Source organism: Malania oleifera, chromosome 12, assembly GCF_029873635.1.
Source record: "Malania oleifera isolate guangnan ecotype guangnan chromosome 12, ASM2987363v1, whole genome shotgun sequence".
Classification (NCBI taxonomy): domain Eukaryota; kingdom Viridiplantae; phylum Streptophyta; class Magnoliopsida; order Santalales; family Ximeniaceae; genus Malania; species Malania oleifera.
The window spans coordinates 75,149,619-75,293,797 of record NC_080428.1 but is presented as its reverse complement, the minus strand read 5'-3'; the positions used below and the strand labels follow the sequence as shown (position 1 = coordinate 75,293,797).

Genomic DNA, 144,179 nt, shown 5'->3' with positions numbered 1-144,179 from the left:
ATCATAATATTGAAATTCGTAAAATCATGAAACTAAATTCATAAACATATCCCCGTACCATATACATAATCATAAGCCACACCATACTAAAATACATAATTTTCGTAAATACATACACTGTATAATATTTGAGATTTTCTTAGCATAGCATATTTCCCTTAATTCTGAAAAGCCCCTACTGTACTTTAGCCCGATACCCGCAGGGCCTCCTATAAAATACCCTGAAACCAACATTTTCCAGAACTAAATATCAGTATTTTTCTGCCTATATCATTTCCTATAACTACCACAAGGCCAAAAGGAGACTAAAAGGTCTTACCCTGAATTTGAGATGATTTTCAACTCCGATTTCCTGACGATCCGCTCTGGTAGGTGCGTGGAGAACTCCTCCAGGAGCGTCGTGGTAGCCTCGGATCGTCAATCCGGCAACTGGTGGGGCCGAAAATGAAGAGAGAAGGGAGAGAGAGTCGTAGGAGAAAGAGAGAGCGGCGAGAGAAATGAAATTATCCTAGTTTTTCCTCCTTATATACTACCGGATTCGTCGACGAGACGCGTCACCTCGTCGACGAGTCCTTCACAAAATTCATCGACGAAGCCCTGTATTTGTCGACGAAATTCAAACCGCCCCAGACCCTCTCTCGGTATTTTCTCATCGACGAAGCCCTATGTTCGTCGACGAAATTCTGAAGACCTTCGTCGACGAAACCTTGTGTTCGTCGACGAAGTCTACGGCCTCCTTCTGTTTCTGTATCTATTTTCTCTCCCTCTTATTATTAAAAAACTATTATTCTTCGGGTCACTATAGTTACATTGAAGCAACAAAGCCTACAAAGAGGGGCAGTTGTAGACACCCTATTTTTGCCCTAGCCAAATAGAACAAAGGATCCCTCCTTATTATATTATTATTATTATTATTATTACCTTTTTTATTATTATTATTATTTTATTATCACTATTATTTTATCATTATTATTGTTACTATTATTATGACTTTTATTGTTGTTATTTACATTATTATTATTATTTATTATTTTCCTATATTGTTATTAGTAATTTATTATTATTACTATTATTTTATTTTTATTATTATTATTATTATTATTATTATTATTATTACTTTTGTTATTATTATTATTATTTTATTATTTTTTTGCTATTTTTATCAGTTTTATTATTTCTACATTATTATTAGTTTACTATTTCTAGTATTATCATCATCATCATTATTATTATTATTATTATTATTATTATTATTATTATTATTATTATTATTATTATTACTATCATTATTATTTTTACCACTATTATTTTCATCATTATTATTATTATTATTATTTATCATTTTTATCCTTATTATCCAATTACACAGAATGTGAGTTTTAATGTTTGTGTGGCCTGAGTAGATATTTACATGAAATAGAAAATATATAACTTCATCCAACATATCATGATTTACAGTATATATAGATATAGATAAATATAAACAGATATTTATCAAACAAGTATTACAGATTTTATTCAGATTAGAATGTTACAGTAATTACAGAATGTCATGTTTCCTAATACCATAAAACTCAGATTATATAGATTATACAGAAAGATATACAGTTATAACAATCAAATGCTACAATTACGTTATTCAGATATACAGTATTTCCAGTACAGAATTATAGTGTTATGATTATTTTGGAAACATGATGAAAAACAGTAAGGTAATTATACTAATATATATATAGTATCAGATCCTTGAGAAAATATTACAGACAGGTATAGTTATTAGAGCACGGTACCATTGCTATTTACAGAATAGAGTGCAGCCACATATCTTAGATAGTGTGTGGGTACTGTCAACCGTGCCCGGAGTGGATACAGCTCCCCAGTTTCTAGGTTGAGGGGGCTCGGTTTGACTAGGTAGCAGTCCAGTTCTGTGCCTAAGAGAGGATGCAGTTTGGCCAGACTGAGGAAGGGTAGAATACAATGACTTACCTGGTGGGCTAATTTGAGTTAAGTCCCGCCTACGGGCCGCCCAACCCTATCATGAGGGGTCAAATCATGACATACAAATTTTCAGGGAAAAAGCACAATTATGTATACGTATATAGTTTTACAGCATTTGATAATATAGTATGATATTAGAAGTATGAATAGTATAAAAATTCAGATGATATAGTTATATTTTTAAACTGCGACAAATGTAAGATATATTTTTTACTGATTTATGAGCTTATACAGTTTCAGATGTTATTGTAATAGTTATACAACTTGGTCACCACACACTAGTAATAGCATATTTTCACTTACTGAGCTTCGACTCATCCCATTACTTTCACATTTTTCAGGTGAACCAGCTAGGCGAGTAGAACAGACTCGCGGGTAAAGTGACCCATTGATTGATTGCCCTGTGTATAGGGTAAATGTGAGCAGAGGATTGTGTTTTTGGGATGATAATACTGTTGTGAGATGTGAAAATGTAACTGTTAACTGAGAAATACTGGATTCTGGTATTGTATGTATACATGGTTGTATGATTTTTATGTTGTCTACTGCTTAGGTGTAATGACCCAAAAAAAAATAATTATTATTATTATTATAATTATTATTAAAAAAATTAATAAAAAATTATTATTATTTTTAATTAATTAATTATTATTAAGAAAATTAATTAAATTAAGAAATTTGAGGATTTTAGATATATATATATATATATATATATATATATATATATATATATATATATATATATATATATACCACTCCTCTTCTTTCTACGATTTCGGGGCAGATTCTCACCCAATTGAAAATCTGAAAATACCACCGAACTCCATTCTCTACCACCGACATATCTACCGAAGTGGATTTGTCGTAGGAGTAGCGTGGGCATATCTCCTGGGGTAAGCCAAATTCTCATTCTTATCTCAATTTTTCCTAAATTTTAAGCCAAATGAGTGATCGGACACCACCACGAGAATCTAGGGATGATTCTCTACAAATCTAACGAAGCGAATTTCTCGTGAGGTCGTTGTGGAAATAGACGCAAAACTAGGATAAATGGGTTATTTAGAAATTAATTAGTATTTAATTATTGTAAATTAGGAAATATTAAAATAATATTTTATTGGGGTTGATATGATTGAATCAGGGTTTGGGTGAGCGCCGCGGGTATAAGTTTGGGAGCCCTGCAGGCGTGATTTAGGGAATCGGGTAAGGGGGAATAAAATTATATCAATATTTTATTAAAGTGAACTAGTTATTTACGAGCATATGAAATTTATTATTTATCTATATGATTTTCAGAATAGTCTGATTACTGGAAAAATGATGATTTTGGTTTCAGGTTATATTTGGGGATAATTGCATATGATATTAAATTCGTGTGACATGAGAGTAATTTTTCCTAATAAATTGAATATGAATTTCTATGGTATTTGGGCTTGCATGAGGGGTTGTTTAAAATGATTATGACATGATGAATGAATTTTTATGTTTGACTCCTGTGTGGGAATGTATTGATATGTTGGAAACCTGTGTAATAATGCATTGATGTGTTTGTGTGAACTAACTAGTGTGGTTATTCGTATGCATCTCAATATAACGTTGGCATGAGGAGGTTGTTATATTACCTAGATATAAATCATGATATGACGTTGGCAGGTCAAGGAGTTTGTCATATTGTCATTTATATGGGATAGGACATTGGCAAGTCGAGGAGCTTGCTTGTTCTACTGATGTATGACGGGTAGGTCATGGGGATTGGATACTGGTGAATAGTAGTGCCTGTGTGGGCCACGTTATATCCTGTGGGGATAATGACACTTATGTGGGCCATGTTATGTATCCTGTGTGGGTAGTGGTGTATGTGTGGGCCACGTTATATCCTGTGTGGATAGTGGCACCTGTGTGGGCCATGTTATGTATCCTGTGTGGGTAGTGGTGCCTGTGTGGGCCACGTGTAGATAAAAAGTGCGTAGGTGCCTGTGTGGGTCACGTACCGACATGTACGTAGTTGCTCAATGTGGGCCACGTACTAAGGACAATTGAAGACGAAGTATAAGTTGCGTGATTCTTGTGTGGATGTGCGGTGCATGTGAATTTAATTATAGCATAAAAATAATGGTATAACATATTGTGAATGCATGTGTGTGCATGCGGCGAGGTAAACATACCACCGGGAGCTTGTGGAGAAAGGCGAGTGCTCTGCTAGGTAGTTTCTTGGTATCAGTGTAAAGGGATGCTACTTGTATGGGCGGGTAGACATCCCGATCCTTGGAAACCTTCGACTTTAAAATAATAAAGATGTGTGTACTGGCGGCGAGGTAATACTTCACCTGAGGGCTTACTGAGTAAGGTGAGTGATCTGGTAGGTAGTTTTTAGTACCAGAGCAGAGGGAAGTTACTTGTATGAGCGGGTAATCTTCCCTATCCTTGGGGACTTTCGTCTGCATAAAAATTATGTACTTGTGTATATTGGATGTGTGTATGACATTAGATGTGAGGAATGTTATTAATGGTACATTTTCGCAATTGTTGTTGATGTTATATGAGAAGCAGTTTATTTTGATATGTAAATATTAAAACTCATTAGTCACACACTGTTATAATTTATTCCACCATTACTGAGAAATGTCTCACCCTAGTGGATTAACAATTTTTTAGGTTCTTCTGGAGATCGGATTTGAAGACCTAGGCTAGGACTGTTTTTGCTGGGTTTTTTTTGGGGTATTGTGAGATACTGGTATATATATATACAAATATATATATTTGTACTGGGCTATGTTTTAAATGCTAGTTGTGGATATGGGTATCTGGATGTTGCAGTGTTCGTTTTTGGGTTGTTATATAGAACTCTAGTATTTATTTGAGGTTATTTATTTATGTTCCGCTGCGAGCATATTAATTATGGTTTCAGACCCAGGTGGTTGGAACACGTGGCACCCGAGCCCCACTTGGCGGGTTTCGAGGTGTCACATTAGGTATGTCCATTACGCACAGGAATATCTCAGTGTCGTTTGAGGCCCGAGATGCTCTAGCAGGGGTATCAAGGTAAAAGAAAAATGGTATAACTTTTGGGTCATTACAACATAGTTGTTTCATATTTCAAAGTAATATTTGACATGATAATATTTTCTTGATTTCTCACATAACATGCATAATTAGGGCATCTGGCCGACTGTAAATCATGACATCTGCGCCGGCTATAAATCATGACATCTACACCGACTATATCATAACATACTGAACATGAAATTTCTGCATTGTTTAACATAATATTCTCAACCGTAGTTCCTGTACTATTATTATGATTTTTTTGAAAACTGTCGTAACATGCTTATTATGGAAAAATCATATTAATCTAATATAACATAATTTTCATGGAAATTTGTACTCACCACACAACTGTGAGTAATACTCTAAACATAAAATCTGATCTGAAATCATATTTTTTGATAAAATGTATTAAATCTATTTTTCTATTCAACTGCAGTATTCTCAAACATTACATTATAACATACGTAATTTTTGAAAATAAATGTTGTATATTAATGAATAATTTCATGAAAATGTTGACTTAATTTATCCCCTTACCTGGCTTATTGAGAAGCCCACAAATCTAACTCAACCTACTCTTGTGTATTCCCAACTCAACACCCTGAAATTTACATTTCTCCAACAAAACAACAAACACCAGTATACCTTCCAACACATTCCTCACAGTCCAGAAATACCCAATAATTTATACAATTTAAAATAACCAACTTACCTAGTTTTTGGGATGGTACCTAAATGCTCCAAATCAAAATTCTGATCCGGCAATGTTGTAAAGAATCTTCCCAAGAGTAACGTGGCAGCTTCCGATTATCAAACTAGCAAGAATCGAAGTTGTAATTGAAGAGAGAAGGTGAGAGAGATGAGTTTTAGAGAGAGAGAGAGAGGGAGGATTTGCATGTAGTTGCTTGCTGGAAATGTGATTTGAGCGTATTTATAGAGTGTTGTCCACGTGGCCTCATCAATGAGCCACGTCACCTTGTCAACGAGTCCAAGAAGGAAGTTCGTCGACAAAGGCTATGGGTTTGTCGACGAGCCCGCATGTCCTTAAACCTGCTCTCGATTTCTCTTCATTGGCGAGACACGTGTCCTTCTTGACGTTCCCAAGAAGGCCACTCATTGACTAATGTTCTGCGTTCGTCGACGAGATCATGCTGAGCCCCCTTGGAAACTCATTTTTCTCACTTTTCCTTTGTTATTTAATTGCTATAATTCTCTGGGTCTCTACACAATCCATGACCAAACCACCAATGTTCAATAGCTCCAACTACCTAGCATGAAAAAAAATCAAATGATGATCTTCATTCAGTCACATGATCTTCAAATGTGGCAGGTCGTTACAAAAGGAGACTACATCTTCAAAAATGAGGAAGGGAAACTGAAAGAAATAGAAAAATGTCTAACACTGAAATGAGGTTAGTACAACTGAATTTTAAAACCAAGAACTGTCTTTATTGTGCTTTGAGTTATGATGAATATAATTGTATTTGTGGATGTGAAACCACAAAAGAAATTTGGGATAAGCTTGAAGTCACATATGAAGGTGCATCCCAAGTTAAGAAGTCCTAAATATATATTAGTTAATGAGTATGAAATTTCAGTCACATTCATGTTCACTCAGTTCACACACATCACGAATGGTTTAAAAACACTCGGTAGAACTTATTCTATGGAGGATAATATACAAAAAGTTCTTCAATCTTTACCCAAGTCATGGCACGCTAAATCAACCATTGTTGAGGAAGAAAAGGATCTAACCCAAGACATGCTTGATGAGCTAATTGGGTCACTTATGACCTATGAAATTAAGAAAAACATGACTTGAGATCCTAAGAAGCCTAGGAAGGATAGAGGTATTGCATTAAAATCATCTAGTTCAAAATATTAAAAAAAAAAATTGTTAGAAGATGATGAGGATGGTGAGGATGCTATAGAATCACTCACAAGAAAATTTGGAAAACTCCTAGTAAAAGGACCACAGTTTAGTAAGCAAACTTGAAAAGAGGAAACAAGAAAGAATGATGGCATTACGTGCTACAATTGCGAAAAGGTTGGGCATATCATAACTAATTGTCCCTTGATAAAACACAAAGGGAAATTTCAAAAAGAAGATTATAATGTCATGAATGCTACTATTTGGGATAAAATCGATGGATTATCCACCGATGATGAAATAAAGAAAGAAGCATATTCTTGTTTCATGGCAGACGAACAAGAAGAGGAAGTAAGTTCAGATGATGATGATTATTTTCCTTCATATGATAAACTAAGAGATAATTGTAGAAAACTTTATGATGAGTTAGTATTGGTTAAAATAAAAAATAAAAATCTTATTATAAATACTCAAAAGGAGCATGAAATTTTAAAAGTAAAAATGAAAAATTTGGAAGATAAATTTTCAAAATGCAAACAAAATGAACCTTGTCCTTGTTCCATCTTGAAAGAAGAAAATAGGTCCTTGAAAAGGGAAAATGAAGAGCTTGTTGAAAATGCTCAAAAAGACCATAAAGTTTTCAAGTTGAAATAGGAAATTTGAAAAATCAAATAAAAAATATTTTAAAAGAAAATACTCTCTTGAAAAAGAAAGTTGAAGATTATGGAAAAACTTTTAACAAATTTACAAAAGGAAAAAAAAAACTCAAAGAAATTTTTGGGAGTTAAAAGAAAGAATTTTTACAAAAAGAATTTTAAATTCTCTTATAAATCACATAGTTATGCCTCATCAAGCAAAAATAGTGCAAATAAATCAAAACCCTTACACACAAACAAAATTTGTTTATATTGTGAGAGAAAGGGTCACATATGATATTCTTGCCCTTTTAGAGGTGCTAGAGGCAAAGAAAAGAACCTAGATTGGGTAGTTAAGAAAACCGACCCTTTGGGACCCGAGGAAGAATGAGTACCAAAAAGAATTACATGATTTTTTAAATATTACTTCCTTAGGACCTATAATTAGGAAATAGGATTTAAGTAGACCATACCTAGACAAAAAGAAATAAGTGTTGACTAAATGCATTTATATTGTGCTAAATTAGAGACACTTATTAAAATTTTTGTGGATAGAGCTCAAAATGTAAAAACTTAGTTTACGCATTATAACCGTTTGATTTCTTTACCGAGAACTTTAAAAGATCAAGTCAATATTGATGAGTTCAAATGTCAAAACCAATATGATCTCTTAATTGTATATCTCCTTGTTAATTGGTTAAATTTTTTATATGAAAGTATTGGCCATAGTTTATGGGATGAAATAGCATGTACACCCTCACAAGATCTTTATTCAAAGCTTGTTCTTTAGGAATAGATTTTTGGGTGAAAATAGAAACCATGTTATTCTGATATGAATAACTAATAGTGTTGAACAAAGGTTCAAAAGCATGCTATAGTAAGTAAATTCATCTCTTATGGACAAGAGATGTCTTCCTTAGTTACATAATCTATTTTTGATGATATATGCTTAAATTTGGAGACATAGTAAGAATATTTAAAACAGCGCATAACTTATCCCATACATGAAGTTGAGTTTTTGGGAGAGTATTTCATGACATCATGGTACTACATCCATCCAATCCTTAACTCACTTGAATCAAGTTAAGTATCGCTTTGAGAATCAAATATGAAAATATAATGGTTATGTCTCAAAATTGGATCAATAACTCAAAGCAATAAGGGTTCTCTAAATGAAAATTCATTCTTACCTAAGAAAACCACACTCAACCATGGGCATCAATATCTTGTGTAATGCAATTTGTTGTCAAGCATTCACCAACTTATGGTTGATTCAAAAAGAATAAATTTTTCTTCTTATACTCTCATTTATCCATTGTTGAAAATATCCTTTGTATAAGAGCATTTTTCCTTACTCCATTTAAAAGCTCTCAACGTTTGATCAATCAATTAGAGATTTATAAATTATCATTAATTTTTCGTAAATAAGGAAGCCAATCTAGGCATTTCGGATGTTTGGGTTCAACACATACTCGCCTCACCAACATGAAAACTTGCCTTAAAATGCTTTTAGGTCATTTTAAGCTAAATGAATAGTACCTCTCTTTTTTATGATGATCAAAGGAGAAGTTTTGTGGTGTTTGGTAGGGGTGAGCATAATTCGGTGAAAACCGAATTAACCTAATTAATCGGCCGAAATTGGTCGGTTCGGTTCGGGTAAAAAACTTGGTTCGGTCGGTTCGGTTGGGATTTTACAAAAGTTCAGTTAATCGGTTTCAGTTCGGTTAACAACAAAAAATAATTCGGTTAACCGATTAACCGAATTATTAATTAATTAAATTTTAAGTATAAATTATGAATATAATTGTTTTTTATTATGAACATGGATATACCTTGTGGAAATTAATGTTGTCGTCGAAGGGGATGTTGACGCCGACAATAATTTTTTTCAGCGAACTTTTTTTTATCTTTTTTATTTTCAACGTTTCAATAATAACAAAAACATCGCCTTCTTTTTTATTTCCACTTGATTTGTGAAGACCTAGAATATATAAATAAATAAAAATTATTGCACCTCAAAATAAATAAGCCTATGTGATAGAGTAAATGCATTGACACAATTATTCAAATAAATTAGTTATGAAATTTTTATTTAATGTATAATTAAATAAATTCGGTTAAAATTGGTTAACCGAATTACCCAAATTGGTAATTCGATCGGGTTCAGTTCGGTGTGATTCAGTAGTTCAGTCGTTCGGTTAACAGTATTATTTAACCAAATTTTTCGGTTAATTCGTTTAATTACCCGAATTTGGCCGAACCGACCGTTTGCTCACCCCTTGTGTTTGGTACATGGGGGAGAAGTCTATTATAGATTGGTGTATTAAGTATAAATATGATGAAAGTTCAGTTTGCTTATTGTTTTATCTTAAATGAACTTTCCATTCATGTAGTGCATGTTATAGCTCCAATGGACATGACATATCTAGTTAAATGATTTAAATTGTGCCACAAGTGCATATAGTAAGAAGGAGCAAAATTTATATCTTATTCAAATCATATGCATAAATTAAGGGGGAACTTTCAATAATATCATGTAAGAACACCAATGGTTTGCCATCATAAAAAAGGAGAAGATTGTTAGCCTTGGTGGCTACCTGATCTTAATTGTCATATTTTGATGATAACAATCCATTAGTGGTTTTAGGTAAACTAATCTTTACATATCAAACTATGATAAGTATAAACTCCAGTGCAAATATTGAGTAAAATTTTAATAGGTTAGACATCATAAAAAAGAAGTAGATTGTTAGTCTTAGTGGCTATATACTATATTTAATATGTTTTGATGATATTAACATATTTGTAATTCCAAGTGTATCATATCTTTGCAGATCATGTCAAGTACAGGTACAAGTGACAAATACATGAAGGTACTGAATCAAAGGTAAGGATTGGACCGAGTAGATGTTCGAGTAATAAAGATCAAGATGACACTCACTCGGAAGAACTCAAGCACATCCAAGGAAGCTAATGTAGAATCATACATAATGGGGAGTGTTTGAGGTAGTTAGTGTCGGCCTGACCATAAGGCCATTAAGCAGTTTGCCTAGGGGGACCCCAATTTTTTTTTTAATATTAACATTATTTATGATGTCATCTCTTCCCATACTTTGATTTTCCCACTATCTCAAAAGTTGGGGCCCCCAATTTTTTTTAATGTTAACATTGTTTATGATGTCATCTCTTCCCATACATTAACTTTTCCACTGTTTCAAAAGTAAATGAAATTGTATTTTGAAAAGTAAAGTAAATGTAATTTAATTTTTTCTTTTTCAAGTCTCAATGTAATCTTGAATATAAAACTTTAATTAGTGATTTTGCATCTCAAAAAGTTTGAAAAATTAATTTTAAATAAAAATAAAAATTAAACAAAATATTAAGGGTCCCTAATTAAATAATTCGCCTAGGACCCCATATTGTGAAGAGCCAGCCCTGGAGATAGTGTTTATTGTAACTCTTGCAGTTCTGTTTCACACATGTTTACTGAGTAAGAGTTGAGCAAATGCATGTACATATTAGTTCATAAGAGTATATAAGATATCACTTAAATGAAAAATAAGTTTTTCATTGCTTCATACTTAAGATTTTTCAAAGGCAAAATCATGACTTATTTGAAAATATCATATACTCAACTTTGATTAAAATATGACATAAGAGTATATAGGATATCACTAAATCATAATTTCAGTACTTATGAGTTTTCAAAGTAAAAACAAGAGTTTTATAAAAACATCCTTTACTCAAATATATTTTTGTATGAGACAAATTTTAAATCAAATTAGTGTTATAATCTTTTACAAACTTGATCCTAATTGGGTTTAAAACCTCAGTTATACACCTATCAAATTTCTTGAACACCTTTTGGTATTTGGGGCATAACTTTTACTAGAAATATCCAAAAGGGCAATCTTGGTACCTATGGAAAGTTAAGAAAAAATCAAACAACTTTCATGTTGATGATTTTTTTATGATTTGGGTAATTAGTCGACGATTCATTGTAATTAATCGATGATTTCAGGCAGAATGTAGCCCAGCTGAAATAATCGACTAATTGGGATAATTAGTCGACGAATTGGGTGAATTAGTTGACGAATTAGGTCAAATAGTCGACAATTTGCGTCGGGATTCAGTCCTAAATGGCTATAAACGGCTAGTTTTCAAAGAAAACAATTATTGTACATACCCAACGGCCATAAAACGGCTAATACTCTATTTTACCTATAAATACAAGCCCAAAGACTTTTTTTAAACATTGATTTTAGTCATTATACATTATCCCCAAGCACACTTCATTTTAGTTCATTATCTTTGTGCTCAACTTCTCTCTTGCTCTTTATTCTAGTTGTGAATCATTACTTGGATAGATTTGTGTGAGGTTTGATTGTATTTATTATCAGCCCATTCAAGGAGCATTATTGTTGTAAATCATTTGCATCCTCAAGTTACAAAAGGGATTGGTTCTCATGTGAAAGTTCTTGGTGAACCTTGTGACTCTTGGTGAGCGTTAAGGGATTTGTTCCCAGGTTGTAGAGGCTTCTCCGCTGGTGAAGGAGTTTATAGTAGATTGTAGAATCCTTGAGTGTGTCTTAAGGCGTGGACGTAGGCTGGGTGCCGAACTATGTTAAAACATCGGTGTTAAACTTCTTTTCCCTATACTCTTTATTTTATGTCTTGTACATGATTTATATTTTATATATTGTGATATAATTGCTTGTATTTTGCCAAAATTTATATTTTGTAGAAAAAAGTGAAAATACACGAAATAGTCCATTCACCCCCCCCCCCCCTCTAGACTCTACTCTTGGGCCAATAAATCAGTTAGTTTAATCAATGGACATTACCTCCTTTTCATTTATCCATTGATGCCTTTTCATTTTTTGGTCTTACATATGTCAATGTTGAGATTAATGTCGGGGTCTCTTTTAGGTTATATCAATTGCCCCTTAATTTTTGAGCCTTAAAGTTACCATTTTAGCTTGAGAGTATATTGCATTTAAGGATCTTTTGGAACCTTTTATGCACAAAGTGATTTTTAGAAAAAAGTATTAAATTTAATAGCTATTGAACTATAAAAGTTATAAAAGTATTGAAAGTTATTTGTGGTATTTTATTGTATTTAAAATAAGTGGTATTTGAGTACTTATTTTTATTATAGAGTACTATATAATTATTTTTAAACATATTTTAAATTATAAATATTAATATTTTAAATTAATTTTTTTATTAATTCATTATTTTGATGATTTAAAATTAAATTTTAAATATTTTTATTAAAAAATAATATAAGATTATTATTTTTAATTAATAATAGTCATATTGTTAATGTATATTTATAACATATTACTATCATACAAATTAAGATAAAAATGACATTATTAATTAAATTTAAAATTTTAATTTATTAGTTAATTTAAATTAATAAATTGTTATTGCTCAATCTAGAATTAAAATATAATAACTAATATGTATTTTTAAATAGATTATAAATAAAAATATTATTTTAGTTAATGTAAAACATTAAAATTTTAATTAGAAAATTATACATTACTGTACATTTATAACATATGATTATCACATTAATTTATGTTAAAAATAGTAATAATAACTAAATTAAAATATTTAGTTTATTTAATGAAAATTTAATTTTATAGATGGTTTCTTTTTATTCATTTAGAATTTAATTATATGTTATTAATAATTAACAGGTTATAATGCATAATAAAATAACAGATGATTAATTTTTAGTTAATAATTTACTTAATAATTATGTTAATTATTATTTTATTAATATTTAAATATTTTTTTATTAAGTAAAAATAATATAATTATTTTTTGATTAACAATAATCTTATTCTTTGTTTATATTATAATTATTTTTTGATTAACAATAATCTTATTCTTTGTTTATATTTCTAACATATGATTATCATATTTGTAGTAACTTAGGAAAAAAATAAAATAAAATAAAAATAAAAAATAATTATTCATCAATTAATAAATTAAATATTATTAAATTAAATTAATTAAATAAATGATATGATGGATATATAACTATACATATAAATATATGAATTAAGTAATGTGTGTATATAGATTTATATATATATATATATATATATATAATATTAATATAATATATATTAAAGTAAAGTAATTGAAGTTTCATAAAGAAGCTTCATGATTTCTTTTGATCCTGAGACCTTCCCCCCCTAACTCATTCTCTGTTCTCTCTCTCTCTCCTCAATTTTCTCGGTCAAAAGTACATCGATCGAAAGACAGAAAATATCCTTGGGTTTCAAATTCGACCACCAACATTTTAATCAGAGTGGATGTGTCGTAAGAGCGTCGTAGGCACCACTCTTAGGATAAGGTAAGAGAAATAAATTATGTCAGAAATTTTTATAATTTAACCGATTAAATTGTAATATGGGATTACAAGAATTATATACGCATTTTTCTGAATATTCTGGCATATGGAAATTGAATTTTTGATTATTATTTTTATTATGAGCTAATTAAATTGGCGTTTGTGAGCCTAGGAATTTTATAATAATTGTTATTTTAAAGTTTAATCGATTGATTTAAACTATTTGATTTCTAGATTATTGTAGTAAATTTTCTGAATGATTTGACTGGTTAAAATTATTGGTTTAGTTTATTATACGTATTTTGTAAAGAATTAAAGTAGGTAGGGTTGGTTATCTTCGTTTTTCCTTTAAATACATATCTTGAGTTAAATAAATGGTGGAGATAATTAAACCTGTATTTTCGATAAAATAGATATTAGGTATAAAATGCCTTGTTTTCCAATAGTTTATATAATTATAAGAAACACTCAAATCATATGGCATGAGAAAAAATTTTATTGCTTAATTAAAGTTATGAGTTTATGGTTTGATATAATGATATACTGGAAACGTGTTGATAATATATTATTTTCTAGAATGGTTGAAAAGAATGCATATATATTCAATAATTATGGTGGCATATAGACCATGAGTATTATTAAATTACAATGTATGGTTTAAGAACTTCGATGGACTATAGATCGCTCGGTACCGCAACTACAATAATGAAGAGATTAGTGCAACCACACGTCTCGTGGAGAGTATTGATATTGAATGGTCGAGTGGGCCAGTGAAATGTAGAGTTCCCACTTGAAGTCTAGACCAGTTATGGGATGACCATTCGTACTAGCAGACATAGAGTATAGTTAACTTAGCCTGGTGGCAGACCGACCAGGGCTAAGTCTAGCGTACGAGTCACACAACCCGTTATGGGGAAGCATGTCATTTATTCATTCGGGGGTGAGTTTTTATATTCATATTTGTAGATTTAACCAAAGTATAATATAGTAGGGTATATGAAAACAGAGCATATGAAAACAGAGTATTACAAAGTAAAGTATTCCAGATGTTATAGTTCACAGAGTATAGTTGCAAAGTATTTATACATAGTTTAGAGTTGCAAAAGTATTAACAGCTTATAGTTTGTCATATTTATATAGGTGTGAGTTAAAGTTTGCATATGAAAGTTATTTATAGCAAATTATTAAATGTAATTTATAATGTGGTATTGTGTGTGGTTGGGGCGAAGTAAACTCTACGCTCGAGGGCTTGCTGTGTAGAGATCTGAAGAATTATAGTAATTAAATAATAAAATAAATGATAGAAAAAGATTTTTTAGAAAGGGGTTTCAGCAAGGTCTCGTCGACGAGTGAAGAAGTGCTCATCGATGAGTAGGGCTCTTTGGCTCGTTGACAGGAACTCGTGCCTCGTCGATGATAAATTGCTGAGAGAATTTCTTTCAAAACCTGAAACTCGTCGACGAGAAGAAGGTGTTCGTCGACAAGACTCTTGCTTGGACTCGTCGACAAGGAAATTTGACTCGTCGATGAGGTCACGTGGACAACAATTCTATAAAAGGCCAAGACTTCATTTTTCCTACGAGAAATGTTAAGAAAACCCTCTCTCTCTCTCTCTCTCTCTCTCTCTCTCTCTCTCTCTCTCTCTCTCTCTCTCCTACGACTCTCTCTCTTTCTCTCTTCGATTTCGGCCCCGTCTTTCGTCTGTTCGACAAACCGAAGTCGTCACGTTACTCCTGGGAAGGTTCTCTACAAATCTACTGGAGTGATTCATTGGTTAGGCCAACTTGGGCATCATCCCAAATTTTGGGTAAGTTGATTATTTTAATATATATTAAGGTATTTGGTATTTCTGGGTTGAGGAAGGTATTAGATGAGTTTATACTGAAATTTTATTAGGAGAAATGCAATTTCAAGGTGTTGAGTTGGGGCACACATGGGTGTAATTTTGGAGTAATTTGTAGGCTTTTCCATAAGTCAAGTAAGGGGATAAATTAAGTAAGTATTTTCATGAAATTATTTATTAATATTCAGCTTTTATTTTCAAGGAAATTATGTATGTTATAGAACTGAGTTTGGAAATACTGTTGAGAACAAGAAAATGATTTTAATACCGTTCAGCAGGGAATATGATTTTGTGCAAATTTTATGAATAGAACAATATTCACTATTGTGTGGCATGAGTATGAAATTATATAATTTTATGTAATATCAGAATATTATGTTTTCAGAATCAACATGTTATTACTGTATTTAGGAAGATATTAAAAACGGTACAAGAACTATGTTTAAAGTATGGTATTGAAACAGTACAGGGATTTCAAACTAGGTACGTTAAAATATATGCCGGCATAAGGGCTGTGATTTTACATGTTATGATATGTCGGCGTAAGGGCCGTGATTTTACATGATATGCTGGTGTAAGGGCTGTGGTTTTTATATGATATGCTATGCTGGCGTAAGGGCCATGGTTTTCATATTTTACTATGCCGGCATAAGGGCCGTGATTTACAAGATACAAAATGCCGGCGTAAGGGTCGTGGTATATTATTTTGACAAATATTATTGTGAAATAGTTATGTATCATTATGTGAGATTTACTATATGTTATTAGAACCCGAATGACTTGGTTTAGGCTTTCACGAAGCACGATACCGTAGCTACATGTTCACGACTATGTTTATGTTAGTGCTACCACATGTCGTAAGGGACTGTGGGAGAACGACATTCAATGTGGTTTTATGGTAGTGCAGGCATCCCTCTGGAAGTCCGGGCTAGGAGGGGCAGAACCATCTTACTTACAGACTTATGTTGATCTAGCGTGGTCGGCCAGCCATTGTTAGGTCTCGCCTTCAGGCCACACAACCTAGTAATGTGGGGGTAAAACATAACACCAGCCAGCTATCCGTCCAGGGTGTCATTTTATTTACAGTTATATAAGATGATTTCATGTATAGAAACTCAGTATGTATACTATGTTATGAGAAATTATGTTTTATCCATATATGATACAGACAGTTTTGCTAAATATGATTTATGTATTGTTATATCTATAATATGAAAATACTCATGTTGCCACACACTGATGTTAGTTTATATCCCTTACTGAGAGGTGTCTCACCCTAGCTATATAAATATTTTAAGAACCCCAGATAGAAGAGCAGATAGAGCTCCATAGCGTTAGAGGTCATCTGTTCTACCTTGTCAAAAGGGTAAGCCGTTATGTTAGGGTCTGATGGATTTTTGGATTGTGACCCTAGGGCACTTTTGGTCTTTTTGGGATGTGTATATGTATATAACAGCTTTAGTAAAACTTTGGTATTGTGTTGGTTGGATGATTTGATATGTATATAATTTTATATTTTCCACTACTTAGGCATTAGAAGTTGTATTTTAGGTATATCCCTGGTACCCATGGGTCCAGGTTGATTATGTTGTATCACTTTAACAAATATCAGGGTTATTATATTAAATGTCATTAAATGAAAAAAAATTATGATAAAATAAGCAGGTCGTTACATGCTGAGTAAGGCGAGTGCCCTGATAGGTATCAGTTGTAGTCATACCCATACTAAATGGGCAAGGTTACATAAGGTATCAAAGCAAAGAGGAGTTATATGTATGAGCGTGTAATATCCCCAATCCTCGAGAACTCTCGCTTATAAAAGATGTTGCATGTGTGAATACAGTCTATAAGTGTCTTAATAATTGTTGTTGTTGATTAAAAAATGGTTATATTTTGTATACACTAAACTCATTGGCCACACTGATGATAATTTATTCCATCCTTACTGAGAGGTGTCTTACCCCATCATACAACTTATTTTTTAGGACCTTCTCATGATCGAGCCTAGCGAGCTCCAGAGTGGGGTGATAGTGTAACGCCCCGGACTCGTCACATGGGATCCAAAGTGTTATGCGACCAACACGCATCTCTGATACCATTCATGCAGTGGAAATAATTTAAACAACCTCAAACATAATACCAGGGTTCTATATTTACATAAGCAAACCCATAAAATTACAACCATATCCTCCATATCACATGACCAGAATAATTAAACATAAAACTATACATATCTATTCTTTTTATTTACTTACAAAACTACCCCGCCCTGGAGCTTTCTAAGCTCGATCACCTAGAAGACCTAAAAAGATTGATAAATTGATAGGGTGAGACACCTCTCAGTAAGGAAGAAATAAGTTACAACAGTGCGTGGCTGAAGTGTTTAATATATAATTAAAATAAATACATTGTACTCCACTATCCATAGCAGCCAAGTAAACCCATTAATGAACACACCATCGTCAACTTCTCTGTCACCTAATCACATATACACATACATAAGTATTTTTACTAATAATTCCTGAGAATAGGGAAGTCTACCTACTTATACAAATAGATTTCCTCTACTCTAGTGCTAACACCAGAGCACTCACCTTTCTCAGTAAGCCCTCGGTTTTTGTATTCAGGTAAAATCTTCGAGAATAGGGAAGGTCACCCGCCCATACAAGTGGCTTCCCTCTACTCTGGTATCCACAAATAATTACTAGAGTACTCGCCTTCCTCAACAAGCCCTCAACGGAGTATTCTACTTTACCATAAATACTTAAGTAATTAAAATTACACGCAACCAATGACAATCATTTCACAAAGTTCCACACATATATGCATACCACAATTAATCCACACAGGATATAAACATCATCCATTCTCACCCACACAGGGTCCATATCCACACAGAATGCAACGTCCGCACAAGACTCTAGTACACACAACATACACGTCCACACAGGACTGGTCCACACAAGACTATTATACATACAATATACATGTCCACACAGGACTATCATACATACAATATACATGTCCACACAGGACTGGTCCACACAGGAGTATCATACATACAACATATATGTCCACAGAGGATTGGTCCACATAGGACTGGTCCACACAGGACAAATCATCACACAGATTAAAGCACAAACACCCTGTTCATGGTAAATAGGTAAACAAACTCCTCATACCACTGTCAATGTTTACCCCCCCAATATAAACGCCTATATAACGACCTCCTCATACAAGTACCAATGTTATATGATGGTTATATCAAGTATGATATAACAACCTTCTTATACCACTGCCAATATATCGCAATTTACATGAACCACAACACAAATCAAAAGCAAATCCAACCACTCAAATACATCCACACAATCCAACCACAGTATACATGTAACGACCCGAAGAATAATGGTATTTAAATAATAAAAAGAAAGGGAAATGGAAATCGAAAACAGAAGGAGGCAGTCGTTCGCGTTTGTCGACGACATTGCACTTTGGAAGGAATAACCGAGGGGAATTATCAGGGCCTCATCGACGAACACAGGAGATTCATCGACGAGGGTATAAGAGGACCTCATCGACAAAGGCAAGATTCGTCGACAAGGAAATACTGAGAGAGATTTTGGGCAGTCTGAATTTTGTCGACGAAATGACATGACTCATCGATGAATCCAGTCCTATAAATATCAAAAACCTGGATTTTACTTCAAAATTAAGGAATCTCTCACCCTCTCTCTCCTTTCTTCGGCTCCCTCCCCTTCTCTCTTCGATTTCGAGCCGAATTTTCGCCGGTTCGACGATCTGAAGCCACCATGACGCTCTTAGGAAAGTTCTCTGCAAGTCTGCCGGAGCGGATCGTCAGTGGGGCTAAGTTGGAAACCATCCCAAATCCAGGGTAAGGCTTTCTACTCAGTATTTGGTTATTTGACAGTTGTAGGAAGTGTTATACGTGTAGAAATACTGAACTTTAGTTCTAAGGAATGTTGTTTCTAGGGTGTTGAGTAGGGAACCCTGCGGGCGCATGACAAATTTTCTTAGGGGCTTTTCAAAAATCAGGTAAGGGGATAAACTAAGCTAGTTCTTTTAAGAAAATGTATGTATATATAGCATTTGATTTCAGGAAAGTAAATATGTCTATATATATGATTTATATTTGAGAAAACATTGTTGAAAATGATGGTATGTTGAATATATGAAAAACCTGTTCAGTGTGGCATGAGTAAAAATTGTTATGAAATACTATTTTCTGGAAATGTGATTATGATACGGATTTTTATAATGGAAAACCGGTGTACGGGCCGAGATTTTTATATATGTTTGCCGGTGTACGGGCCGAGCTATGTGTATGATTTGCCAACGTATGGGTTGTGCCATGGATATGATTTGCCAGCGTACAGGTTGTGCTATGTGTATGATTTACCGGCGTACGGGCCAAGCTATGATAAAATGTGAAATATCGGCATACGGGCCGATGATTTTCATGATATACATATATATATGCAAAATGATATGATTGATTTGATAATTAATGATATGAAATATTCATGTATCACAGTTTCAGTATATGTTATATGATATTAGAACCTGGTTGGTTTGGTCTAGGCTAACACTTATACGGTACCGTTGCTATGTGTCCATGGTCTTCATGATCATGATATTTGTGTTAACGCCGCTGTACAGAGTGGTGTGAGATTGGATAGTCGATGTGGTTTTTAAGAAGTGTGTGAGCGCCCCTGGTGTACGGACCAAGTCTGGCAGATCCATCAGACTTATAGACTGTACTTTTTATTTGGCAGTGGTCGGTCAACCATTGTGAGGTCCCGCCTTCGGGCCACACAACCCAGTCATGTGGGGGTAATACATAACAACAGCCAGCTAACCTACTAGGAATGTTTTTTTATTATTATTATTTGAGATGAAATATGTTTATGAAAATGCAGTATGTTCTGCCATGTTGTGATGATATATATGTTTTTCCAGATTTGACAAAACAGTTACTAAATATGTTTTATATGGTATATGTATAACACGAAATACTCATGTTGTCACACACTGGTATTAGTTTATTTCCCTTGCTGAGAGGTGTCTCACCCCAAAATTTTATAAACTTTTCAGGAGCCCCTTATAGGAGAGCGAGAAAAGCCACACTGATTTAGAGATGTTTGTCTATTCTCTTTGAAGGGTAAGTTTTAGTAGGGACAGTTGGATTTTGTAAGAAGTGTCCCTAGATCTTGTTTTTGTGATGTATATACTGAAATACAGTGGATATAGTGACTCTGGTATTTATGTTAATGTGTTGGATGTTTTCATATTTATAATATTGTGATTGTATGTTTCCTGCTGTTTAGGCTTCCATTTTGTGTTCTAATGTATCCCTGATACCCACGAGTCCAGGTGGATTATGATCTGCTGAGCTGAGATTTGTGATATTGATTTTATAAAAAAGAAAAAAATATGGAAATTAAGCAGGTCGTCACAATACACAATCAAACAATATCCACAACCAACCAGTATTTCCAACCAAACAGAAATCGTAGTCCAAACAGTATTCACAATCACAATAATTCATCATCCCATAGTACTCGCAAGCATTTTATTTTCAAAACTATTTTCATGCCACACATTTTTTTCCCTATATATTATATATTCAAAAACAGTATTTTTAATACCTGTACATTCAGAAAATTATACCTAATAAATATGTAGAATTTATATCCAAAATTAGCCGGTTTAAAATTAATAAAAATGTTATTATAAAATATTTCCCCTTTCTTGTTCCTTGAGATTCCTGCCTAAAATGAACAAAACGAGACCCTATATTCCAAAAATCCCAACCTTCTCAAATCTCAGAAAAAATACTCATTTAATACTGCTTAGGCTCCAAATAACTATATTTATTAAGAAAATTCCAAAATAATTCACTTACCCTGATTTTGGGATGTTTTACAAACTTCTCAAATCGAAATTCTGCTCCGCCTATGTTGCATAGAATCTTCCCAAAAGTCTCATGGTAGCTTTCGATTGTCGAACCGGGTTAAATTCGGGTCGGATTTGAAGAGAAAAGGCAGAGAGGCCGTTTTTAGAGAGAGAAATTGAAAAAAATGAAATCCTTCGCTGAAATTCTAATTTTTGCCTATTTATAAGCAACTTGCCACGTGGCCTCATCGACGAGACATCTGGACTCGTCGACAAGCCCAAGAACAACGCTCGTGGATGAAATCGAGAGCTCGTGGACGAAATTCAGATATATGAGAACCTCTCTCGGTAAACCCTTGTCGATGAGACATGCATACTCGGCGACGAGACTCGAAAGATTGCTCATTGCCGAGAAAATCCAGTTCGTCAATGAGTGCTTGCTTGTTACCCTTTTAAAATTTATTTTACCTTTCTTCTTTTTCCCCTTTTCCTTTTATTATCTTTCTTATTATTTTAAATAGTTAAAATTTTTCGGGTTGTAACAGATAGTATAGCTTAGAGTGAGTGGTTGTAGAACTCAAATGTATTTTGTTTATTTTATTTTCTGGTTATGTAATATGGATAGAAGGATACATCTTTTTGGGTTGTATAAATTAGTACTCTGGTACTTTATTTGAGGATGTTTAATTATATTTCATTGCTTGGATGATATTTATGGTATCAGAGATAGATGAATGGAACACATAACACCCCGGACCCCACTTAGCGGGTTCAGGGCATTACAACATTAGTTTATGTTAAAATAATATTATTAATGAAATTAGTATTTAATATATTCTTCTTCTTCTTCATTCTAGGTTTGAGTTACGTTTTATTAGTAATTAATATAGTATAATACATAATAAAATAATATATGATTATCTTTTAACGTATTTTTTCAATTATAAAATAACCACTAAATTTTTTTTATATTTACAAAATTAACCCTCTCTATGAATAGTGCCACTTATAAGTGACCAAAAAGTTATCTTAGATTTCTTCTCAAAATTCACTTAAATAGTTATAAAAAAAAGTGATTCTAAAAAACTACTTTTTGCAATAAGTGTTTGTTGTAGTACAATCCAAACACCACTTTTTTTTTTTCTTTTATTAAAGTGCTTATTTTAAATGATAAGTATTATAGGTATTTTTTAAGTGTTCCCAAATAGGAGCTTACTATAAGTCTTTTTATTATCACAAGATTCTACTTAAATCATTAGATGGGTATCTTTAGGTCTCATGAGTGGTATTTATCAGATGGGTCAATACTCTACAAAGCAATGCTCGTTTCTTATTGTCTCATGAGTAGTACTTATCAAATGAGTCTGTACTTTGTTAAGCACAACCCATTTCTCTTTGTATCATGAGTGGTGCTCATTAAATGACCAATTTTTTACTAAGTAATGCTCATCTTTTATTACCTCATGACGGGTGTTCATCAGATAGGCCAATTTTTTGCCAAGCAATATTTGTTTCATGAGTGATGTTCATCAAATATGCCCAATACTTTATTGAGCAGTGCTCGTTTCTTGTTGTCTCATAAGCGATACTCATCAAATAGGTCTATACTTTGCAAGTAGTGTCTGTCTCTTATTGCCTCGTGAGTGAAGCTCATTATATAACATTTTTGGGTCTTATGAGCGGTGTTCTTTAAATGAGTCAATTTTTTGTCGAGTAGTATCCATCTCTTGTTGCCTTATGAGTAGTACTTATCAAATGGACATTTTTTAGCCTTATAAGCAGTGCTTATCAGATAAGGCTAATTTTAATAGTGTCTGTCTCTTGTTGCTTCATGAGTGATGCTTATCAGATGGACATTTTTAAGCCTTATAAGCAATGTTTAGATGGGCCAAATTTTTTTGTCGAGCAATGCCTGTTTCTTGTTGTCTCATGAGCGGTGCTCATTAGATGAACATTTTTGTATATCATGAGCAGTGCTAATCAATTGGACCAATACCCTCCCGAGCAGTGCTTGCTTGTTGTTGCCTCAAGGGTAGCGCTAATCAAATGAGTTTGTACTTTGCCAAGCAAAGCCCATTTCTTATTACCTCACAAGTAGAGCTCATCAAATGAGCCAATTTTTTTATCTAGCAATGCCCATCTTTTGTTGCCTCATAAGCAGTGCTTATTGAATGGGTATTTTTTGGCCTAATGAGTGGTGTTTATTAGACGGGTTAAGTTTTTGTCAAGAGTGCCTATCTCTTGTTGCCTCATGAACAGTGTTCATCAAATGGGCCAAAGTTTTGCTTTGCAATGCCCCCCCCCCCTTTTGAACATGATTCACATCTTAGGAAACCTCATGGTATGTGCCACATCTTTTTCTCATTTAAATAGTCCTCCTCCCCTTCTATTATTCTCCATGCTTGGAAGGGAAGTCCTTATTAGAGGTATGTTTCTTTACTTCTTCTTCGACGATTTCACCAACGTCTCTAGTATGTTTTCTCTTCAAAATTGAATTGCTTCTTTTTGTGGTGATAACCTCCTCCAAGTTGATATGTTTCTGAGCTCGTTCCATTAGCCCTCCCTTATCGGCTGAGGGTTTTTCCCTTATAGAATTGAGGAAGTCTCAAGGCGGCTATTGTTTACTTCATGCTCTAGATTTTTAATCTCTATAGTTGCATTGATAAAATGATGCATGAACTTTTTCAGGTTCTCTTCCTCTCCTTAAACAAGGCTCATTAAGTAGGCCGAAGTCTACTCTATTTTTTGACTACTAACAAAATGCCCCACAAATTGTTGCTCCATCTTAGAGAAAGACTCAATTGAATCGAGCTTCAATGTTCGGTACCCCACAAATTGTTGCTCCATCTTAGAGAAAGACTCAATTGAATCGAGCTTCAATGTTCGATACCATGCTCTAGAGGATTGCCACAAATGTTTCCCACATAAGGACATCGATGCACCTTGCAATTGCATCAACATTTTAAAGGTGTTGAGGTGGTCTAGGGGATCTAACGACCCATCTTATCCTTCCATGTTGAGCATCTTGAATTTACTGGGTAAAAGGATCTCCACTATTTCCTTGGTAAATGGGGGATTAGAAAATCTAGCTAAGGATTCACCTAGTAAGGGTTAAATGCAAACTTATTCTACCAGATTTTACAACCGATTAATATTCTTGATTTTTTCTTCAAATTACTGGGACCTTTGCTCGTTAATGCAAACACTGTTGGCTCCTTATCTTTCTTTGTCGGATCTGAAATTTTCAAGACAACTTCATCTGATACTACGCCTTACCCTTAGGTGTTGCTCCTACTTGAACAAACCTTGGGCCATGTTTTATAAGTTCTTTTCCCTATTGTAAAATCATGCTAAACATGCCTTTTTCACCTTCCTTTAGAAGACTAGAAATTGGTCCAAAGGCATAGTCTATGAAAAAGTGAGAGAAAAGTGTCCTGGAGGACTTGTGGTGTACTCTAGAGGATCACTCTAATGTCTAATTTAGGGAATTTGGAAAGATTGTGTGATCACAACAGTAGAGAAATGAGTGAGAATGAGATGAGACATCTTACCTTCATTAGGGGGTTCTTTTTATAGGCATTTGGGATACCTCTTTATTGATTTTCTTGCTAATGAACTGCAGGTATTACATTTTGGCTATGGATATGTTACTAGGAAGTAAAGACTGGTGTGCTAGTCCCTTGTTTTAATTAATGCATATTACATCCTTTTTACTGATCCCTTGATGTCTTTTTATTTTTTGGTATTACATAAGTTAATGCCAAATTTAATATTGATATCTCTTTTACGCTATATTAAATTTAAAATTCATATTTTATAATTTATGTTGCATACACATATGATAGGTTCTCTTTTGAACTTTTGAATTAATTCATCTAAAAATTTAAGGTTGTTAAGTGAGAAATCAAGAATCAGTTTAATATCCCTGTTGTAACAAAAAATCGAACTGCTTTTGTAAATTGACCTTCGACTGCGACCACCTAAAAAGAACCAAATAAGAATGACTTGTAGGACCCGAGGTGTACTACGAGGGATCACTCTGATGCCTAAGTTAGGGAATGAGAGGTTTGGATTGCAATAGTAAAAAAGCATGATATCCTTACCTCTTCCTAGGATCCCCTTTTTATAGTGGTGGAGGAAAACTCTCCTTCAACTTGACATTTATAAGTGTGTTATTAGACTTAGGATATAAGAACCCAAACCAAGAAAAGAAAAAGAAAAGATAGAGGAAAAGAAAAGAAAGGAAACAGTTTGGTACAAAGACCAAACCATCGACGGTTTGAGGAATCTTAGGAAAACCGTCGACGGTTTCAAACTACCGAGAGCCTATATGTTAGAACATGGGAAAATTTGGTTTGGTAAGTGACCAAACCGTCGATGGTTTCCTCCAGGCCAACATACCTATAAATAAGAATGAACTCATTTTTTTTAGAAAACTCTCTCTCTCTCTCTCTCTCTCTCTCTCTCTCTCTCTTCACTTTTTTTGTGTTCCTCCCTCTCTAAAGCCCTCCTGAGCTCTCCCTCGCTCTCTGATCGCTTTGCTCCTTGCTCTCGGCTTGCCGGATCCCCTCTCCTCGGCAAGTTTAAGGAAAGGTTAGGGTTCGTTCTAGGGAACATTGTAAGCGGATTTTCAGGAGCAAATAAGGGGAATTGATTATGTTAGTTAATTTGAAATATAAACCGATTAAACTGGGTTATTTGTATACATAAATGTTATATATGATTTTCTGAATGAATCAGGCATATGAAAATGAAAATTTTATCTATTATATATGTATTTGGGGAAAACTAAAGTGAGTAGGGTAATCATCTCCTTATTTCTATAAAACCTATATTACGAGTTAAATAAAATTATGGAGATTATCATACCCTTATTTTTAGCAAAATATATTTTTCCTATGCAGTTAATTATATTATGAATTATCACTCAAATCGTGTGGCATGAGAATGACTATTATTGCATAATTTAATCTGTTGGTTTTTATGGTATTATACAATGAAAGATATGATTTTATACTGATATTAGGAAATGTTGAGAATGAAGTGGATTTATGATATAACAGTTTTATACCAGGTTATGAGATGACAGTTTTATACTAAGTAATGATATGACGATTTTATACCGAAATGTGAAAATGATATCATATTATTGTTTTATTTTATAAATTGCATTTTATGGTTTAAGAACCCTGATGGACCAGATGTGTAAAGGAAGCTCAGTACCGTAGCTAGTGATATATGTCAGTGCAACCACACTACTTTGAGAGTGTTGGTGTTTGAATAGTCGATTTGGCCAGAGAAGTGTAGAGTACCCCCGTGGAGTTCGGACCAGGCTAGGAAGGCAAATTAGATTTATAGACGAGTATGTTGACTTAGCCTGGTGGTAGGCCAGTCATGGTTAAGTCCAGTCTTCGGACCACACAACCCGATCATGGGGGTTTATACATTATGTTATATGATTGTCCAGTCAGGGAGGCTCTTCCATGCATATATGTAACTTTACGAAAAAGGGGCTATGTTGAGATGAAACTATATTATGAAGGAAAATTACGTATTTTGAATGATATAGGTGTGAGTACAGTCTACAAATGCCTTTTCAATTAAAGTTAAATATATAAATATATTTTGCTACACGAAAACTCATGTTAGCCACACACTAATAATAATCTATTTCGTCTTACTGATAAGTGTCTCACCCCAATAATTTTAATATTTTAGGAAATCCAGGGAGCCGAGCTTGACGAGCTTCGAGAGAGGGGGCTTTGATACTATAGTTTATAGTAAGTACTTGTGAGACACTGATATGCATATATATATGTTTTTGTATACCTTGGGTTGTATTATTGTTTTTGGGGAGATATTTATGTAAATGAGAAGGTTTCGAACTCTAGTATAGTTTTTGAAGTTTGATGTATTTCCGTTGCATGTTTTAAGTTGAGTTATGGACAGGTGTACCCGACATCCCACTTTGGGTTCAGTTTGTTATAATGATGGTATCACAGATATATATGTATGGATAATAACACTCCGGGCCCACTGGGTTCAGGGCGCTACATAGGAGGGTTAAGGTAACTTAAGGGAGGTTATGCAAGATATCAATAGTAACTTTTGCAACCATACCATTATGCTTAGGGGGGGGTTATAGGTAACTTAAGGGCAGTTATGTGAGACATCAAGTGTTGGTCTTGTAACTGCTCGACCTTAGGAGCGCTCCTATCCATTTTGGGTGTATCCGATGCCCCCCCCCAATACTCTTGAATATTTGAAATAAATTTCTTTTATTCTACAATTGTAATTTGAACTAAACCCTGAGTGATTTAGCTCAACCGGAGCTAGCCATAGGGCTTCATAGCCGCTCAATCCGAGTGGGCAAGTATGCTCTAAAAAGCGTATTATGATCAGTTTGATCTTATCCAAGTTGCGCTCATTGGATAGGGCGTTACAAGTGAGCCGTGCTCACTCCTTTGTGCCCCATGACGTGTGTTCATCAAGTGGGCAGATCTTCATAGCCTCATGAGTTGTGTTCATCAGATGAGTCATTATTGGTGAGTCGTGCTCACTCCTTTGTTGCCTCATGAGCGATGCTCATCAAATGGCTACGTCTTCAGGGCCTTATGAGCGGTGCTCATCAGATGAGCTACTATGAGTGAGTTGTGCTGACTTTTTGTGCCTCATGAGCTGCGTTCATCAAGTGGGCAAGTCTTTAGGGCCTCATAAGCTGTGCTTATCATATGGGCCATTATAGGTGAGTTGTGCTCACTCCTTTGTGCCTCATGAGTTATGCTCATCAAATGGGCAAGTCCTTAGGGCCTTATTAGTTGTGCTCATCAAATGGACCATTACGGGTGAGTCATGCTCATTCCTTTATGCCTCATGAGCTATGCTCATCAAGTGGGCATGTCTTTAGGGTTTCATGAGCGGTGCTCATCATATGGCCATTATTGGTCTAGGCATGTTGATCCACATTGTTGGGATTCGCACCGTTGGGATTTGGTCACGCCACTAGGGTTTGCGTATCATGAGTCTTTACATTGCTTGTAGTAACCCGAAAAATAATGGAATTTAAATAAAAAGGGAGAGAAAATAGAAACCGAAACAGAAGGAGGCGGTAGACTTCGTCGATGACATTGCATTTGGGAGAGTAAAAATAATTTCAGGAAATTGCCCAGCTTTTCCAACAAACACAGGGTCTCGTCCATAAAGGTCTTTAGAATTTCGTCGATGAACACAAGGCTTCGTCGATGAGAACATACCGAGAGAGGCTTCTGGCTGCTCTAAATTTCGTCGACGAATACAGGGCTTCATTGACGAATTTTATGAAAGACTCGCCAATGAGGTGACGTGTCTCGTTGACGAATCTGGCAGTATAAAAGGAGAGAAACCGTGATATTTTGTCATTTTCACCGCGCCTCTCTCTCTCTCTACGTCTCCCTCTCCCTTCTCTCTTCGATTCCGACCCCATCAGTCGCCAGATCGACGATTCAAAGCTACCACGACACTCCTGGCGGAGTTCTCTGCACATCTGCTGGAGCGGATCATCGGGAAAACAGAGTTGGATTTCATCCCAAATTCAGGGTAAGACCTTTTAGCCCCTTTTTGGCCTTATGACAGTTATAGGAAATAATGTAGGTAGAAAAATACTGATATTATGTTCTGGCATATGTTGGTTTCAGGGTGTTTTGTAGGAGGCCCTGCGGGTGTTAGGCTTGTATTTCCTAGGGGCTTTTTAGTAGTTAGGTAAGGGAAATATGCTATGCTAGGTATTTCTTAAAATACTATACAAGTTATTTAATTACGAAAATTATGTATTTAGTATGGTGTGGCTTGTGAATATGAATATGGTACGGGGATATGTTTTACGAATTTAGTTTCATGATTTTATGAATTTCAGTATTATGTTTATGTGAATTTCAGCACCATGATTTTATGGATTTTCGTACTATGATTATACGGATCTCAGTACCATGATTACACGAATATCAGTATTATAATTATGCAGTTTCAGTATTATGATTATTCAGTTTTCAGTATTACGACATATAAATTACAGTACAATTATGCAGCATCATGGTTATTACGAATACTTCAGAATCATGGTAAATCAGATAGATATATATAGAAAAGTATTATATGATATCAGACTCTGTTGGACTTGCAGCTATAGAGCACGGTACCATTGCTACAGATACTATGTTACTTATTTAGTGCAACCACCTATTTAGATAATACGTCGTAAGGTCGACCACCTAGGCCCTTGAAGAGGTTAGGCTCCCCATCCAGATATGGGTTGAGGTGGGCAGATTGACTGACGGAGTTTAATGATTTATTCTTAGTTGGCCAGCCAGGGTAAATCCAGCCTACGGGCCGCACAACCCTATCATGAGGGGGGCAAGTCATAACACACAGATAGCCACAGGGAACAGTTTCAGTTACTATTACATACGTACAGATTTACAGTAATAGGGACTATACTTATGTACACTATAAGTATTTGAATTATAACTATAATACTGTCATGTTAAGTAATAGGGAAAAGGGGTGGTGTATTCTATTATTTGTGCTGTACTTTTGTACTCAGTTATTCATGTGTATTTGAAAACAGATTTCATGATATATAGTAGCTTATTTGCCACACACTAGTAATAGCATATTTCTCCTTACTGAGCGTTGGCTCATCCCAGTGTTGATATATTTTTCAAGTGATCCAGGTAGGTGAGCAAACCAGGCTCGCAAATAGAAGGGCTTCAGTAGTGCCCTGCCAGAGAGTGGGTATATTTTTGGGAGGATTTTTGTATTACCCTAACTAGTTGAGGGTATTTTGGGGAATTCAGATATATGTGTATATTGGGAAAACATGTAGTACTCTGGTATTGAGTGGTATTGGTTCTGTATTGTATATAATGGTTATGGTTATGTTTATATGATTCTGCTTCTCGCTGCTTAGGTTAATATTGTGGTATCAGAGTATATTAATTGTTACAGTGTTTTAAAAAAAAAAAATCAGTTAATTAAGCAGGTTGTGACATTACTTCCTTCCAAAGACGATTCATCCAGGTCCCTTAGAATTTTCCTTTTCAGATCAATTCGTCTCCTTCTTATGGTTATGGTCAAGGATAGAAAACCTTTCAAGGGTTCCCACAAACGATATCAACTGTTGTAACCAAAAATCGAACTGCTTTTGTAAATTGACCTTCGATCGTGACCACCTGAAAAAACCAAATAAGAATAATTTGGAGGACTCAGGGTGTACTCCGGGGGATCACTTTGATGCCTAAGTTAGGGAGTGAGAGGTTTAGATTGCAACAATAACATAGAATGAGATCCTTACCTCTTCCTAAGATCTCCTTTTTATAGTGGTGGAGGCAAACTCTCCTTTAACTTGACATTTATGAGCATGTCATTATGCTTAGGAGGGTTGAGGTAACTTAAGGGAGGTTATGCAAGATATCAATAGTAGCTCTTATAACCATACCATTATGCTTAGGGGGGAGGGGGGGAAGGTTATAGATAACTTAAGAGCGGTTACGTGAGACATGAAGTGTTGATATTGTAACTGTCTGACCCTATGAGCGTTCCTATCCATTTTAGGTGTATTAGTCCCTAAAATTCCTCCATCCTTAAACTTAAAAGCTCGTTGGACTTGAAGGGTGGCCCACCATACCTTGTGCTACAAGTTTAAAATTTAGAAGAATAAGGACATTAAATATAGTGGCTCCAATATCATTATTTCTACATTGATAGCCCACTCAACATGACATACATAATGAGACTCATACTTCCTTTTTACCTCTTATAAAGTTCGAATCAAAGGTTTTCAAGATGAAAAATTTAAACTCTGACAGGTAGAGTATGTTTTAAGGGATACATATACTTTAATATTTTATAAAAAAAAAAAACCACCTAATGATTTATTTGATATGTATTGAGCAAAATGGAACTAAATGGAAGGAAATGAAATGCAGTCGATCTTCATAAATTTACATATTTACCATATAATTTTTCATTTTGTTTTACTCTTATTTCATTTTATTTTAGTGAACATTATCTAATAGCATGCTTGATTTGTGAAATGTAATGAGGTAAGAAAGGAATGAAATAAAAATTTGAATGAGTATCATCATGAAATCAATTAAAAAATTCGATTCTATTCCTTGTTTTTGCTGATATAATTTGTTGAATTATTCATTTACTAGTAGAAGTAGAAGAAAGGGTATAAAACAGGGAATAAAAGTAAAAAAGACAATTTAGTTTTTGAAACAATTTTTATTTTCTATTTTCAAAATTTTAAATAATTATAAACTTGTAATGTTGTTTTTTAATTTTATAATATTTATATATAAGAAATTTGAGAAAAAAAAATAAATTTAAAAGCTTAGATAATACTGTGATAATTTTAAAATGGTTCAAAAATAGCAATTAAAAATAAAACTATTCTTTGTCCATCATGCATTTCTCCAAATTGACACTTTCCTTTAGTTTGAAGCATGGTCTTAAATTTTCACGAAATTGTCGAAATTTTTTATTTTCGTCACCTTCGAAATTGAAATGGCAGTCGATTTCTGTCTTACATAATTTCCGTTAAAATCTCAACGAATTATCCGAAATTTATCGAAATCTTGAAATTTTAGAGAAACTTGTTGAAATTTTAACTATACGGTAAAACTTTGTCAAAATTCAAAGGAGAAATTTGGGAGTGAAGTAAAATTTCCATCTTAATTTATTTTATCGAAATAAAAGATTATTACAATTATTTTTAAAATTATATTAAAAAATAAACTTATAGTAGCATCTTATTTAACTTTTTATGTCTAAATTATCATTATTTGTATCATAAATAATATTTAAAAAATTTATGAATTTCATTCGTATTAACGGGATATGTTTAATCTGTTTGATACATATTTTATTTTTCAATTTTTTCTTTTCATACAAAACATATATGTATTTAATTTTAAAATTTATATTATTATACAAACAATTCTATACTTTACTGCTCGAAATTGAAATTAAAATCAAAATTTCTGTACTTTTCGAACCTCGAAATTTGAGAGGAAGACCTTGAAGTGAATCCACGGCAGACTGGGTAGACAATATGGGAATAGAAGACAACAACAATGGGGTTTGCTTGATTCCTGAGTATATGCAGTATTGCTTCTCTTGATAGACTTGTATAAGAAGCAGTCTTCTGGTACTTGGATACAGAAGTTGATGGAGGGGGGAAGAAGGGGAGGGGAAAGGGGAGGGAAGAAGACGCAGGAAGTTAGAGCAGGAGTGGGGAAGTTCAGGAGTTGGTGTGCTCGCCGTCCCATCCGCTCAAAAGAGTTTTTCCCTTTCAAACAAATCAAGGCAGAATAAAACAATTAAATAAATTGGAACAAGTTGAAAACTTTGTGATCACGTAAAGTTAAAGTTGAAATCTTGTTGGGTATGATCAGACTCTTGTCTCAGAGAGCGCTGCCATGGATACACTCAGCAATGCTTCATCAGACCGGTGGTTGGTTTTGCTTTCAGCGATGTGGGTTCTCTGCCCAATCTGCCCAGTTGTCCCAAGAGTCCACTGGGCACGCGGTGATGCCGCCCTTAGAGTTCAGTTCGCATGCATATGCCAATATGCTGCAAGATTGTATCCTAAACGGTGATCCTTCTGCAGGGATGGGTCTTCATGGCGAGATCCTGAAGAGAGGTGGTTGTTTGGACTTATTTGCTTGGAACATACTTCTAAATATGTATGTTAAATCCGAACTATTATCGGATGCATGTAAATTGTTCGATGAAATGCTTCAGAAAAACACAATCTCATTTGTCACCTTAATTCGTGGTTATGCACAGTCGCTGCAATTCTTTGATGCTATTGAGTTAATGGCTAGACTACATAAAGAAGGCCATGAGCTTAACCCATTTGTTTTTACTACTGTTCTGAAGTTTCTAGTAAGTATGGAATGGGCAGAATTGGCTTTGACCATCCATGCATGCATTTACAAGCTCGGTCATGAATCCAACCCATTTGTCGGCACTGCTTTAATTGATGCCTATTCTGTTTGTGGGTTTGTCACTGATGCTAGAGAAGTATTTAATGGGATTTACTGTAAAGATATGGTTTCTTGGACTGGGATGGTAGCCTGCTATGCTAACAATAATAATTTTGAGGATGCAATGGAGCTGTTCTCTCAAATGAGGACAGTTGGGATGAAGCCAAACAATTTTACTTTTGCTAGTGTGATCAAGGCCTGTCTAGGCATAGATGCCATAGAGATGGGAAAGGGCATTCATGGCTGTGTTCTAAAAACACGCTATGAGCTAGATCTCTATGTAGGTGTTGCCTTGCTTGACTTGTACACCAAGTTTGGGGATATTGATGATGCTCAACAGGCTTTTAATGAGATGCCTGAAAAGGATGTGATTCATTGGAGCTTCATGATTGCTCGTTATGCCCAGAGCAACCAAAGCGAAGAGGCTGTGGAATTGTTTTGTTGCATGAGGCAAGCTTTAGTACTCCCCAACCAGTTTGCTTTTTCTAGTGTGCTGCAAGCATGTGCAACCATGGAGGGTTTAGATTTGGGCATACAAATCCATTGTCATGTACTTAAGGTTGGTCTTGACTTGGATGTCTTTGTTCAAAATGCCCTTATGGATGTCTATGCCAAGTGCAGAAGGATGGATTACTCCATGGAACTATTTGTTGAGTCACCAAACAAAAATGATGTGACTTGGAATACAATGATTGTTGGCTATGTGCAGTTAGGGGATGGTGAGAAGGCACTAAATTTGTTCTTAAATATGCTTGGATGTCAAGTACAAGCAACTGAAGTGACTTACTCTACTGTTCTTCGTGCCTGTGCTAGCTTAGCAGCTCTGGAGCCTGGAATTCAAATTCATTCTTCGACTATTAAAACCAATTTTTACGAAGATATTGTTGTCGGTAATGCTTTGATAGATATGTATGCCAAGTGTGGGAACATCAAAGATGCACGCCTAGTGTTTGATATGATGAATGATCAAGATGAAGTTTCATGGAATGCTATGATCTCAGGATATTCAATGCATGGTCTAGGCAGGGAAGCTATAAGAATTTACAAGAGCATGCAAGAAACAAAGTTCAAACCCAACAAGTTAACTTTTGTTGGTGTCCTATCAGCATGTAGCAATTCTGGACTATTGGAAGAAGGACAAGCTTATTTTAGTTCTATGGTAAGGGATCATGGCATTGAACCATGTATTGAGCACTATACCTGCATGGTATGGCTTTTAGGGCGATTAGGCCAACTTGATAAGGCTTTAAAATTGATTGAAGACATCCCATTAGAACCAAGTATTATGGTTTGGCGTGCTTTGCTTGGGGCTTGTGTTATCCATAATGATGTTGAGCTTGGAAGGATTTCTGCCCAACGCGTGCTAGAAATGGATCCCCAGGATGACGCAACACATGTGTTACTGTCTAACATGTATGCCAGTGCAAGGAGATGGACAAATGTTGCTTCAGTTAGGAAAAACATGAAAAAGAAGGGAGTGAAGAAGGAACCAGGACAAAGTTGGGTTGAGAACCAAGGCACAATTCATTATTTCACTGTAGGGGATACTTCACACCCTCATAGGAGAGTGATTAATGGGATGTTGGAGTGGTTGAAAATGAAAACAGGGAAGGCCGGATATGTTCCTGACTATAATGTTGTTTTGCTTGATGTGGAAGATGAAGAAAAGGAGCTCCTCTTGTGGGTACATAGTGAAAGATTAGCTTTGGCATTTGCACTAATTAAGACACCATCTAAAAGCCCCATTCGAATTATTAAAAATCTTCGTATATGTGTGGATTGCCATGCTGCAATCAAAATTATATCCAAGGTTGTGCATCGACATATTGTTGTTAGGGATATCAATCGGTTTCATCACTTCCAGGATGGAAATTGCTCTTGTGGTGATTACTGGTAATTCATGTCTCATAGTGGAATCAACCAGTCAAAATTATATTGAAGGTTGTGCATCAACATACTTTTTCTAGGGATATCGATCAGTTTCATCACTTTCAAGGTGGAAATTACTCTTGTGGTGATTAATGGTAATTGGCATCACCTAATGGAATCGACCAGTCTTTGCAGGCTAAAGTCTTCATCTATGCGAGGAGATTTATGATCATTGTGGGTCATCCATTGGATTTGACCATGAAAGTGATGCCTTCTAGGTAAAGCCCATATACACACAATTGTACAATCATTGCTAGTTTCGTAGCTCTTACTATTTATATGCCATTGCTTCACAATGCTTTTTTATTATAAATTTATAACACAAGGAATTTTGAGTTAGTATTGACATTCTTGTCATAAGCTTTCGCTTTTTTTTTAAAATGCAAAATGTGACATGAGTTGTATGCAAGTCAGTCATATGGGCATATTGTTTGATGAATCTAGCGTTGGTGATTTCCTGTCATAAAAGGTTGTCATATATGTTGGTGATCATTTTATCTGTGTTTGCGGATTCATGTGGTTTGGTTGTTGGCTTAATTGCTTTGCTAAGATATAGTTTCATTACAACTTTACAAAAGGCAGATAGATTGTTTGGAGAATGGACTCATCTCCTAAGTGGGATCCTTTACTGATGAACCTTGCCTTTTTCCTTCAATGATGGACCCCACTTTCTTGCATATGTATTAAATGGATTTCCTATTTTCTGTTGAGAGGACTAAGTCCTCTTTGAAGATTATATTTTCTATTGTTCAATTAACCATGTTGCTAGAACTTTACCAAGAACTTTAGTGTATGCGGTCAAAAGGATTGTAGCATGCCTATTAGCTGCTATAAGATGGAATGATGGCCTTAGTTAGGATACTAAAATTTGTAGAAGAGCAGATGATGTGCTTTGAATTCAGAAGACTATAGGACTCGACTGAGTGCTTTTTTATAGAATTGATATGAAAAGTTTATTTGCCATTTGTTGACACTGGATTATGGTCTAAGAGTGTGTCAACAGATGGGAAAATGTTCGCATCGCAATCCCCCAAACAAGATAGTTAAACCAGAGGTGGACAAGACTCGAGAAAATACTAGAGATTAAAAATGCAGAGTCACCATCCAAGAGTCCAACCAACAGGGTTGAAAAGTCTTGACATACTTGTGTTTGAAAAGGGGAGTTTGACTTCAAAATATCCTCAGTTTTGAAAACATGAGATAAAGTGGAAGAAATTGATGGAAAAAGTTTTGATTGATTGTAGATTCAAAGATGACTCTTTCCTTTGAAATTAAGGTTTGGGAAAACTCAACATGAAAATATCTAATTTCAATCATGGGCTGGATAAGGTGGATGAGGTTTTTTAATTGAATTTTGAATTGAACAAACTTGTGGTCCCAATCCCCTGGTTGAAATTGGACAATTCAATGCTAGTAAAGTTGAATGTCTCTTGAAATCAAGTCTTAATGGAGAGTTGAGACAAATCAATCATTAATGAATTTGCAAAAGTCTTCCAATGAATGGTTGAAGTCAATCATTAATGAATGGTTTGAAGATCTCTTGATTGACAACCAGGAACTTTGAAAATCTCTAATTGTAAATCAGGGTTTTAATGCTCTGTTTGAGTCAACTCTTGATTGAAGACTTTGAAAATCTTTGATTAACAATTAAAGTTTAATGCTTTGTTTGAGTCAACTCTTAATTGAAGACTTGAGAATTGAATAGTCCCTTTAAAAAAAGGAAGGTTTTTGAAAGAAGAGAATTCCAAACTTGCCCCTGCCTTCCCAGTCCTAGGTTCAAACGTCGGCTCCTATTCACCTATACGAGCTTAAGAGAGCGAGCGCTTGTCCCTTGCCTAGGGTTGAAAAGGGAGAGGATGCCATACAGTGAAAACTCCCTATCATCCCATCATTAGCTAGTGTCGATAGGCCCTGAACAAAGCTTAAAGACACGACAAAGAACACATAGGGACCAAAAGCCAAAGAGAGTATTCGACAAACACGTGATAATAATATGGCGATTTAATAACGAGCATGCCTACACAAGTAGGGACTTAATAACTAAACACCAGATAATATTAACACAAGCATGAACAACTTGAATTCATTATACCTTGTGTTTGCAATAAACCTACATGCTATCAATGAAAACAATTCCATCATGATGATAACTTTCAATAAAAAATATTGCACACATCATGGAGCTTTGAACATTCTCATGCAAGCCAACCTTATTCATCAAAAGGAAGGCTACAACTCCCTTTATTTCATGCAATCTTTACAGCTCAAAGAGGAAGCGGCAGCCAAGTTCATTTGAGCAAAAAAACATAAGGAGATTAAAAATCTATTACACCAAGGGAGAGCTTAAATGGATAAAACCAAGTTAAGAATCATCATTCATTTGAGCATTCTTTCAAATCCCAAAAGATAACTCAATTTCACTTACAACATGTGTCATAGTGCATCTAAGAGAATACAATGGGCATTATAATAATGACCAAGAAAGCATGAGTGATATGGGGGGTTAAACACAATCAAATCCAAGCAGAATGAAAAAGGAAAATAAAAACCTCAGCCTACCACATATTTCAAGTACAGCCCCACAATATTCAGCCTTATGCATGACTAGGGAACCCTAGCTGAAGCCTCAAGTGTCTCTTCTCTCAATCCATGCCCAGGGGTTGCCATTGTTGACTCTACAAGTCCAATCTTGTTTTGATAATGACAAATCACTTGATATTTGATCTGTGCATTGAGTTTGTGAACATGACTTACACTAAGCATGCACGGAAAGTTAACAAATCTTGGCAAGATCCATGGAACTCAAAGAGTACGAGAATCAAGATGCAAGCGGCAAAGTTCAAGAATATCTTGGGAAAGGATATTTAGAACTCATGTACTTACATTTTCGTATGATTTAATTTGAGGCTCATTATAACTTAGAATGGTTTTAGGATTCATGCATTTCATGCACATCATTAGGAAACTCTCATGGACCTTGAAATGTTTTCAAAATCATGAAAAATATGTTTTTTGAAAGACCCAAGAAAAGGAGCCAAGCAGATTTTTAATTAGAAATGAAAATTTGAGAAAATGGGGATTTCGGTCGCCTGAACTCAAACCTCAGTAGCCTGAAGAATTTCTTCGGTTGCCTGAAGATTAAGTTCAGTCGCCTGAAGAATTAAACGGGAAAGACAGAACCTGGTAGAGGTACCTCGGTCGCCTGACCTTGGAACCTCAGGCGCCTGAAGTGTCGAGTTCGGTTGCCTGAACTCGCGGGAAAGCTTAAAAATCAGTTCTTTATTAAAAAGACACGCGAAGTATCTTATTGATCCAACGATTGAGATTAATTCTAAGGGTAATATACTATATATTATGAATATCTAAACCCTAGAACAAAAAAGTGAGACACACAAGAAAGAGAAGAACACACCTTGTTGAAAGATCATTGAAAAGTGTTATACGATTGCCTATACATCAATCTAAAATCTTCAAGCTTGGGCAAATCAAGTCAGATTTTCAAAGGGAACTTGTTTACTCTACTGAACTTCAATCGTCCAGTGAGGTTTGATCTTTCAAGTTTTTATTTCTCAAGAACCTCTCATCACATCTTGTGTTTTCTTGAGTATCTTTAGAAAGAGTTTTAGATCTTGAGTGTGCATACACATATAAAAGTTGATTTTTGTAAAATTCATTTTGTGAGAAAGACTTGTTAGCTTGGTTCATTGATTATTGGATTCAAGAGTATATAAACATATATATATTTTCTGTTCATAGGGCCTTTTTATTGAAAAACCTAGTTTGGTGGAAAGATTGAACTTTGAAAGAAGCTTTGTGATTTTGATTGAGTTTGTATTCAAGACAAAGATTTTGTTAACTAGTTCGCTTCAAATATACTTGTGCATTTTTACGAAGTAAACTAAGAACCCTAGTTAACTCCAAGGCATTTCAAATATATTTTTACTTGGGAGTTTTGATTAAATACGAATTTGTGTGTTGACACATATCATACATCAAACGATTGTATCGTTTTTCATACATTCTTGAGCTTCAAGTTATATCATATGTTAATGTGTTAGGAAATTGAATTGTACTCACAAGCTTTTGTTAGAAGCATTGTTTTGAGTGTTATTTTCAGATTTCATTGTAAACACGGTTCGGGTTGTGAACCGGGTGTGAGGAGGAAGCTGTACCTCTTGTGAGCAGCGGATAAGGAGGGAGCTGTACCTCTTGTAAGCAGCGGTTTGTAAGGGAAGCTCCGTCCCACTTTAAGGAGCAGGGTTTTTAGTGAATCCTTGAGTGGTTGCTCAAGGCGAGGACGTAGGCCAAGTCGGCCGAACCTCGTAAAATCGCGTTTGTCTTCTCTCTTCCTTTTACTCTTTATTTTCCGCGTTATATTTAAAGTCAGTATATTGCATGCATAGATAGGATTGCCACACTCATACTTAATTGAGCAACAAGAAGTAGTTGGTAAATTGATAAGAAGTGTGTAAAAGGAAACTAAGTGGCTTAATTTTTTGTTATATCCAGTTCACCCCCCCTCTTGGGATTACACCTTAATCAACAGCCACTTTGCAACCAACCCTGCCCAGAGCTGCAAGATTTTGGAGCTGTTCCCAGCTTCTGAACAATCCTAAGTCTCGCCTTCTTATTCATGTGATGCTAGGGTTTCAACCCCAGCAGCCGCCTACACTAGCACCTCCCAGCCCTAGCTGCTGCTGTCAACAACCCTATTCTTCAGCCCCTGCCCAGCAACACACACAGCTTAACCCTGTACTATCCCCTACACAGCAGCACATACTCGATTTCCAGTCCTAACTCCCGTTCTATTCTCTACACAGCAGCACAAACTCGAGTTCTATCTCCTACACAGCAGCACAAACTTGAGTTCCAGCCTTACACAGTAACACAAACTCGAGTTCCAGCCCTACACAGTAGCACAAACTCGAGTTCCAGTCCTAACCCACGTTCTATCCTGTACACAGCAGCACATGCTGCCCTAGCCCATGCTCAAGCCTCCCTACATTCTAAGCTCAGCAATAAAACAATAAAAGCAGCAGAGAGTTAATGGAAAATACTAAATGAAAAGCTTAGGGCCTGTTTGGTATTGTTGTTGTTTTCTATTTTTCTTTCTCCACAACGAAAAAATAGATTATAAAAATGTGTTTGTTTCTGTTGTCAGTTTCTATTTTCATTATTGGTTTTCAGCTGTTTGCCAAAAAATTGAAAATCAGATTTTATGGTTTTTAGTTGTTTTGGCAACCTGTTGCCAGGAATTTTAATATCCCGAAATAGTTTATTTAGATTAAATTATTCATTTTATACACATCTAAATTAAAATCAAAATTAAATGATCATATGAACTTAAATCTAATTAAAAGAAAATATACATAAATTTCAAAAAATAACAATAATGCCAATTAGAAAATACTTATACTATTTTCAATTGTTACGTCCAATAAAATTTTTATTGTAAAGTAAAATTTTAAAGTAGAACAATTAAGCAAAATAATTATAATAATTTTTTTTTATTGTAGTAATTTTTTAATGTGTATTATTTGTAATTTTATTATTTAAGTCATATTTTTATAATATTTTAATTTAAAGATGAAAATGAGCATTTTTTTAATCAAGTTTTTAATTTGTATTGGTTTTATAAATGTTAACCAAGTAGGTTGCTGGTTTCTAGTTTTTAGTTTCTATTTTTGGTTTTTAGTTTTCATTTCTGGTTTTCATTTCTCTAATTTTTGACAATGATACCAAATGGCCCCCTTAAAAAAAAATGATTAGAATGCAAACCCTACATGTAAAAAGACCAACCTTTTATGAACCCTAACCCTTTTCTCTTTGTTCCTCCTCCCTTGAGTTGCTGAATGTGTCTTGTTGCTCCTTCTCTCTATTCTTTCCTCCTCCCTTAAGTGACCGAATGTGTCTTCTTTGCTCTCCTTATTCTTCTCTTTTCATCTCTTCTTCCTTTCTCCTCTCTTTTCTTTTTCCTTTGGCCATAGCCTCCCTTCTTTTTGGGGTTTCCCTTTTTTTTCCTCTTAAACTCTACGTAAACCTCTCCCTTTCTCTCTTCCCTCTCCCTTTCCTTTTTCCTTTCTCTCTCTCTTTTATGTAAGCTCCCCTAGCTCTTTCTCTCTTATTTTTTTCTTGGCCATAGCCACCCTTTCTCTTTCTCTCTCTCTCTAGCTCACCATCCTCGTCTCACAAGTGACCCCCCCTTTCTAGCTCTATCTCCCTCCTATTTATAGGCAAAAATGGAGAAGCTAGATTTTCTCTTAAAAATAGAAGGACAAGAGTGTCCCAGGGGGCAAGATCAATTACAACCTTGCCCCTAAGGCTTAAAGATAGTGCTATTGGGCCTTTGGGGGGCCAATTGGGCCCCCTTAACCTGCAAAGTGTCTTTTTGAAACTTTGAAAGAGGCCCAGAGAGGCCCAAAGAAGCCCAAAGAGGTCTTGTAGACCCAATAAAGATCCTTATAAAAAGCCAAGGGACCCCAGGAGGCCCCCAAAAACCTTGAGAGGTTCTTTGAGACCATCAAAACACAAATAAAACTTTAAGAGGCCTTTGAGGGACCCTGAATTGCAATTAAAGCCTCTTAGACCTCTCCTAAGCCCACTGACCAAAGTAAGAAACTCTTGGGTCAAAATGGGCATCGACAACATCTATTGGAGTGATAGTTGGCTCATGGGTGAGCCAAACTCTTGGTAAAGCTATGTTCTCAAATTTGAGGGTCAATAAACACGCAATCTAATTTGTTAGTAGATTCTTCCCCCCACCCCATCATTTTTTTTTGGTATTATTTCTTCCATGAATTGTAGTTTTTTTTTTTTTTTAATTTTTTATAATGGAGTAAATATATAATTTACATTTTTCTAAATGAAGAGGAGCGTAGAGAGGGCGTTAATGCCGAGAGTTGGTCTATAAGACTTGCTCTCAAAAAGACCTTGTCGAAGTCATCATTACACAGGAAATTTCTTGGAGGCAAAAATCCAGTGCTCTTTGGCTGAAGGAGGGGACATCTACTAGTTTCTTCCGCCGAACTGCTAACATGCACCATTGGGTCAATATGTTAACAAGAATTAAAGTGGAAGGGGTGATTCCAGTTGATGATGAGGAAATCAAAAGGGGCATTTGCAATTTCTACAAAAACCTTTATACTGAGCAGCAGTTTTGGAGACCAGCAGATGATGGCATTCTTTTAAAAAATCTAAGCTTTTCCACAACTCAGTGGGTTGAGAGGCCTTCTGAGCAAGGGGAAATTGTTCAGGCTTTCAAGAGTTGCAATGGGGACAAAGCTCACGGCTCTAATGGCTTCACTAAGGCCTTCTTTCTAAGGAACCAGGACCTTCTCAAATAGGATATTATTTGTGTTTCAAAGATCCCCATAGAACAGGCAAATTCATGTTTAGTATCAACTCAACCTTTGTTTCCTTGATCCCATAAAAACAGGGGCTTGCAGCATAAAAAATTTCCACCCTATTAGCCTAGTTGGCAGCTTGTATAAGCCCCTTTCCAAAGTCCTGTAACTTGGCTTAAATTTGCAATTTTGGAAGTTATCAGGAAACACCAACATGCCTTCATAACAAGCAGGCAGATCACGGATGCTGGCCTTATTTCTAGTGAAGTTGTGGATGCCTACATTAAGGGGAGGAGAAGAGGGGTGGTTTGCAAGCTAGACATGGAGAAGGTGTTGACCATGCGAACTGGTATTTTCTGCAATATATTCTCAGAAGAATGGGTTTTGGTGAAATTTGGTGTAATTGGATCCGCCATGTATCCGTACCTCCTCATTTTCAATGCTCATCTATGGCTGTCCTATGGATTTTTTCCGACCATCTCCTGGTTTGACACAAGTAGACCCCTCTTGTCCCTATTGTTTATCATTTTAATAGAAGTGTTGAGCCATATGATAATTGAAGACAACAAGGGATGGTCCCATCTCCTTTTGGCAGATGACAGTATCATTTTCTGTGAGGATGATCCTGAGCAAATCCTCAACGTTAGATGCATCCTCCTTGGTTTCAAAGCGGTCTCAGGCTTAAAAGTGAACTTGGACAAAAGTGAAATCATTCCAATGGGGACTTGTCATAGCAGGCTTTCACTAGCAGGTCTATTAGGTTCCAAAGTTGGATCTTTTCCTATTACCTATCTCAGTCTTTCTCTAGGATCCAAGTTTAAAGACATAGGAGTTTGGGACCCATGGCAGATGTCAAAGAAAACTTGCTGGTTGGAAAAGGAATTGCCAGTCAATAGGTGGAAGACTTGCACTCATCAAAGACACTGTTAGATTACCACTTTACCTAAAAGCTTAAGTTATTAGGTTGTGAACCAACAATGTATATCAAGCTTTAACACTCCCCGCACGTGCGGCTCGACAGCACATGGAGAGATAAACATACGATAGATAGCACCCATTATAGGATATCCAATAATTTAAATAGTAAACACCTCATGTAATAAATGCAAGCAACGAGACTAGAATCCAAGGCCTCCTGGTAATCAGCTCTGATACCAAGTTAGATTACCACTTTACCAAAAAGCTTAAGTTAATCAATTGTGGTCCAACAATGCATATGGAGCTTTAATAGGCACTTTATCTAGTCTCCAATATATTTAATGTCTCTTTTCCCTATCCTAAGTGGCATAGCCAAGAGGTCGGAAGATATTCAAAGAAGATTCCTATGGGGATCATGGACGAGGAATTTAAATATCATTTCGTTAGATGGTGGGTAGTTAAACAACCATGTAAAAGAGTGGTTTAGGCCTTAAATCTCTTTCCAGTTTCAAGAAGGCCGGGAAGTGGTTTTGGAGATTCATGAAAGAGAAGAATCATTTCTGGAGGGAAATCATTGCTGCCAAAGACGGCCTCCATTATGATTAATGACTGTTGCCTATAAAGAGTTGAATGGAGTCCATGGTACAGTTGTTTGTAGATCCATGAGGAGCGCATAGGATTAATTCTTCCCTCTCATTTATTTTCAAGTGGGGAATCCCAGGCTGTTGTAGAGACAAATAGTAAAAACTTTTCATATGTGATGACTTTTTTGTTGAGCTAAATTCTGTGATGAAGGTGGTGGTGGTGGTGGTGGTAGTAATAGTAGGACAACATGCATGAGGATCAGATAGAGACAAAAAGTAAATTTTTTTGCAGGTGATGACTTTCTTGTTGAACTAAATTCTATGATGAAGGTGGTGGTAGTAGGGGGAGGAGGTGGAGGAGGAGTAGTAGTAGTATAATAGGCATAAGTACCGGATGTAGAGACAAATGATAATCTTTCATGGGTAATGACTTTCTTGTTGAGCTAAATTCTGTGATGTAGGCAAAAGGTTACTTCTTTCTTGCGTCAAATATTTGTTCTCAATATATGATAAAATTTAAAGTATGAGAATTTTCTGACATTTGTGCTGATATTCGGATTATGTGATCTTTCTTGAACTCATGAATTTTCACCAATTTATTGAAAGTCATCTTTTGAATACACAGTCTGACGATTAGAAGGAATGGATTTCAGATTATTTTGTTAGTTAGGAAATTATATATGATTTTTTATTTTTAAAATATAGAATTTAATTTTTTAATTCTGTTGTTTATGGTGTGGCTCTTGTACTTGGGATTTATAAACAAAGGGAAGGGAAAACTGGATGCTTCTTGGTGTGGTGTAGCAGCAGGGACTTGTCAACAAGAGCCCTGTGCTCGTTGACGAGTAGATACTGAGAGCCAAAAATTCTCAGAGTTGAAGACTCGTCGATGAGAGGATAGACTAGTCGGCGAGTGTCCTTGGCTTCGCCGACGAATCTCGTGTTCTTGTCGACGAGTATTTCTGGGCTGCGAGGAGTTTTTTTGAATTTTAAATTTGAACGTTGAGGTGGTTGGGTAATTGGAGGGAAACCTCCGAGAGACTGTTATATATGTCATTCTGGGTGTGTATTGAGTGAGTGAGTGATCATTTGTGAACTGTATTGTCTACTTTGATATTTCCTTAGTGAAATTCTTGTGCCATTGCTTCTGTAGATATATGCTTTGCTGCACCACGTAAATCTTGTTGTTGTGCTTGTTAGTTCTTGTTTATTGGTTGTGATTAATTTGCTTGTTGCGTTTTTATTCCGCTGTGCGTCCTTTATTCGATCATTATTCACAACAAATTGGTATTAGAGCGATTGTTGTTATGACATTGGGATCATCTTTTGCAAGATTTGATATCGTCAAATTTGATGGAACCGGGAATTTTGGTTTATGGCAGAGGAGAGTGAAGGACATTCTTGTGCAACAAGGAATGATTAAGGCTCTACTTGATACTCAACCGGAAGGAATGGATGAGGCAACATGGGTAGATTTGAAAGCAAAGGCCGCTTCCACAATACGCTTGTGTTTGGTCGACAAAGTTCTCCATCGTGTGATGGAGGAGGATTCTCCAGCAGCTATATGACGAAAGTTAGAAAGTCGGTTCATGTCCAAATCACTCAATAATAAATTTTTTCTTAAGTAAAGTTTGTATTGGCTTAAGATGGTTGAAGGATCAAACTTAGATCAACATATTAATGCTTTCAATCAAATCATTAGTGATTTGATGAGAGTTGATGTTAAGTTTGATGAATGTTGTTAAACTCTTTGCCTTCGACTCATACCTATGAAAATCTTGTGACCACTCTTACGTGGGGAAAAGAAACTCTTGATCTTGAAGAGGTAATAAGTGCTTGCTAAATTTTCATCAAAGATTGAAAATATGTGATGAAGGAGAAAGACTTGTGGTAAAGGGTAATAATGAGCGAGGCAAAGGAAAATCCAAACATGGATCAAGTCAGAAATCCCGCAATCAATCCAAGAAGAAGAAAGAAATTTGGTGTTATAAATGCGGTAAAAAGGGGCATGTGAAACCGAAGTGTCTAGATTGGAAGAAGAGAAATTTTGAAAAACATAAGGGTACTTCAAAATTTGCGAATGTTGTTCAAGAAGGAGATTCAACGTGTAGTGATGGTGATGTTCTATCAGTTTTAGTGGGGTCAGATAATCTAACGGACTCTTGGATACTTGACTTGACATGTTCTTATCACATGACTCCGAACAAAGAGTGGTTCAATACTTACAGGTTAGTGAATTCTGGATCAGTTTTTATGGGTAATGATGCTTCTTGTAAGATCATTGGCATAGGAAATGTAAAGATAAGAATGTTTAATGGTGCTGTGAGAACGTTGTGTAATGTAAGACATATACTGGAGTTGAGGAAGAGTTTGATATCACTTGGAACTTTGGATTGTAATGGTTTCAATTACAAGTCTGAAGGTGGAGTTATGAAAGTATGGAAAGGAAATCTGACTGTAATAAAAGGGCAGAAACTGGATGGGAATATCTACACATTGTAGGGAACTACCATTGTAGGTGGAGCTGCAGCCATAGATGCTGAATCAGATGAGACCGTCTTGTGGCATATGCTCCTTGAGCATAAAATTGCAAAAACTGGATGGGAATATCTACACATTGCAGGGAACTACCATTGTAGGTGGAGTTGCAGCCATAGATGCTGAATCAGATGAGACCGTCTTGTGGCATATGCTCCTTGAGCATATGGGGGAACACGACATGAAGGAACTACACAAGAGGATACTTTTGAAGGGCTTGAAATCATGTCAATTGGAATTTTGCAGGATTTATGATTTTGGAAAACAGAACAAGGCAAAGTTCAGATTAGCTATACACAAGACAAAGGGTATTCTTGATTATGTGCATTCAAATGTTTTTGGTCTGGTTAGAGTTGCATCAAAGGGTAGACATGTGTATTATGTGAGTTTTATTGATGATTACTCACGGAAGGTCTGGGTTTACTTCATGCGTCGCAAATCAAATACATTTGCTAGGTTTAAGATTTGGAAGATTGAAGTGGAGAACCAGACGGGGAGGAGAATCAAATGCTTGAGGTCGGACAATGAGACCGAGTACGTTGATTCTCGGTTTATGAAGTTCTGTGCGGAGTAGGGCATCAAGAGACACTTTACAGTTCGCCGGACACCTCAGCAAAATGGTGTGGCAGAACAGATGAACCGGACTCTTGTTGAAAGGGCTTGGTGTCTCAGATTAAATGTAGGGTTACTGAAGAACTTCTGGGCCAAGGCAGTAAGTACAACTTGTTTTCTAATAAACCGATCACCAAGGGCATCACTAGAGCATAGAGTGGTAGAAGAGGTTTGGACGGGAAATGCAGTAGACTACTCCAGATTGAAGGTATTTGGGTGTCCAGCCTATGTTCACATATGTAGTGAGTAGAGGTCTAAGCTTGACCCGAAGTCTCGTTGTTGCATCTTTTTGGGATATTCAGAGGGTGTAAAGGGGTACAAGTTGTGGGACCCAGTGACAAACATGGTGGTGATCAGTAGGGATGTAGTCTTTGATGAGAAGACTATGGTGAATTGTACTCAAGAGTGTGATGAATAGAAACAGGAGCTAGAAAGCTGGGGTAGTGATGAACATGTTGTGCACGTGGAGTTGGAAGCTCAGGGCAACGACAATGATCATGGTCCTATGGTTGCAGGGAGCTCTAGTTTGGGAAACCAGCAAGTCGACGATATTCCTATACGGAGATCTAGACGCACTATCAGACCTCCACCAAGGTATGGATTTGAAGAGTTAGTATCTTCTGCTTTCCTTACTAGTTGCAACGATCCAACTACATTTCAAGAGGCAGTGCACGATCAGGAGAAAGATAGGTGGATGGGTGCGATGATTGAGGAGATGGAATCACTACATAAGAACCAAACTTGGGATTTGGTGGTGCTTCTAGATGGGAAGAGACTGATATGTTGCAAATGGGTATATAGGAAGAAGGAGGCAATTTCAGAAAAGGAAGGAGAGAAATTCAAGGCACGGTTGGTGGCAAAAGGATACTCACAGAAGAAGGGGATGGATTATGAAGAGATCTTTTCTCCAGTGGTTCGACATACTTCTATCAGAATTGTATTGGGGTTGGTAGCCCATTATGATTTACATTTGGAACAAATGGATGTGAAAACGGTGTTTCTTCATGATGACTTGGAGGAACAAATCTACATGGTATAGCCGGAGGGATTCATTGAACCGGGAAAAGAAAATTTAGTTTGCAGGTTGAAGAAATCTCTTTATGGGCTGAAACAGTTTTCAAGGCAATGGTATAAACGGTTTGATTCTTACATGATCAAGATTGGCTACAAAAGGTGTGAGTATGACTCCTGCGTATATGTGAATAAGCTTGAGGATGGTTCTCTTATTTTCTTGTTATTGTATGTCGATGACATGTTGATAGCTGCAAAAGATTTAACTGAGGTGAATCAGTTAAAGGACTTGTTGTATAAGGAATTTGACATGAAGGATCTTTGCTCGGCTAAGAAATTACTTGGGATAGAGATTCGCCGAGACAGAACTGTAGGGAGATAATGGCTATCTCAAGGCAGTTATGTGCATAAGGTGTTGGAGAGGTTTAGCATGACTGATGCAAAACTGGTGTGTACACCTCTAGCGAATCATTTTAAGTTGTCTACTGCAGGTTGCCCAAGTATGGATGGGGAAATCCGGGACATGTCAAAGATCCTCTATGCTAGTCCTGTGGGGAGTTTAATGTATGTCATGGTGTGTACGAGGCCAGGTAACTAAGTTTCTCTCTAATCCAAGAAGGCAGCATTGGGAAGCCGTCAAATGGATACTCAGATACTTAAGGGGTACATCGGGATATGGCATCATGTTCGGCAAGCAACAAGGTTGTCCTTCAATTATGGGCTTTGTAGATGCTGATTACGTTGGAGATATGGATGACATAAGGTCTATCACGGGATATGTATTTACCCTTGTAGGAGGACTGGTATGTTGGAGATCCATGGTACAGTATTTTGTAGCATTATCCACGACTGAGGCGGAATATATGGCCGTTGTCGAAGCTACATAGGAAGCCTTATGACTTACCGGTTTAGTCAGAGTGTTGGGGTTACAGTAAGATGGAGTGGTGTTGCATTGTGATAGTCAGAGTGCTATTTACTTGGCGAAAAATCAGATATACCATGCTAGAACCAAGCACATTGATGCGAGGTTCCACAGGGTTCGGGAATTGATTGCTTCGGGTGAGCTTGTGTTGGAGAAAGTTCACACGTCTGAAAATGCAGTGGATATTTTGACGAAATAGGTTACTTCTGAGAAGTTCAAGCATTGCTTGGACTTACTCCATGTCTCCAATTGATAGAAGGGAGACAAAACCAACCGAGCGATTCAAGTTCAAGGTGGAGCATTTGGACATGTTTTTCAGGATTCTCCTAAGGGGCGTATAATCACCAAGGTGGAGATTGTTGTTTATGGTATGACTCTTATACTTGGGATTTATAAACAAAGGGAAGGGAAAACATATGGATGCTTCTTGGTGTGGTGTAGTAGCAGGGACTCGTCGATGAGTGCCCTGTGCTCGTTGACGAGTAGATACCGAGAGCTAGAAATTCTCAGAGTTGAAGACTCGTTGACGAGAGGATAGACTAGTCAATGAGTGTCCTTCTTGGCTTTGTTGACGAATCCCCTGTTCTCGTCGATGAGTGTTTCTGGGTTGCAAGCAGTTTCTTTGAATTTTGAATTTAAACGTTGGGGTGGTTGGGTAATTGGAGGGAAACCTTCGAGAGACTATTGTATATGTCATTCTGGGCGTGTATTGAGTGAGTGAGTGATTATTTGTGAAGTGTATTGTGTACTTTGATATTTCCTTAGTGAAATTCTTGTGCTATTGCTTCCGTGGATGTAGGCTTTACCGAACCATGTAAATCTTGTTGTGGTGCTTGTTATTTCTTGTTTACTGGTTGTGATTGATTTGCTTGCTGCGTTTTTATTCCGCTATGCATCCTTTATCCAATCATTATTCACAAAAAATTCCAATGATGAAGGAAAGCATAATCCCTTATATTCTTGGGAAGTTGCTTTCTAAAGCATTTTTCTGTTATACAACTTCACCCCACATTACTGGGGACCCCTGTGGCAATATAACAGTATCTTAGATGTGTTTGTCTGAATTGGTCAACACTGCTTGCATTCTCTGAGAAGCATATAACATGTTTCTTTCGGAATGCCCCTGAAGATATGAGACCTTTTAAATCTTTATTTTTATTTTGATTTTGAAGGAACAGAAACAGTAGAATCAAGCAGTTATTATCAGAAGCCTCTGAAATCAGTCATCCCCAACTGAAGATGAACAGGTGAAGCATCAAGAAGGTTCCTTTGGATCTCCTGGGAGGCTTATCAAGTTATCATCAACCTGGGGGCATCTGTTGGAGGAATATTTGGCATAGTATTTCCAAGTTTTAGGAAGAAATCATGAAGCTATCGATATCAACACTAGTGGCAATGCCAGCAAGCAGTCAAATGACCCCTCCTTTAGTTGGAGACAAAACCCAAGATGTTAAGCGTGTAGGATATTTAGTTAGCAGTTGCGCCTTTGATGTTGGAGAAGAGCATCGGTATTTGTCTCCAGAGACTGAAAATGCAAAGCTTCCTCAGCTCACTGACACAGATGTGGCTGGAGCCTCACTACTTAAAACTGGGCTTTGGCACGTCTACACAGCAACATCAAGTTTAGATGTTGCTCATGGTTTCACTTTTGGCAGCATCAACACTTGGACATCGCTCCCTTCTCTTTTCCGAAAACACTAGAATCCTCCTCTTGCTTCACCCCTTGCCACATTGTCTCTTACAACTTTGCTGCCTCACTTAATTGCATAGCTGCCGTAGCCAAACGTGATTCAGATATATCTGCATTTTCATATTTAGGTATGAGTATTGACATAACTATATGAAGGGGAGCTTAGGAGCGTAAGGTTGTCACTGTGTGACCTGGAGGTCATGAGTTCGAGGTGTGGAAACAGCCTCTTGAAAAAATGCAAGGTAAGGCTGTGTACTATAGACCCATTGTGGTCCACCCCTTCCTCGGACCTCATATACGCGGGAGCTTTGTGTACCGGGCTGCCCTTTATTGACTTAATTATGTATTAGTGAAGTTTCTTATGTTAATGATATTATTCAAACCACAGAACAGAATTCCTTCCTGCACCACTGCTTCCTGCCACCTCACCAACTCTTGCTACGATGATTTTTCTGCTCTTTAGCAAAACTACAAACAGGTCCATAGTCAAGTTGTTAGCTTTTTGAGTCCGATCTCTGTTTTGATGCTGACAAACCACCAGTATCTTATGTGTGCATTTAGTGTGTGAACAGGTTATCATTTCAGCACGAACATAAGATACCAAAAAATGGAAGCTAGCAAGGACATAAAGCTCGCACACTCCTGGAAAAATTCATGGAAAATGATGAGTAAAAGAAGAAGACATTTTGATTTTAATTTGTATTGCATTTAATTTTTTATTTGGTTTATAATAATGCATGCATGTGCATGATTTGATTTGAATGCTCAGATGACCGTAGTTTGACCATAGGGAACCAAAGGCCATAGACAGACCTTAGAGTTGACTTCGGTCGACCGACGTTAGGTTTTTAGGCTTAATTGAAAGCCTCGGGCGACCGAACTATTTATGTGTTATAGCCCTCAGTCGACCGAACACTCTGATGGCCAAAAAGTCAACAAGTTGATTGAGGCCTGGGCAACTGAATTTAAATTGAACTAACTGCCCCCGGTCGACCGAATGCTTAAAAGCTACTTTTCCATTGTCCTCGGGCCACCGAACATTTAGTTCAAAATAGGATCGGGCGACCGAATAGTGAGGTTCGGCAAACCGAACAACTCACCGGGCGACCAAACCTCAAACATTTGGAAAATCGCCTTGGGCCCAACCACTCGGACTCACCCTTGGGCACCCGAAGTAAAAAAGTTAACTTTTCTCTGTGTGTCTGTTCGGGCGACCGGCCCTAAGGACCGGGAGACCGAAACTCTCGGGTTGCCAAAAATTAATTGTGGTAATTGGGATTAAAATTTAATTAAACTTTTTCAAAATCCCCAATATGTCCCAATGGTCATATTTTTTAGAAAAATTATAAACATCCCTTTCATTTGTTTAATTAGCAACTTTGATTAACTTAAAAATTCTCTCAAATCTTTTTTTTAATCAAAGTTCCCCCATTTCAATTCCTATTTCAAAAATCTTTTATGGGGTAAATTTTATACTCCCCCAACTCTCTTTATTATTCTTTGGAAAATCTTTTGAAAGAGAGCATATTTATTTTAGGGCATTTACTTCTTGCATTTATGCTTTCATAGAAAAATTTTATCTTACAAGAATCATTTGAAAAATCAAAATCCTAGGTTCTCCGATTATTCTTTGAAAAATATTTTTTGGGAGAATATTTTGTTAGGGTCAAAACCTTTGAGCGTTCATCATACAAATTACTTTCAAAGGTTGAAATATTAATTTGAAAAACACCCTTACTCTACTTAAGCATTAATTTCATATCATATGAGAGTGCATTAGAGTTTTTAATGTGTACATCCATGCTTGTATTTAGAAGCATTTTAATATGTACAAAAATAATTTTTATTGTACTAGTTGGGTTCAGCCTGGAATTGAATTGGGGAGTCTCAGCCCCGTAAATGAGACCGGTTCGGTTCAATTCGGAAATTGAACTGGAGAGTTTCAGCCCTGTAAGTGAGACAAGTTGGGCTCAGCCTTGTAATTGAGTTGGAGTTTTCCTCGCCCCGTAAGGAGAGGATGTAAATGGCTTCTGCTCCGCCCGTTTAAGTGAGCAGGGATAGTGTAATCCTTGAGGGGTATGTCCAAGGCGGGGACGTAAGTTGGTTTGGCCTAACCTCGATAACAAATATCGTGTGTTGCTCTCTCCTTATCTCATTTAATTTATGCACTTTAAATTCAGCATGTGTATGCTTGTTCACTTATGGTTATATCGAATTGCATGCACACATTCACTTTAAATGAGATACACGTGTATGTCTGTACATATTGCTTATTCTGTTTTACATACACAACCATAATTAAGATGAGATATGATATGTGGTGAATCGGTTTAAATGTTTAATTTAGCCAAAATGTTTTTAAAACCCAGTTCACCCCCCCTCTTGGGATCACACCAATTCCAACACGAGTTCCCTTTCTTCACAAGTAATCAGCAAAATCTAGTCATATCCACTCCAGGTAGCTCATACACTGACCTCGTAGAGATCTTCTCAATAGATTATTTTCAAGTTAGTGTTTCTGTTGTTCCGATCATATTTTAGATCATATTTCAGTAGGGTTTACATTCTTCAGAGCTTAAAGACATGGGCTTGTGTCCATTGCATGATGGATATTGTTGCTTGTCCCAGATTCAATTAAGAAAATTGATTATGTTTGAAAGAAATTAATTTTGTTTTCAGTAGTGAGTTTTCAAAGAGAGAAAACAACAAGGATACAATTACATTACAATTTCAGGGCTTTCAAGCAATTTCAGTACAGAATCAGATTTTCCTTTTCTCCATGCATATACTTCTCACATCCAAGATCACTTTATGAATGGGGGAATCTATTCTGAGATTGGATTTCTCATAAAGCAGACTGTTCCTGGCTGCCAGGTCTTGTGGATTGCAGTGTTCCAGGCTAGCTTGTAGACTTCTTCAGTTGGAAAATCTCAAGGGTGGCAATCCAATTGACAGTTTAGTCCCAATATTTGAATTGTCGTGGAATTTCAAAGGGTGTGCTTGCTCCATTGATCTGTTGTGTGACTAGACAACAAAAGAATAAATGGCTTGGGTTTTCCAATCCAGTCCCACAGAGTTTACCGTGTAGATCAGGGGTTTTTCCCCCATGCTATTAGTTTCTCAAATGTAGAAGTTTTGTCTTTAATTGGTAGTCCAGCAATAAAAGAATGTTTGGGACGTTATGCTTGCACTAAGTGTATTTTGCCCAATTGACTAAAGGGGATCTTTCTCGAATTGAATTCCAGGCTGTAGAGAAGGAGAACTTACCTGAAGGAGTGAGGTCGCTGTATATAATATCCTTTCAAGTAGCATCTAGGGCAGAGCTTAGGGTGTTTTTGATTTGCAGTACATTAGCTGTTTGCCTCCTTGACCAAGCCCAGTTATCATCATTGACCATTTCTGCTGAAAGGCCAATTCAATAGGCAAGTGGGCTCCATAGTGTTCAAGAAGGGGGCTGTGTGTGTGCCAGTTGTCAAAGAATTCTGTGTTTTATCTAAGAATATGCAATTGGTCCAGTCCTTAGGATTTTCTTCCATGTCCATGTGTTACCAGCTGTGATTTTTGTGTCTGTATGACGCATAAGAATGTTTTTGAGGTGCAGAGATGCCTAAAAGCTTGATGATGGCTGTATTCCCTCACTCTAAGATTTAATGTCTTAGCCCTCCTTCTTTGTAGGGTTTATGTACATCCTTCAATTTCACCTAACAGCCGTATGTGTTCCAATCATTCCCTTTTCCACAAGAATGATTTGAACCTCCTTTCAAGTTCATTTAAAATGGCTTGGGGAAGTAAGATTGCTGCAGACCAGTAGCTTTGGATACTCTCAAGGATTGTTTCGATCAATTTTAATCTTCCTGCAAATGATAGATACTTGTGGGTCCATGTGTAAATTCTTGCAGAAAATTTTTCAATTTGGAGGTTGCAGCCAAACCTGCTGATCTTTTTTGTAACTAAGAGAAGATCTAACTCATTTAAGGGTTTCACTGGTAATTTACCCTCTGGAATTCCCAGTGTTTGGGTGATGTTCTCTATACCAGGTTTTGAGATACTGTAGTAGCATACCTCGGATTTTGAGGTGTTGCATCTAAACCCAGTAATTCTGTAGAAAATAGTTAGGTTGTGTTTGACACATGGAGCAGAAGTTATGTTCCCATGGGCTAGGATCAGAATATCATTAGCAAAGCATATGTTACCAGTCTAAGCTCATTACATTTGGGATGATAAGCAAGGTTTCCATGAGATGTGTCATACTGTAGGAATCTAGTGAGTACCTCCATGAGCATGCCAAATGGTAAGGAGAAATGGGTCTCTTTGTCTGATTCCTTCTCATCCTTGGAAGTAACTTTCTGCTGCCCCTTTATGTTGACTGAGAAAGATGGAGCTGTGTACACTCTTTTTTCCAATTCGTGAAGTTACATTATGTGCCAATGATTCAAGTAGATATGACAAAATTTCAGTGCACAGAATCAAAAGCCTTCATCAGGTCAACTTTTAAAGCAAAACTTGGAGGCCTGGAGCTGCTGATGGGTCTGATAGTAGAAATAAATCCTACTTCAATTGTGTTTCGGTCGTGATTTCTTGCTCTGATTAGTGGCATCAATTGCTTTGTTTTGGACCGAATCATTAATGAATCAATCTGGAGACTTGGAACAATATGCGTTCCCAACTAGGAACGCTACAAACACCGGAAGAACCAAAAATAATCCCAAGGGAAACAACATTCAAGAACTTGTTGCTTAAATAATGAGATTAAAATCCCCAAATTCTCTATATATAAAGAACTAGATGAATAGAGATGGATACATAGTGCGTTTCAGTCTATGGACTATTTTTAAGGTATTTGTTGTGAAAATTGGATGCACAGCGGAAATAAATGATCATACAACGCAGCAATCAATAGTGAAATATACAGAACCACAATCACATAGAGTATAATGAAAGCAATAAAACAATGACACGAAAAATTATGTGGTTCGACAATGCCTACATCCACGGGAGCAATCGACAATGATATTTTACTATCTTGTGTCCAAAAGACACTGAGTTACATCATACAACATGTATACATAAGTTTCTCGGAGGCTTTCCCTCCAAAACCCAACTTGTCCAACGTCCCAATTCAAAATTTGAAAACAAACGCCGAGTAACCGAGCCAAACTGTCGACAGTTTGTAGACATACCGTCGACGGTTTAATACCGAGAGCAACCAGTCAAAGTAACAGACCTAGAACTGTCGATTGTTTCACTGCACTGGACCAAACTGTCAACGGTTTCCTCCTGCAAGTTAGTATTCCTGTTTTCTTCATGTTTTCTCTTTGTACATGCCTTCCACTCAATATATGAGCCGCATATTACAACAATCTCCACCTTGGCGAATATGCGCCCCTTAGAAGAAAACTGAAAACATAAACTTGCTGCTCCACCTTGGAACAATAGGTTGGGACCGTCTCTTGTCTAGCAACTAGAGACAAAAACCAAGTCCAAGCAATGCCTGAACTTGTCTGTGACAGCTTCAGCTACTGCCAAAAACCCCGATTCAGTTGTAGATAGTACAACTAGAGATGTACCCTAGATTTCTAACAAATAGACCGTCCCATAACAATAAACACATACCTTGTTGTAGACCTCCTATCATCTAGATCCCCTGCATAATCTGCATCAACATATCCTACAACTGACGGATCAATCTGTTGCTTGCCGAACATGATGCCATAGTGAGAAGTACCCCGTAAGTATCTGAAAATTCATTTAATGGCATCCTAGTGCTGTTTACTCGGATTTGAAAGAAACTTACCACGCTGACAGCTTGTGTCAAGTCCGGCCTTGTACATACCATAACATACATTAAACACCCCACTGCACTAGCATAGGGAACCTTTGATATATCCCAAACATCACCGTTCGTCATTGGGCATTGAGCGGTAGACAAATTAAATTAATTCACCAACGGTGTTTTGGCGACCGATTTAACCATGTTAAACCTCTCTAACACCTTCTCCACTAAACCACCCTGAGACAACCACAATCTCCTTGCAGTTCCGTCCACAAAGCCACCCTTTTGTAACTATACCCGTTTCAATCTAAAGTGTCCAATGAAATCACATTCTTTTGTAGATCCAGTACACGCCTTACATCACATAATGTTCTCACAATACCATCATACATTTTAATTCTAACATTTCCTATTTCAATAATTTTGCATGAAGCATCATTTCCCTTTAGAACAGAACCAGAATTTATTGAACTGTAGGTATTGAACCAATTTCTATTTGGTGTCGTGATAAGAACATCTCGAATCTAGGATCCAATAATCTGTGAGGCGTTCGGAACCCGATGAAACAAAAAGCATATCACCATCACTGCTCCCTAAGTCTCCTTCTTCCACTACATTCATAGATTTTGACAAACCCTCTTGATTTTCTGCATTCTCCTTCTTCCACTCCGGACACTCTAGTTTTATGTGCCCAATTTTCCCACACTTAAAACACCTTATGTAATGATCCCAAAGAAAAAAATAAAATAATATATATATATATATATAAGTATTACAATTATAGTTCACTATTTTAAAAAGAAGTTACAGTTTACTGCTAACAATTATAGTTTTACAAATGCAGTTTTGAAACTACAATATTATATGTTAACTGTTATAGAATTATGGTACAGTAAAGCTCATCATAGCTACACACTAATATAATCTTTCTTATTTACTGAGCGTCGTTTCACCCAATTGTTCTCCTACCTTATGAATAGCTTTGAGGAGCGTTTTTAGAATCAGGCATAGCAAGCACATGCGTGGGATTAGAGAGAGTAGTTTAGAATAAATACTAGTATAGTACCAAGTGGAAACACTTTTATGTTTTGGAATTTTTAAGAATGTTAATTTTAATGTTGGAGATACTCCTGTAATGCGGTTATTTAGCGCTTTGGTATAAAAATTATAAGGTTTTATTTATTTCAGCTGTTTCTATTTCTTACGTCACCAGTGCAATTATTATAGAAAGGCGCACCTTAGACCCTACAGGTTTGGGGCGTGACAGTTGTGGTATCAGAGCATAGGTTATAGTTCTGTAGACTTTAGTGAATAATTTTTACTAGAGTATAGGTATTGATATGCCCTAAACATATTAGTCTTAAAAGCAGTCCATCTATCATAAAGAACATTAAGGAGCAGCCACAATTAGGGCCATTATTGCTCAAGGGTAGCTGTTCTGGAGGAGTCAACCCATGCACACCCAAGCGGTCCGCGCCCGCGCCACTGACAACTATCCTCGGCTCCATAAAGGCCTGAGCAATTTGCGCCCGCGCCATAACTAGCCAATAAATGGCCATACGCCCCTGGGTCGACTTCAGCCACTATAAGAAAGGACACGGAGAAGAGGTCAAGGTAAGTCATTCAACACTCACTCTTACTGTTGCATTTAGCCTCTTTGAAGCATTCCCCTTAGGGATCAGAGTGATCCCCCAGAGTACACCCCGGGTCCTCCAAGCCTTTTTGCTTTCATCTTTTTCAGATCAATGGAGATCTGAGAGCAGTCTCGCTGGTCATCGCCGATTTTATCCCGCAACAGTTGGTGCCGTTTGTGGGAACTTGCTTCGGAAAGGCACTCATCCTACTCCTGGCACCTCCTAAAACCAATACGATATGTCTTGGCGGTGTCCAAGATGAATCGTGAGGAATCCTTATACTCTCTCACCGCAGCTTTGGTGGCCAACAGCAGCTGCAGCAGCAGGAATCTCCTCCCTTTGGATCTTCTCTATTTCTTCCCGAAGGGCCTTCTCGCGGAGCTCAGCCTTACGAAGCTCATTCTGGACAGCGACATACTTTTCTCTGGCATCTAAGGTCTACCGGTACATCTCGGTAACTTTTTCCTCCTGCGCCAAAGCCATGGTCGCCAGTTGAGAACAAATAAAAGGGAAGAATGAGTTTAAAACTTTAAAGAGAAAAGGGAGGCGGGATGGAGCACAGTTGAAACGCATGAGTTGCGTAGGTACTTGGTATGTAGTATGCCTAATCTTCATAGACAGGAGGTCTGGAAGGGAACATTGAGCTACCACAAAATCCTCCAAATGAACTGGCCTACGCAGTGCAGGAGTAGAACGGGTTGGCTCGTGGAAGATCGCCTTAGTAAAAACGGTCGGGCCAGGAACCTTCGCTGTAGCAACATTCGCCGCAGCAGGAGGCTCACTCTCGCCTACAATGACCGCTTCCCTCTGGGATGATTCCCTTCAAGCTCCCTCCTCTTCTTCTTGCTCCTGCTCGCCCTCTGCTTCTTGGCTTCGCCCATGAGAGACTCATACTTGTTGAACTCCATATCTGCAAAAGGAGAAAAGAAAATAAGTGAACAGAGAACCACAAGGGTATCCGAATATACATCAGGAGATCAAGGGTAAAGATAAGACTTGGAGAAACGGGGTTGATCTCCCACTGCACAAGGACTCGCTCCTTGAGCAGCTCCTCGTGAGGGACAATCCCCTGCCGACCAAAGGCTTGTAGGTCTTTTAGGATGGCCTGCTCGGAGGGAGACAGTGTGGGAGGTATATGATGCACCCAAGTTAAAAGAAAAAGAAGAAAGAGTAAGCAACAAGTACCTACACATAGCTCGTGCATACGTAAAAAGTAAATAAAGAGAAGAGAACATCACCATCGAGAGGGGCAGACCAAACGCGAGACCCAGAATAATTCAACTCCTCGGATGCAAAAAAGTACCGGGACTTTCAATTGTGAATGGAAGAGTTACTCGGGGTAAAGAGCTTATACCCGGACTAAGAGTTGAAGTAGTACAGTTCCTTCTCCACAGAGTGCGTCCTTATCTGGAAGTAGCTCCGAAAGAGAGGCACCGTGGGCTGATAACCTCGACGGAGGAGGAGAACAACAAAGCATACCAACGAAAGGTAGGAATTCGGAACAAGCTGTGAGGGGGCTATGCGATAAAAACGCAACACCTCAGAAATGAAGGGGAGAAAAGGTAGCCTGAGTCCTAGGTCCAAATAGTCGGTGTACAAAAAAATTTCATTGGGGCCAGGATCAAGAGCAGGCTCCAAACTGGTCGGCAACCTAACGCTAATGTTTGCAGGGATAGCAAAGAAGTAGCAGATATTTCGCATATCCGAGGAAGACAGATCATACTGAGCACTCCTCACCATGACTGGAGCCTTCGCTGGGGGCGCCGAAGACTCCATGACAAAAGCAAAGTACGAAATAAACAAGACAAACAACTTACGCAAGTACACAAATGGATCAAACAAGTAAACTTCCCGCAAAAACAAAGAAGCTACTGTACGAAAGAAGATTAAACAAGTAGACTCTGCATAAAAACACGACAGACACTCTGCAAAAAAAGATAAAAAGGCAAACTTTTTGTAAGAACAGCGAAGAACAAAACAAACATACAATGCCACACAAAAATAGAATAGAGCAATCGAGGAAAGGCAGAAGGAGAGCGTACCTAGCAGACAGAAGGGACCCTTTGGGTGAGACGAGGAGCAAATGAGGGAGCCCGCGACCTTTATATAGAAAGCCTACACGGATCCCCAAAAGAGTTAGCATCTCGAGAAGGCGGGAACCCTTCAACTCCGGTGTGCGTCTCAAGGGAAAGAAAGTAAATCCCTGCACATACATCGACGTGGCATCAATTCCCAGGAATATAAGCTCTCCCAAGTTATGACTCAGCTGACGAAATTATTAACTTTTGCAAGGCGGCGAACGTCATGAAAGGACTTCCACGTTGCATCACAGCGGCTAGACTGACAGGCACAGCAGATGACGTTAGAAGAGAGCCCAACAAATGAGCACAGCTCATTAGGCAAACTAGGCCCAATTGACGAGCACTGCTCGTGAGGCCATACAACAGTCCAGCAAATGAGCACAGCTCATTAGGCAAACAAGGCTCAACTAACGAGCACTGCTCGTGAGGCCATGCAACAGCCCAGCAAATGAGCACAATTCATTAGGAAAAACAGGCCCAACTGACGAGCACTTCTCGTGAGCCCATGCAATAGCCTAGCAAATGAGCCCAACTCATTAGGCAAATAAGGCCCAACTAACGAGCACTGCTCGTGAGGCCATGCAACAACCCAGCAAATGAGCAGTTCGGCAAAAATGCCCCCAAGAGCAGCTCGGCAAAATTGCTCAGTAAAAATGCCTCCAAGGAGCAATTCAGCAGAACAGCTGGACAAAAATGCCTCCAATGAGCAGTTTGGCAAAAACGGCTTAGCAAAAATGCCTCGAAAAGCAGCTCGGAAAAAGCGGCTAAAAAAAAATGTCTGAAAGAGCAGCTCAGCAGAAATAAGCTCCGCAAAAATGCCCTTGAGAGCAGCTTGGCAAAACCGCTCGATAAGAATGCCTCCCAGGAGCAGCTCGGCAAAAACGGCTCGACAAAAATGCCTCAAAGAGCAACTTGGCAGAGAACAGCTCGGCACAACAACTTTGCAAAAATGTTTGAAAGAGCAGCTCGGCTGAAATTAGCTCGGCAAAAATGCCCATGAGAGCAGCTCGACAGAACCGCTTGGTAAAAATGCCTCCAAGGAATAGTTTGGCAGAACAACTCGGTAAAAATGCCTCCAAGGAGCAGTTTGGCAGAACAGCTCGACAAAAATGCCTCCAAGTAGCAGCTCGGCAAAAACGGTTCGGAAAAAAATCCTCGAAGAACAGCTCGGCAGAAAACAGTTCAGCAAAAATGCCCCGAATAGCAACTCGGCATAACAGCTCGGTAAAAATGTCTCGAAGAGCAGCTTGGCAAAAAAACAGCTCGGCTAAAGATGCCCTGAATAGCAACTTGGCATAACAGCTCGGAAAAAATGCCTCGAAGAGCAGCTCGGCCAAAGATACCCCGAATAGCAACTCGGCCAACATAGCTTGGCAGAATATGACCCAGAAGAAACAGCCATCGAGGTTTGCTCGGCAAAATATGGTCGGAACAAAATTCCCTTTGGGGGCTACTCGACACAAATCGCCGAATGGAGTTGGTCAGAAGAGCCTGCCCGGCACGAACTCGCGAGGGTAGTAGGACGAGACGACCCACTTGGCACAACCTATCTCCCGCATATTGGCTCGGTCAAGCTGTTTGAGCCACATCATCGGCTCGGACCCGACGACCTCCCGTTGATCGGCTCGGATCAGCCATGTTGTGCCCCTCCTCAGCTCGGATTAACCATGCTATACCACTCATCGGCTCGGACCAGCTGATCGGGGTTGAAATCGGCTCGGCAAGTCTGTTCAAGCCCCTTTTTCCCGGATCAGCAGAGGTTCTTTGAATCTAAAAAAAAATATATATACACCTATATGGAGGAGATAAGGCCACCTTCAAAATTCCAAGAATCAGTTCCGAAAATTTGAAACCAAGGGGGGGACAACTAATATGCCCCAACATATCAGTCTTAAAAGCAATCCATCTATCATAAATAGCATTAAGGAGCAGCCACAATTAGGGCCATTATTGCTCAAGGGTAGCTGTTTTGGAGGAGTCAACCCCATGCACACCCAAGCGGTCCGCGTCCACGCCACTAACAGCTATCCTTGACTCCATAAAGGCTAGAGCGATTTGTGCCCGCGCCATAACTAGCCAATAAATGGCCATACGCCCCCGGGTCAACTTCAGCCACTATAAGAAGGGACACGGAGAATAGGCCAAGGTAAGTCATTCAACCCTCACTCTTACTGTTGCATTTAGCCTCTTTGAAGCATTCCCCTTACTTAGGCATCAGAGTGATCCCCCGGTGTACACCCTGGGTCCTCCAAGCCTATTTGCTTTCATCTTTTCAGGTCAACGGAGATCTGAGAGTAGTCTTGCTGGTCATCGCCGATTTTATCCCGCAATAGGTATGAATCATGATGAGGGTAGGAATGGGTAGGTTAGGATGTTTTCAACCTATTATTTTGTTATGCTCTAACAATGGATTTATGATTTTGAAATAACTTTGGTCATTGTTTCAAAATGGACCCCAAAGATAACAACGTGAACATTGGAGGGAATTAGAATAATATGGAAACTCCCAATAAGGAAGGCATCAACTCTACTAAGGTGCTACGCGAGGAACAACAACAAGTCATGGTGGAGATTGTGTGAAACTTGAGGGGACGAAATCATCAACCCACTTTCAACGGTTGTACCGTCGAACAGTTTAGTCGCATGAACCCTCCGACCTTTTAGGGAAAAACTGGATCCAAGAAATGGAAGAGTTACTACAAGTCCTTTGTTGCACAGACGAACAAAAGGTGCTTTACTTTGCCTTTAAGATGACTGGTGAAGTCAAACGCTGGTGGAACTTAAGGAAGCTTCTCCTCGAACAAGAACTAGGTCTAGCAATCATTACGTGGGAATGCTTCAAGGGGGTTTTCTTCAAACTGTATTTCCCCACATCTACTAGAGATGCCCAAGCCAAAGAGTTTGCAAGCTTCAAACTGTCCAACAATATGTGGCGAAATTTATTGAGCTATCCCGTTTTGCATTGTATTTGTGATGAATTGAAGAAAGCTCAAAAGTTCGAAGAAGGCTTGAGCCCAAGGATCTATGATTGAGTCGTGGTATTCCAACTTAGGAACTTCTTCGAGTTGGTGGACAAAGCAACTGTTGTTAAGAGAAGTCTACCAAGAAATGCTGAGATGTACGACCAGAGAAAAAAGCCCATGCCTCAAGGATTCCACTCTGATAGAAATCAAGGTCCTTGGAAGAAGAAGAACAATAATAACTTGGGCCAGAGGCAAGAAAATGGAAACCAAACCTATCAAAGCAATCAATAGGGCACCCATTGTCCACAATGCAATTGAATGCATAGGGGTGAATGTCGCATCGGATTAAACATGTGCCATTGATATGGTGAAGCAGGCCACTATGCCCGAGAGTGCCGTGCGCTGTAGAATAACACCTATAATCCTAGTCAGTATAAAGGAAACAACAAGGCACCTAGAGGCAACAATCAGTAGAACACAACCCAGGCGCGTGTCTATGCACTCATTCCAGGAGATGCAAACAATGCTAACGATGTGGTGATAGGTAATATTCCTATGTTCTTTAAGAAAGCAGTAGTATTATTCGATTCTGGAGCTACACATTCCTTTATATCTATGACTTATGTTAAAATGTGTGGGATTGGGACCCAGCCATTGGATACTGAGTTATCTGTGGTTACACCAATGGGAACCTTGGTAGTATGTTGGAGGATACTTAAGGGTTGCCCAATTTGTATCAAGGAAGAGTACTACCTGCCAACTTAGTAGTGTTTGATATGCATGGGTTCGATGTAATTCTTGGGATGGACTGGCTCTCTTCTAGCTACGCCAGTATAGATTGCTACAATAAAGAGGTAGTGTTCAGACCTCCTGGAGAGTAAGAGTACAAGTTCGTTGGATCTTGTGTGCCCCCTTCGTTGTTAATATTGTCAGCTATTCAGGCAAAGAGATTGCTCTTAAATGGATGTCAGGGATGCCTAGCATGCGTAATGGAGGTACCAAAGGAAGAATTGAAGCTTGAGGATATTCCAATAGTAAGGGAATTCTTGGATGTATTCCTTGAAGACTTACTTGGGTTGTCTCCCGATCGCAAAATTGAGTTCGCTATCGACCTACTCCTTGGAATGACACTGGTATCAAAAGCTCCATAGTCCATACATAATGGCACTAGCAGAATTGAAAGAGCTGAAGGAGCAGTTATAGGAGCTGTTAGACAAAGGTTTCATTAAACCCAATGTGTCACCATGGGGAACACCTGTTCCATTTGTTAAAAAGAAGAACCGGTTGTTGAGGATGTGTATTGATTATCTCGATGTAAACAAGGTGACGATGAAGAACAAATACCCACTACCTCGCATAGATGACTTGTTTGATCAACTCCAAGGAACACAAGTCTTTTCTAAGATTGATCTTTGATCAGGATACCATCAACTGAATATCAAGTTAGAGGACATTCCAAAGACTGCATTTAGAACTAGATATGGCCACTATGAATTTTTAGGCATGCCGTTCGGGTTGACTAATGCCTCCGCTGCATTCATGGACCTTATGAACAGGGTCTTCCATGAATATTTGGATCAATTCGTTGTGCTTTTTATTGATGATATGTTGATCTATTCAAGGAGCCCAAAAGAACATGAGAATAATTTGAGGCTAGTACTCCAAGTTTTAAGAGAAAAGAAACTCTATGCCAAACTTAAGAAGTATGACTTTTGGCTAGAGAAAGTTGCATTCTTGGGACATGTTGTGACGACCCAAAAATTCCACTACTCTAATACCACCTGTAATAATATTTTCATACAGCGGAAGATCTTAAATACAAATTACCAGAGTACGAATTAACCCAATATAACAATATCATTTCCAATATCACAATTGACACCCCTAAAATTCTAAATACATCAAAAACATAATTTAATAAAGATCTATTCTAAATAAAACCTTCTATCCCACCCACGCTTCACTGCGCTACTTTGATCGCTGTTATACTCCATATGACATCTGAAAAATATTGGATAATTATGGGGTGAGACACCTCTTAATAAGAAAGGAACAAATTATTATCAGTGTGTGGCCAATGAGTTTTAGTGTACCATATATAAATAACATTCAATACGTGTAGCATATAAATAACTTTGTATACTGTAGGTCATGTTGACATATAAAGCAATCTATCTTTCGGTGACCACATCTGGTACATACCTAGACACTCGCTGACATTGAGCACTCTTCTAGCACCCTACCCCGTACAGTAGGCCTACTCAGCAAGCCTTCCCAATTCAGCAAGCCCTCGGGCTAAAGTCCCGAGGATTAGGGCGTTACGTATCACCGTCCCCCTCTGCCTTGATATGACCAAACATATCCCTCAAATATGCAATTGCGCAATACTACGGTACCATATTCATAAAAGTCTTTCCACATTACTTTCAACAATCCACGTGATCTCAACAGGTTTAATAAAGGGAATTAATCTCATGCCACATGGTTCGAATGATAAATCATACTTTAATAATATTCATATAATCATGTACTTAGATTAAAGACCAACACAATATCCATATACTCATATCCTGCAATTTAATCGGTTAATCTTTAAAAAAAACAGCTGACATAATTTATTCCCCTTACCTGTTCCTGAAAATATGCCTATTATACTCAGAAGACGGATCCCTAGCTTTTCAAACCCGTAGTGGGAAGTGAGCCGGCAAGCCGAGAGAGGTGAGAGAGACGATTAGGAAGTGAGAGCGAACTTCGAATAGCCTTAGGAGAGAGAGACACGTGAGGGATGAGAGAGAGAGAGAGAGAGAGAGAGAGAGAGAGAGAGAAGAAAAACTAAAACCCTAGCTTGGGACAGAGAGAGGAGAGAATTTTTTTTTAAAAAATGAGCTCAGTTCTATTTATAGGGAAGCTAGCCCGCACGAAACCATTGACGATTTTCCTGAAATCGTCGACAGTTTGGCCCTGTGGTCCTGTTATACAAGCTCTTGGTAGTTGTAACCGTCGACGGTTTTCCTGAGATTTTGAAATCGTCGACGGTTTTTCTGAGCTTCCTGAAAACGTCGTCGGTTTGGCCTATACCAAACCCATTTCCTTCTTTTCTTTTTCTTTTTATTTATTTTCCTTTTCTTTTATTTATTTTTCTATTTTCTGGGTTCGGGTCCCTACACATGTGGTATCCAAAGATGGCATTTTAGTGGATCCAATTAAGATAGAGGTCGTAGCAAATTAGGTGAGGCTGAACAATATTCATGAGATCAGGAGTTTCTTAGGTCATGGCGGATACTATCACCGATTTGTAGAAGGATTTTCCAAGATATCGGTCCCACTAACGACGTTGACAAGGAAGAATGTTAAGTTCAAATGGATAGAGGAATGTGAGCGAAACTTTCAAGAATTAAAGCAACGGCTTATCACCGCTTCGGTGTTGACAATTCCTTCAGGAGCAGGTGGTTTTGTAATTTACAGTGATGCATCCTGAAAAGGGCTCGGGTGCGTGCTAATGCAACAAGGAAAGGTCATTGCATATGCATCTCGACAACTCAATAAGTAAGAGTAGAAATCTTACGCATGATTTGGAATTGGCAGCTGTGGTGTTCGCATTAAAGATCTGGAGATACTATCTATATGGTGAAAGGTGTGAGATCTTCACAGACCATAAAAGTCTCAAGTATTTCTTCACACAAAAAGAATTGAACATGAGACAAAGGAGATGGTTAGAGCTAATCAAAGACTATGATTGAATTATTAACTACCATCCTGGTAAAGCCAACGTGGTAGCAGACGCTTTAAGTCGAAAGTCATTGAAAGCCTCAATTTCAGCAATGGTTAGTCAACATCAAATCATAATGGATCTTGAAAGGTTTGGTGTTGAAATAATGGAGGGAAATCATTAGGCTCTCACTGCTAGTTTAGTAATCCAGCCGACCTTGATGGAAAAGATTAAGGCTATACAGATGCAAGGTGCATAATTGGTAAAGATCATGGGTGAGGTACAAAATGGATTGAAGGCGGATTTCAACATCTCAGATGATGGGGTTTGGAGATTTCAAAATAGATTGTGTGTGCCTAATGACAAAGATATTAAAAGAACAATTTTAAAAGAAGCTTATTGATCTCTCTATACGGTGCATCCAGGAAGCACGAAGATGTATCAGGACTTGTGAGGGTTATTTTGGTGGAATAACATTAAAAAAGAGATTGTATAATTCGTAGAACAATGTCTTACATGTCAACAAGTGAAGGTTGAACATCAGAGATCAGCAGTCAACATTCCTGAGTGGAAATGGGAGCACATTTCTATGGACTTTGTGATAGGATTACCACACACGTCATGGGTAGAATTCCATTTGGGTAGTTGTTGATCATTTAACGAAAAATGCTCATTTTATTCTAATCAAAGTTAATTACTCTATGAATAAGCTTGCAGAGTTGTATGTTCAGGAGATAGTTAGGCTATATGGTGTACTAGTGTCCATCGTATCAGATCGAGATTCATGATTCACTTCTTAATTTTGGAAGAGTTTGCAAGGAGCCTTAGGATCCTGACTTACCTTTAGCACGACATTCCTTCCTCAGACTAATGGACAAAAGGAGAGAACAATTTAGATATTGGAGGATATGCTAGGAACATGTGTGCTTGATTTCAAAGGAAGTTGGATTCATTATTTGCCTACAGCAATAGTTATCAATCAAGCATAGAGATGGCACCTTATGAAGCATTATATGGTCGAAGGTGCCGATCCCTATTGTATTAGGATAAGGTCGGTGAATGACGAATTTTAGGTCCAGAGATTATATAGAGAACATCCGAGAAAATTAATCTCATTCTAGATAGAATAAAAATAGTTCAAAGTCAACAAAAGAGTTATGCCGATACTCATCGACGAGAGTTGGAGTTTGAAAGGGGGGACAAGATATTTCTAAAAGTTGTTCCAATGAAAGGATTCATGAGGTTTGGAAACAAGGGTAAGTTAAGCCCCAAGTGTAACGACCTCAAAATTCTTATCATTTTTTTTTTGTTATATATACAATTAACATTCCTACGCAGCGGAAACACAAATCATAAAACCATTTATACATAAACTGTACAATACCAGAATCCAAAATATACAGACCATACAAAAATGTCCCTCCAGTGTCATCTATCTAAAAACATACACCACTCTGACAAAAACTCACCCTATAACCAGGGTGATCTGAGCTACACTCTATTTGCGAGCCTGATCTGCTCGCCTCACTGGCTCACCTGAAAAATGTTAAAGTAATGGGGTGAGTCGACGCTCAGTAAGTGAAAATATGCTATCACTAGTGTGTGGCAACTAAGTTAAGGATACTTTTTAAAAATAATAACTGAACTGCAATGTAATAAATCATCTGTAAAACATATCTTTCTTTCACAATTTAAAACATATTGTATCATCTGTTTTTCTACTTTTCATACTGGTAATATCATACTTTACTCATCATATACTGTAAAACTGTAAACATATATATATATATATATATATAATTGTGCTTTTATCCCTGGGACTCTGTACGTCATGATTTGACCCCTCATGACAGGGTTATGCAGCCCGTAGGCGAGACTCTATCTAGTTGGCCCTCCAGATAAGTCATCATACTCTACACTACCTCAGTCCGGCCAAACTGCATCCTCTCCTAAGCTTAGGACTGGCTACTACCTCGTCAAATCAGCTCCCTCAACCCAGTATACTGGGGAGCTGCATACTCTCCGAGCACGGTTGACGGTACCCACATACCATCTGAGATATGTGGTTGCACTCTATTTGTATGTAGCAACGGCACCGTGCTCTGTAATCTGTATCTGTCTGTGTATCTTTCCTCAGGGATCTGATACTATATACATATATACATATATACTCTTTTACTGTTTTCATCATGTTTCCAAAATTACCGTAACACCTTCTTTCTGTACTGTAAATGCTGTAATCTCTGTTTGTATAGCATTCCGTATAAAACTGTGATACACATACTGATCTGAATAAATATGCATACATGTATATGTATATATATAAATATTTGTTTATGAAACTACTCGTATAAAAACTGTGTATGCATGTAAATTTCTCTGTATATGTATATCCTTATCTGTATAATCTGTATAATCTCTCACTGAGATTGAGGTGTTACGTAACGCCGTCCCTCAATTCAGTATAGTATGATATGTTATAATAACTGTATAAATTTCTTCATCTCATAAAATCTACTCAGGCCACACAAGCATTTAAACTCATATTTTGAAACAAATACTGTTTCAAACTCACATTCTGAAAATTATGTATAGTAAAATGGTGTAGCTATGCATCTATAAAATCTCTAATATAATTACAAAAACTCCTAGCATAGCATATTTCCCTTACCTCAACTTTGAAAAGCTCCTATAAAAATCTGGCTCTATATCCGTTGGATTCCTAACTCAACATCCTGAAAACACAATGTCCCAGAACAAAACATCAGTATTTCTTAGTTTACATCATTTCCTATAATTGTCAGAAAGTCAAAAACTCAATAAAAGACCTTACCCTGAATTTGGGATGAAATCCAACTTCGTTTTCTCAACGATCCACTCTGGCAAACTTGTAGAGAATTCCACCAGGAGCGTCATGGTAGCTTTGGATCTTTGATCCGGCAACTGGTGGGGCCGGAAACGAAGAGAGAAGGGAGAGAGAATCGTAGAGAGAGAGAGAGAGAGGAGAGAGAGAGATTTCTTAAAATGAAATAATTCCCGGATTCTCGTATATATGTAAAACAGGGGATTTTGTCGACGAGCCTGTTCTTCGTCGACGAGTCCTTCACAAATTTCATCGACGAGACCTTGTATTCGTCGACAAAATTCAGGCTACCTCAAAACCCTTCTCGGTATTTTCTCGTCGACGAAGTCCTGTGTTCGTCGACGAAATTCTGAAGACCTTCGTCGACGAGACCCTGTGTTCGTCGACGAAGTTTGGCAATTTTCTGAAATTATGATTATTTAATATTATCTCCAAAATGCAATGTCGTCGACGAAGTCTACGGCCTCCTTCTGTTTCTGTATTTATTTTCTCTCCCTCTTATTATTAAAACGTTATTATTCTTTGGGTCACTACACCAAGAATATTGGACCATTCGAGATATTGGAAAGGATTGGTCCAGTCGCTTACAGAGTAGCCTTACCTCTTGCATTATCAAAAGTTCATGATGTGTTTCACATTTCCATGCTGAAGAAGTACGTTCCAAATCCTTCTCATGTGATAAGTTAGTCATTGGAAGTCAACGATACTCTATCATATGAAGAGGTACCAGTCTAAATTTTGGACCGCAAGGATCATGAATTGCATACCAAGAAGATTCCATTAGTAAAAGTTCTCTAGCGCAACCATGCCATTGAGGAAGCATTGTGGGAATTATAAGAGAAACTACGCCGAAAATACCCACATTTTTTGACAATGGAAGGCTAGAATAAAAGCTTGGCACTAGACAAGGTACTGATTTAAGTGACTTAATGGATTTTAATTAAAGTTATATTTGGTAAATTTCGAGGACGAAATTTTTATAAGGAGAGGAGGATGTAATGATCTCAAAGAAAAATAAAATAAAATAATATATATATATATATATATATATAAGTATTATAGTTACAATTCACTGTTTTAAAAAGCAGTTATAGTTTACTGCTAATAGTTACAGTTTTACAAATGCAGTTTTGTAACTACAACATTATATGTTAACTATTACAGAATTATGGTACAATTAAGCTCATCTATAATCTTTCTTACTTACTGAGCGTCGTCTTATCCAATTATTCTCCTACTTTACAAATAGATTTGAGGAGCGTTTTGAGAATCAAGCATAGCAAGCACGTGGGCGGGATTAGAGAGAGCAGTTTAGAATAAATACTAGTATAATACTAGCTGGAAACACTTGTATGTTTTGGAATTTTTAAGAATGTTAATTTTGATGTTGGAGATACTCTTGTAATGCGGTTATTTAGCACTCTGGTATTAAAATTTTATGAGATTTTATTTATTTTTGCTATTTCCATTTCTTACATATCCTGTGCAATTATTATAGAAAGTCGCACCTTAGACCCTACAGGTTTAGTGTGTGACACCTTATGTCCTTTTTCTTCTTGGGCTGCGACTGAGATACACTCTAGAACTTGCTTCTCCCACGTTCCTGGTTACCCTTCACCACAAGCCCTTCAACTTGCGAAATTTCATTGCATGCTATTTTCCTCTGATGAAAACCTAGTAGAGCACTTGTTACCTCTTCCAAATTCAGGGTTTCTTTACCCCATGTTAGAATCGTAACCAGATTTTCATATGTGTGAGATGCAGGTAGGGAATTCAATAGCATCAACGCGTTGTCTTCTTCTTCGAACTTCACATCAACCTGCATCAAATCACTTACAATCTGATTGAATGCATTGATGTATTGGTTCAAATCCGAACCTTCCGCCATCTTAAGCCAATACAATCTTTGCTTAAGAAACAACTTGTTTGATAAAGACTTAGATGCATACCGACTTTTCAGTTTCTGCTAAACTGCTACCGGAGAATCCTCATCCATGATGTGATACAACATGTCATCAGCCAGACAAAGCCTGATAGTCGAGACAACCTTTGCTTTCAATTCATTCCAACTGGTTTCATCCATGCTTTCCGGTTGAGCTCCGTATAAAGTCTTCACCATACATTGCTGCACTAATAGATCCTTAACCCTTCTTTGCCATAAACCAAAGTTTCCCGTTCCATCGAACTTAACAACATCGAACTTTGCAGAAGAAGTTCCAAAAGCCATTACAACAATGCTCTGATACCAATTTGTTGTGAAAATTGAATGCACAACAGAAACAAATGATCATACAACGCAACAATCAACACTGAAATATACAGAACCACAATCACACAGAGTATAATGAAAGCAATAAAACAATGACAAGAAGAATTACGTGGTTCGGCAATGCCTACATCCATGGGAGCAATCTTCAATGATATTTTACTATCTTGTGCCCAAAAGACACTGAGTTACTTCATAAAACATGTGTATATAAGTTTCTCAGAGGCTTTCCCTCCAAAACCCAACCTATCTAATGTCCTAATTCAAAATTTGAAAACAAACGTTGAGTAACCGAGCCAAACCAACGGTTTGCAGACATACTGTCGACAATTTAATACCAAGAGCAAACAGTCGAAGTAATAGACCCAAAACCATCGACTGTTTCACTGCATTGGACCAAACCATCGACGGTTACTGGGAAACCATTGATGGTTTCTTCCTGCAAGTCAGCATTCCCGTTTTCTTCATGTTTTCTCTTTATACATGCCTTTCACTCAATATATGAGCCACATATTACAACAGTATTGTTTGTTTGAGTGTATTTTACAGCATAACTCTATTTGAAAGCCTTTCTGCAAGCTTCTTTTTGCTAATATAAGTGAGTTTTTTGCAGGATCCTCTTCTCATTGGTTGTGATGTCACTTGTCAGAAATGCAATCGCAAGCAAGGAAACACTGGAGTATTGGCAAGAAGGAGATCATTGCTGTTAAGAAAGGTACCTTTTAATCTGCAAGCCTATATATTTGTTCTTATTATTATGATGATGTTGACATTTGGAGATCAGATCAATTAGATGTGCAAGGGTAAAGAAGGTTTGGAAGGAATGTGATCTTGAGGTAGAAACATCGGCAGTGTTTTTGGATTTGGGGGTGTCATTTGCTAAACTGAGATTTCTGGGCATAATATCGACTGTTTTCCTTTTTCTTGGTAGATTTGAGCAGGACCTCGTTTGAGCTATGAAGTAGCTATAGTCCTATTTAACCAGGGCCTTGGCAACTTTGCATACCCTGCCCCTCCCCCAGAGCGCTTTGGGAAGTATAGCCTCAGTTTAGATATTACTTCTGTGTCTTTTTTCTTCTTTCTCATGTCATTTTTCTTCTGCTAAGCCCCTATTTAAGGCGTCTGTCTTTGTGAGTGTACTTTAGTATCTCTATTGTGGTATGTGGGTTTCTAATGCAGCACAAAACTCTGAAAAAGCATGTTATCGAGAATATGATAGCTTCTGGTGCGAGGCATATGTAAATTTGAAACGATTGATTGCAATTAATCATGGAGGGTGTGAAGCTTTTGGTAAGTGTAGCTTACGTGTTTATGAAAGCTTTTGTACTCAAGGATAAGCTTGTCTGTTGGAAATTGTACAGCACTGAGAAAGAGTTCTATTTTTTTATCTTTTTAATTTTCACTGTTTAATTTGGATGGTGATGCTTTTTGTTTTGTTGTATTTGACAAGTTGAGGTGCGAATTGTGCTTTAATGTGAGACATTGTGGCCATATATTTCAGGTTGAATCAACAGTCACACTAAATAATGCCCTCGCTGTCCAGCCTGCCACTGCCTCTCCATCACCAGCCCCAACTCCCTTATCCTGCTGGTAATCCCTCCCTCTCCCTATCCTCTCTCTCTCTCTCTCCCCTTGGAATATGCATTAAAATATTTCTGAACCATCCTTTTACTTCACTGTTGAACCTATCATTTTGCCTTCTCCAAATTTCCCCATTGGAAGGGTATCAACAAACAACTCAAGTCCATTACAGCCAAGTAAGCTTTCTTAAGGATATTGGCAGATGAAGTATTGATAGGAACTGTACACCTTTATATATGAGATTGCTGCTCCTTGAGATGCTTAGTTTGCTGCATTAACTATGACATGAAACCATGCTATTCTAGGAGTAGGACTGGAGCTTACCATTGGATGGATCTGTGTCTAGTCCAGCAGGTTTACTAAGAATTAGCTTGATTCCTTGGGTGGTGCAGTGCTTTTAAAAGGTTGTGTAGAAATTCTCTCCGAGTTAGATAACTGAAACTTGTGTACGTCATGAGAATTATGCTCTCCAAAAACGTTATGAGAATTAGCTTGATTTCTTTCCTGCTATTGCTTCTCCTATTGCATTTGCAGTGAATAAGCTTCTGGAGAGGGGAGAAGCATTTTCTATATTGGTGGCAATGTTATATTGGTCAGCTTGAATGCACAAAAACAGAAATCTAGAAAAAGGAGGGAGGGCTGCAGGTTAATTTATTCTGCCTTATGAATAAAAGCCTCTATGGAAAAGGTTGTGGTGATGTGGAGAGGAGAGCAGCTTGTGGATGCTGCAATCCACAAGCTTATACATGTCCTTTTGTTTTTCATTTGGCTCTTGTTATCATCACTTCCCTCTTTAGGTAATCTGTCATAATCTATATGTCCAACTTATTTTAGTAGACATAGGATCATTAGGTCCTTAGTCCTCAGCCTTAGTTTCTTTGCCAATGAACTAAAGCTTAGATTCCGTAATTTTGGTGATTCCAGGGAAAGGATTGAATGTACTTGTCAAAAACTATTTGAGTGACCCTGACTTAAGTTAGAGAGTTTACATAATTTCCAACTTTTCAAGTTCCTATTCTTGGCTTTTTGATTAAAAGAGAATTTTTCATTGGACGTCATCTTAAAATTTGTGCATTAAATTTGAAAGAAATTTACTTTCTCACTATGCATTGCCTAAATTAGATTAGATTCAGTACGAAAGGCCTTATTGCTCCAGCCTTTGAATTGCATTTTAACTGCCTTATTTTAGAAATAATAATAATGGTGATTATGAAGCCAGGTGTTGAAAGTCTAAACTACTTCTAAGAATGAGTAGAGGATGTGCTAGGATTCCATACAATAGGGAAAATCATTTTTCATGTTTTATAAACTATAAAACCCAGTGGACCAGCCTGTTAGATAAAACCAGGTGATTTGCATGCCTAGCTACCATGTTTTACATGTATATATATAAGCCCTACCCTGGTTCTATTTAGCACAGCCAGATGAGCTGAAGACTGCTAAGGATCTCTTGTCTCTGTTCATTGCCATTGGGCCATTGGGTCATCCTGTAAGGCAATAAGATCTCTGCATCTGGGTTTAATTTCCAGTAATTTTCTTGCACATCATTGTATTACTGGGAAAATGATGCAAATAGCAGTATCGAGCTAAGCACAAATCCAATGACGTTTACCAATAAACTCTTACCCCATGTTTGGAGAGGCCTTTGATTTGGATTTGAATAAAATGTAATACAAAATTGTATTAAAATTTGTCTAAATCCACCGAAATCCAAATCCAAGATCTGAAATTCATACTCTTAAATGCAGCATTAACCTCTGTTTAGGAACTTTCAATCAAACATCCTCCTTTTTGTTTGTTGATCAAATGTGGCCATTGTGCATTGTGTCTTTGCAGCCTTGGGTAGCTCGGAAGTGTATTCAAAAATCAGGTTCTTTTGATTTTATTTAATCTTGACTGGAGATGCGGCTATTTCAGAAGATACAGTCATTGATTTATATTGGTTGATGCCTTTTGTAATGATGGATATAGCTCTGTAAAGTACACAGCAGTTGGGAGTTGCCAACCTTTCACCAACCACAGCCAATGCTATGCTGCCACTAGACTTATAGGCTGCAGCATACCAACCCAAAAAAAAAAAAAGCATCGAATTCACACAAAACAGACTTGGACTTGAATCTCCATGAATTCACACAAAACCCCCAACACCCACAAGGTCCATAGCAAAAAACTTTACCTGTAAGGCGTCCAACCACAAGCAACTTTAAAGAGAACCTTCTTGTGTGCAGCGTACCTAAATTTTGTTGATTTTAACCAAAAACAACTTCAAATAAAATTTTCTGGTTTTGTGCACCGGTACCTAAAAACCATGCCACCTTAGTTATAAAAATACAAAAACTACTGAGGCAATCAAAAATCAGACATATTAATAGAAAAGATGGAACACAGTTGCTTCCACGATCTAACAAGGCACATGTTATGAGAACATATTTGAATTTGTTGGCTGCTGAGTCTGCAAGTCGGCTTCCTGTTAGCTGCCCATGGGAGGTCATTAGGCATTGTTGTGCTGTTTAGCTGAGATATTGGACTGGGTTGCAAATCCATGCAGTTCATGAGACTAGTCCTGACAATTACATTTGGAACATTTTAAAAAATTAGTACGTACTATTACAATTAACGACATGTTTGGTTTGCAGAATAGAATGAAGTAAAAAAGAAATGAAATGAAAACTTGAATGGAGAGTTTGAAGAAGTCAAGTGATAAATTTGATTCCATTCCTCTTCATTCTATTCCATTCTTATGTACTAAACATGCAATAAGTATTTGTGTCAATTAACCATTAGTATATATATAAACTGAAGATTTAAAAATCCTTTATCTCATGCATTGAATGTTACAATCCATGCTTTTAGAAGTTTTATAAATGAAAATAATAAAAAAGTACATCATCTACCAATACCCACTGCTTCAACCAGCAAGATTCTTAGAAATAATGAGTCCTGTGAGCTGCATTGTTCCTATACATTCTTCAGCATCCAGTGATATTCTATTGTGGTTTAGCTCCGTGTGTTTGATGGGTTTCATTTGAAATTCCTGCTGTGGCATTTACTTCATTGTGATACTATTTTGTGGGTTGTGCAGAACTTGGATCTTTGATGATGTTAGGAAATGGGAGTCTCTCGTTTTATCAAATTTCTTGGCAAGAATCTCATTTGCTTGGTGTTCTTTATGCAGGTCCGTGATGATTTTCAAACTCCAAACTTATATGCAATGTAGTTTTTCTTATAAGTGAAAAAACAATTAAAAAACCTCTGTGTACATTGAATATATTGGTTCATTTATATATTTTATTAATTTTTTTAGGAACAAGCGTATTCTTTCCTTGGATCACAACTGTAATAGTCAGAGTTATCTAAAATTATGCTATTAAAAAGCAAGCTCCTGGTTGCAAATTATGACTTTTGGATGATCTCAGGTGTATGGATGATTATCTTTTAATTAAAATATTTATTTTGAATTTTGAATTTTTATTTAGTATTTTTAAATTAGATATTTTAAGTAGGTTTAATGCATTATTCCAAAAAAATGAGCTTCCAATAATTAAAAATAAAAAATGAAAATAATATCTTTCGGTCACTTAGACGTGGCCAAAACCCTATTTTTGCAGTGCCAGTTTTTTATGTCATCGTACTGCTAACACATTTAATTTGTTATTTTAAAGCGTTTTGATTTTATGTTAAATAACAAAAATCTACTCAAAATAAAACAGTTTCAAAATGTTAAATTTTCTTTTCTAAAGATGAAGATTTATTATACAAAGGCATCATTGTAGTTTAATAGTTTCAACTTTTTTTAAAATTATAACTTTTGAAATTTGAATTAGAATACATTCATACAGAAAAGTGCAACTCTAATTACCTAGCATATAAAAAGCATACTTCATCGTTATATTTTAATTACATTATTTGCAAATAAGGGACCCATGAACAAATAAGGAGTTGTAGCTAGCCGGATTTAAAAGAAATTATTTTTTCTATTATCATTACATACAATTCAATTATTCTTGTAACATTAAAAAATGAATTTTGACATATAATAACTAAGTTGATATTTATAAGAATTTATATTTTTATTATAATATTTTTCATTTATATTTTGCTTTTGTATTTACATTATTTTAATTATGTTTTTAGTTACTATTTGACTCAAAGACAAAAAATAAACATTTATTCAATCAAAGTTTTATTTATTATAATTTTAAAATATTAACAGATAAAGTTACTCATTTTTTTTTAATTTTTAATTTTTGTTTTTCATCATTTTTTTTTAGTAATATTAAAAAGCCCAGTAAACACATTGTCATATAATTTTAAGGTAATCAAACACTTCCTAAAGTTAGTGCTGGCAATGGCCAAGTGGCCGAGTTTTTTCCCGTTTTAACTTTTTTTTAAAAAAAATATATTAAATAATACCTTATTCTAGGAAGTATTTTTCAGAATGACTCTGACGTAATCTCGCTACTCCAAGTAGCGATTTTTAACCAAATCTCGCTACTTGGAGTAGCAAGATTTACCATGTGTCACTGGAGATTATTTTTGTAAAACACAGATCTCGCTACTTGGAGTAGCGATTTTTAACCAAATCTCGCTACTTGGAGTAGCGAGATTTACCACGTGTCACTGGAGATTATTTTTGTAAAACACAAATCTCGCTACTTGGAGTAGCGAGATTTACCACGTGTCACTGGAGATTATTTTTTGTAAAACACAGATCTGATTATGTGTTGTAAAAAAATATTATTTAATATCTATATTTTAAAAAATGATAAAAAAGGAAAAAACTCGGTTCCTTGTGCTGTGGTGTTTTTTGATTCGTTGAATGGATTGTCTCGGGTGGACAGCCCCAAAAATGATAAATAAAGATGCAGTCATCGATTCTCCCGAGAGGCCGCAATTACTGCGAGTAAATATTAATGACAAAGGACGCATTTTTTATACTAATACTTGTACTTGCTCCTCTATTCAGCCCAAGCCTGGCTGAGGAAGAGTTACGAGGTGTAAAACAAAAAAAATATGCAGATTGACCCATGCATACTATATTGAATATAATGATTCCATCATTCATGATAAGATCAATAATAAGATAAATAAGTGTTGGAATATTGCTTCAAGAATTGAACAGTTGGAACTGAAATCCAAAGCTACGCAAGTTAAATTAGAAGAAGAGAAGATTAGTTAATTAGTTAGCCTGATTAGTTAGTTTTCTTTATTCTTGATTCTTGTATTATATAAATACAAACATATACTCTGTATTTGAAGCAGATAATAGAGAAGAATTTTTCAGCTTATGTAAAAACTTCACATGGTATCAGAGCACTTGCTTCCCTTCCGCAATTTTTTTTAAGTTTCAAGAAACCATGAAAGCTCTGTTTTTAACCACACTGCGCCTCCAAATTCTGAGCAGTACGAATATTCAGAAAAATTCTGACGCTGATCAAGAGAAGCTGATAGATTAGTATTCTGTATCGGCATTATTCTGGTATCAAATTGCAAAGCCTCAAGTGAATTGCTTTTATCTCTGGTCTTTACAAAGAAAAATTCTTTGATTTGCAAATTTTTTATATTTCTTGGAGAAATTCCAAATATGACTTCTGCTGATAATTCTACCAATTCTCAAAATTGTCATCGTATGATCAATCTTTCTGATGATTCATCCAGTCCATATTACTTACATTCAAGTGATAATCCTGGTGCATTTCTTTCATTTTCATAGCCTACACACACACATTCCCAAAGCAACATTTTTTTCATAGCCTACACACACACATACATATATATATATATATATATATATATATATATATATATATATATATATATATAAATATGGAAAAAATCTCACCCCAAATACTAGTGTCAAAAACATGTTTTAACATTCTTCTCAAGATGGGTTAAAATTGGAGTCTCATGTATGAGAGAGAGATTATTGGAATTATTGTGAAAGGTACTAATAATCAATTATTAAGTATTTGGAAAGATTTATCCTATGTGTTAACTTTTGAAATTAAGAAGATGTAGCATCCAACAATCAATATATATATATATATGCATCATTGTGCTGTGCTGGCCCTAATTTTTTTTTTATTAGTTTCTTGAAGAACTAATTCATAAATCTAAAAATAAAATAAAATTATTTAGTTAAAGATTAGAAAAGTGAAAAAGAAAACATATTATATAAATATGTTTCTTTATGTGGTCATTTTTCAGTTTTTATTTTCAATTTTTAACTGTTTATGAAAAAAATTTAAATAGAATTCAAAGTAAGATATATATATATATATATATATATATATATATATATATATATATATATAATTACAAAAGCAATAATATAATATTTTTCACAATTTTTCAATTGTCATGTAAAAAAAAGATTTTATTATAAAATAAATTTGGATAGTACAACAATTAATTAAAATAATTATAATAAATTGTATTTTTATTTTTATAATATTTTTATTATATATTCTTTGTAATTTTATTTTTTAATTATATATTTAAAATATCAATTGATTTAAAAATAATACATAAATATTTTTTAATTACAAAATTTAAGTTATATTAATTTTCATAAATATTAACCAAACATATTGTCAAATTTTAATTTTTCAAATAGCCCTAAATTAACTAGAAAAAAGAAAAAAATAAAGGGAAGAGAAAAGCCTAAGGATGTGTTCAATGTTTAGAAAATAATTCTCAATTTTCAGATTCTTTTTTTGTACATTATAAAAATATCACATTTTTTTTTTTTTTTTAGTTCTTTAGCATTAATATAAGAGTCAGAATTTTTTATTTTAAAATTTTCAACATAATTATTAATAACCTGGAAAATAAGGTATAAGATCCTAAGATCTTATACATATGACAATACAATTTATAATTATAATGTACACTCACATTAACTGAAAGTATCAATTAAAATCATACAATTTACATGTTATGTTCACAACTTTAGTGGATGTGCCCAATTATATTAAAAACAGTACAAGAAAATTTAAGAATTGAATAACAAAATTTCCCATTTTGAAAGTAAACCATATGATCTAATTATAATTGCACAATTATATTTAAAAGAGTAGAAGGAAATTTAACAAATTTTGTGAGTGGATGAAACTTCAAAAATTTCTAGGGCAGGAAAGATAATGCATTTTACAATGAAACAACAATCCAAAATAAATAAATAAATATTGAACAACAATTTGAATGAAAAAAATAAAATATTATCAGCAACAAATTAAATTCAAATACCCAAACAATAAAATACAAATAAAATATTATCAGCAAAAAATTAAATTTAAATACCAAAACAATAAAATACAAACCTTAAGAGTAGTGTTTGTCCACGAATCTTTTAACACAAATCACAAACTCTCTCTCGGATTATCAAAGCTTTCGATGAAATAAAAAATAACGTAAAAATCTAAACACTGAACATGGAAATCATAACTTACCCCATCTCCTTATATAACTTGTAATGTGATGAAACCCGCAACGATCACCTGCTCTGCTGTTTTCCTTCAACGGTCACCTGCTCGGCTCTGCAACAGACACTTTGTTCGCGCAAGAAAGGAGGAAGAACTGGCGAGGTTATTCTGAAGCAAATCTCGCTACTTGGAGTAGCGAGATTTGCCACACGTCAAAATCCGGGTGGAGGTAATTCAAAAGGAGATGACAGAGCATTAATTATCACAACAAAATCTCGCTACTCCAAGTAGCGAGATTTAATACGTGTCAAATTGTGATTCGCAGACAATTACACGCGTCGAAACGTGGCTGCCAAAGTGTTACTTCTCCCAATTAAATCTCGCTACTTGGAGTAGCGAGAATTGCCACGCGTCACTACGAACCCTTTATGAAAGAGTAAAACTCGCTACTTGGAGTAGCGAGATTTGGTTAAAAATCGCTACTTGAACTAACGAGATTACGTTAGAATCATTTTGGGAAATACTTCTCAGAATGAGGTATTATTTAATATATTTAAAAAAAAAAAAAGGTTAAAACGGGAAAAAACTCCCAAGTGGCCAACAAGTTCAAAATGAGGAAAAGCCAGGCCGTTATTAGAACCTATAGTATTTGGATAGTTGTCACCAACATGTGTAATAACAAAAATAGATCCATTACCCGCGGTGACCTTAGAAAGCCATCCCCGCCAATGAAATCCCATCCTCGCCCGTGCGAACCAAAAACGCAACCCAATCTTCGAGGTTGTCCACATGCTTATATCCACGTCAACCAATCACATTTCAGCAGTGACCTAAGCGGCTCCTTCGCGGGTAAGGTAATCACCACTCCGACGGAGATGTAGTGCTGGCGTTCTCATTTCATTTCTTTGCAACTGCACGGAGAGGGAAGAGCCCCCATCGTAAGAGGAAGGAAGCGCCCTCATATGCTTCAGATCCAAAATCTATCTGCACTGCACTCCTTTATTCTGTTCGTTTCTCCGATCACGTCTGGTCGTCTTTACGGATCTTGATTCTCGGCTAGGGTTCGTCCGCGCCACTTCCGTCACTCAATTCGAGACTTTCGCGACTGATCGCGTCTTGATTCTGCTTGATTCTCGCTCGCATCTGATTGAGCTCTTCCCAACTTCGCAACGGACCCAATCATGAATCCTTTCTCGTCCGGAACGCGTCTAAGGTGAGCACTAGATCTCATTCTCTCTCTCTCTCTCACACGCGCACACATGCTGAGAGATCAGGTGCGTTCCTGTTTATTTTTTGTTTTTTATTTTTTTGAACTGTTTTTGACTAAGATATGTTTTGGCGGAGTAGCGTAATTTTTGCTATTGTACATTGAGATCTCGAAATTGGAGGATTTTTTTTTTTGGTTTTTGAGGGCATGCATGATGAAGCAGTGACTAGCATAGGAAGTGCATTTCCAATTAGAATAGGTTTATGTTGGAGATCTGCACTAAACTGTTATCTCTTCACCTTGGTTATGGTTGAACTCGCTTGGCGTATGCTGGAGGGTGTACCATACAATATGTTGTTTGCAGATGATTGCTTAAGTTGATGAAACCAGAGAAGCGTATTCTATGTTGGAAAAATGGAAAGATAGCTCGAATTTAGGGTTTGAGGTTTAGTAAGACTGCACTGGAGTATACATTATGGTGTTTGTTGGAGGTTTTGGGACAGGGTGTTGGAAAAGAAGGGATGTGAGTGTAGGTGGAGTAATTGGATTGGGGGTTGTCTTTCAACGCGTTTTTAGTTGTAGCGAATAGAAACCTCTAATGGAATGATTTATAAATCACACAATTTTTAATTTTCATTTTCAGTTAAATCTGGTGTTCGGCGTGCAATGAAATAGAGTAAGAATTACAATTTTATGTAAGGGACATTGTGTGAGAATCACAAACTTGACCTTAAATGGTTTGTAATAAGTTCTTGGTTTGTTTGGAGAGACTTGGTTTTGTCTAGAGCTGGCGGAGGATTTGTTGGCAATTTCCTTGTTTTGGGGGAGGTACGGCCTTGGTCTCATGTAGATGTGGGTCTTTTGCTGTCTAGTTTTGTTGGGTATTTGGTTGTAACGGAATGCTTATTTATTTACAAGGAAGAAGATGACATGTTCTATGCTATGGGAAAGAGTTCATTGTTTGGCTTCCCTTTGAGCTGTTGCAGTGGTTGTTTTAATGGGGTGCATTTTTCAAATGTACTGTGAGTTTGATGGCTGTTTTTTTGGATTGTATCTTTTATTCTTCATCCTTTTGTCTTCAAAGGAGGATTTCTTATGCTCCTCATTGTACTTTCTTTCACACTTTACTAAATTTCTTCTTTCTTTTTTTAAAAAAAGTGAGATTGGGAACAAAATGCTGCCTATTGTCTCCAATATATAAATGCTCTTTCAATTTTTTTTTTTTTAAATAAAGAATAAAATAAGAAGAATGACTCAACAAGTTTTTTCCATTTGCGGTACCGAGCTAAAGAATTCATTCATTTATTCATATTTTATCTGCTCCAAGTAGCATTACTGGATTTATAAATGAATTGAATTGAATTCTAGTTAAACATGATTCCAAGCATAGTCTTAAAGCCTATAGGGGTGTTAGATAAGGGGATCCTTTTGTTATCATTTCATTTCACTCTCGTTGTGGATGTGCTGAGTTTGATGATGGGCAAAGGGGTGTCGTGTAGGGGGGGTTCGGGTGGGTTTTGAAGACGCATCTATTTCTCGTTCTCAATTTGTACATAATACCACTCCTTTTTGTTTGAGTAGTTTAGTGGGTTCTGCAGTGTGTCAAACTAATATGTAATTCTTTGAGAAGGGTTCTGGCTTGAGAATTAGCTTGTCTAAAAGTGGGATTGAGTGTATTATTGTCGATTCTAGTGTTCTTTCCTTCTAAGCCTTGGTGCTGTAGTATTATTGATGGACGTCTTGCTTATCTAGGTTTTCCCATGGGTGGTATTCATACGTCCATTTCTTTTTGAGACCTTATGGTTGAGAGTTTCTAAGATGTTGGAAGAGTAGAGGGGCTTTTAGTTTACCTTAGAGGATTGGGTGAATTCATGCCCATCTTTCTTCTATCTTTTGTATTCGTTGTCATGATTTAGGATTTTTGTGATGTAGCTTCCTAGTTAGAGAAGATGGTGAGGAATTTTTTATAATTTGGTGTGGGCTTAGTAAGTGAGATCATTGGTTTGGTTGGGGTTTCTTTGTGGATTTAAGTGTGAGGGGGTTGAGCTTGGGCAATTTGGTGTCTCAAAACATCTTTCTCGCCTTCTTGGTGTAGACATGGTTATGATGCCTTTATGGACTTTGGGGAGGGGGGGGGGGGGGGGAACGAAAGCTAAAGTTTGGGTGGATGTTAGCTGAGGTAATTCTTGGAAATTTATTTCTCAAGTTGACACATATATTCTTGTAGGTGAGGTTTAAAGTGGCTATTTTGCGGAAGGATTTGATTTTGTAAAGATTCTTGGGTTGGGGAAGCTCTGTCTTTTGAGTTTTTTCCCGTTTTATTGATTATTTGTTTTCCATGTTGCTTCTATTGTTAAGTCTTCCATTCTCAAGGGGATTTGTCTTCTTGAAACTTCCATTTTCTTCACTGCTTGAAAGAAAGGGAATTATTATGTTGAATGTTCTTGAATCCTATCCTTTCTAGGTGGGGAGGAATGTTTGATCTTGGGTTTTGGACTTTTTGTAAATAATTTCTTTGCTCATATTATGCATGTTCATAGTATTGCTCCTTTTTGTTTGCATTCCTTTATTTGAAAATTCAAGTGGCTGTTTGGTATCATTTATGGTTTCTATTTTTTATTTTTATTTTAATTTATTTTGTATAGTGAAGAAACATCTTACAACATTGGTTTACATTATTAGTTTTTATTTTTGTTATCAATTTTCTGTTTTTTTTTAGAAACACAAAACACCATATTTTATGTTTGCAGTTGTTTTGGCACTTGTTGACACAGTACTTTAGTGTCCAAAATTAATTTTTATGGATCAAATTACTCAATTTATACATAATTTTTAGTTAAAATAAAAAATGACTTTGAATTAAAATATAATTAAAATAAAAATATCTATAAAAATTCTAAAATTTTGAAAAAAATAAGTCATTTAAAAAATATTTTAACTATTTTTAGTTCTAGTAATTTCTGTTTTTATTATAATAATTTTAATTTTTTTTTATTTTGAGTTTTTAATCATATCTTTAATTGTTATTTGATTCAATGGCAAAAATGAGTATTTGTTAGACACTTTGATGAAGTTTTTAATTTGTTTTTACTATTCGAAATATTAACCAAACAGGTTCTTGGTTTTCATTTTTAAGTTTTTGTTTTTCGTTTTTTTTTTTTTTTTTTAAAGTTTTTTGTGTCTAGTTTTCATTTTCATACTTTTTGATAGTGATCTTGAATAGCCCCTAAGATTCCTTCCAAAATTGGGCTTTTTATGTGGATTGTGGCCCTTGAAAGTGCTAATAAATCAATCTACTCCAAAAGGAGGAGGCTAAAAAGCTTTGTCATCTAGTGTGTGTTTTTCTATTATTGTTTTTTATTTTTATCAGATTGTTGTGGTTGCTTCTAGTTTGTTTTTCATTGCTCCCTTTTTGAGAATCTTGGAATAAGTTTGTTTGGTGATATGAGGGGATTTGCTTTCTATATGTGGAGACAAAACAGTGATTTGGTGCATTGGGATAGGACACCATGCTTGAGTTTTCAGAAGACTTCTCTTTCTTTTGATCACTCGTGGTATTTGGTGGTGTTATTGGTGTCACTTTGGACTATGGGATTACTTTGACCAACTTAGTAAGGGACTAGAGGGCATTATCTTTCCAGTTTATATCTTTTGTTTTTGTTTTTATATTTTATTTTTGTATTTTTGCATGCTTTTTTCCCACTGTTACAAGAGGATGCTCATTCCTTCTGCTTGGGTTTTTTTTTTTTTTAATTTAATATAAATCTTTGTGTATAAAAAAAAAAAGAAAAAAAAAGTTGAGGTGAAAAAATTTGTTGGTTGGCTAGTATTCAAGAGTGACTATTTTCAGTATCTGGTATTAATTATTCATGATGAAAAGGAAAATTTAGGATTGTTTAACATTTGAGTAAGATTGATTAAATAGTGAATTTCTAACACTGACATGTGATTGTATAATGCCTATTAACTTACATGGCTAGGCTATCTGTGCTTTAAGACATATACTGTTGAACAGCTAAGAAACAATAGATTTCAAATAGAAAATATTTCTCATATATGTAAGCTTCCGCAACAATGGGGCTGGAGTGTGCCAAGCTTTTCATTTCATAATTTTTTGTTTTCTTTCCAATGAAACTTGTATCATTGAGAGGAAAAAAAAAAAAACATAGTCTGTGATCTTTAATTTGTGTTGCTGGTGTGTGTTGGAACAGTTACTGCTGTTTGCTAGCAGTTGCAAGCTCCATATGGTAGCAAATGCTGTTTACCACTCTTAGTTGTGCTTTTAACGATAGGTAGTTGTTGATCAAGGGCGAAAGATGTTCTGATAATTTGCATCAATTGTTCAGAAATTTATTTCAAAAAATTCTTGTAGATCTAAATTAGATTATTTTTACAAAAAGTTAATGGGCCATGAAATGATTGGTTTTCTCCCTCCTTGTTCCATGAATGTGTAATGTTGGGGAATTATGAATGATAAAAAGGTAGGGGATTATTTGATGAAGAATCTTTTAGATCAAATCCCTATTATTTAAAACTCAATTTTAATGTATATGATCACAAAATCCACAAAAAAATTGGTTGAAAATATTGCACTCCAAAGTATTTGTGTTGCATGAGCAAAAGCATGGCACTGAACTGAGCATGGGATGGATGTTTGCAGAAAAATGATAAAAAAGGGGCTGGGCATGGTGATGAAATAATTAAATCCATCAATATATTTTTCTTCTTTATTTAAAAATGAACCTTCCATGAAAATGAATATGAGTTTTCCAACTGTTGATATTTTTTATTTTTAATTTTAAATAGCAGCACCCATAGTGTTTTTGAGGTGGTTGAGTGATGACTGCCAATGTGAAATTAAAATAAGATCTTTTTAATAATGGACATTTGTTTTAGAGAAAAAGAGGGGTTGGGGTCTGCAAATGCTGGCGTGCAGCATGGCTCATCTGTTTGTTTGAGGGGGGGGGGGGGGTGGGGAGTTGCATATCATGTGGTTTGTTTAAATGAAATGTACCCAAATTAAAAATTTTGATTGACAATAAATTTAGTTTTATGTTAGTTTAAATTTTTTATCTGAAAAGTATATATATATATATATATATATATATAACCCTTCAGTATATTTTTTTTCTTTAGTTAAAAATGAACCTTCCATGAAAATGAGTATGAGTTTTCCTTCCAACCATTGTTATTTTTTATTATTATTTTTTTAAATATCAGCACCCATAGTGTTGAGGTGGTTGAGTGATGACTGCCAATTTGAAATTAAAATAAGATCTTTTTAACAATGGATAAACTAATGTCTTTGTTCTAGAGAAAAAGAGGGGTTGTGATCTGCCAGTGCTGGGTTGCAGCATGATTCATCTTTGGGGGGGGTGGTGGTTGCACATCATGTGGTTTGTTTAAATGAAATGTACCAAATAAAAATTTTTGATTAACAATAAATTTAGTTCTGTGAAAGTTTAAATTTTTTATCCAAAAAGTATATATATATATATATATATATGTATGTATGTATGTATATGTATAAATGTATATAAATGATTTTTTAATGCCATTTTTATCCAAAAAAAGTGTACGTTCTTTCATTGGTGATGGGCAATAAACCTGTGCTGTCAACTCTGAACACATTGAACTGTATGTGCTAACTGTTATTCTGCAGGGACATGATTCGGGCTATACGTTCTTGCAAAACTGCCGCAGAGGAACGTGCTGTTGTAAGAAAAGAATGTGCTGCTATTCGTGCCGCCGTTAGTGAAAATGATCATGATTATAGACATCGTAACCTGGCAAAGCTCATGTTCATTCACATGCTAGGTTACCCAACTCATTTTGGTCAGATGGAGTGCTTGAAGTTGATTGCAGCTGCTGGATTTCCAGAGAAGAGAATAGGTTATCTTGGTCTTATGTTGCTTCTCGATGAAAGACAAGAAGTTTTGATGTTGGTTACGAACTCATTGAAACAGTATCCAAAATTTCATGCATATTATCCTTTTTTTTCTCTTTCTAATTTTTTAAATTTTTTGTTCAATCTGTTCTACTTGGTAACTGATCTCATGAATACATAGGAGGAAGATGAACAATGTTATTGTCTTTTTGCCAACCTTAACTTGTTCGCAGAGATCTCAATCATTCAAACCAGTATATTGTGGGACTTGCTCTTTGCGCTTTGGGGAATATTTGTTCAGCAGAAATGGCTCGTGATCTTGCACCAGAAGTAGAAAGATTGCTACAATTTCGAGATCCAAATATTCGGAAAAAAGTAAGTATTTACTAAATGGTGTTTATGTCTAATGTGCTGCCAAAAATTGTAGTGTTGCATGAAGTGAATTGTTTTGTGGTTTTATTATTATTTTTGATAGCAAAAACAAAAAAAAGAAGTAAAACTCATTAATAGGAAAAGAATTTACAGGAGGGAGAATGAGACAACTCCCAAAAAAGATCTGGAATAGACCTGAAAAAAACAACTAAGAACAACAAAGAGAGAAAAGATCGATGAGCCCGCATGCTCCTCCAATCTCTTTTTAACTCCTGTAATCTAATCCCTCTGAAATCCAAAACCAACACACCCCAGTGAGGCCAAATACTGAATTTTATCCCAAACCAGCACCCAATTTAATTTCCTCCCAGAGAATATCCGAGCACTGTGCTCTAGCCATACCTCCCATAACATTGCAAATATGTCACACTTACGTAAAGCTGTCCTATCCTTCTTCCAAAGCTTGCAAAAGAAATGGCTAACAAGTAACAAGTCTTCCACTGAAGAAGGACGTACCCAGCTCTCCCCATAATACCGTAAAGCTTATTCCAAATCATCCAAGCAAATTCACAGTGCAAAAGAAGATGCGAAGCTGTCTTGGAGTTCTTCTAACAAAGCACACATAAATCAGGGGAGAGAGCCTTCAAAGGTTTTCTGATTTGCAGCAAGTTATTAGTATTTATTTTACTAAGCACAACTAAACAAGTGAAAGCCTTAATTTTTGGGGGAGACTTGGCCTTCCAAGTAGAAGGATAGACCAGAATGAAGAATTAGAAGAGATCAAGAATTCAAAAAAAGATTTGCAAGAATACACTTCCGACTGATCCAAAGACCAAGAAAGAACCTTCCTCCCTGAAGAAGCTTACTCCCATGCAATAAAGATAAACAAAGAAGACAACTCCACGATCCGCCTATTGCTAAGAGGTCTCCTAAAATGGAGATTCCATCATTCCAAGAAACCAAAGGACTGCTCAGATCCCCAACAAAGAAAGATATGACTCTATTTTGCTCAGAACTCAAAAGATAGAGATGAGGGAAAGAAGTGGAAAAGGAAGCCTTCCCAGCCAAGGGTCTTTCCAGAAATAAATATGTGAACCCTTCTTTACCTCAAGTTTAGTGTGAAGGGTGAAAGAAGGATAAATCTGAGAAGACAAAGGTCCCTCATTAAGCTATCAAATGATCAAAATAACGATGAATAGAATTTATACCTGCTTGAGCATTATCAAGATCTGGTGGAAAACAATCTTTTTCAAGACTTCTGTTGGATCATTTCTAAAATTACACGTATTTCGGGCCCCTTCCTCTCAAGATCTCCACTGTTCTTCAGAAAGCTGTTTTGATTATTCTCTTATTCAATAATGGGGAGAGAATTGGAAGAAGAAGAGAAGAAAATGAGGAGAAGAGGAACAGAATAGAAGAGAAGAGAGAAGAGGCTGCTGGGCAGCAAGGACAGAGCAGAATATAGAGAGAATAGAGAAAGAACAGGAAAGAACAAAGATGGGGGAGGCAGAAGACCTAGTTACGATAGAAACATCTAAAGTTTTCCATTGGTGGTTCTCCAGCAAATTCCCTTTGTTAGAGAAAACTCCACCTTGAGTTTTGTAATGACATTGTTACTTTAACTCCATGAATGGGAACAAAGTTGACATTGTAGGCAAATCAGGAGGAGGCTCAATCTGCATTGCATTGTCAATCACCATTGCATTGTCAATCCTCCAACTGCAAGTCGCATAGAAGCCTACAATGTCCTCTGATAAAATAGCAAGTCCTCCAAACGAGAAATTTTATCCAAATCTATTGACACCTCAAGCAAGTATTGTCCATATTCTAGGATGATGGACAATGTTTCATTATATTTTGTTTAGGAAAATGTAGAGGGAGAAGGCGGGTTGGATGCAGGCACAAGTTTAATGATTAAGGAGAAATTATCTCAAGGGGATTTTCAACAAGAAGTTCCTTGATTAAAGAATTTTTAACAAACGCAGGAGCAACCAATTGTTCCTGACTATTTGGGTTAGAAACAGAAAATTAAGGTTGGAGGGCTTGGCAACTCGTCTTGATGTTTGTTGCAAGTCACAACCACCTAGTTTAGAGACAAGTTAAGGTCTATCTCAGGTCTAGAGGCTTCGACAATGTTTAGCATCACTAAAGACAAGTCATCGACCTTTTTTTTTTTTTTTTTTTGAGAAGATTCGTTACTTATGTCCACGGAAGAATCAAAAAATTGTTCACTAATAATATGCAAATCATTAAGTAGTTGTGAGGCTCAGTTACACAACATTGCATGGGGCGCCTATGATATTTGATTGTTTATCCTCAACAATTTGAGTTTTCCCTTGAGCATCTTGGGAAGATCTAGGAATACCTTGTGACCATGGAGAAATTGATCTAGACTCATGAAATTCTTTAAGATAGGAAGTGATGTATTGGTTTGGTAGCTGGAGAAATCTCTCAGCTTCCAAAGCCATGTGGTAAGTGTCACGACCTGCTCTTTTATTTTTTCCACATATTGTTTTTATAATATCATCATACAATCAATATTACATATCCCACAATCTAGCTCAGCAGGTCACCATCCACCTGGACCCGTGGGTACCAAGGATATAATAAATCATACAGCAGAAGCCTACGCTGCAGGAAATATAAAATTATATACATCTCATCATAATGTGCATAACATATATTAGAGTACTACAACCATTAACTCTCAGTATTTACAACCCAAAAATAAATCTAGGGACAATTCCTACAAAATCTAACTGTCCCTACCAAAACTTACCCTTCGCAGAGGGCAGATAAACAACACTAATTCTGCGGGGCTTTTCCCGCTCTCCTATCCGGGACTCCTGAAAAGTTAATAAAATTTAGGGTGAGACACCTCTCAGTAAAGGAAATAAACTAATACTAGTGTGTGGCAACATGAGTAATTTGTGTTCAACATATATCATATATATATAACACATTTGGTACTGTTTCATCAAATCTGGGAAAATGTATATATATAAATCAACACGGCAGAACATACTGTATTTTCATAACATATCTTAACTCATGTCATAATAATAATAATAATAACATAAAACAATCCTGGTAGGTTAGCTGGTTGTTGTCATGTATTACCCCCGCACGACTGGGTTGTGTGGCCCGAAGGCGAGACCTGACAATGGTTGGCCGACCACTGTCAAGTCGATAATCTAGTCTGTAGGTCCGATGGGTCTACCCAGACTGGTCCATACACCAGGGGCGATAACAACACACTCCTCAAACATAACCACATCGATCGTCCAATCTCATACCACTCCGTACAGCGGCGTTAACACAGATATCATGATCACGGGGACCATGGACACATAGCAACGGTACCGTGCAAGTGCTAGCTTAAACCAAGCCAACCAGGTTCTGATATCATATACATATATTGAAACCGTGATACATAAATATCTCATATCATTTATTTTCACATCAATCATATCATTTCACATATATACATGTATTATGAAAATCATTGGCCCGTACGCCGGTATTACACATTTTATCATAGTTCGGCCCATACGCCAGCTACACATAGCACAGCCCGTACGCTGGCAAACAGTAATCACATAGCACGGCCCGTATGCCGGCAAATCACATCTCATAGCACGGCCCGTACGCCGGCAATCACAGTCACATAGCACGGCCCGTACGCCGGCAAATCACATAGCACGGCTCATACGCCGGCAAATCACATCCATATATATATATATGAAAACATCTCGGCCCGTACTCCGGTTTTCCATCGTAAAAATCCATCTCATCCACATTCCCAGAAAACAGCATTTCATAACATTTTAACTCATGCCACACAGTAGATTTTCCACATATTCAACATACGATCATTTTCACAGTATTTTGCAAATATGAGATATATATACATAATCATATACATTTTCCATAAATCAAATTATAGCTATATATATATATATATATATATATATATATATAAACATTTTCCAAAGCAATATTAGTTTAGTTTATTCCCTTACCTGATTCCTGGAAAGCCCCTAATAAAACTGCCCCGCACCCGCAGGGTTCCTAACTTAACATCCTAAAAATGAAAAATCCCAGAATTAAAGTTCAGTATTTCGAAGCGCACAATATTTTCCTCAACTGCTAAAAACCCAAGTATTTGGTAGAAAGGTTTCACCCAAAAGCATTCAAGTTTAACACCTGAGGGGTTTCCTGACCAATACTCCGAAACTGAAAACCCCCAGTATTAAACTTTAGTATTTTCATATGCACAACATTTCTTATAACTAGCGCAAAACCAAATATGGCTTTAAAAGCCTTACCTCAACTCTGGGATGATTTCCAACTAACTTTCTCCCACGATCCGCTCCCAACAGATTTGAAGGGAACTCTGCCAGGAGCGTCGTGGTGACTTCGGATTGTCGATCTGACGATTGGTGGGGCCGAAAACGTAGAGAGAAGGGAGAGGGAACCGTAGAGAGAGAGAGAGGAGAGAGAGAGGTTTCGTAAAAAAATAATATTTCTCCCGGATTTTTCCTTCTTATAAAATAGGATTTCGTCGATGAGCCCGACCTTCGTTGACGAGTCCTTCACAAATTTCATCGACGAAATCCACTCCTCGTCGACAAAATTCAGTTAGCTCAAAAACCCCTCCCGGCATTTTTTCGTCGATGAAGCCCTGTGTTCGTCAACGAATTTTCTTAAGCCTTCGTCGACAAAACCCTGTGTTCGTCGATGAAGTTGGGCAGCTTCCTTCGTTATTTTATTTTGTTTCCATTCCCTTTTCTTCTCCTTCCAAAATGCATCCGCGTTCGTTGACAAAGTCGACGGCTTTCTTCTGTTTCCGGTCTCCATTTCCTTACCTTTATTATTTAAATACCATTCTAAATTCGGGTCGTTACAGTAAGCCTCGGATAGAATAGTGGAACACGATTGAATTTGAACATATATATACCTTATGATTTCATCCCTCAACCCTTCTTGCATAATCACCCTTCTAAGGTTCCTCACTAAGAGCACATTGATACATGAGGTCTCTAAATTTAAGGCAATAATAGGTGACACTAAAAGAAATTTGCCTAAGACTACACTGTTGGTCCACTAGTTGCTCCTTGTAAGAATGTGAGGGCATACTTTTCCTTTAGAAAATATTTTTTTTTTTGAGATCATGTGGCAACAAGAGGTTCTCCACGATAGTATTAGTCCCTTTCGAGTTTTTGCCAATATTGCTTCGCTAAACCAAGAAGTTTTGATTTAGCTAAGCAGAAACTCTCGTGATCAGATAGTCCATACCAAATCAAATAAAATAATTCTCTATGTCATCCAACCAATTTAGGAAAACATGAGAACTTGAACAACCATCAAAATAAGCACACCTAGGTTTCATCAATTGTTGAGAATTAGCTAGCTGGGAGCTAGATATGTGGGATTGACTCATCAATTTTTATTAACTATTATTTTTTAACCAGAGAGTAAAAATATGGACTAATGCAAATTCAGACAAGCACCAAATAGATAATTGAAAAAGATTATCATTATCCACTACACTATTCTATCCGTTTCACTTTCTTTCACTTGCTGTGTTATGCCAGAAATACCTTCTTTGAAAAAGATTAAGTTAAAATGCTGCATTTTTGTTTTTTGAACTTTCTTGACAGAAAATTTTTATTTGAACCATGCATATTTTTGCTCTATAGGATAAGTTGAAGTTTCCTTCTCTTTAATTTGATCCATAAATTCTTATCTTTCTTCTTTGTTTATTGACTGTACTCTTTGTAATGCAGGCAGCATTATGTTCTATAAGGATTATAAGGAAAGTCCCAGACCTTGCAGAAAATTTTATAAATTCTGCTGCTTCCCTGATTAAAGAAAAGCACCATGGAGTTTTAATTACTGGGGTTCAGCTTTGTACAGATCTATGCAAAGTCAGTCCAGAGGCCCTTGAATATTTTAGGAAGGTAACTGGAGGCGTGTCTTTATCATCATATTTGTCTATATATTAGTTTAATAATGCAAGCACTTTTGTGGGATTTTGAAAATTTTGAAGCTTCTTTGTTAGCTTTGTGCAGAAAAAATTCCATGAATACCTGTTTCTGTTTTATTTGGAGTTCATGCTAGCATATACATGTGTATAGACAGGATCTGGAGAATTTTTCATTTTGTGACTGGTCAACATCAAACTAGGATAGACCTAAACATGCGAAGATGCTTTAAAGATTGGAATTTTTCATCTGGCAAATTTGATCCCCTGACTTATTTTAGTTTGTAGCCAGCTTGATGTGACTGGGGCTACAAGGCAGCGCTTAAACCATAGCTTTGCTGCAGGAAATTTAGTATGTGGTTGATGCTGAAAGTGCTTTTGATTATTATCATATGATGTTGCACATGCTTAGGACATATTAACCTCCGTGTGTGGATGTATTGTGCTGACCTTGAATTTAATGATTAATCTTGAGTATAAAAATATATATTCTTCCACTTTGCTAATGTTAATTATGGTTCATGTCCCTTGATATGGGTCAAATTAGATGGAGAATTTTCACATTAAATTTATTTCTTCTCATCTAAACACTTGTAGCTTCAATATAAACTGTTCTTCAGGAGAATTAGTCAAATGGAGACTTTATTGAATTGTCAAACCCTTTAGAAAAGATGAGGAATAAAAAAATTGCAAATAATTCAAAAGAGAGATAAAAATAGAAAGATTTTGTATACTTTGATTCTAGCGGCTTTTGGAAAAGGTTTCAAGGCTTTTTGCATTTAAAAATAGTGGCTTTTTAAAATTATTAAATAGTAGGGTTTGATTGGGAACCAATTGGATCTGGGTTGGATGTGCATGCTTACTGAATTGTGAATTGCTGATTTGAATCGAGAATTGTAATATTCATGATCAATTCTTTCCTACTTTAATTTTCTTGTTAAATTTGAACTGAATGCTAGTGAGTTGAATCAAAAGTGTAATTCATTTTGATAACTATGCTGTGCACCACTCCTTGTTGATTGTAATAGAACAGAGTATGTTAGATTGTGCTCTGAACATTATGGGAATCACTTGAGGGTTGCAGCAGGCTTGGTTTTGGGGGAGTTCTGGGCTTGGAAGGGTATTCTGACTACTGAGAAAGGAACATGATTGTTGACCTGATCCCCTTTACTGTTTTTTGGCTTGTCGGAAAGGAAAGGGATATGAGGGCTTTTGAGGGAGTGAAAAATTCTCTCAATACGGTAAAGGATATGTGGCTTACAACTTTGCTTTTTTTTGGGAGGGGGGGTGGGGGTGGTGGTGGACATAAAATAGTCAATACTCAATCATCAAGCTGAAATTGATTTTGTTGATGTAATTTCATTTAAATTCTTTTCTTTTATTTGCAGCTCACCCCCTTGGTTCTTCTCATTATGGATATCTCTTTGCTTATTAAGAAAATATTTTCCACAGGAAATTACTAAATTTATATTGTGATGAGAATTTATTTTTACTATGACTATAGAAGTGCACAGAGGGAGTGGTCAAAGTTCTAAAGGATGTTGTGAACAGTCCATATGCGCCTGAGTATGACGTTGCTGGAATTACAGATCCTTTTCTCCACATCAGGTTGCTTAAGCTTTTGCATGTATTGGGCCAAGGAGATGCTGATACTAGTGACTGCATGAATGACATTCTTGCTCAGGTTGGCAACCCTCTCCTAAGCTCTACTTTGCTATCAAATTCATGTTAGTTTAGATGCCATTGTTTAATTGTTAGCAGTTTGTGCTTTGGTAATTTATTTAACCAATCATATACTTCATCTTTATAAAATGCTGGCTGTTTTTTTACTTCATATAGTTGCTTACCTTGCATTGTTTCTCTTCACTGTTAGAAGCAGAATAAAATGAAAATATTCATGCATATAGCCAATCCTCCCATAAAATCTTTGCCATACTGGCTTGGTTTCTGTTTCAATTTCTGGTGGTATTTTCCTGAAAATTGAACAGACCTTTATTGAAATTACAAATTACAAATCTACTTGAAATGCATGCAAGTAAAAAAAATAAAATTTAGTTCGAATTTAAAACAGTGAGAAAGGAAATATCTGTAGTCTTTATAAAAGACAAATTGTGCACTTCTCCCAAAACATGGGTTAAAGAAAAAACAGCATGCTTGCAGCTTTGATTTTCCGTGGTACTCTCGAGAACTTTGAGAACTGTCTTGTGTTAAAATTGCAAATGAGGTTCAGCTTCGTTTGGCACCACCTATTGATAGGTATTGAATCAGAAAATGTACTTAATAGATACTGAATTGTTTTTTTTTTTTTTTAAATCTTGTTGAGGACTCTTGGGTACTAGCTTTAGTGAGGGTTGAGAGGGGTTTAGATTTATGAAGAAGTTGAAAGATCTCAAGGTAGCAATACCATAGCATTGGAGAGTTGGGAGAAGGAATTAGATTTAAGTGGGCTAAGGAGGGGGATTGTAGCACTAGGGTTACGTTTGGTTTGCGAATGCCTATTCCTATTCCCTTGATTCCCAAAATTTAAACTATATTCCATCTTATTCCAAGAAATAGTTATTCCGCTGAATCAAACGAGCCATAGATTTTTTCATAGAGAGGCTGAAGGTAGATGCCCCATTTTTGATATTATGTTACAGGTTTGGTTGGAGAGAGCTTTTCAGGAGGAGGGGAAAAAACAAGCTCTGTTTAGTATGGATAGGGAAAAAAGCTCCAGGCCTGGGTGGGTTTGATTTAGCCTTATTTTCACAATTTTTGGGATGTGGTTGGGGCAGATCTTTTTAAGGTTTATGAGGAGTTGCATGCTGATGGGTCATCTCTGAAGAGTATGAATTGGTCTTTTCTCACCTTAGTTCCCAAGAAAGGTTGTTCTGTTGGAGTTGGTGATTTTAAGCCTATTAGCTTGATTATGAGTGTTTATAAGATCATTGCTAAAGGTTCTAGCTGATAGGTTTAAAGAGGTAATTGGAGTACCGTTTCGAGTTCTCAGATTGCTTCTGTGGGTGGTAGGTGTTTCTTGGATGGTCCTTGTAGCTAATGAGGAGTTGAGGATGTTAGAAGGGTATAAGAAAAGGGATTTAATTTTAAGATTGATCGTGAGAAAGCCTTAACAGGGTTAGCTGGCTAGTTTTCGATAGGTTTTAGATGGGAAGAATTTTGGTGCTATATGGAGAGGCTGGATTGAGGGTTACCTCTCTTCCAGTTTCCACTTGCTTCTCTGTTAATGATAAACCTAAGTCCTGGTTTTCAGCCTTTACAGTTGTGAGGCAAGGGGATCCCTTATCTCCTTTTTTGTTTATTTTGGTTGCTGATGTGTAAGTAGGACTGTAGAGAGGTGTGATCGTGTCTCATATGCAGGGCATTGCTGTGGGTCGAAAGGTGTGATCGTGTCATATGCAGTATGCTGATGGTATGTGGATTATAGGAGCTTTTTGTGTAATATTATCACTCTTCTGTCAACCTTTGAGTTAGTTTTATGGCTTAACATTAATTGTAAGAACAGTCTTCCTGCAATTAATTTGAGGCCGGAGATGACTTCTAGTTCGGCGTCTCCTGTGGGGTGTGTGATTTTGTGGTGGCCTTTGTCCTACCTACGAGTCCCTTTAGGAGGGAACCCCTTGTTTGCTAGGTCTTGAGATCTGGTGATCACTCTAAAAGCTGTGGTTAAGGTTTCGGACACAGTTTTTTGTATCCGAAAGTGCAGGAGTACACAAAATTTGCGTTTGTACAAGTGCTTTCAGAAGTTTGTTTTTGGAACATTTCCATAAGCATTCCTAAAAATTACAGGTACTAGGAAATGATATTAATGTGTTTCCCGTGTTTACGGACACAGCTTTCTGGATGCAATGAAGATGCAGGGTATGTGTGTAACCTATTTTTTAAATAATAGTATCAAAAATGATAATAATACTACTGATAATGATAATTATGAATTATTAGTTGTATTGTATTAACAAATTGCTGCTTGGATCAACCTTAATCAAACATAGTTCCACTGTTTTCATTTCTGGGAACAATTTTGAAAACAACTAACAAATGGATTTTTGAGTATAAAAAATACATGACACAGTCCCTTGCTTTCATTTTCTAGATGGATGGAAGTGTGCACTCTTCTGCCTAGATTTCCCTTAATTTATTTCAGGCATCTCTCCACTCATTCTTTTTATATTCCTTTCTTTTTTTAAGACCCAATGGGAGTTGGGAGGGAGTTGGTGGGTCTAGGGAGGAGGTTGGCTTGGGTCTCGGCAAAAGTGCTATGCATTTTAGAGGCGATTACGGGTGACACACAGACACACCCTTTTTTAGAATCTTCTTAGGATTGTGTGGAATGTTTACTGTGCATTTATGCAGAAATTTGTGGGGGTACTTGATCCAAATTAAAAGCCAATAAGAGGGTTTCTTTGTTTTGAAGGAGATGGTAGGCTTCTACAACTTTGAACTGAAGCAATTGAGGAAAAGGGAGAGCTCCATATATATATATATATATATATATATATATATTTCAGTATTCACCAAGAACTTCACATTCTGGGGCATGAGGAGCTTTGGACGTAGATTACATGTGCTGTGCACGTTCATGGGATATAAATAAGGGAGGAAGTCTTGCGGGTTTTTGGGGAGGGGGTGTGTGTGTGTGTCTGTGTGATGCTTAAATGATTCTGGAGGTTAATAACTCACAAGGGTCAAGTTGAACTATATTGGTCTGAGGCCCTTAATTGGTGTTTTTTTACTTTAGGCATATGATAATGTTTCTAAAGAAATCATATGGTGGGTCATGGGTGTTAGAGAGTAAAGACCATAGAAAGATATTGTAATAGCAACAAAATGTTGAATGAATGTATTTATATGATCAAGGATTTGTTATAGTGTGAGAACAGCGTAGGAGAAAGCCAATATATTTTTCTAGCTTCACCTTGGCTCTGCTTTGGTGTGTTCAAAGTGCTGCTTTTGGTTAGACGCAAAAAATTATAGGGATTTGCTTCATTTGTAGAGTCTTGTTTTCTTTTTTGCTTTGTTTGATTGAAGGGAATATCTTGTCCTCCTGTCAAGCCTTTCTATTATAGTATGTAAACAGGGTTGGAAGGCAAGCTTGGCAGTTGCCCAAAATATGTAGGAGATGCCTACTTAGGTTTTGCTTTGGCACCCTAATATTTGCTCAAGTAAGCTACAAAATGGGAGTGATCTAGAGTGTGTGACAGTGGGCACACATGAAGTTTTTAATCTGTTTGCAGATTTGAGTTTACACATACTATTTATGATGCTTTTGAGAATTAAGTATTTCTCTTAGGATTGCCTTTCTTTAAAATGCATCCTGTGCATAATCCCTTTATTACTTTGCTTGTATGTCATATTGGATTTGCAATAGTTTTCTTAGGTCAATAATCTATGCCAAAGGCAGTATGCTGTTTGAACATGACAAAGCCTACCCGTTCTGTTTATTTTCTGATTGCAACATTTCATTTGCAGGTGGCGACAAAAACAGAGACAAACAAAAATGCAGGGAATGCTATTCTTTACGAATGTGTTGAAACTATCATGAGTATTGAAGATAATAGTGGCTTGCGAGTGCTTGCTATCAATATTTTGGGTAGATTTTTGTCAAATCGTGACAACAATATCAGGTTTTTTCTTTTTTCTTTTTTAAATTATAAACTGGCGATTCTTGTCAAACTGTGACAACAACATCAGGTATTTTATCATAAACTGGCCATGGGCACCTGCTACGTGTGTGCTGAACACCCCTGCATTTACGGTTTTAAGAGAGATAATTGGAGGGCGGTTAGTTTTTATTTTTAGGTGGGGGGGGGGTATGGATAGTTTTTTTTAAAAAACTTTTATTTTATAACAAAAGAAGAAATATTGAGAAAGAAAGAGTTTACATCCTAGGTGAGGGTATAAAATTTTCAAATCATTTTAAATTAAAAATTTAAATATAAAGTTAAAAATAAATAATAACTAACAAGAATTCACCAAGACTCCTCTTTAAACACTGTCCATCATAATTCACCGAACACTTCAAATTTAATAGTTCCCTCTGGCCCTTCTTCTCCTTGCGTTTACCACCATTGAGAAGAGTTTTGTTTCCTTCAGAATCAGACAACTGCAAGTCTAATTTATTCATGAAATGTTGAGCTTCTAGATCCTTCCCAGAAATCTCCTAGACACAAGTGGAAAAAATTCCATCCTTACACATGTGCTTCTCATCTATTCCATCTTTTTCAAAATTATTAGTCCCCTTCAATTCTTCCATTGGAGGTGGCTGCACATATGATAAATCCCCACTTAGATCAGATGAGTCAGAAACATAACCATATCTATTTCTCACCCAAAAGCAAACTTTCATCACTATCAAAGTCACTAAGGACTTCACTGTCATTATCCTAGACTTCCCCTCCGTTTATTCTTTTCCTTGCCTTTGCTAGCACTGTCACTTGTATTGCCGTTCTGAATATTTGCCCTTTTGTACACCAGAAATTATCTTGCTTCTCTTCAAACTTTTTCCTCTTTTCAACAGCCATCTGCACTGCCTTCTGATGAGCATAGACCTTTTGGCCTCTTAACACTAGATTTTTGCCCCAAAACTATATTCTCCCACTGAATCTTTCCCATGCAAATTTTTTAGTTCTTTGTAAACACCCGTCTCCCCTGCCATTGCTGAAGCCCCACTGTTAATTCTCTCCTCGACGTGGATTTCCTCTCCTTATAAATGTTTAGAAGCGCCAATCAGACTCCCTAGTTGTTGAAAACTGTTGAAGTATTTGGTGAATTGAAGGACCTAATCACAGCGATAGGTCTCTCCCTCTACTTATAATAAATGTCAAGTACATATCAATGATTATAAGACCCTTACTAACTCATGCTTACCAGCATAACACTAGCTCATATTAATAATGCTAAATGAACAAAATAAATATTAACACTTTCCCTCAAGCTAGAGCAATATATCATATGCTTCTAGCTTGTTACAAATGAATTTAACATGAGCACCCCCAAGGCTTTAGTGAATAAATCATCAGGTGCAAATCAGACTTCACATGAGTGGTTTTAACGAGATTTTGCACTTTTCTCCCAAACAAAGTGTTAATCAACTTCAATGTGTTTTTGTTGCTTATGGAAGACTGAGTTAGAGGCAATATGAGTAGTGGCTTGACTATCAAACATCAACTTGATTCATTGAGCATGTGGAAAATTCAGTTCTTCCAACATGTTCTTCAACCAAACAAGTTGATATGTAGTGTGAGTTAGGACCTTATGCTCTAACTTAGCACTTGACCTAACCACCTCAATTTGTTTCTTACTCTTTCAAGAAACCAAATTACCACCAACAAAGCTATTGTACCCAATTGTGGATCTTTGTAAATGGTTTGAGGTTTAGGGTTTGGTTTGGTATGCACTTAGGGTTTAGGTTAGATCTTGCTTTATTACCCTTGAAGTACGTGAATTGAAGGACCTAATCACAATGATAGGTCTCTGACTCTATTTATACTAAAATTGAACATATGTCACGTGCGTTGCACATGATTGTATGTTAATGATATTGTCTAAAATATTTTTATAATTTTAATAAATTTTAGATTTATTTTAAACGAATTAGTAATATATTGTCATAATTTAATTTACAACAACAACAACAAACCAAGCCTTTAGTCCCACTAGGTGGGGTTGGCAACATGAATCCTTTTTTGCCAATTTATGAGATTATGGACAATTTCCTTCAACAAATTCAAGGCTGTTAACTCTTTACTCATTATCTCATTTCAAGTTAATTTAAGTCTACCCCTACCTTTTCTACTGCCCCTTACAGTAACTAACTCACTCTTCCTCACTGGCGCACTATGTGGCATATGTTACCAGTGCCCAGACCATCAGATTTGTCTCTCCCTTATCTTATCTTCTATAGTGGCTACGCTTAACTTACTGCGAATATGCTTATTTCTTAATTTATCTTTTAACGTTATACCACTCATCCATCTTAATATTTTCATCTCGACAACTTTTACTTTTTGAAAATGCTGTTTCTTAGTCGCCCAACATCTTGACTCATATAGCATATCTTGTCTTACGACCGTCCTATAAAACTTCCCTTTTAATTTTAAGGGTATTCTACAGTCACATAGCACAGTCAAAGCACTTCTCCATTTTACTTCACCTACTTTAATTCTATGCGTTACATCTGCAATTTCTCCTTCAGCTTGCATAATAGATTCAAGGTATGGAAATAGATTAGTGCTATTGATTTCTTCATCATCACGTTTAACTTTTTCTCCAACATTCCTCCTACTATGACTAAAATTACATTTCATATATTCTATCTTATTTCTACGTATCCTAAAGCTTCTAGATTTTAAAACTTCTCTCCATAATTCTAACTTAGATTCTACTCCATCCCTAGTTTCATCAATGAAGACATTATCATTTGCAAACAACATGCATCATGAAACCTCATTTTGGATACTCCTAGTCAATTCATCCATCACTGAAGTAAAAAGATAATGGCTCAAATCAGATCCTTGATGTACACCTATTATGATGGGAAATTCTCTAGTTTCTCCTTTTATAGTCCTAACACTAGTCATTATTCTATCGTACATATCCTTAATGACATCAGTATATCTACGACATACACCCCCCTCCCCCCCCCTTTTTTTTTTTCTAATCCTCACTGTAGAAAACTTCCCTAGATATTCTATCATACGCTCTCTCTAAGTCAATAAATACCATATGCAAGTCCCTCTTATTTTCCCTTAACTTTTCCATTAATCTTCTTAAAAGATATATAGCTTCCACAATAGATCTCCCAAGCATAAAAATTAATACATACTCTTTTTTTTATCATTAAAAAGAAATTTATATTAGCAGGGCATCAAGGGGATGTCATCCCAAGGTACAAAACATCAACCGCTATGTAGAGTGTCACAAACATTAAGATCGTTAACAATTTGCCCATTAAGATAGTTGGAAACAGCAGTGATGTAGGACGGTTCTAAGTAGCCGTAGTCCTACGGTTGACCCTCTTTGTAGCACACACACAATATCACAATCTATGGGAAGAATTGAATCAACGAAGCACAAACATCACAAACATATTCTAATGATCACAAGTTGAGATTTTGAAAACATATATGATTTGGTTTAAAAGCCCTTAGTTGATCATTTCATTTAAGTAATCAAGTTCACTTTAAAAGATGTTATATTAAAAGTCTTAGATAACAAGTCCTAGTGTACAAAACAAATACCCCTAAGCACGGTACTAGCAAGCATGTTCATGTTGAAAATCTAGGAAGATTCAAATAGAATGAACAAAGTTTTCAATCAAGGATTCGAGTAGGGTTTCAAGGCTTATAAGGGACTTTTAGGGGCTGTTTTAGATGGTCACAAATAAGGAATTGAAACGAGCTTACCAAGTGGTTTGGAATGACAAACACCATGGCACACGAGTACTCAATCGCATAACGAGCAAGCTTGTTGATCCTTAGGAATCTTGAGACAAGAATGAAGCTTGAGAAAGGTTGTGGCTGTGGGCGATGAAAGAGGAGTGGGCGTGCAGTGTTGATGATGACGTTGATGTTGTCGTGGTCTCTCACCACCCAATATCTGGGGAGACGGAACGTAGCCTCACGCTACTCACTCACAAGGAGAGGAACAAGATTCACAAGTTTAAAGCAAAGGCTTCCTTTTTAATTGATAATGCAAAGATCCCTTTTACAATACAAGTGAAGACATTTATAGCCTTACATGAGCATGCACATGACTTGTACACTTCTTAAAAGATTAAAGAAAATACAAAAGTAAAATAAAACATTTAAAACATAGGTAATGAGGTTCCTAGGAAATAGTTTGTCATAGTAAATAGGTGCCTAGGAACTAGAATAATTATGATAGTGGAGTCTAAGAACTTAAAATGAAATAAGTGCTTCTTGAAAAACCAAGACTCTTTGACTTGCAAGTTGTCATCCTATTTCCAAGCTAGCTTCCAAGAGAAGCTTCAATTGCTGCAAATAAAGTTCACATCCAATGGTGGACTTCGGGTGGTCATTCATGTGTCACAATATCCGCGATGATACTTGAGGTCCATGTTAATCCGCATCAAACAGAAGACCACTGCTCTTTGCAAATTTGAAGCGGAGTAGCTGCAATTTTGAAGGCTCTATAGTTTCTTTCTTTCCAAGCATACCAAAAGATGGTGAGAGGGATGAAATTTTCAAAGCCTTTGGCTTCTCCTTGGTGGCCCTCATGCCTTTCCAAGCCCAAATCTCCCCTCCAACAGAATCTGCAGTAACCCATTGATATCCAAACAAGGATAGAACCATATTCCACAAGTTCCTTGTCCAGGGGCAGTGGAGAAGAATGTGTTAGACTGATTCTGCATCAGCTATACAAAGAAAACATCTATTTGTGACTGTTAGCCTCCTTTTCTGCAAATTGTCAAGGGTTAAAATATTTCCATGTGTGGATTTCCAAACAAAAAAGGTTACCTTTGAAGGGGCTGTCTCCAAATATGAATCCAAGGGGAGTTGTTACAATTTGTTCCCATTGGGGAGAGCTTCTTGTAGAAATATTTAACAATTAAAACACTATTGTTGTTCAAAGCCCATATTGATTTGTTGGGGATGTTTTAGTGTCAGAAATTATAGAGATTTCTATAGAAGCCAGAGTTCATGAAGTTCCCAATCTGCCTCATTCCTAGTAAAAGTAATATGTCTAGAAAATTCCTTGATTAGTGATTTGGAGATGATGACTGATAAGGGCATTTTTGTCACAAGCCAAGCTGTAGATGAAATTAAAGGCAGCTCTAAAATTATTTTTCTCAGGCCTCACATCATGCCAGAACTAGATGCCAGCTCCATTTCTCACTTGAAATCTCACAAATTTGAAAAAATCATCCCATCCTTTCTTGGTGAATTTACAAACTCCCACTCCATAGGTTTTCCTACTATTGTGTGTTATCCTTTCAGTATGCTTGAGCCCATGTTTAGAAACAATAATGCCCCACCAAAAGTGGCCTTTCTCCTCATGGTTTGAAATTGCGGCTGTGGGTAACGTCGTGTAATGGTTGCGGGTGTCGCAGGACATGGGAGACGTGGGTGTTACGTGATTGGAAGCGGGCATAATGGTCGTGAATTTGTTTCATGCATGCACAACCATGCCAAAATTGAAGAATGAGCATGAAATTCATTAATACATGATTTTTAATGAATTTTGACTGCTTTTATTCAACCTACAAATGCTTTATTAGGCATTATGGTTTTTATATTAATTTTAGTGTGCTGTTTACAAAAAAAAAAAGAAGTCATTTTTTAATAGTTTGCACTACTTTAATGGATAAAAAAAATGTAGAAATGCAATTAAAATGAAGAATTAAGTAATTAGAGACATAAAATTACTAAAATGAGTCAATACTCAATATACACATATATGAATTTGAAAAATGATTGGTATCAATGGAATACATGAGTACAATATTACAATATAGGACATGTCACCACCAAAAAGAATGAGGTGGAGGGTCTTCATAATCTGCATCTTTATCTTGAGATTGGGATTGAGAATTATCTCCCCACCCTTCTGGAAATACATAGCTGAATAAACCCATGTTCACGTTATTTCGTTGTTGCTCTTGAAAATCTATTGGTGGTGAAAATCCAATTGATATACGAGGTGCATAACCTCCTCCTTGACCATATTCTGAATAATATCCATAAGTTGGGGTTGGGACTAGGGCTAGGGGGGCTGGCTCTGAGTAGTGTGTAGAAGAAGACTCACTAGATCCTGATCTTGTAGGAAATGGAGGAGATGCATAATATGGATCATAGTGTTGAGGTGGTGGATATGCTTGATGATATCCATATGATTGTGATAATGAATCATCTAAACCAAAGTCTCCAAAACTACAAACCACACCATATGAATTTTTAGCAGAATCACGATCTCGATGTTGGTGACTTCTTCTAGTTTGTGCACCATGACTCCCACTAGGGCCACCACTAGTAGCACTCCTCCTAGGTTCTGGAGATTGGTACTCTGGAGGAATACTCGAGTCATAATTTTTGGGTATATCAAGTAGTCCATGGCGACTTGGAGGATATGTATCCCTTACAAATGATGTCTTTGTGTCATACCCATAATCATATTCAGCATCGCCACCACCACCACCATCGCCCCTAGCCCCAGTCCAGCACAACTACCACCATCATCATTACTTGGTGGGCTCAAATCAAGATTGTCATCACTTTGTGTACGTTTAGGACTTGAACTTGAATCATGCACGTTTATGGGTGGTTGATCATTTTCTTCTATAGTACCACCAACCTCTTCATCTAACCAATTTGAGTTGTCCCGATCGTCGTGTAATGGTGCCTCTCTCTCATCTAACCATGGACTTAAAGGATCATTTTCTTCAAAAATATAGTCCAAATTGATAAGATTAAAACTATCTTCAATGTCCTGTTGGCTTCTTCTCATTGTATCTCTTAACTAACCTCATGTTGTAATGCACGAAAACAAGTTTTTGTAGTCTTATGTACTTTAGTCTATTTCTTGTTTTCGTATGGATGAGGCTAAAGGTGCTCCAATTACGTTCATAATTTGAAGATGATGTGGTTTGGCTAAGAACTCTGATTGCTATTTTTTGTAGCTTAGGAGCACACATGCCATAATGAATCCACCGTTCGGCTACATAAATAATTGAAGAAAAACATATGTCAATATAGTGTATTTTTGAAAAGTCAAATTTGAACATAAAAATGACAAAATAGATCCATTCATCCATTATTTAGCTACATTTACCAGGATTTGTTTGTTTCACTGCCCTTTGAGCCAACGGAGTTCCAAATTTCTCTTGCCTATCCTGATATAGCAACAACTAAAATGGCAAGATTGTGAAGTATAATTAATTAATTAGATGTATATATATATATATATATATTATAGAAAGTATTTACAGAATACTAAAATAATTCATTATTCAATAGAACCAATACTTACTTGATTAATAGTTTGAATTTGAGTGTCTATTATCTGGTACTTATCACTTTTTTAACCCCATCCATGACTTCCCTAGAAACTTCAGTATAGGGTGGTGCACCATAAAGAAATTGGGGGCTAAAAAAAATACTAAAATTAAATTTACAAATATATTAATCAATAATAGTGTTTTAATGCAATCATGCATGGTTTAAAAGTTGAAATAATAAGAAATTGTATTTTATTTACACTTACCAGTTGCGTGTAAGTTTTGGAGCAATAGAAAACTCCACTTGTTATCAACAATTTTCCATCAATTTTTGTAGAATCGGCAATCTTTCTGAATGACCAACTTTGCCCTATCCATTGCGTTGTATATAAAACCTATGGTTGGTTTTTCATCACCATCAACCAATTTAAAAACTTTCACTAAGGATTCCTGTACTTTAATTATATTAGAGGCATTTTCCCAAAACTCTTTCGCTAAGATAATATTCTTCGCATCATATGTTGGGCATGATTTTTCCATCCCAAACCTTGAGTTTTTCCAAGCATCAGATTTGAACATTTCCCTTAATGTTTGTTTATGCCTAACAATGGTTTCTAAGGCAATATTGGCGGCAAATTGACTGATGGCTAGATGAAGCAATTCTCTATTATTTGTGAATTTTTTCATGAAATTCACTGTCCACGTGTAATTGTAAATAAAAGAGGTTATTATTTTTGCATCTTCTAAGATCTTCTTCACATTACTTTTCTTACTAATGTCTTCAAGAATAAGGTCTGTGCAATGAGTTGCACATATTGTCCAGTAGATATCGGGCCTCTTTTGCATTAATAATTTTCCTCCAACTTTTATGGCAACTTCATTATCAGTTACTACTTGGACAACATTTTCCTCTCCAATTTCTTCGACCACTTCCTTTATTAATCTGAAATGAAATTATAGATTTAACAATTACTACTAAATTAAAGGGATACAAGTCATAAAGTGACTCAAGTCAATCAAAATTAGAAATTTGCCTGAAATAATATTTAGCTGTTTCGCTTGGCACATCGAAGGCATCAACTGACTTGTGGAAAACAGTGCCTTTATTGTAATAAACTAAAAAGTTTATTATGTATTTTCTTGTGGGTCCTGACCAACCATCACACATAATGGTTACACCTCTCTCATTCCAAATGTCAGCAAAAGAAGATATATAATTTTTCATTTCTTGATACTTTTGCTCCAAATATATTTTAGAGATCTCATAGGGTGATGGGCCCTTCACCCTCTTTTCAATCTCTGCAGCAACATCAAGCATCGACTGCATAAATTGAGAGTCAACTACATTTGCTAGAATTCGATTATAAATTAGGAATTTGCCTACTGCTTTTCCTAGTTTACTCCTTAAACTCTTCATAATTTTGGTATTTATTTTTGGTTGCTTGGCACTCTTACTTCTTTCTAGAGTAGGATCCATCGCCTTTAATCTAGCTTCAGGGGCATTAGGGTTAATCCATTGTCATCCACTACCTCCAGCTTCTCAAACACTTTGTGACCGAGCTCTACCAAAACCACCGGCACTGCCACTACTAGAGCCACCACCCTGTTCATAATAATTACCACTTCCACTGGTTCTTGTCCTAAATCTTTGCTTCTCTTCCCATTCTTGTTGTGCTTGTATGCTTTCTTGTCGAGCAAATCTCATTCTTTCCTCATTTGAATCTTCTTCTTCGCTCAAATTTTCAAAATCTCCTCTAATTTAAGCTTTTAGTTCTACTTGCCTTTTTTGTTTATCTTTCTTCTTCTCTGCATATTGTTGTAGATGTTTTCATCATTTCTTCTCTAATCTGCATGGTTACATTTGGACACGAAGACACCTAACCTTTTTTATGTGCCAAGTGTTGTTTCAATCATGTAATTCCTCCTTTAATTGTTTTTCCGCATAATTTACATAAGACAACATGTCTACTACCTTCGATTGGAGTAGCAAAATGGCAACCAATGTCTTCTCTAGGTAGTTTTTCACTTCCTTTTTTATCACGCAGAATTCTTTCTTTTTTTTTTTGTCACAACAATATCCTAGGCTTTTTGCCCAGACTAATCTGTTCCCTACGCCAGCCGTGCCCTCAACCAACACATAGGAGGTAAATTGCGGATGTGCAGCACGATTGGTAGGAATTGAACCTGGACCACTTGGTTACCAGCATGTTCTAAGGATCGCCCTTGCCACCGGGTTATCACGCGGAATCTTGATGCTTGATCAGATGATTTCTACACAAAGTAAAAATAAAAAGTTATGGTCCTTGTACAAGAAATTGAGAATAATATGGTACATAATTAGCTAATTACATAACAGTATAACATAAATGATGGATTAAATATAAGACTTTAAGTTGCTAACTATTAAAAATTTTAGTTGATTTATGCATATATAATACAATTATTTATATTACAATTTAGAATTTAACAAAATAAATTTAGAATTTTAGATCTTACAAGTTAATTTTTTAAAAGGTAGTGTACTTGAGTCACTTGACTAATTGTGTAGAAATTAGAATTTATTATAAATTGTAGATCTAATATTAAATTATTGATTGTCAAGGTATTTAAAAAAATAAATATGTAGATTTATAATTTGAAGAAATTTTTATATTAGTTAATAGTTTTTTTACTAAAATAGGAATTATAAATCTGTACTTTGTAGATTCTATATTTTATACTAATTTTTTATATTAATTAATAAATTTTACGTATATAATTATTTACAAATTTACATACGTAAAATAAAATAAAAGTAATTAAATAATAATTATAAACTTAAAATTATAAAATAAACTAAATTACTAATTTATTAGTAATTTAGTAGGCTACATAGCCTACACTAGCACTGTATTAGGTGGAGCCTCTGCTGCTTCAAATTAAAAGAAATAATTGGAAAAAAAAAAGAAAAAAAAGAAAGAATACTGGAGTTAGAATAAGATATATACCCAAGTCGGGACTCCCGACAGTGGCCAAAGCTGCGAATGGAGTGAGTTTGAGCTGCAAGCCTCAAAATCCTCAAATTTCTTCTTGATTTCAAGATTTCCTTGTAGAATCTACCCTAAACTTTGCCAAACAACAGAAATTTTGCAGACAAATTGTGAAAATCTCCACAAGTTGAAGAGCTGACTCAACCGACCTGCGGAGCACAGCTTCAAACAACAAATTGAAGCTTATTTTTTGGTGGTTCAAAGCTTCAGATCGGTAGATCTAAGCTGGACGAAGGAGAAGAAGAGGAAAGAAGCAGCAACACATGAAGAGACACACAAAAAATGGAGCAGATTCGAGGAGATAAAGTGTTGGGGCTGTCGGCATCCATAATGTAGTGTAACGGACATTATGAGCCATAATGTAAGTGTAACGCCCGTTATGGCCGTGAATTTCCTGCTCACTGCATTAACGGCCTGTAACAGCATCGAAGGCCTGATTTTCCATTACGTAATGGCTATTATGCTATGTAATGACTGTTATTTATACCATGTTTCTCCTTCATGAACCTCCATAACGCTTCCCAAGGAGGGGCTTAGTTTTAAATTATAAAATAAAAATATTGACATGAGATACTATTATAACACCATGTAAATAGAGAGACATGGAAAATCTTTAAAAACATACAAGTCTACAAGATATGACATAAATATTCTACTTAAAATTATGAGAAATATTGAATTTTAATACTTAACATTATGTTCAAAAAATTAGTAAACATATTTTCCATTATTTTTAAATTATAAAAATCTCAATATTCGACTTCTTCCCATAAAATATTATAAATTTATTATAATTTGTAAATTGTGATTTTCCACCTAAAAATCTTAATTTTTGTTATTTTATCTTTCAAAAACTATATTATTATTTATCTAAGATTCTAAGTGATGTCAGACACTTCACAAAGAAAAGCAATTTACCTATTTTATTTCGTGATGTACATTTTATTTAACATCTATCATACCACTCCCTTATTTTATTTTTTGAATGAAATGGATTTTTTAAGGTCCAAATCTTGACCTATTTAAAATAAAATCTTTAAATGTAGATTTAAAATTTTTTATTGAATTGAATATTTTTTGGATTACTGTATTACTTTTAAAAGATAATAGGTTACGACCTTTGGTATGCCCACATAATGGTTCATTACGTGGTTAACCTTTGGGATGCCAATGTATTTGCCTATATAAGGACATGTTTTACAGCAAAATGAGATAATAAGATGATTAACAACATCTAATTCCTGAAGAATTAGACTGTTGAATTTCTATAGCTCCAATTTTTTTTTCTCTTTTATTTCATTTACAACACGTTATCAGCATGATCAAGTCTCTAATGGTATAGCAAGTTTCGTTGGTATTATTCTAAGATCATACAAAATAAACTTGATAAAATGGAGGATGACATGCATTTGGTGGACAGTGGCACGACTCACACAATTCTTCATGTTAAAAAAATATTTTTTGCAATTAACATTAGCTGAAATTAATGTTAATACAATATCTGGCTCTGCAAATGTAATAGAGGGCTCTGGAAGAGTTCACATTATGTTTCCAAATGGGACAAAATTGTATATTGATGATGCGTTGTATTCTAGTAGATTTCGAAGAAATCTACTAAGTTTTAAAGATATACGTCGCAATGGATATCATGTTGAAACCAAAAATGAAGGAGATATGAAATATCTTTTAATTACATCTATAGTTTCAAACCAGAAGATCATATTGAAAAAATTTCAAGTTTTTCATCTAACCTATATTTCACAAAAATAAGGATGGTTGAATCAAATTTTATGCATCGGAAGTGCTCTGACTCTAGAAGTTTTATACTTTGGCATGATCGTCTTGGTCATCCTGATTCAACTATGATGCGACGAATTATTGAAAATACACATGGACATCCATTAAAGGATCAGAAAGTTCTTTTACCTAGTGATTATTTTTGTATTTCTTGTGCTCAAGGAAAACGATTTGTTGGACATTCTCCATCTAAATTATCTTTAGAGTCTCCATTTTTCTGCAAAGAATACAAGGAGATATTTGTGGTCCAATACATCCATCTTGCGGACCATTTTGATATTTCATGGTTTTAATTGATGCTTTCACTCGATGGTCACATGTTTGTCTACTTTCAACTTGCAATGTTGCTTTTGCTAAATTTCTTGTTCAAATAATAAAGTTAAGATCAAGTTTTCCTGATTATCTCATTCAGATTGTCCGTTTAGATAATGTAGGTGAATTTTCTTCAAAAACATTTTATGACTATTGCATGTCAATAGGAATAAGTGTTGAACATTCTATTGCACATGTTCGTACACAAAATGGTTTTTCGGAATCCTTCATTAAGTGTTTACAATTTATTGCTAGACCTATGCTTATGCGATCAAAGCTTTTTGCACCTGCTTGGGGTCATGCTATAGTGCATGTTGCGTCTTTGATTAGAATTAGACCAACTGCATATCACAAGTTTTCACCTTCACAGCTTGTGTTTAACCACCAACCTAATATATCTCATCTTAGAATTTTTGGTTGCACTGTATATGTTCCTATTGCACTTGCACAACGAAGTAAGATGGGACCACAACGTTGATTTGGTATTTATGTTGGTTTTGATTCTCCTTCTATCATTAGATATCTTGAAACACTAACAAGTGATCTTTTGAGGGCAAGATTTCTAGATTGTCAATTTGATGAATTAGTTTTCCCGTCATTAGGAGAAGGAAAAGGTAAAGGATTAAAAACACAAGAAATTTGTTGGAACACGCCAACTTTGTCTAATCTTGATACACACACAAATCAATATGAACTTGAAGTCCAAAGAATAATTCATCTGCAGAATGCTGCAAATCAATTCCCAAATGTTTTTACAGACACCGAAAGGGTCACTCAATCACATGTTCCAGCCACAAATATTTCTGCTAGATTGATTGTTCCTGAAGAACACCCAATGGGAATAGCATCTAATGAATCAAAAATGCGCCAGAAGCGTGGTAGACCAATTGGTGCAAAAGATACTGTTCCTTGAAAGAAAAAGGAAATGTATAAAAGTAACACTCCAAAAGAGTTCATTAACACTCAAGAAGAGGTTAAAAGAAATATAGATCAACAATCCCATATTTCTATAGAAGCAACACCAAAAGTGTTTCCGGTACCGGAAATTTATGAGATCTCATTAACATTTGGAAATATGCGGAGAAGAAATGAAGTTGTTGACAATGTGTTTGCATATGCGATTACTTCAAAAATTATTAATGATAATGAGTTTGAGCCTCAAACTGTAGAAGAATGTCGATATTGAAATGATTGGACAAAATGGAAAGAAGCAATACAGGCTGAGCTAGACTCATTGGCCAAACGTAAAGTATTTGGACCAGTAGTCCAAACACCTGAGAATGTCAAACCTGTTGGATATAAATGAGTTTTTGTACGTAAAAGAAATGAAATGAATGAAATTGTGAGATACAAGGCGCGTCTTGTAGCACAAGGTTTCTCAAAAGGCTTGGTATAGATTATGGTGAGACCTATTCCCTTGTTATGGATGCGGTTACTTTTAGATTTCTGATTAGTTTAACGGTTTCTGAAGGACTTGACATTCGCCTTATGGACGTAGTAACAACTTACTTGTATGGCTCATTGGATAATGACATATATATATATATATATATATATATATATATATATATGAAAATCCCTGAAGGATTTAAAATGCTTGAAGCATATAATCCAAAACAACGGCAAATCTGTTCTATTAAATTACAAAGATCCTTGTATGGATTGAAGCAATTTAGACGAATGTGGTACAATCGTCTAAGTGAATATTTTTTGAAAATTGGATATGAAAATAATCTTATCTATCCTTGTGTTTTCATTAAGAAGATAAATTCTGGATTTGTTTAGTAGCAGTTTATGTTGATGACATAAACATAGTAGGAACTCCAGAAGAGATCTCAATGACTGCTGACTATTTAATGAAAGAATTTGAAATGAAGGATCTTGGGAAGACAAAATTTTGTCTTTGTTTTCAAGTTGAACATTTAACAAATGAAATTCTTATTCATCAATTATCTTTTGTAGAAAAAATTTTGAAACAATTTTATATGGATAAATCTTATCCATTAAGCTTCCCGATGGTTGTTCATTCACTTGATGCGAAAAATGATCTTTTTTCGCCCTTGAGAAGATGATGAAGAAATCCTTGGTCCTGAAGTACCCTATCTTAGTGCAATTGGAGCACTCTTGTTTCTTGCAAATTGCACTAGACCAGATATGGCTTTTGCGGTAAATTTGTTGGTAAGATTTAGTTCTACACCAACTCAGAGACATTGGAATGGAGTAAAACAAGTTCTTCGTTATCTCCGCGGCACATCTGATATGGGTTTGTTTTACTTAAAGGGAGTAAAGTTTGTGTTGAAAGGATGTGCTAATGTTGGATATCTTTCTTATCCTTATAAAGTTCAATCACAAACAGGTTATATTTTTACATGTGGTGATATTGCTATCTCATGGCAATCTGTAAAGCAAACGATCACTGCTACCTCTTCAAACTATTCAGAAATATTGGTAGTTCATGAAGCAAGTCGTGAATGTATATGGTTAAGAACTATAATTCAACACATTAAAGGGACAAGTGGATTATCACTGGAGAATGACAAACCAACAATATTGTACAAGGACAATGCAACATGTATTGCACAAATCAAAGGTGGGTACATAAAAGGTGATAGAACTAAACATATTTCACCAAAGTTTTTTTACACTCATGAACTTCTGAAGAAAGGAGATGTTGACATTTGCAAAATTCATTCAAGTGACAACTCAACAGATCTATTCACAAAAGCATTGTCAACTTCAATTTTCAAAAAACTTGTACTTAACATTGAAATGTGACAACTTAAGGACATTTCTTAATTGATTATATTTTTTAGGGGAAGTATGAATACTGTAATCTTTTTCCTTCATTAAGGTTTTGTCCCACAGGGTTTTCCTTAGCGAAGGTTTTAACGAGGCATATTTATAGTGTATAGTCATCCAAGGGGAAGTATTGTAACACATGTATATTTATGTGGATGACTATCTAGATAATAGGTTACAACCTTTGGTATGCCCACATAATGGTTCATTATGTGGTTATTTTTTGGGATGCCAATGTATTTGCCTATAAGGACATGTTTTACAACAAAATGAGATAATAAGATTAGCAACATCTAGTTCCTGAAGAACTAGACTGTTGAATTTCTATAGCTCCAAATTTTTTTTTTCCTCTTTCTATTTCATTTACAACAATATTGGTATACAAAGTTATTTACAATATTTGTACTTTTTTTAGTTTTATATATGATGATATGTATTTGTACTGATTTCTTTTTTGGGTAAAATTAGAGTTTTATTTTTTAGGTTCAAACTTCAACATATTTACAATAGATTTTATAATGTAATTTTGTCTTGGTTGAAATATTTGTTTTCCTTTTAATGAAATGAAAGTTTTTTTTTTTTTTTTTTTAAGTTTAAACATTAACATTTAGACATTCTAAATGTAATTTTATCTATTTTTGGTTGAATTTACTTTCTATATATATTTTAGAGAAATTTACTTCTTTTAAGAATATTTGATGTTACTTTAAAAAGTTAAGAATGTTTTTGTCAATAAAATGTTTAGGCTATCCATACTTCATATGATATTAAAATTTACTTATTTTAGTAATGCTGGTTTTGTTGAAATTTACTTTTAAAAATTAGGATACTTTTGTCTGTCAATTGATTTAAAAATACATTTTTTAGGGGTTTTTTACTTTCCTAAGATCAGGATATTTTTGTCCACAAAATGATTTACACAATTCTTCGTTTTTTATATAGTATAGATGTCAAGTATAAACCAATGACCATAATACTCTTATTAACTCGCCCTTACCAACATAACACTAGCACGTACTAATAATGCTAAATGACCAAAATAACCATTAACAGAGACAAATCTGTCTTTTTATTGCATCTTACCCTTTGAAGCTCATGGAAGTATTCTCTTCCTTGAGAAAAGGAAGTAGCTGTGTGCTCACCTGTGCAATTGAATCAGAATTCGTCCCAGCATATTGCAAGGTAGGATGTGGAAGTTGGATCTGCTTTGGAGATGGATAAATGACTTTTGAGTCCATGGGCTGCCCAAAAGAATAGTTATGTGAACTCTGGCCTTGACTATTTGCGGGCACATCTTGTACAACCTGAGATGGGAATTGTGCTTGTTTTGGAGGAGATGAATGAGTTTGAGAGCCCTTCCTCAAGCTTAAATTGGGTCGAGTACCTTGTAAACACAAGCTAAAAATTTGGGCCCAAAAGCTGCCGCGTCATTCTTTAATTTGTAGGGATTTTTCTTTTGGCATTGCAAAATTGGGCATGATTATGTTAATATTATCAGAATCAACATGTTACTAATTGATCAAGCTTGTGATGCTGTTGCATAGACCTCTGTGCTTGAATAATGAGTGGATCTTTGGTAAATTTCACTTGTTTCTTCGTCTTAAAATAAATACAAGCTCGTATATTCAGAACTACATCAAATATTTACACTCAGTTTCCTCCATGTTATGCTGCTTTTGTGTGGTTTTTTAAGTAGTGTTTGGCAGTACATCTTTTTTAAAGTCTTTATTTTTATCCATAGTATTGCAAAACCTTTGCATGGCTTTTTCATGGTCTTATTTTGAGATTTATGTTTTTCAGGGTCTTTAGGAGTTCTTTTCTGTAGTTAGGTTGAGCATGCTCTTGCTATGCCTAACTTATGCGTAGATGAACAAGAATAATGAATGTAAATCACAGTGTCAAATTTAGGCATTGGCTGATAGAAAGATTCCAACTATGTCTAAATAATTCTCATTTTACAAGCAAGCAGTCTTAGACTCCACTCTTAAGTGCCTGACAATATGTCTTAAAAACAATTTTAGGTTCTGTCTCAGGCTTTATCGTTATCGTATCTAACTTCCCTTAACACATTAGTTTTTTTAATCATGAAAAAACAGTTACCTAATTCCTACTATCTTTGGAATCCTAGGATCCAACAGTAAGCTTAGGTGTGCATTTGAAATAATGAGGTAGGCTGTTCTTGTTCTGTATAGGTGGCGTCTAGCCTTGAATAACAACCTTAGCAGTCTTCACCTGTAGATTTTCATGAATTGGTGTATAGGTTTTCTCATGATATTTTTCACCAACTCCTAATTATGCATCTGTTTTTTTTTTTTAAAAAAAAATGGTGGTAACCTTTTCATTGTTTGTAAAAGGCTCAAGCTGACCACTCGTCTCTATGTCTGATTTTGTTTCTTCAATATTTCCTGGAAACCTAGACAAAATTCATTCGGTCATGCCCTGTCATGGTTTGGCCTTTGTGATTTTACCAGTCCTTGCATTCTTTTCAACAAGCTGACCACTCATCTCTATGGCTGGTTTTGTTCCTTCAATTTTTCCTGGAAACCTAGGCAAAATTCATTCAGTAATGCCCTGTCATGCTTTGGCTTTGTAATTTTACCAGTCCTTGCATTCTTTTCTCCCTTTGTTATATTTCTCTTGTATATATATTTTTTTGGTTCTTAATTTATCATCTCTCTGCCATTTTATAAAAGAGCATGTCATATATTTTTCTGCCAGATATGTTGCCTTAAATATGCTTACGAAGGCTATTACAGTAGATGCTCAAGCAGTGCAGAGGCATCGGGCGACAATCTTGGAATGTGTAAAGGTATTGTGTTGGCATTTTCAGCGTCTTGCTTGATAAACAGTCATCAGAGGTGTCTTTGATCATGCTTTTTTTCTTGATTTTATATTTATGATTATAACATATGTTATCTGCTGAGAGTTCTTTTGCATATGATGATCTGGCTCGTGTGCCATTTTTACTTTTTTTTTTTTGCTATGTTCTACTGCATTCATAAATAATCTGTAGCTTCTGAACCAAGGCTAGATGTATGAATTTGGGATGCAAGTTTCTTATTACAGACTTAGCTAGACTACCAAATACTATTATTTTTTTCTTTTTATGCATGAGGGTCATCTCTTTCCAACTCCCAATTTCTCTGAGTATTATCTTTTGAGGAGAGCATGTGACTAGTATTGATATACCCTAGTAGTATACAATCTCCAGAATGCATTTTTTTTTAACACAGAATTATATACACTGTTCCCCAAGTTATTTTTTGCTACATTATTATTGACGAAGGCTGAGATTTCTGATGGGCAAACCAAGAAGTTTGTAACTTTAACTAATTCACTTTCAGGATTCAGATGCTTCAATTCGGAAAAGGGCCCTTGAGCTTGTTTATCTTCTAGTAAATGAAAGCAATGTGCAGCCTCTGACAAAGGAGCTAATTGAATATCTGGAAGTAAGCGATCAAGAATTTAAGGGTGATCTAACTGCCAAAATCTGTTCTATTGTTGAAAAGTAAGTTATAAATCTGAGAAATAAAGGATTTGGTTTTGCTTTTGCTTCACTATATAATCCCTAATATTAATATGCACTAGTAGTACTAGTACATGCTCCACATTAAGCCATTTGCAGTTGAAATTTGCCTTGGCCATGGATTGATGCATTTTCTGTCTTGAGATATGGTTGGGAATGTAAAACAATGCTGCCTTTGGCTCTCAGCACCATATTTTTATGGAATGGGTTTTTTGGGATTGTTGTATGGTTCATATTCATTCCAACGAGGCAGTTCCACACCTCTTGAATTTGGGCTGGTCGATTATTGTTTGTTATAATTTTCTTGCTCTGTCTTTGAATTTCTGTATTTGTTTTTTACCTTCTCTTATTTTCCATCACTATGGATGTGGGTTTCTGGTTTTATGACGTTATTTTGGCACATTGCCTTTTCCTTGCATCCCTGAAACTTTTAGCGACTGTAATTTAGTAGAATGACAAACTGCTTAAACAAATTGAAATTACTTTTTCACCTCTAACTTCTAGTTTTGACACTTTCACGGTGTAGGTTTTCCCCAGAAAAAATCTGGTACATTGATCAGATGCTGAAGGTTCTGTCTGAGGTATTCATTGAAATTTACTAGTGGTCGAATCTATTTCCTTGCATATCTCAAATCATGAAATTTTTATATATCTATTTGTTTGTTCCCTTCTGCTCAATCTAAAAAAAAAAAATGAGCCGTCTAATTCTATATGATAAACAAAAACTCAATTAACTGGTTGATATAATTGCGGTGCTTGGACATTTATCCTTCATCCTTTCTGCTTTCTGGAGTGTGATTGAAAGGCTTTCTACCAATGCAAGACAGTCTGTTGCCCTCTCTCTCTCTCAAAATTCTATTTGCTTTATAAGCCCTTAATTGATTTTGAGAAAAAACTGGATTTGGCTGTGCTGCCATTGTTATGCTAAATTAATTCTATTTTCCCTATTTTGCTTACCAGGGGCATGGCATCTTTCTGTTAATTGTATAAGAAAAATAGTGCTGCGGAACAATGCTTTGGGAAGGACAATATTACCCTATTAAATTGGAAATGAAACTTATGGGGAAAACGGGTTGTCTGAGGGAGGCACTTGTGTAAAAAAATTTTGTGATAGAATCTTGTTGTGATTGAACTTGAAACCTCTGGATATTTATGACTTTGTACAGTTCTATAGCTACATATTATTGATTGTTATTGTATTAATACTTTTTATGCCTACTGGCGCTTGCACTATTTAAAATTTTATCTTAATTGAAATTCCCATGTTCAAAGTAAGTTGCTTAATTTTTGTTTCTTTCTTGTATTAGTTTTTTTTTTTTTTAAATTTTATTCCTTTTCTTTGTCATCCTCCTTGTTCACTCTTCTCTCTTAATAAGTTTCTTTTTCTCATACACATTGCAAGTTGCATGAGCCTTGATGCTGTGTCAGTTTTTAACCTTTAATTTTCTTTAGTTGTGTGTGTGTGCATGCGCGAATGTGTGTGTGTGTGCGAGTGTGAGGAGAGAGAGAGATGGACAGATTTTGTTATGGTAAATTAAGTACTAATTTTTGTGCTATGCTTAGTAGGCTGGAAATTTTGTGAAAGATGATGTGTGGCATGCCCTTATTGTTGTAATAAGCAATGCTCATGACCTCCATGGGTACACAGTAAGGTCCCTATACAGAGCATTTCAAACATCAGGTGAACAGGTACTTTATATTTTCTCAATAACGAAGCAACCTAATTTGAAAATCTCCTTTTTTTTTTTTTTGATAATTCATTGACACTGTTTTGAGAAGATATTTTAATGGATTCATCAGGAAAGCCTTGTTCGAGTGGCAGTCTGGTGCATTGGAGAATATGGTGAAATGTTGGTCAATAATGCAGGGATGCTTGATAGAGAGGAACCAATAACTGTGAGTTTTGACTTACCTTGTTTTTTTCTCTTATGAAAATTGCAGTTTTCCTTTTCCCATGGTATAATATCTGCCTCTTAGAAAATGAATATGGTTCAGTGGAAAATACTACTATAGAAGTTTGCAATCTAACATGTGGAATAGTATAATAGATTTTCCATTGAGGTATTGCTGTCTTTTATATAGTGTCATCACAATAGGTCAGCTGTTGATGAAGGCATGAACTGGAGTGATGACACCATTGCAGAATGGGGAACTTAATTTTCTAATAGACTAATGATTAAATGGAATTTTTCGAACAAAAAAACAGAATCAGGACATATTTGTAAATGAATGGACAAAACCAGTCTGTGCCATCAGCAATTGTGACCCAAGATGAGCGTGGCACCAGTTGACCTTGGATAACAAGGTGGAGAATTTGTTCAATTGATTGGAAGCCCCAAGTCTGAAATCCATAGTACAGAAAAGAGGCTAATAGGCATGCAGGACCATCATTACCTGACCTGGCAAGAGTAGCAAAAATAGATGAGGATGACGCCTGGGAAGCCAATAACTGGTAGTACTTATCTCTGAAAATAGTCACCTGTGTTTATTGGGTATTGGCTTGGGTGCTCGAGAGCTACCATGTATGTCTTATTTACTACTTCATGGTTAGTAAAAGCAGCTACAGAATCTTGAAGATTCCCTCAATAAAGTGTGACCTATATGGTTAGTACACGATCTCGGAGACTAACACTTTGACCACCACCATAATTACAATGTCCAGACCTTGGCAAGCACCATGTCCACCACCAGCAAGGGTGTGTTCTCATCTCAAAATGGCCTCCATGACTTCCTCAACCAGCACCCATATCTTTAGAGCCAATTAGCTCTTGTTGAACACTCAAGTAACGTTCAGTTTTTTCAGTCAATTTAGCCCTAAAAGACGGGAAAAAGCTTCAGTTAACAAAGCATTTCTGAACCCCCAAGAATATGTGTACAAATAGGTTCAAGCTCATCTCCTTGATCTAATAAAAATCTAAATACGTTGAAGTCATCACATTGTTTTGTCATCATAGGAACATCAGGTGTAATGGGTTGGACCTTCTTTAATTCGTAAAAAATCCTACACATCAGAATGCTATTCATTTAATCTTTTGCATCTTGCTTCTTAGTAGGATTGAGAGGCCTGGTAGATTTGAAATATGTTATTCACACCAGAATACAGCTCGCTTTAAATGTTCCCAAAGCAGTTTTGCAGACAAATAACGGTACACAACAACTGATATATGGTTCCATACTACTCCACAACATAGTATGAATTTGGGCATCCTCATGAATGCATATTTCTCAGATGTTATAGATAAGTATATTTTACTTTACCTTCCCCCGGGTCTTGAATGAAAAATCAACAGCTGCAGTACACAGCATCTAATTGTTCCCAATTAATTTAATAAAAGTCATTTGAAATGAATTGCATTCAGAGTTAGGCGCCACAACATTCTTAGAACCAGTTGCTACACTGGGCCTTAATTTGAGCCCCCTTGGGACTGATGATTGCAAAGAGCTTTTGAAAACATTGATTCAGAGTGCTATAAAAATCATTCTCTCCTATGTGGAAAAGGAGTTATTTAAAAAGAAAGGCTAATCTTGAATATTCGGCAAAAAATTGTAAACTGGTTGAAATGTTTGCAATGACCAAAATGGACACCCAGAAGTAGAATAGTTTGTTTTTAAATGCCAAATTTTAATTTTTAAAAGCTTCAAATCCTTAACTCCTAGAATTTCCGAAAAAGCTAAAAATTAGCCTTTTGAATCTCAAAAAAATGTTTATCAGACGCATTGTCTGACTTTTACTTTTGACAATGAGAACTTAATTCAAAGAAGTGGGGCAAGTTAGTCTAAATCACCTCACAAAATAAACTGAGGCCCTTTTTTAAGTCAAGCAACCAAGACAACATAATCAACACATCATATTGCAAAGATCTTCAAATCCCTGAAATCTGCAAATCAGCAACCAAATCATCAGTCATCAGAATGTCCAATCCTATTTTCATTAAAACATTCTGCAAACTCCAAAACAGATCACCAGAAATTACATAGCAAGAACTAGGCCATTTCGCGAACCGGTATATCGTATCAGTAAAACAAGAAAGAATAGAAGAACTTCCACTGATCGCACATGGCATTCTCTAGTAGCAGCTAAGCCCAGCAGACCCCCCCACTTTTTTTCCCAAAAAAAAAATGAAGAAAACACGGCAACCAGCAACCAACTCATGGATCAACACCTCAAATCCAGCAGCCTAGCAGTCCAAGAAATTAGCTTAAACAGCAGGATTGAACTTTTGTCAGTGCAAAGAATACTACGTGATGCATCAACCAGCAATACAGTAAAACAGGAAGCGTAATAAGAATCTTTCTAACAGTCTCTAGAGACATGAACAAATATTGGGAACAGCAGTCGATAGAAGATGGAGTCGCAAGAAAGAACAACTGCTCCAGGCATACTTTGTGGCCTATTGTGTCGCTCCAAACCCTTGAACTAACTGCACAGCTAGACTCAGCTGAGTGGACCGTATTGAAGTGGTTCCTGAGACAGTTTGTTTCTGTTCCTTCGAACCTTACAGAGAGAGAGGGAGGGAATGAAATTGCAAAAGTACCCACTGTCTCACTTATATTTATAATAAATAGACCCATGAAATTGCAAAAGTACCCATTAAAGTCTAATGATTTATTCACGAGACAAGTGAATATTTTCCATATTAGTTACATATTTTACATATTTTTATTGGTAAAACTGGAGCATTGAAACTTTGTAGTTTTATTTCCAGCCATTATTGATCTACTTTGCTAAAGAAAAATCTCATTTTAATCTTGTAATAGCTGAGCATCCCCCCTTAGATACATAGAACACCACAATAACCAGCCTGTAAGTCACACTATGTGGGGTCGGGTATATGAATCTTTTACTACCAATTCATGGGCATTTTACTCTTAAGAGCTGCTAAATCCTTCCTCTCTACCTTATTTCAAGTTAATTTATGTCTGTCCCTGCCTCATCTAGTACCATTAACAATAACCAGCTCGCCCTCCTCCTCATCAAAATGCCCTACTTGGCCTGCGTTTCAAATGCCCAAACTATCTAAGTCGCCCTTATCTTATCTTATCCTCTATTGGTGCTATACCTAATTTACTGTGAATATAATCATTCCTTAGTTTATCCTTTATATGTTATACATCTCATCCACCTTACTCTTTTCAACGACTTTTAACTTTTTGAATATGTTGTTTCTTAGTTGCCTGACATTCTGATCTATATAGCATGGCTGGTCTTATAGCAGTCCTATAGAACTTTCCTTTTAATTTTAATGTTATTCTACAATCACATAGCACACCCCTAGCATACTGTAGTTAGAGGATATGCTGTACCGCAATTTGATCCTATTTTTCAAACCGAAATATTCTGCATAGGTAAACTATCCAATCCACCTTGTTTGCAACTTTTTTTTTTTAATATCATTCTGTTTCTTGTACGATTTATTCTACAGCCATCCTGTTTTCTATCAGCGTTCAAGTGTGCAATGGGCTAGCAGTACAATGTTTTATCACAAAAGGATGGAAAATGTTTGTGGCAGCATATGGTTGTCGTATGATTGTCTTGCATATGTGGGGAAGGCCCCTTTTTTGTTTCAGCTGGTTTTACCAGCCCAGATAATTTTAGGAGTAGTTAGATTCCAAAAAAAATAAAAGGTCCTTCCTTCTCTCTCTTTCGTGCAGGTTACACACACACAGTCTACTTTTGCTCTCTCACTTCCACACATTCCACTATTTTACTCTTACTTCTTGATACAGTCCATTATATCTTGACTTTCTGTTATGATGATCACTTTCTGTTTTTATTTCTAAACCTATAAAATCAGTTCAGGCTCCCACTAATTTCCATGAAAATTAAGTTCTAAATCTGGAAGATACTTTTTAGCAGTATGGGTTAGGACACTGGAAGAATGATCTTCAATCTTGCCAAAATATTTTTGGTTGATACATTTGTGTCCCTAATCTTTTTAATGTCCATGAAAGGGGGAAAAGAAATAAAGAAAAGTTCTTGTGAACATTCCATATGGTGCGCAGTACTTTTGGTTCATCTGATTCATAGCAGATGTTTTTATTGGTAACTACTGTTTCTTGGAAATCCACAAGATGGACCTAACTTTTTGTTCTGTCAGCTTAATTTTGAGGAGATAATCGGTGGGTGGAGAATCACTTGAGTTGCTGTGTTTTTTTTTCGTAATTAAACTATATGGGAAAAGGGCTCTGATGGATGGAGAATTAATCTTATGAATAATTTCCTCATTGAAAATGCATTTTATTGGGGCCTCTGTTCATTTTCAAGTACATATGTTGACAATGTGAACTCAGTTGGCATTTACTTGAGCAGCTGTGTTCCTAGTGATTACTGGCACCCATGATGTAATCTATTGGTTTTATTGTAAATTAGCCCAAAGATGTCAGCAGGAGAACACCCTCTTGCAAGAATAAGGTCAGGCTGGATATTGTAGACCCATTGTAGTCTCCCCCTCCCCCAAACCCTGAATAGGGGGGACCTTTGTGCACCAGACTGCCCTTTTTTTGTTAGTAGAACATGTTTTTAACAGAAGTTGGATGTGTGTCTCTTGGTTTTTAGAATTATTTTTGTGCATTAATGAATTCCTTTTTCTAAAATGAGTTTTTTCTGAGCAGGTAACAGAATCTGATGCTGTGGATGTTATAGAGATTGCTATTAAGCGCCATGGCTCGGATCTCACTACCCGAGCAATGTCTTTGATTTCTCTGTTAAAGCTCTCTTGTCGTTTTCCATCTTGTTCGCAGTATGTGCTTTTTTCGAACTTCTATTTGAATATTTATAGTCTATTTTCTATTAATCATACAGTTGTATATGTTTAATTATTTTCGTTCTTTCTTATGTGTGCTGGACTCATACAGCCTTAAGAGTAGTCTGACACAGGGTTTTCAGTATATGTGAAAGAGGGTTAGGAATGTATGAGAATAACACCATTAATCATGCCGAAATGCCACTTTTCTTCTTTGTTTGGTTTGGCACTGTTGTGTATTTTCTTACAGTTTAACCTTCTTACATGGTTATGAAATTAGTAGAGTATTTTTTAGTTTTTTTATGTTTCATAAATTTTTTTTTGAGGAACTATTTCTATGTCACTCCGGTCTTTATCATCTTGATTCTCATGATCATGGTCAGTCATTTTTGAATAGACTAATCCTACTGCTCATCTCTTTGATTCATCATTGGTTCTCATTTTGATTTCCACCACATAAATTACTGAAATGAAGACTATCACTTTGTGTGTCTCTGACTTTCCTAGTTTTGTGTTTTATGAGTTAAGGAGAAATTGTTGAAGGATTTAACTAATCGCCTTTTTCTGGTTTGTTTAGATACACAATTCCACTTTCTGGAATTCCTTTTTCCCTGCATTTTATTGAAAAGTAAACGTGGCAGTTTGTCTTTTCTTTCTTTTATTTTTTTTTAATTTACTTTTTTGGTTCATAATAGAAGGGTGTTCTCTTCTCCTTTGGTTCACCACCTCTTTTGAAAATAAGTTTGAGTAACAAACATCTATGTGTTTATATTTGATTCCGCATTTATACAGTTTTGCTTATGTCAGGCTACAGTTCAAATCATGGAGTCCATTTTATTTATTTATTTTTCCAGTTGCCATTTTTCCTTAAGGGCTTATGATGCTTTTTTTCTATGTTAAATGTTTTATTTGTCACATTTTCCTTCTTTTATATGTTGGGCTGCTAATAAGCCAAATCATTTGCATGCTACTTGGTTCTTGGCTCAATAATGAATTGTTTGAACTCATTCACTAAGAAGACTGAGCAAAGCTAGAGCTTAAGTTTGAAGCTTGCCAACTAAACAAGCCTAGCTCAAGCTATGTGATACTCACCTCGCCAAGCTCGCATAATGGCTCATTTGACTATATAGCAAGTTGGCTCATTTTGAAGCTTGACACTATGCATGTTTAATAGGCTCATGAGTTAACTCCCAAATCTTGAACTTGTTTGTATAGACTCAAAATATAAGTTGTTTGTGGGCTTATTAAGAGGCTCATTTATAAGTTCTGCTCAGAATTCATTTTGAATTAATGTGATTGTGAATATTGATTCTCAAAAAATATTTTTTTCAAGTCATCAAAATCACCTTTTTATTTGTATTTTATTTTATTTTTTCATAACACTGTAATAAAACACAAATCAAAATACTATTCCTAGAGCTTTAAATAAATGAATTTGTTAATTCTTTGTTCACACAGCTGGTCCCAAGCTCGGACAAAGGAGCAGGGCTGTGTTAGGTAGCTGATAGCTAGTGTAAAACTTTGTTGGATCTTATCATGAGAATTCTTACTAAATTTACCTAGGTCAAGGGAATAGTCCGGGTCAAAATAAAAGGGAGAGGATAAATAAGTTAGCACAAGAAGCTAAGATTATATTAGTAACTTGGAATATAGGAACTCTCATGGGAAAAAGTATGGAATATAGTGGAAATAATGTTTAGGAGGACAATTAACTTAATCTGCCTTCAAGAGACGAAATGAGTAGGAGATAAAGCTAGAGAAATTGAAAATTCAGGATTTAAACTTTGGTACACTGGTATAGAGAAACATAAAAGCAGGCGGGTATTATTGTAGACAAAGGCCTAAAAGATAATGTAATAGATGTTAAAAGAACAGGGGATATAATCATTAAAATCAAGATAGCTTGAGGCTTGGAGATAGTGAACGTCATTAGTGCATATGCTCCCCAAATAGGATTAGAAAACAATTTTGGGAAGATATGTTAAAAGAATAGGGGATATAATCATTAAAATCAAGGTAGCTTTAGGCTTGGAGATAGTGAATGTCATTAGTGCGTATGCTCCTCAAATAGGATTAGAAGGCAATTTTGGGAAGATATGGATAGTATTTTACAAGGGATACTTATGTCTGAAAAGACATTCATAGGAGCTGATTCAAATGTTCACATTGGAAAATATAATATAGGATATGAGAGGATACATGGAGGCCATGAATATGGAGATGAAAATGAGGCCAGTGATACAATCTTAGATTTTGCCATGTCTTACGATTTGGTTATATTGAATACTTGTTTTATAAAAAGAGAAGAACACTTAATAACCTTCAATAGTGGATATAATAAAAGTCAAATAGATTTCTTCTTAACTAAGTACGGGGATTGTCTATCTTGTAAGGATTGTAAAGTTATTTTAGGTAAAAGTTTACTACACAACACAGAACCTTAGTATTAGACATACATATTAAAAAATGGATAAGGAGTAGCATAAATCAATGCAAGAGAACTATAGATGGTGGAACTTGAAGGGGGATAATATAGTAAATTGAAAGATAAAATGAACAGAGAGTGTGATTAGGTAGTAGGGGGTTAAGGTTGATGCAAATACTATTTGGAATAGAATGAAAAATTTTATTCTAAGGATAGCAAAAGAGGTTTTAGGTGAGTCCAAAGGAAGATACTCAGGTAGCAAAGAAAGTTGGTGTGGGATCAAGACGTCCAAAAAGTCACTAAGACAAAAAGAAATTGGTATAAAATATGGCAAGATTGTAGAAATATAGAAAATCTTGGAAAATATAAAGAAGCAAGAAAAAAATGCAAAAAAGGCTATTAGTGAAGCTAAACATAGAGCTTTTGATACTTTATATACTAAACTAGATACAAAAGAAGGGAAAAAAAAGACATTTATAAACTTGCTAGAGCTAGAAAAAGAACATGCAAAGATTTTGGTGATGTAAAATGTATAAAGGACGTGAATCATAATGTCTTAATTAGAGAAGAAGACATAAAAGAGAGGTGGAGGAGATACTTTGATAAGATGTTTAATGAAAACCAAAATGAAAATTGAACTTGGAAGTGACAAATGGGGAGAAAACTAAATATAGAAGATTTATCCACAAAATTAAAGTCCTTGAAGTTGAGATGACATTAAAAAAAATGAAAAGTGGGAAATCCATAGGACTAGCTAAAATACTAATTGAAGTTTGAAAATGTTTAGGGGATAAAGGAATTGTTTGGTTAACTAATCTATTCAACAATATTATAAAAACCAAGAAAATGGCAGAAGAATGGAGGAAAAGTGGATTAGTACATGTGTACAAAAACTAAGGCGATATTCAAAATTATAATAACTATTGTGGAATTAAGATTGAGTCATACGATGAATTATGGAAAAGGGTAATTGAACATAGAATAAGATTAGAAACGAAGATTTCAGAAAATTAGTTTGGTTTTATGCCTGGGAGATCAACAACAGAAGTTATTTATCTTTTAAGAAGTTAAATGGAAAAGTTTAGGGAAAAGAAGAGGAACTTGCATATGGTCTTTATTGACCTAGAGAATGCTTATGATAAGAGTACCTAGGGAAGTTCTTTGGTGGGTCTTAGAAAAGGTGGGAGTTTGCAATAGATATACTGAGGTCATAAAGGATATGTATGATAGAGTAGTGACTAACATTAAGACTGTAGGAGGAAAATCTAGAGATTTTCCAATCACAATAGGTGTACATCAAGGTTCCACTTTTGAACCCTTATCATTTAACTTTAGTAATTGATTAATTAGCTAGGAATAATCAAAATGAGATCCCTTGGTGTATGTTGCTTGTATATGATATTGTGTTGATTGATTATTAGGAGTAGAGTGGAATCTAAGTTAAAACTTTGGAGAGCCACATTAGAGTATAAAGGGTTCAAGATAAGTAGGAATAAGACAAAATATATGAAATGTAATTTTTGTAATGTAAGGAGTAGCAATAGAGAGAAGATTAAACTTGATAATCAAGAGATTAATTGCACCGATATATTTAGATATCTTGGATCTACTATGCAAGTTGAAGGGGAAATTGAAGAAGATGTAGTACATAGAATTAAAATAGGCTGGGTATAATGGAGGAGTGTGTCAGGTGTGTTGTGTGATTGTAGAATACCCTTAAAATTAAAAAGAAAGTTTTATAAGATAACTATAAGACCAACTATGCTTTATGGTTCAGAATGTTGAGCAACTACGAAACAATATGTACAGAAAGTAAAAGTTATTGAGGTGTGAATATTAAGGTGGATGAGTGGTTTAACATTAATAGATAAAGTAAGAAATGAACATATACATAACAATTTAGGCATAGCATCGATTGAAAACAAGATAAGGGAGGGCTGGCTTAGATGGTTTGGGCATTTGAAACATAGGCCTAGTAGAGCACCTGTAAGGAGTGAGTTAGTCATTGTGTCTGGCATGAAAAGGGGTAGGGATAAGACTAAAATAACTTGTAATTAGGTAGTGAGGAAGGATTTATTAGCCCTTAATCTAATAAGGAAAAATGCTCTTGATCGGGTGAATTGGCAGAAAAGGATTCATGTAACTGACCCCACCTAGTGAGACTTAAGGCTTGGTGGTGGTATTGTTGTTGTTGTTAATTTATTTATATAAATGAGCGATTTCAAATTCAAATTTAAAGCTCACTAGCAAACCATGGATGTTTGAAAAGATTAGGCTTGGCTTATTCTGGCTTGTTTAATAAATGAGCAATTAAGCCAGCCAAGCAAGAACCAGATTGAGCTTAGGTGATTTAATTAATGAACCAAGCTCAATTTTGAAGCTCCTCCATTAAAAACTCTAACCTGAAAGTTACAGACCAACTATTGTAGTCTGTATTGTTGTATTTTCTGGTGCAGTTATTAGCTGACTTATTTCTTCTCATTTACTATTGTTCAATATTATCTGTAGGAGGATAACAGATATAATTGTTCAACAAAAGGGGAACCTGGTGCTTGAACTGCAGCAGAGATCCATTGAATTTAATCGTATTATTGAGAAGCATCAGAATATCAGGTTTGTGTTTGAAGTAACAGTTGTAATTGATAAATAGTTCTGCAAGCCATTTCTTCCTTCTTTTTTCAGAGATCGTTGCTATGGTTGAAGTATATCCATATCGTACAAATATTCTGGACGACTGCATGCAGGTCTGTGCTACTTGAAAGGATGCCAGTTCTGGATGAAGCAACCTACAGTGGAAGGAGGGCTGGCTCTTTGCCGTCAACTGTTTCAACATCTTCACGAGCATCACTAAATCTTCCAAATGGAGTTGCGAAACCTGCTGCTGCTCCTCTCGTAGATTTGCTCGATCTAAGTTCAGATGATGCCCCTGCACCTAGCTCGTCTGGTGGTGATTTTCTTCAGGATCTTCTCGGGGTTGATATATCACCGGTTTCATCACAATCAGGTTAGTTTTGGTGGCATTAAAAAAGACTTGGTTGTCCTGTAATCACCTAGGAAACTGGAAACTATGTTTTCCAATTAAATTCTTTCCAGTATATTTAGCTGTAAGCATGTAAGATGGGAGCATGTGTTGTTCATGCTACCTGTCCTTCCTTCAATCAGTTAACGCTTAGTTTCTTGCAGCTGTGGGCTGAGGCTAATATTATTGTCTTTTTTAAGACTTCTCTTTCAGTCTGTGATTTCAGAAAGATGTTATTTTTTATCAATTACTATTAACAATTGATACATCATTGATTGATTGGTTCTTTTGGATATGTTTCTCGTAATGTGGGTCTAATTTTTGTGTCCTAACTGCCAGACTTCATCACACCCACCAACCATTCTACATGATAATTAATCACTTGAGACATTGATTTTACATTAAACTATGTTGTAAGATCTATAAATATTTAGGAGATGATAGTCGATTTGAGGCTGATTCTGTTCCTTCTGCTGAATGAATTTAAAGGTTCCAGCGACATTTTCTTATATCCCTTTCATGATTCTGAAAAATGCCTCCTTTTCTCATTCTCTTTGAAGACAATTGGACAACTGGATTGTTAGGTTGATGTTTTTTTTGAAGTATTTGTAAAAAAAATGGTCTGGGGTTCACTTCATTTAATTTTTCCGGTTATTTAGTGTAACTCTTATCCATGTATCGTGTGTGTGATGTTCTCTCCATCTTCTTTCCCAGTTACAAGTCAGGCTCCAAAAACTGGCACAGATGTTCTTCTGGATCTTTTGTCAATCGGAACACCTCCTGCACAAAGCAGCTCATCAACGTTGGACATTTTATCCCCTAGTCAAGATAACAAAATGTCATTGGAGAGACTGTCATCTCCATCTTCACTTTCTTCTGTATCCTCTCCAGCAGGAGCTGCTCCTATGATGGATTTGTTGGATAGCTTTGCCCCCAGTTCATCAATTCCTGGTAAATTCTTAATTAAAATTCTTATTTGCAGTAAATATCATTCTCAAAATGGTGATCAAATATTATTGTTAAGCAGAGGACAATGGTCCAGTTTATTCATCTATAGCTGCATATGAGAGCAGCTCTTTGAAGGTAACTTTTGATTTCTCGAAGCCTCCCGGGAACCCTAAAACAACGATGATCCAGGCTACTTTTGTAAATAAATCACCTGATGTGTACACAGATTTTATTTTCCAAGCAGCAGTTCCAAAGGTAACACTATACTATTCTCGTAAACTGCTTTTGTATCTTTTCTGCATTTCAGTTTATATTTAGGTTTCAAAATGTTTTCTGATAATAGCAGATTCTATCATAAGGATAGCAAAAGAGGTTTTCGGTGAATCGAAAGGAAGATATTCGGGTAGTAAATAAAGTTGGTGGTGGGATCAAAAAGTCCAAAAAGCCTTTAAGACAGAAATAAATTGGTATAAAATATGCAAAATTGTAGAAATATAGAAAATCTTGAAAAAAAAATAAAGAATCGAGAAAAGATGTAAAAAAGACTATCAATGAAGCTAAACATAGAGCTTATGATACTTTATGTACTAAATTAGATACACAAAAAGGAGGAAAAGACAATTATAAACTTGTTATAGTGAGAGAAAGAAATTGCAAAGATTTAGGTGATGTAAAATGTATAAAGGATGAGAATGATAATGTCTTAATTAGAAAAAAGACAAAAAAAAAAAGGTGGCGGAGATACTTTAATAAGTTGTTTAATGAAAGCCAAATTGAAAGATTGAATTTGGAAGTGACAAATGAGGAGAAGACTAAAAATAAGAGAATTATTCGCAAAATTAGAATCCTTGAAGTGAAGATGACATTAAAAAAGATGAAGAGTGGGAAATCTATAGGACCAGATAAAATACCAACTAAAGTTTAGAAATGTTTAGGGGATAAAGGAATTATTTGGTTAACTAATTTATTCAACACTATTATAAAAGCCAAGAAAATGCTAGAAGAATGGAGAAAAGGTACAATAGTACCTTTGTACAAAAATAAAAATGATATTAAAAAATGTAATAACTATCGTAGAATTAAGATTATGAGTCATACAATGAAATTATAGGACAGGGTAATTGAACATAGAATAAGATTAGAAACGAAGATTTTGGATAATCAATTTGGTTTTATGTCTAGGAGATCATCAACATAAGCTATTTATCTTTTAAGAAGTTTAATGGAAAATTTAGGAAAAAGAAGGACTTACATATGGTTATTATTGATCTTGAGAAAGCTTATGATAAGAGTACCTAAGGAAGTTCTTTGGTGGATATTAGAAAAAAAAGGAGTTTGCACTAGATATACAGAGGTCATTAAGGATATGTATGATAGAGTAGTGACTAGCATTAGGACTGTAGGAGGAGATTCTAGAGAGTTTCCAATCACAATATGTCCTCATCAAGGTTTTACTTCGAGTCCTTATTTTTTACTTCAATAATTGATGAACTTACTAGGAATATCTAAAATGAGATCTCTTGGTGTATGTTATTTGAAGATGATATCATGTTGATTAATGACAGTAGACGCGGAGTAGAATCTAAGCTAAAATTTTGGAGAGCTACTTTAGAGTCTAAAGGGTTTAGGTTAAGTATTAGTAAGACGTAATATATGAAATGTAATTTCAGTAATATAAAAGTAGCAATAGAGAAAAGATTAAACTAGATAATCAAGAGATTAATGGCATTGATAGATTTAGATATCCTAGATCTATTATGCAAGCTGAAGGGGAAATTGAAGAAGATGTAATATATAGAATTAAGACAGATTGGTTAAAATGGAGGAGTGCGTCAGGTGTGTTGTGTGATCATAAAATACCCTTAAAATTAAAAGGAAAATTTTATAAAATTGTTATAAGGCCAGCTATGCATTATGGTTCAAAATGTTGGGCAACTAAGAAACATGTACAAAAAATGAAAGTTGATGAGATGCGTATGTTAAGGTGGATGAGTGTTTTAACATTAAAAGATAAAGTAAGAAATGAGTATATATGCAATAATTTAGGTATAACACCAATTGAAAACAAGATAAGGGAGGGGTGGCTTAGATGGTTTGGGCATTTGAAATGTAGACCTAATAGAGCACATGTGAAGAGGAGTGAGATATTTTGTATTTCTAGCATGAAAATGGGTAGGGGTAGGCCCAAAATAACTTGGAATGAGGTAGTGAGGAAGAATTTAATAGCCTTAATTTAATAGAAGAAAATGCTATGGATCGGGTGAATTGGCGGGAAAGGATTCATGTAGCCAAACCCACCTAGTGGGACTTAAGGCTTCTTGTTGATTTTAATCTTCATTTGAATATTCCGAGTCATATCCATCCAGTTTATTAATTGTAAAACTCATTTGCCCCATGACCATGTTTTTTGTTATATGCCGTGAATTCTTTGTCTTTCTCTATCTATCTATCTCTCTCTCTCTCTCTCTCTCTCTCTTTTCCTGATTATTTTGTGTTGCTTGCTATTCTTTGTTTCTATATTTCTTTTCTTTCTGAATCTTTTAGAGAGCATGGGGTTGGGAGTGATTTGGCCAAGTGGAAATTCTAAGGAGCTTGTAGCTTACCTTTCCCTTAATGAATGCATCAAACAAATTTTTGAATTTAAGTGGCAGTATCTATCTAGGGTTTTGTGTAACAGATCCCATAGATGTCATTGTAGTCTAAATTGTTCTAACTTTCATCACAAGTGCCATACTTTAATATTTTCCTTTGATGTTTGTGGATGACAAATTTTGGCTGCTATGTTGGAAAATGCTAAGTGCTTATACACATTGCTTGCCCACAATCTAACAGTTTAATTTTTCAGATTTAGTGGTGATCTAACTTGGTATGAGAACATGGGTGCTAGGAAGTCTTTGGTTCAGTTCTGTTGTCCATGTTTATAGTCGATTTGTTAACAAAGCTCTTAAGTTTGTTAAAAATTCTTCTATTTCCCATAATGGGTGTTAGTCATTGTTTTACCTTTCGAAGTGCGACTCGGCTGCGTGCATGGGGGGTTTTTGTAAACGTTGTTGGCCCATATATCACTTAAACTTTAATGTCTATAGTGATACAACAAAGAGTACAAATATGTATTCACATTTCTAATTTCCCTTAACAAGTGTTTTCCCTTTTCAATCTACAGTTTCTTCAACTGCACTTAGACCCAGCTAGCAGCAATACTCTTCCTGCAAGTGCTGATGGCTCAATCACTCAAAATTTACGGGTTACCAACAGTCAACATGGAAAGGTATATGAATTATTTCTCCCCACCTATTCCATGAGCTTCATGACACGACCAAGCTTACTATCCAACATAATCTTGTGTTCTCTAGCGGTGGTCTCTTTTTAGTAATCCTTGCTGTTGGAGATGTTTTAATTTCTGTATTCATTGTTGTTACATGAGCATGCTCTGTAGATCTATGTTTTCTTTCTTTTAAGAGAAAATTATGACTTTAATGTAACATCAGATATTTATATTATGTTTTGGTCAATTTTATATGCATGAAGCCACCAAGAATGTTGTGATGGTCATCTTTGTGTGAATTAAAAGTTTGTTTTTACATTTAATCAAATTGATAGAGTTTGATTTTCTGTTGCTTGTGCGTACTAAGGGACTATTTGGCATTTTACTGATCAAGAAACAGGCTGCTACTATTAGCATGTAAATTGTGTCTAAAAATAAACTGTTCTCCAGGTAAGCATGAACTTGAACTTGTAATTGTTGAAAGGCATGAGGCTATACCAAAAAATTCCATCACTGCAGTTCTTCAAAGTGATGAAATCTGATGTTGACTTCGTCATTTAACTAGGTTCTTCTCAAAAGGTTGAGGTGTCTCTGTGTTTCTTTTCAGCATTGCTTGGTGAAGTTTTCATTGTAAAATGGAATGTGTTTTGCATTGCAACATGGGTTTTCTTTCGTCCATTTTCCTTAATTTTTCTCTTCATGCCTTCTTAATCTTTTCTCATATGAAATACCTTAAAAGTATCCCCTTTTAAATTAAAGTTCATTAAAAAGTGGGGAAAATGGTGACAAAATAGTAGAACCTTTGAGGCAGGACTAATCTTTTCTATTACTCTCTAAACAATAAATTGATTTGCTTCAAGGTTTCAACCTTGAAAGTGTGGATTAGAAGGAAGCGACGTCCTTTAGGGCAGCATTGGATACTGGTTTATAAGATGCCTGATCTGTGTTTGTCAAAAGCTGTGGGGGGCAGATGGCATATCTATTGAAGTTTGAATATTCTTAGGAGATAGTGAGAGACTGTGCTAGACTAGTTTATTTAACTAGATTTTAAGGATTGAGAAAAATGTCAAAAGGTGGTTTGCATCCATCAAATACCCCCTTAAACTTTTAAAAGCAACACTTACACCCCCTAGACTATCAAAGGGTAACAGAGTTAGTTAACTTCCATCAACTAAAATAATAAAAATATTTTAATGCCCTTTTATTTTAATTTCATTTTCATCAAACTTGATAAAGGGTAACGGAGTTGACATCCATTAACTAAAATAATAAAAATACCCCTTTATTTTAATTTCATTTCATCAAAATTTATAGCAACTTCTTGAGGATAAGAATTAAACAATCGTAAAACTGCCAGAATTTTTTGTGTAGTTTCAAATATCATTTATGTTCACTATGTATAAAATACATTAAATTTTATAAATAAATAAATAAATATTTCATTTATTAATTTTAAATTATTTATTTGATTAAGTTTTTTGGATAGTACAATGTAATTTCATAAGATATACATTATGTGAATTTTTAAAAATTACAATAAATAGTATATGTTATTTTGTTAATGTATACTAGACTATCTATGTAATGCGGATGAAGTATATTATATATGCTATTTTATTAATGTATAATATGCTACCCATGTAATGCAGATAAAGTATATTTTTATTTTATAGCATCAGTTATTTACTTCAGATTTCTTTTATTCTTATAATAAAATAATTTTTCTATAGTTTTAAGGAGTATTTCTTTTGTTTTTTTTCGTTCGAGCCCAAAAATAATTTATTGTATTTTTCCCCCCTTATGGGCATTTTTCCATTCTCGTTTAGTGAAATTTGTTAATGATAATATTCCTTAAACTTATAAGGGTAATTTTGTCTAAAAAAAAATATTAACCATTCATGTGCCATATGCATTACAATAGTTTGTTAGATTTAACTATATTTTGTTAACAGAATGAGTTTTCTACAATTATCAAGATAGTTTAGAGGATGTAAATGTCACATTTATAAGTTTGAGGGAGCATTTGTAATAGATTATATACCTTAGGGGGTGTAAGAGTACTTTTCCCAAAAATAAATCTTGAATTCGTTTAGAAAATAATGCCTAGAGATTCAAATTATTTTCAGCATCTAAAACGCAACTCTCAACTGTTAGGGAAAAGCTGAGTTTTCAATAGTTTTCTACAATCATGAAGATAGTTTAGGGGGTGTAACACGTTAAAAGTTCAAGGGAGCATTTGTAATAGATTATATAGTTTAGGGAGTGTAAGAGTACTTTTCTGCAAAAAAAAATCCTTGAATTCATTAAGAAAGTAATGCCAGGAGATTCAAATTATTTTCAGCATCTAAAATGCAACTCTCAACTGTTGTGGAAAGGCTTGAGTTTCTAGAGTTTGAGATCAATTCTCATTGGGATATTCCTTCATATAAACTTTTGGTCAAAATTTTCTAGCCAAATAAAACTTGAGATTCACAGACTCAAAATGCGTATGCCTCAACCAAGAAGGCACAAAGCCTGTGTCTTTGTACAAATGCATAAGCCTCGATGTATAATGTGTTAGATTTTATGAGAGTTGGTATTTTAGATTGAGCCTCAGAACATTTTGGGCATCCCTTATCTTGAGCCAAGCATCAATTGAGCCTTCTAACTACAAAATGAAGTAGATACTCAAAAATTAAACTTATGAGGCGCTGTATATATTTATTAAAAAGGTTAATAGAAAAGTTTAGGGAAAAGGAGGATTTGCTCATGGTATGTTTATCTTAAGAAAGCTTATGATAGTGTACATAGAAACATTTTATGATGGGTTCTAGAAAAGAAGAAGGTGTAAGCATATAAAGGTCATTAAGGATATGTAGAAGGGATAGTGACCAGTGTTGTGAGAATTTGTCTCATGGATGTGGAGTAGCTAGGATTGGCTTAGCCACTCTTAGTCCATGCTTGGTGCAGCGATTTAAAGGATAAATGACAAACTAAACATGAGATAGGATCATATCATAACCAATCTAATTCAGTGCTATTCAGTCAAGGATTGGCTTGGCCTGTAAACAAATGCACCCTGACTATACAGGAAGAACGGGGGACTTTTCTATGATAATGGGTGTAAAAAAGAGTTTGCTTTGAACCCTTATACTTTAGTTCTGATGAAATTACTAAACATATCCAAAAAAATGTGATTCAGTTGTGCATGCTGTTTGAAGATTGTACGGATAGATAAAACTAGAGGTGGAGTAGTACCTAAGCTAGAACTATAGAGAGATGCTTTAGAATGTTGTTGTTTTATGACAAGTAAAAATGAGACAGAATACTTGAATTGTGATTTTAGAAATTTTTGGAGGTAATAATGAAGAAAATGTTGAACTTGATGGTAAATCAGATTTTGTTATTATGCAAACAAAAGGAGAAATTGAAGATGATATAATAGCCATGGTTGAAGAAAATGGAAAAGTGCATATGAAGGGTTATGTGATTGTAGAATTTCTCAAAACACTGAAAGGGAAATTTTGTAAGACAACTATAAGAAAAGTTGTGAAATATGAATCATAATGGTGGACCACTAAGAATACTGCATATCAGAAAAGTAGATTTAGCTTAAATGAGAATGTGACGATGTATGAGCAGGATAACTCTAAAGATAAAGCACAAATGCATTTATAGTTTGCATAGGAACTGTAGAATATGATGAGGGTAATTAAAATGGTTTGAGCACTTGCAAAGTAGACCAATTAATGATCCAATGAGGGTGATTTAGTTGACATTAGAGGTTGTAAGAGGGGGAGAGATAGACCTAGATGCTTTGGACCTGAGTTACCGAGAAAAAATTGACAGCACCCTTAAACTTCTGATACATTGGTTTACTACAAGCCAATATATGTTGTGCAGTATGGCAAGAAAAGATTCATATAACCGTCCGCACCTAGAGGTACTTGCAGCTTGACAGCTGTGGTGGTTGTACTTTGGGAAGGCAATCTCCAACTCCAATTATGAAAATTTATTATGAGAAGGAATATAATCTCATTTTAGACAGCATAATAGATGGGTACTGGATGACAATGATAATGATGATAACGATGCTGATTGTGGCGACGAGAATAACTTATTAATATTGTTATTTTTATTATTGTTACTACTACAAACTGCTGCTGATGCTGATGCTGATGCTGATGCTGATGCTGCCACCTGCATACATACCAAACAGATCTAAATGGAGATTTGTTGCTTATTGTCCAATATGTGAAAATAACTTGGAAAAGTTTGTTAGTTAGGAATTTGGAATGACTTCTTGAAGTGACTTATGTGACATCAACTAAAATTTTAAATTTGAATTGCTTGGAAAAAAAATTATTTCTATTGAGTCATGAATCGCGTAAGTCGGTTCACAAAAGTGACCAGCTATTGTTATACTTTTGTTCACATTGTAAGGAAAAATGAGGTTTGATGCCTATATACACTACACGTATACAGACTTCTCATTTCTTTGTCAAAGATGTTTATGCACTCAGAATAACTCTTTTTTCTTTTTCAGAAACCCATTGTTATGCGGACACGGATAGCTTACAAGATAAACAACAAAGATGTCTTGGAGGAAGGACAAATCAACAATTTCCCTCGCGGTTTATGAGATTGAATGTTTTTTTTATAGAAGCTAAGGTGGTGATGCATGAGGTTTTATATAGTTTTTGCCATTATCATTATTCTTTTTCCAACTAAGAAACGCGTCTTATGTCTGTAGTTTTAGTGCAGTGGTATGTTTGATATCATATGTTAGGGGCGGTCTTCAGTTGCAGCAAATAGGCCGTTTTTGTGTGAGCTGGGAGTTTTTGATACGTCAAATGATCATATACTTTTTTTTAACCCTTTTCTTTTTGCCTCCTTTTAGGCCATTTGTGTACATTACGACAAAACATTCTTGTATGAAATTCTGATGATTAAATTTTGCCGGAAGCACCCTGATGATAGAGCTTGCAGTGTCAAGCTTGAAGTATTATTTGTGCTTGTTTGCTTGGATATTGTATGGTCCTGCTTGCCAGTGTTCAATTTGAGTCATCTCATATCAATATGATATTTTTTCTTTACAAAAAATTATTATATTTTATACATTTTGCAATTTAATTTCTCACTTTATCCCAAAATGGCTGGGGAAATCCCAAAAATTTTCTGTTCAATCCACCCTCAAGCACTTATGTGTGATGGTATTCAATTAAAGTGTGACAAACAGCATAGTTTTACACAAATTTATGTTGCTCTATCTAATCAGGTGGATTACTTTTTTTAAGTATTTTTTTTTTTCTTCAGTGCGCCCTAGCTTGTGGCTCTATGCTACCTGGCTATGACGGCAGTTCTTGATGGGAAGTATGTCATTCAATTATGTAATATTTTAGACAATTTTGAATGAATTTTAAAAATATTACTTTAATTGGTAATTATTAATAAAAAAAATAAAGATATTACCAACGTAGTGATTTTGATCTGTTTAATTTAATAATTTTTAGGCCGAACAGTCGGTCCAGGTGTCCACATGACAACTTTTACGTGCGTCCAGGGTTGTGGCGGGAAATTTGAGAGTGGTCTGAGGGGCCATCCTCTTGGTATAGAACAGCGATGGTTGAGGATCCACCGTTCAGTTCAGTCATCAATCATCAGCGGAAGCCTCACTGCTGCAAGCAGCGTCGTACACCCCGTGCGCTGTCTACGGCCTGAAGCATGCTCCTCAAGAAAATTTCGCTAGTCGCTCCCAGTAATCAAATAAAAAAATGATATTTCGGCTCACGATTTGAACCAAATATTTCTGCAAAAATTGCCTTGACAATAATTTTTAAATTACACATCAGTAATTCATATTGCAATGTGTTACTAAAGTCATGTTTAAATTTACAGATTAGTAAATTATAGAACATATACTAATCAATTACAAATGGATGACTGAAGTTTAAGGTTTAAACTACGAGTCAAATAGGCTTTTGATTCATCAGGAAATTGGATAGTTTGCATAGTAATGACTAAAATGTAAATAGTAAATAGGCTAAAACCTTTTATCATTGGATTAGTAAATATCCATCATTGACTATAATCAATCCAATCCATTTAACAACGAATAAGCTTTTATAAAACCATATTTTAACGAACAAATTGAATATAACTCAATTTATGCAGATAGGATTTGGATGTTACCAGATATATTTTTTGTCATATTTTCTTTATTTTTGAAATAATATGGAAAGTAATTATTTGTATTCAAATATGAAACTATCAAAAATAAGGGCATTTAAGTTCTTTTCTTTCTAAAAGGTGGAAAGGAACAGAACGATTTGATTGAAGCATGATGATCATACATATGTAATGTATTGTATGTCTCATAATAAGTCTCATTCTTCTACCCTTTCTTGAGAGTCGATGACTATTCATAGCTATTATCTTGACACCAAAGAAGAGTTCGATCCAATGCTTTATTTCTATCCTAGTTGATCCTGATTCTAACATTAGAAGTATATTAATTTTTTACACACCTCTCGTGAGATTTGAAAAGTATCATAGGCCTCCCCTTACATTTGGATCCTTCAACACTCACACCCTCTTCCAATAAAAAATACTTAACACCATTACAAAAAAATAATAGGACAAATTTGCCCTTTAAAAATTGAGGTTGCTCGTTCAACATCTCTCTCTCTCTCTCTCTCTCTCTCTCTCTCTCTCTCTCTCTCTCTCAATCCTCCCCTCCGGTTGATCATCCCCTTGAATCTCGCCTCTCAACCACTGCTCGTACATCGCGCCACCCCCAAGCTCTCCATCTCTAAGCTTAATTCAATAGATTAAGCTGAAGCACATGCAAACTTTATGTAGAATAACCAATCCATACAACATCATATTCAATTTCATAATGGAACAAATGGAGAACTTTACGCACTCCTTCGCCATCATATCAGCACCTTCGACGAGTTCAAGTCTGAAGTCTTAATCGCCCTCATCGCCAGCTGTTGTTGTGGATCTTGGGGCCAAATGTGGCTATGGGTGAGACAGCGACGTTGCCCGAGAACTTTGTAGAAGAGGTGAAGGAGAAGGGGCTGATAGCGAAGTGGTGTTTACAAGAGAAGGTGCTTTTGCACCCAGCGGTGGGGAGCCTACACCATCATCATCAATGTTATATTTGTGTGTGGCTCTTATACTTAGTGGGATCACAAACAAAGGAAGGAAAACATATGAGAGAAGTCTTCTTATGCTGGCAGCAGAAGACTCATCGATGAGTGCCCTGTGCTCATCGATGAGGAGATACAGAGAGTTAGAAAATCTTAGAGTTAAAATTTGTTGATGATAAGATAGACTCGTTGACGAGTGGGCTTCTTTAACTCGTCAACGAATCTTATGCTCTCGTCAATGAGTGTGCCTGGGTTGCGAGAAGAAATTTAGATTTTGAATTTGAAAGTTGGGGTGGTTGGGTAATTGGAGGGAAACCTTCGAAGGATTATCTATTTATCCCTATCTGAGGGTATTGTGAGATATGAGAGACACCTTTGTGAAGTGTATTCTGTATTCACAAATTTCTTAGTGAAATTTTTGTGCTGATTGCTTCTGTGGATGTAGGCTTTACCGAACCACGTACATCTTGTTGTTAAGCTTGTTATTTCATGTTTTTGGTTGAGTTTAATCTGCTTGTTGTGTTTTTATTCCGTTGTCCATCCTTTATCCGATCCATTATCACAAAAAATTGGTATCAGAGCGACTGTTGATATGGCTTCAAGATCATCTTCTACAAAATTTGACTTCGTCAAATTTAATGGAACCGGGAACTTTGGTTTATGGCAGAGGAAAGTGAAGGATATACTTGTGCAACAAAGAATGACTAAGGCTCTACTTGGCGTTCAACCGGTTGGAATGGATGAGGCAACACGGGGAGAATTGGAAGCAAAAGTTGTTTCTACAATACACTTGTGTTTGGCCAATGAAGTTTTCTATCATGTGATGGAGGAAGATTCTCCAGCGGCTATGTGGCAAAAGTTAGAAAGCCGTTATATGTCTAAATCTTGGTCGAATAAACTTTTTCTTAAGCAAAGGTTGTATTGGCTTAATGTGGTTGAGGTTTCAGATTTGAACCAACGTATCAACATTTTCAATCAAATTGTGAGTGATTTAACACGTGTTGATGTAAAGTTCGAGGAGGAAGACAAAGCATTGATGCTATTAAAATCCCTACCTACGTCTCAAACTTATGAGAATTTGGTTACAACTCTTACATAGGGCAGGGATATCCTGAATTTGGAAGAGGTGACAAGTGCATTGCTTTGTTTTCATCAAAGAAAAATGATTAGCGATGAAGTTTCACATGGTGAAGGACTTGTAGTGAAAAGTAATCAAGAATAGGGGAGAC

General features: G+C 35.8%; 2 protein-coding genes across 6 annotated transcripts; both read left to right on the top strand.

Annotated features, from left to right (window-relative positions):
- Window positions 1-32,717: 32,717 nt before the first annotated feature.
- Window positions 32,718-77,584, top strand: LOC131144336 (putative pentatricopeptide repeat-containing protein At5g13230, mitochondrial). Of its 4 annotated transcripts, none has more exons than XM_058092914.1 (4): window positions 32,722-35,856; window positions 73,159-73,260; window positions 74,047-74,135; window positions 77,209-77,584. In XM_058092914.1, the coding sequence occupies exon 1, from the start codon at window positions 33,108-33,110 to the stop codon at window positions 35,604-35,606; it is 2,499 nt and encodes an 832-aa protein (XP_057948897.1). In that variant the 5' UTR covers window positions 32,722-33,107; the 3' UTR covers window positions 35,607-35,856; window positions 73,159-73,260; window positions 74,047-74,135; window positions 77,209-77,584. The 4 variants fall into 4 exon arrangements, with proteins under 4 accessions (XP_057948896.1, XP_057948897.1, XP_057948894.1 ...); XM_058092911.1 differs by having other exon boundaries at window positions 32,723-35,856; window positions 77,302-77,584; XM_058092913.1 differs by having other exon boundaries at window positions 32,718-35,856; window positions 73,159-74,135.
- A 4,847-nt stretch (window positions 77,585-82,431) lies between these two features.
- Window positions 82,432-140,802, top strand: LOC131144335 (AP-1 complex subunit gamma-2-like). 2 transcript variants are annotated; one of them, XM_058092910.1, is made up of 18 exons: window positions 82,432-82,763; window positions 88,420-88,722; window positions 88,878-89,019; window positions 94,806-94,979; window positions 96,507-96,686; window positions 100,469-100,623; window positions 118,610-118,700; window positions 119,236-119,399; window positions 119,944-119,998; window positions 120,984-121,106; window positions 121,218-121,313; window positions 126,030-126,157; window positions 131,094-131,198; window positions 131,330-131,589; window positions 132,319-132,555; window positions 132,632-132,807; window positions 135,716-135,820; window positions 140,343-140,802. In XM_058092910.1, exons 1-18 carry the CDS (start codon window positions 82,732-82,734, stop codon window positions 140,436-140,438), a joined length of 2,622 nt encoding a protein of 873 aa, XP_057948893.1. In that variant the 5' UTR covers window positions 82,432-82,731; the 3' UTR covers window positions 140,439-140,802. The 2 variants fall into 2 exon arrangements, with proteins under 2 accessions (XP_057948893.1, XP_057948892.1); XM_058092909.1 differs by lacking the exon at window positions 140,343-140,802 and having other exon boundaries at window positions 82,449-82,763; window positions 135,716-136,137.
- The last annotated feature ends 3,377 nt before the right edge of the window (window positions 140,803-144,179 follow it).

Bases quoted from the DNA above. Each gene is read 5' to 3' on its own strand.
- LOC131144336 (XM_058092913.1), top strand. From the start codon at position 33,108: ATGATCAGACTCTTGTCTCAGAGAGCGCTGCCATGGATACACTCAGCA.
- LOC131144335 (XM_058092909.1), top strand. From the start codon at position 82,732: ATGAATCCTTTCTCGTCCGGAACGCGTCTAAG. The intron at 100,624-118,609 runs GTTTTTTCTTTT...TTTTTCTGCCAG, and splicing joins AATCGTGACAACAATATCAG to ATATGTTGCCTTAAATATGC. The intron at 121,314-126,029 runs GTGAGTTTTGAC...TTTTCTGAGCAG, and splicing joins ATAGAGAGGAACCAATAACT to GTAACAGAATCTGATGCTGT.